The sequence below is a fragment of the Lissotriton vulgaris genome, unplaced genomic scaffold (genome assembly GCF_964263255.1).
Source record: "Lissotriton vulgaris unplaced genomic scaffold, aLisVul1.2 SCAFFOLD_2692, whole genome shotgun sequence".
NCBI classification, from domain to species: Eukaryota; Metazoa; Chordata; class Amphibia; order Caudata; family Salamandridae; genus Lissotriton; species Lissotriton vulgaris.
Window position 1 is genome coordinate 177,108 of NW_028250559.1, and position 144,179 is coordinate 321,286.

The window sequence follows — 144,179 nt, forward strand, 5'->3', positions numbered from 1 at the left end:
GAGTTCACAATATTAGACATGTCCAATGTAGTGGTAATAGGATTTAAGTTATGTGAAACCTGTGTACAGTAGCTTTGTCGAGTCATTTGGTGTATAATTTAGTATTTGTATAAAAAATGTAAGGATGTACGTTATTAAATCATGTTAATGTTTATACAATTATGACATGAACTATTAATCATGTCCAGTCAGTTGTTGTATCTTATATGTTTTTTATATTATTTGTTACAGCCCTGATGAAGTTCCACAAGTTTTGCTTTGGGAACGAAAAGAGTTGGCTGTTTTTATGAAAGAGTATGAATTTTGGAATAAAGAAAAAAATTGGGAAATTAGAACGGTCTAGATTTATCTTCTTTAGTGCACCTACCTTTGTTTACTTTGATCTTAATTGTAGGTTGATACCAACAATCTATGCTGATCCATAGTCTGCCCAGAGGAGAGTTGTTACGGCAATTAAAAATGTATTTATACTATTTAATTAACTGAGAATTAAAAAAACCTTGAAACCTCAGTTTCCCATACTTCAGTCTTGTACAGATGCAAAGTATGCATCTGCTTAAAAAGAGCAGGGCCCACTTCTTTGTAAACGTCACATGTTAGGTACCTTTATCTTCAAATGTCTCAAATGGTGGCATCTTAGCACCTTGTCTCCGGAAACAGATGCCCATTAAGTGAGATGGTTTAGCCAGCAGGGGGGCAGTGTGCATGGAGTTAAGCCCTGGGATGCAATGTCCTTAGAAACACAGTTTATGGACACATTTGCCACTCCCCTCATTCCCCCCAAAACTGACCGAACTCCCAGTGAGAGACACTTGACGCAGAAAGAGAACCATGCACCATTTTGCTGTAAGATTTATTGGTTTCTAAAATGGGCTACATTTTGCCGTTATGCGAGGGTCCCAGTCTCATCTTCTGCCATCTGGTGAAGCTGGATTACTTCTCATTGCCCCATTTGGCCATTCGGTTATTGAGTGGCTTTTTCATAAAGCGGCTCGATTTCATGTATGCATCAATCTTTTCCAAGGCCTGTTTGGAAAATAAGAAAAGTGATCTTGGTGATAAAGATAGCCTCAGGTGGAATAAAGCTTAACAAAATGAAAGTCTGCACACCTTACATACTCTTTTCCATCGACCACCACCTCTTCCTTTGTCCATTACATTACATGTATATTATATATCTTGATCCAGAAAGTGAGCTTTTTTATGATTTGGCATAATCTGTTCAGTTGTTTGAGAATTTATGGTTCAATATGTATAGATATTTTACGGCGAGGTACCTTCCTGGTACAGCGGAGTAACATGCTCAAAACCCACAATTTAATTGGCTGTTCACAACATGAGGAGAATGCTGCAACTGCCATTTTCAGACTGAGGACTGGGTCATTGTGTCCTGAAACTTAAAATAAAACATAAGGGGGCAGGTAGGGGTACCCAACTCTTTGGCCCTTCTGGGAGGGTCCCAAGAGGAAGCTTTCCAGGGGTGAAAGTAAAATAAAATTCATTCTCAACACCGCAAGAATATTACACTAGGACAGTGGGACCAGAAGTACCAAAAAAGGTTGGGTTGGTGTCCGTGGGGTCAGATGCAACCGCGATGGGCTGGCCAGCAATTAAACAATGGCCAGCTGTGCGGTGTTGGCCATAGAGTGTGGCCAGGCCTTGCACCCAACCACATGACAAGTGTGGCTGGAGACCATGTGGAGGGAATTTGTCACACCCAGCCTTGCGCCCAACCCCCACTCCTCTCAGGGCGAAAGGCCATGAGCAGCAGGGAGTTGGGATAGCTAGGTATGGCAATTACGTTTTTTTAAAGTTGAAATTCACAGAAAAAAAACCTACGGTTAAAGCAATGCTAAAAATAGACCTATAAATACCCTAATTTACATCCACAAAAAAAACTAGCAATTCCCTGGGGGGAAAAAAAGTGACTTAATATCTAGGTGAAAAAGTCAGTTCAAATACCCATTTGAACAAAAGAAAAAAAAAACACTACTGAATTTCAACGGTTGTAGTTGAAGTAAATATAAATTGTGCACTTGCCATGCACGGCTTGTGACCTTACATATTCTATCACTCAAGACATGTCCTATGATAGATCACAGATGGCATCTGAAATCAAATAATTAAGGACCATTGCATGGCAATTAGAATTCCTTTAGATAACTAGAACTAGTGAATTTCTGTATTTTAAAATAGTATTTTTCATACAAATGTGTTTGTTTGAGAAAGAGAGAGTACATAATGGCTAACTATTGTTGAACAATATTGCCATAGAGGCTTCTGGTGAAATCATGACCCTGGAGGTCGAAGGCAGAGTAGTTTCTAAATGTCACCAAAAGGCCAGGATGAAGGACATGGGACCATATTACATATGTTATCAATTGTGTATTTTTTATGTTCCTTGCATATTTTGGGGGTGGTAGAGAGTGTTCGCTGGAAAAAGCAGTTTTCCATCTAAACAAAACAAACATTTTAATTCAAATCAGTGTTCTACATGTACCGTTCATGAATACAATGGACAATGAGGAGGACCAATACATTTGCAATGTGTAGCTGCAGCCTTCACCAGGCAATTATGTATAAAGAGATTTGTAACAATTTTACTAATTTCCAGATTGCACCCAAAAAAATTCTACCTTGAACGAAAATAACACTGGCAGAGAACTTGCCACTTTATTTGCCTTTTTTGTTGCACGATTTAGATAATCTTGCTGCATAATCTGGATACCCTTGCCACATATTCTTAGTGGTCCCGATAATGGTAAAGCTCTGCACATTGGTTTGGAGGCTGTCATTGTGGTGAAGCCCCCATTTCACAAGGAACAACGAAATGTAGGTTTTTGGATCGCTGCATTTCGTACAAGAATGCTCATTGAACCGTCTTGGGTAATGGTGGCCCAAACAAAGTTCTTCTGTGACATTAGCCAACCAGAGTGTGGCAGACTTGCAAATCCACAATAGTCAAAGTTGGAAAAAGCTCGCTAGTCCAATGATGTGCCATTGTTTTTTGGGGATTTTGTGAGGAATTATGGGCTATTGCTTGGTGTGGTTATGCAACCTCACCGTGGAATACACTTATGAAACCAACTTGGATCCTATTAGGCTGGTTTGTTAAAAACCTTTGCTCAACCCTCAGTAGCTGTGGGTTTGAGAAGTCAGGCTTAAACAAAGGAACAGAGGCTAAACATTTAGAAATATCTAAACTGAAGAAAGTAAAGCAACATCAAGGAAATCAAACAACAATTTATAAAATAGATTTGTATGACTTTTTAGACATAAAAACGAACAAATTTCAGTGGAGAAACCTTGTACAACTTTAAAGAGTTGAGTTTGGCTACTCCTTCCCTCGTTGAGCGACCAAATCTAGCAGGGGGAAAGTCATGGGGGACAAGAAGGGAAGGAGTCGCAGGACAGTTATCTTGGTACCAATGCATTCACAAGTTCAGTTCCAGGTGCTATTGGTGAACCACCATAGACTTCAATGGAGTGCTCTGATGCAAGGGATACAGGATGCTTAACATGCTTTAAGATGCTAAGAATGCTGCACAGTCAACGGGGGTCTTCCTGGAGCGATTCCTTGGTGCAGGTGGGGCAACTTTGGCCACAGGGGTTAATGTCCTTCAATGTACTCTTTCGCCCAGCAAACGTCTAGTTGCCACTGGACTACTGTTCTCATGTAATAGCAAAACCAGCGGGTCCATTTGGTGAAGGCAAGTGTCCATTTTAGGAGATTGAACTGCACGGAAGTCACATTCCCAGGTCTAGCAGACTTTGATGCAAATTTTGAGCATTGGGACTTCGTCGTCCATGTTGCACATCGGTGGTCACATATTTTTATCTATTGACTGGCCAGGATGGGCTACTTCAGCTTTTGTGGCACTGGTGCCTAGAACAGGAAGTCTGGCGAACAGACTCTAGAGTTCCCCTTTTACATCCGGGACTCTGGAGTGACTTTTCCACGAGCCACGCACCACAGGCGCAGTCTTCTTTGCTAGCTAGCCCAAGAACGAGCAGGTGCAGTCCAGGGTTGTTGCAGCCTCTATAGCTAGGTCCAGGGAACAGCAAGGCAGTCCTTCCTTGGTTCCTTCTCCAGTTCAGATGAGGACTAGGTCCCCTGGATGCTAAATGCATGCCAAATGTATGCCCAGAAACTGCCCCTGGGATGTGGCTAGTCAATGATCTAGTAGGATCTTTCCCACCAGAGGACAGTTTCCTGAGAAGTGTGGCATCTGGTTATTCCAGAGGGCACTATTCTGACCACTGCCAAGATGGCAAAACCACTCTCGATGTGTGAAGCTGAGCAACCTATACAAGCGGTGCGGCTACCTGGGTGGCTACATGCCCATGGAAAAACAGTTTAGCAACTGGTCTCCCCTTTCTGTCCCCGATGCCAAGCCATCCAATTCAAAAAAAGAGCAGCCCTTGTGTGTTTTCATCATTTGCCATTCAAAGGCAGCTTTCCCTTATAAGCTCGCCTTTTTGGCCAACACCTTGTGTAGTTTAATGCCAAGGAGAGGTGACCACTCTTCCAAAGGCAGGCCTCTATTGTTCTTACTCCTGGTAGTCATTCACACCTCTTCCCAGAAGAGCAGAAGGCTAACTTGCAGCAGGTATTGTTGTGGGTCTACAGGGAAACGCAAACAGAGTAATAACTTTCTAAAAGTTACTTTTACTCACTAGTTACATTAAATTTGGCTTGGTATTTCAAGGTTTCAAATGAATGCCTGACTTTAGTAGTCCCATTCAGATGTTAGCACAGCTGAGAATTGTCAGTATGTAACCCTGTACTCTCCAATGAGGCTACTAGCTTGTCCACAGTAAAATTACAATTTGGGGTTTTTAATGTTAGAACATACAAAAACGCGTATCCTACTTTTTTCATATACAGCACCAAGTTGTAAGACTCGATAAGCGTTCTATAGAGGGGACTTACATGTATTAAGAAGGGATGTTAGGGTTTTGCCTTTTGTTTAGATGTCAAAGATGAGTTTAGCAGTTGAAGTGCTCTGCCCGTCTACAATGACATGCTGGGAGGTAAGTTTTTACGTTGTCGCATCCAGGGTGGCACAATATGTGCTGCAGCCCTGCTGTGACATTTTAACTTCCAGACCATGGGAACCCCTGGTACCATGTATGAGGGGCCTATAATTAAAATTAACTTCTGCTAATTTGATGTAGCTAATCAAAAGTACTTTTAAGGGGAAAAAGCACAGGCACCGAGGTCTGGTTAGAAGACCTCAGTGCACATAGTCAAAAAAACAATAGCATCAGTCCAAAACTTTGGGGTTGATCATGCAAAAAGAGGTATTTCTTTTAAAATCCTCGGTCTATTGCATGTGTATGTTTGAGAGTGTTTTGATTTAATATACACTGGTTGCACCTTTGTCTGGAAAAAGCAATCTTCAACATGATTTAATGAGACTAAAACATTAGGAACACCTTTTATATTTTATCAGGTGGACCTGGGTGGTATTTTACAAAACCAAAAGTGTAATACTGTGCCTGGAATGGTGAAGTACCTTGTCAGCTTAGTGAGCATAGCACTAGTAAATGCGTAAAGATTTTGCAGCAAAAATGGCTTGACACTTCTCTAGCTTGTAGTACACAACAGCCGCAATCCTATGCTTAAAAATTTGTTAAACAAATTACATTTGGGGTAGGCGATTAAGAGGTTTGGTGTTGCAGATGCATATGTGTTCCAAGTCTCACTATGGCAGAGATATTAGGTGTTCATAAATATAAAAGATCCTTTCAAGGTGAAGTATTGTTTCTGCCCAGGTAACTAAATCTGTGCTAGACTACTGCAAAAGACCATCCAGGCTCACTACAGTACTTCGCCAATTTGTTGCAAGGACTACAGAAGGATTATTTTGCTGTTCCCCAAAATTATCATGCTCCATCGCCCCTCATTTCAGAGCCATGAAACCATTATTGGTGTTAAACTACTTAATAAGTAGTAAAACAGAATGACCGGAGGCCAGATGGGCAACCAGACAGTGCAGACATGCTAACTTGGAAAGAAGCAAGTCACTTAAGAGCTCAAACCAGTAAAGTAGAGTTCCTGTACCCAAATACTCCTTCAAGAGTTACCTCAAATTGCTGCAAAAATGACTTTAGGTTGGAGAAGGAATCGAGGCATGTGGGATCCAACATCTGATTCTGATCAAGAACATCGTACATTAAGAAATCAGCTATGGTGATCTAAGGATAAAAAGATAGGGTTAAAGTAGTGCATCCCAATAAAAAGCACCACCATCAGAAGCGTTCATTAGTGGCACTGACCAGCTTTCACACACTACTTGTATAACATCTCCCAGCCCTTACAAACGCATATTTGAGTACCCATCACTCTACAGATCTCCAGTAGGTGACCAGATGACTACATTTATTTCAAATGGATCATGCAAAAACAAGAGGGAACCCAAGGTGTTAAAAGCACTCTCACCCACTGTGATTCCAGGTGCCGTGCTTCAACACATAGTCCATGTCCAGATACTTGGTGTATCTAGACAGGCTTAACCTTGGTAACCAAGGGAGCTCTTTGGTTATTGGGTCGATCCTATATTTAAATAGTCTAGGGTGCCCAAAGGGTTCATTTTATTTTCAAAGAGCACCATGATGGAGGTAAAACCAGGTGGGGATGCACAAAGGAAATTAGTATCCTGTATATCATTGGGCCAACATGTTTCAGCCATCCCACCAATGCCTCACCTGGCTAGTAGTCAGGACCTCACAAGGATCCTGTTAGTACCTGGTTAGTTTACATTCAATTGTGAAACTTCCATACTCATATGTCATACATAACACTTTGGATCTCCAGGTTTGGTTTGCATGTCTCTGTTGGAAGCAACAGATCATTAATCAAGCACAACATAATTACATATATCTTTCCATTTCTTCATACAGGTCTTCAAGTGATACCTGCGATTATTTCACATCATGCAAGATCAGTGTGTAAGCAGTACAAAGGGAAAGTCCATTAAAATTACTTAAAAAAAGTGCACATACTCTGCATGCACAAGGCTTATTTACCTTGTGCGAGTATTATCCTTGAGATTTCAAAGATATTGTATGTGCTGCACTCATTGTGTATATAAAGTGTGATTTTTGCTCATTCCCCTTACGTAGCAGTCTATTTAGAGCTCCATGAGGGTAAGGAGGCAAGAGGTACTTGTAGTCAAACTTGTTAATGCCTAGGTAAAAAGAACTTCCATAAGAGTGTTAAAATCTAGGTTCTCCAAGTTAGAGGACACATCATAGTCTCCCCTTATGCCCCACTTACATCAAAGGTCTCTTCCTAACCTTGAAACAATTTGGTACCTCATTTTCCTGCACCTTAGCATGGGATATTTTCCTGGTCTTAAATTCCCAGTGTTCCTGAGTGACATGACCAAGGTGCGTCATCACATGACTACGTGCTGCTATCTCATTGTTCGAGTGCCACAAGTGGGTATTCTGCTGCTAACTTATCTAGTTTTGTATAGAAAGAGGGAAAATAAATTACACAAATGTTCACATCATAACCAGAGTCGCCGGCCCTGCACAGGACACTCAACCGGATCTACACTGCCCGCGACAGTGTCCGATACAGTCATGTCACCGGACTCACTAGGACCAACCAGGCCATCACCCACTTTACCATTGCAAGGCAACCATGCACTACCCCAGCTCCTCCTCTGGCAACTGTAACAAAGTAACCAAGACCCAATGGACTGACGGACTCTACACCACACGGGCCGACTCTGCAAACCAACCAACCCTTAACAGGCCGTCCACAGTTTCTCCACCTGGATCACTAACTGCACAGACAGTCATCTCCATCAAGCCAGTCAGCCAGCCAGCCAGCCAAGATAATCAGATCCAAACAAGCCAGCTGGTATACATCATTACTCAGGACAATAAAGCGCAACAGGCTACAAAGAAAATAGCCCACCAGCAGAGATCCCACAGATCGAGACACCTTCAAAATAGACTTAACGCATACCACCAACACCTAAAAAACAGGAAAAGATGTGCCCTGGCAGACAGCATTGCATCAAGCACCAACCACAGCAAGAACTTCTGCAGCATCTGAGTTGCCATGCTTATCAGCTACCGAGAACACAATCTCTTTCCCAGGAACTTGGCAGCACCCTGGTGGGCAGTTTCCACAAGATGATATCAACCACCTGCAGGAACTTTGAACCCCAACCCACTGACTCTACAACCTCCTCACACCGACAGACAGCACCCACAACCACCCGCTCACCACTTGGGAGCAGCTCGCCACAACCACAATGAATTCCAGTCACTGGAGCCCACCTACCTCTGCCCCCACCACTTTAACCAGTGGAGCAAGGAAATCTGCATCAAACTCACCACCATCCTCACATTCATCACATTGGCCTCCTTCCCAAACGGATTGGAACACAGGTCAGACCCCTAAAGAAACCCTCCAGTGACCCCCACCAAACTCAAAAACTACCACCCAATCTCCATCTCCCATGCCAAAGTCCTCAAGCGGCCATCAAACGTCAACTCACTGAATACCTGGAGATATAAAACCTGCTGGACACAGTTCCGGGCCAACCATAGCACCAAGATCACCTTGATCACTGCCAACAAGGACATCAGAACCTCCCTTGACCATGCGAGGTGAGGTGGGGGTGGGAGGGAGGGAACTGCAGCTCAATGCGCTAGATGCAGCCTGGCAGTACCAAGGTGTGGATGTCTCTATGGTAGGCGGGGATTATTTGCTGGTCCTTTCATATGCGGACGATGTAGTCCTTATGTCCCGCACGGTAGATCTTTCTCACTTACATGGGTGAGCTTGATCTCCCCACCTTAAGCCTCATATTATGGTGGTGGGCCGAGAAACACCAGATCCAAACGTTATGTGGTCAATGGCCACCCTATTTCTAGGGCGGTGCTTTTTCTGTACCTAGGGATCCTCTTGGACTTAAGATTCACTTGGCAACCACTGTTGGAAGAAGAACACGGAGGTTACGAGCTGCAATTAATGGGATCGGCCTTTTGGCAAGTTGTATGGGTCAGACTAATGTAGAGGCAATGCACAGAGTTTTTAAGGCCAGGTGCCTTAAAAGGAAAGTTGCCACTGTGAAATTTGGGGCTATGTGTCTTGCTCTCAGCCTCAGGTTGCAGAACATGTTTTTCTGAGAGGTCTTCTAAAAGTACAAGCGTGCACTCCTCCTGAGAGGATTCACGAGGAAGTGGGATCTGTGTACATTACTGACTGATCGCCCTGCGCCCGCCATTGTGGTGGTCAGTTTGGCTAAAGGTGGATCGGTCTCTTAACAGGCTAATCATTCACGACCATCTGGCTTTGAACGGGATGTTCAGCATTCCGTGGCTAGCTTACATCAGGCGCACGTCTATAACATTGGGTTGTCCAAAATTCCTTACTAACCCACAAGGCATTGTGAACGAGTATATTCCAGGGCTGAATCAGGCATTCTATAATAATGCGGCTGTGGAACGGGAGGCTGCGGTGCTTAAAATATGCAGTATTTCATTATGCTTAAAACCATGCCTGGAATAGAGCCTTACTTGTCCTTGGAGAGGTCTAATTATCGAAGGCCCTTGACTTATTTTAGATGTAACGTTTCATCAGCTTTGCTACTGAAATGATCCTGGTGCAAAGTCTCAGATCTCCCACCTTGCCTTTGTGACAAGATCACTCACCCGGATTCGTCACATTGGTATGTTATGCCCTAGATTTGACTACTGCAAAAGAAACAATTGATGGATGGAATGCTGGACAATGCAAACATTTACCCCCAGTCACAAGGATCTGGTTAATTATTTTGCTCACCACACCACCCCAGTTTGGGCCCAGCCATATTCAAATCAGTCTTGACCCTGTACCTTGTGGTAACAGTCTAGCCCAAACTGCCAAGCCAGGTCCTCCCTGGACCAAAACAAGCATCCTGGGACCGGTTTCAGGGCATCACCCCGGCTAGCTTGAATCCAGTGGTGTAGTGATCACAGGACCCACGTCTGGGCATACCCTTCCCACTTAGGGTGACATATGCAAACAAAACAAATGATGGATTTGACTACCTGCATTTTAAAATATATCCACCAACTCCTTTTACCCTTGAATTTTAATCAAATTAGGCCAGCTTACCCTTTTCAGCAGATGTTAAACTCGCCTACCATCTGTTTTTATCGGACTAGTTTTTTTATCTGGGGTTACTAATGGCAGATGATCCCTGCTTTTGCCATCTTATTTATCAGATGATACTCTTTTAATCAATTTTCAATGGAATGACTTTTTATTTTTATAGATTGCCCCCGACGCCGACTGTATTTATTAGTTTTCATCTTTTATATGGTGGATTGGACAGTATGCTTTTTTATATATGTACACTTTTGTGATTTTCAAGGGAAAAAAACAAGTTCTACTACTACTACTACGCGTTAGCCACCATATCCCACCACACACTGATCAAGACACTCCACTACATCGGTATCCAAAGAGACATCCTCAAACTGATCACATCATTCCTCATAGGTCGAACCCTGAGAATACCCCTACCACTCTTCAACTTGGAACTCAAGAGCACAATCTGCGGTGACCCTCAAGGGTCATCACTCAGCCTCACCCTGTTCAACACTTAAATGATGCCCCTAGCCAACATAGTCAGAACCCATGGCCTCATCCTCTCCAACACAGGTGACACTCCGCTCATCCTCCTGCTCTCACAAGAATGACCACCACCAAGAGAACCAACTTCCACAACTGCATGACCAGTGTCGCCAACTGGTGGTTGGCGGCTGGGCCTGGGTGCCGAACGGGGGTATGCTATATGCTGCTTGCTGCCACACTGGGGACTGGGCCTCTGCAGGGCCACGACCAGGCGGTGCCGGGCAGGCCGGCGAGCGAGATTCCCGTCATGCTCACCAGGTTCAGGCATTTGTCTGGGGCCTGGGCGTAGCTCCTGCACAAGAGCGGGCGGTGGTGTCTGGGCATCGGCCCTTGTGCCTGCATTGATACGCTCTCCTCGCAAACGGGGGTGGGACCTAAGCGGAGGAGACGGCAAAGCATTATGGAACAAAATGATAGCACATGAGAACTCTTGAGGCTCAGCGATACTGGATTGAAAGAGTTAATTCCTGGCAGAACTGTAGGGCCAAGCCAAATCTGAGAAGAGTGCAGTGCAAAACAGCCTAGGTTAGCAGCGGCACCGCCCCTGCAGAGATCTATCCATACTGTAAACACTCTGCACAGTACACTGGCGGAGCTATCGGAACATTACAACTTCACAAAATGGGAAAAAACTACACCAAGCCATCAAAGCTGCCATTCGAAAACAAGCAGATCACCCGCCTCACAAAAGCAGGCCCACACTCTGACACAGACACCGGCACCAAAGAAGCTGGTGCGGGGCAGTCGGAGGACCTCCGTGCAATTCTACTCTAGGTCAGGTCTAGCCTTAGGACAATTGATACGAAACTGGATGCCCTAACCTCCAGACTAGACATGGTTAAAAAGCAAATAGACTCGCATGAAACCAGACTGGTACTACTGGAAAAAAAAAAAAATCATAATCGCACCACTGATATGCACAAGTACCAGGTAGTATCCAAAGACAATGGAAAAGATACCCAACATGATCAAAGCAAAGAACAAGGGCTTAGAGGCTCGATCTAGGCGCAACCTCCTCCAGATTACAGGAATACACGTAACAACGGCGATCCCCAAGATGGAACCCTACATGGAGACCCTATTGTGCGACCTATTCAGCACAGAACTCTCCCCCTTGTTCATTGTAGAGCCCATGCATAGCTCACCGAGTTCCCAATCACCAGTGGGTACTGCACTGAGACACAATGCACGTATACTCAACTATGGGGATCGCAACACTGTCTTGCGTCTAGCCAGAGAGCGCAGAACCATAAACCATCAAGGCAACAACATCTTGTTCTATCCCGACTCCACCCCTCTGGTACAGGCGGCCCACCAGGACTTTGTTCCTACCAAACAACCTTCAGCAGGCTGAAATCTCATACGACCTGCTCTACCAGGACAAATTGAATGTGACTTTTGATGGACAATCACTTCTTCATGGATGCAAAGTCAGCCCTTAAATATGCTAAACACATCAGCCGTCGAAAAATCCTCAGGCCTACTCAGAGCGCTGGAATAGACCCAGACAAGAGCGAGAAAGCTCATTTTTGTCTATTTGCAGTATGGAATGTCAGCACAGATATGCCCTAAGGGCCTGCACAGTCCATATAATAATGAGGACACAGATAAAAAGTTCCTATTGCCTGTGCTTAAGCTATTTTAAACATCACGCTCCGTTTTGCCTTCTGTGCAAGCAAAGCTCTGCCATCCCACTGTCCTGGCAGGGCAGTAAGCCGGCGACTTAAGCCCCAAGGGAAAACTCCCATTGTTAAGTTAGGTTTTGAGTTACTTGCTGGTTGGGTGGTCGGTTGGGTAGGTGGGACATATATCACAACTTAATTGGGGGATTGTTGTGAGGGGGTGGGGAGGGTGCGGACACATTACAGTTGGTGCGGCTTGGAGGGGGGCACACAGCCCTGGAAGAGCATTGTACAAGCAAGCACATACTCATCCTACGCATCAAAGCATTTTGACAACAAATTACCTTTAGACACTTACAAGCTACACAGGCTAAACGACAAACCGGGGCATACCCGTAACGTGCTTGAACACCAGCGGTACACATGACTTACTTTACATTCCTCACCTGGATCATCAGAGGGCTCAATGAGCAAAAAAAAACTCAACATCCACTCATCTATTCAGGCATAGGATAGATATCTGCTTCTTGTAAGTACAAGATCTCCAGAACACAGACTTCAAACCACAGAAAAGACACTGCGGGGAGGTGCACATGTCTGTTTATTCTAATCAAGCTAGAGAAGTAGCTATATTGATACGTCACGGCCTAGGCTGGACCACATCCTGCACTGCTATGGACCCAGAGGGCATATACGTCATAAGCAGCACACTAGGCACAACTAACATCCCTCCGGCGGCAATATCTGGGCCTAACATGGATTACCTATGTTTCTGCGACAGTCTGATCAAAAATTATCTTAATGGAATGAGACACCTTAATATTGGGGGGGGGGGCGGGGGTGGGGGGGGCGGGGACTTTAACTCCATCTTGAATGACACACTGAGCCGATCGGGCGCTGCAGTAGCCTGTACCTATGGGCGTGCCAGAATTTAACGTCCATACTCTGGGAACAAGGGCTAATGGGCATTTGGTGAAATTGGTACCCTGAGACAATTGAAGGCACTTGCATTTCGTCGCATTAAAATGCCTGGACTTCTGGCTGATATCCGGGAGATGTGGTGATCTAAAATTACAGATACCCGACACATGGGACTGACATTATCGGACCACGCACCTGCCCTTCTTAGATGGACAATACCTCAGACAGCCCCCAGGGAATATAGTTGCCATTTACCCCAAAACTCTTTACAGCACACTGTGTTCAGGGAGGAGATCTGTAGTGAGACACTACAATTATTCTCACTTAATGAGGGATTAGTATGGTCCTTTGGGAGGCCTTAAAGGTTGTAATCAGAGGAGCTTGCATAGCTAAACAGTCGGGGGTACTAAAATCAGACAAACCTTGGCACGGTTAGAACAAGATATGCGCTGCACAGAACTCACGTACCATTGTGATATCGAACCTGCATACTTAGCTACCCTGACTATGAGGAAGAAGCCCACAGAGAAACTTGCTTTCTAGGCAAACACGCCTGAGCTAGACATTAAAGTGAGGGGGAATTGCCCTGGCAGAACCCTGCCCTCAGTACTCAGAAACCCACATGCATCATTATACATTGTCAAGCTATTAGATGAGAATTCCAACCCAGTCAGGGGAAAACCTGCCACACGTTACCTCCTAGCAGACTTCTACACAACACTTTATACCTTCACTGGAGGCGGATCGAGCGCAGAGCTGCTTGAATACCTAGATTCAATCAAACTGGTATGGCTAGACAACGCACACAGCTCCTACCTTGATGAACCCTTTACATCCGAAGGCATAATCCAAACTATACTAAGTATGCCAGGCGACAAAGCTCCTGGACTGGACAGGCTGACCATCTCCTTTTACAAAATGTACACAGCCACACTGGAGTCCCATCTCCTTGTGGTTAATTAAGAATAGTCCCCAGACCCTTCCATGCGTGAAGCTGTGATAATATTTTTTCTAAAACCAGACAAGCCTGCTAACCTACGAGACTCATACCGCCCATAGTCCCTCAAACACAGATACTGAAATACTCGCCAAACTGCTCGTCAACAGGATTCAACCTCTCCTCCCACTCAGCACTAGACTGGATCAGTCAGGGTTAATTCCTGGCAGCTCCACAGCACATAACTTGCACACCTTCTTTGCCACACTACATCACTTAGATCCTCACCTACCGGCACTTGCTGCCTTTCTGGATGCCACAATGGCATTCGACTCACTTGAATGGACATTCTTATTCACCATCCTTTCCAGAATGGGCTTTAGTACGAAATGTGTTAAATTAATACAATTAGTTTACACTAACCCCATCTCCAGGTTGAAAGCTAATGAGCTAATCTCCGCCCGCTTTCCAGTATCCAGAGGCATCAGGCAAGGCTGTCCCCTTTTCCCTTCGCTGTGGCTATGGAGCCACTAGCAGCCAGAATGCGCCAGCACCATGTAACTAGAGGATTGGGTTTCACAGATAGAGTACTAATAGTCTCAATGTATGTGGATGACATAACACTATGTATGGAAGCCAGAGGAGAATCTAAACCCCATGCTAAGGGCGATAACACAATTTGGAGTCTTGTCAGGAGTGAACCTAAATTGGCACAAATCTGTCCTCTTTCCTTTGAGAGACGCCACTTCCATTTGAACTGGAATTCCCCCTTGAATACCATGTGTAACGCCACGGAGCCAAGGCACCAGCTGACTGGCGCAAAGAATTAGACCCTCCTTTCACTGTTGAACAGTGAACCTACTGCTGCTCTCAACTTGAGCTCCTACCTCCCTACTACAAGCTAAGCCTAAATCCACTTCAAATTTCTCCACCTCTTATACCGAGCCCCCTACAGATGCATAAAATGGGTCTGTGATCTAATCGCAAACTGCTGGAGATGCATACAACCGCAAACATTCTTGTATTTAGCATAGCATTGCCCCCCACCCCATACCCGATTTCTGGGGCAAGATCTATCATGTATTACATCAGATTACAGAGACTAGCCTGGAACGCACACTACTTGTGGCTCTATAGGGTCACGTCGAAAACACCCCTTCTGTCTCTCACCGCCTTTCTGCAGTGATGCTTCTGCTCGCTAAAGGTAGAACAGTCATACACTGGGGCACCACCACGGCCCCCTCAGACGCATGGATACACAATATCACATTGTCAAGAGCAGCTAACAAAGTTTTGGGACCTAATGCCCAGAGCATCCAGACCTAAAGATATTTGGACCCCATTCACACAATGGGCAAATGCTCCGAGCGCAGCTACACAGAACACGCCTGTTGCATCCTCAAGCTAAACAATGTCCCCATTTTAGAATCTTGAGCCTACCTAGTGAGGCCAGCAACTCTCCTCTGCCCGCCCACACAAACTGCTATCCAAATACACAACGGAGATGCCCAATCATGTCATGCTGATGTAACATAATGACAGTGTGCTAATTTGTTCAACAATGTATGGTCTTGTCATGTAATGTACAAGATTCCGCAGTCCATGCAATATGCCTTACCCCAACCCCTTTCCCAATGTTAGCAGTGGACTGTATTGGCCACAATGTGCCATGTGTTCTGATAACGTTTAAACATGCTGTGGCACAACGTGTGGCAATTAACATGTACTCTCTAATGGAAAACTTGAATAAATCTATATATTTTTTTAAAGCCCTAATTACCAGCCAGCTGACTATGGCAACGGCCTCTATGCAGGAATCACCACCCCTCTACTGAAGAGTCCACAGAAGATTCAGAACACAGCTACTAGACTCATCCTTACCCTCCCCAAACTGACCCACATCATCCCCCACCTCAGCAACTTCCACTGGCACCTCGTCCAGAAAAGCCCTCCACGACCAAGGACCAGCATACATCAACCACCGCCTGAGCTTCCACCAATCATCCAGACAACTGCACTCTGCCTCCCTCGCTCATACGCCCTGCTTCCGCTGAAACTACAGTAGAGGACAATCCTTCTCCTACCCCACCGCCAAGTCCTGGAAAAAACTCCCCCTACAAACAGTATCCTCTCTGCAGGAATTCAGAAAGGGACTAAAGACATGACTTTTTAATTGAACCCAGCAAAAACCAAGCGCATGGATACCCTCTCGGGTGATTAGCCACCAAGCTCCATAAATTCGAATAAATAGATCAATTGCAAGAGACTTTTACTGCCTATTCATTTGGTTATGGGAGGCAAGCCACCCAAATGTTTTAAATGTGCAGCATAGAGGCTTCCATGTCATAGCCTTCATAAGATTATGCCTTATATAAAGTAGTCTGGTATTAATCCTCTGGGGCTCTGACTTTCTTTTGTTGATAAAACCATTCTTGTTGAGATGGATCAAATTCTTAACAGCACTAATTCAGTAGATATAATTTGTAAATTCTTATAGTCCGAATTAAGAAGCACAGGTCAACACAAAGTCGGTTCAAATTGTTCTTTCCTGTAATTAAATAAAATGTAATACTCTTTAAATAAAATAAACAAGAAACCTGGCAATTTGCTTTAGACCCTGGCAATTCCTTTGTGGCATTTTTGAGCTCTTCACGTCATGATTGGAAATATTAAAGAGGTAGCAGACTCCCCTTTTAGCTCTGGAAACTGCACTTCACCAAAACATTGTTCTGCTAAAGCTGGGCCACATGTCTCTGCTGTTCCCTTGGATAAATAGGCATAGTGATCCAGAAAAATAAGCTAGAAAGCATCCAATTTTTTCCTCCTCTTCAAACACCGAAGTGTTTTAAGTGAGGCTAGTAAGAACCTCCTTTTCATAAAAAACTTTAGGGCTTCCTTTTTATCTACCAGAGCCCTTTTAAAAGGTTAGTCTACAGCTTTCTGTAAATTATCTTGTTTCTCTTCGAAACGCAGAAGAGGATATCATGATGCCCCGAATTATGGCCACTATTATGAAGCATTCCACTTGGATGAGCCCTTTTAACACCATGGATGATCCCATTGGGCGGGTACAGGGAATAGGCTAAGCACTCCTGTTTTTGAAAAGTAAGATGTTTGGGTAGGTGAGTGAACCGTGTACTACTTTTAAATCTCTCCTTGGAATAGAATGCAATTTTACATTGATCCGCCTTCTATTGTCCCTGTAACAACATGTCCCCTTCCAAAGGCTCTCCGCCCCCGTGCTCTGAAGGATCATTCCCACATATGCCTGGATCAGTTGTTAGGAATTTTAAACCATTTCCTTCCAGAGAGGAATAGAAAGAACTAACCCATCCCACTCTCTGTAGGTGCAGTTTTCAAAGAGTAAGTATGTCTGCTGGTTTGATGTTCAAATGTTGCACCCTTAATCCTGCATCGTTCATGAGGTTGTGAGGCAAACCGATCAACCCCTGCCCATGGTCTCCTGGACAACCCTTTAGGAAAGGCAGTACTATTTAAATACCTTTTCACCAGCAAACCACTTCTGCTCGCCAAGGAACTGGGAACACAGCTTGAGTTTATCAGGGAGTTTTGCCAAGTATGAACCCTTCAGGCTCTCCTGCATAAAAAAATAAAATAATTCAACACCACCCTGCAAGAAATACTGTAGAAAGGCATCAAACCATGTGCTCAAAAACAAACATTTCAACAGGAGGTGAAGTCAATGAAGAAGAGAATTAACACAGCCAAATCCCTCCTCAGATAGAAGTTCCACCCCACTTCACTTAACAATCCAACAAATGTTGTTATAAATTTCAAAACGATACTTACAAAGTTAGGATCATAAGCAATAGTAGCAAGTTCCCGGCGAAAGTCCCTAACTTGGTTCTCCAGAACATCCACTCGGACCTTCTCGGACTCACTTTCCCCACCTTTAAGTAAAAATAAAACAGACGGGTTTACAAATAAGTTATAATATGAATACTTCAAAGAGTCCTATACACCGAATTCTTCTATACTTCTTTCAGCAGTCCACTAACAAAATTAAAGTTAGGTGAGAATGTTTTTGACAAGTGGCACGAAAAGCACACATCTAGCTTATGGGTTGGTATGGGATCAGGAGTCTCTTTTACAAAGACTTTCTGGACCCAGTGAGCTCTATCTTGAAGATCAGTGTAGCGACCACTCACCAGCGCTGGACAGACCTCTTCGAGTACTGGGGTTTTAACAAACTGGACAGGGGACTTGTAGGCCACACTTCTGTTGGAGGGCGTCATTCGTTCTCTGCTTCATGCCCTATCTTGTGCCTCTGGCCCATTAATTCATTCATTCATCCCCTTCCCTCATAGTTTGATGCCAAAGATGGCATTTGAATCTTGAGTATGCAGGTGAAAACGCAGCCATCTCACCATCTTCCCCAAAAGCAATGCTGAATGGCTAAGATTATAACCATTCTCTCTCTCCCAAATAAAGCACAAACAAAAATAGCGTTTGCACAATGCAGGCAGGCCGTCTGTGCAAGTGCTCTACGTGCTTGTATGTTTTTTGTTTTTTAAAAATAGCTCCCGGTTCCAGACATAAGCCAACACCTGAAAGTTGTGGGTAATGGGGCAACTCCACCTTTAAAAACACGTTAAGTCCTTGCCCGAGTCCCACTTACTTCATGTTGTTGTGCAGACAGTGTTTGCGTATGGGCCAGTATCCTCCTCCCCTCTAAGTTGAGCTGCAGTTCATCTATTCATGGTGTTCATGTAGTCTGAAGAGCATCTCCACCCTTTTCCCCATCAGCCTGCAGCTCCCGCTCAACCTTTGCCCCATTACCACAGTGCTAATAAACTTACAGATGTATACGTTACAGCACAGATGGCACCCCGCAATCACCAAACCGACAGCTAAAGAGCCTGGGGTGCAGTAAACAAGCAGAGCACAGCACCAGAGAGGAATTTGGGGTCAGAGTGTGGATATCCAAGAGCTGGTGAGGTCTAACAGGCTAAACATCTAAAGGAACCTTAAATACACACAAGCTAAGGTGTGGATTTAAGGTTATGGTAAGTCCTGCTGTGGGGGGGTGTCTCAGATTGGGGGGAGGGGGCGTTGCTGTGATACACTGGACTCTCCATCACAAATGTCCTGCTCAATGCATCACATTCAGAAACCCCGTTTAGTACACTGCGATGAATAGATCTAGAGAGGCCACTAGGCAAACCAGATGTAAATTCGGTACCCCCAACCAGGGCTCTGCTACTCACACAGGTTGTGTTTGCGTCCGATGTACCGGAGGATGGCGTTGCTCTGGGTGAGTTTGGTATCCCCATCAATCAGGTACGGGAGCTGAAGACAAACGTGGGATAAAGAAACAAACGTTTAGGAGCAGATGATATTTGATTTATTATTATTAATAATTCGGTGACAGGACTGGGTGATTGGAAAGGTGGGCCAGCAATGACGCCCTTCTATAGAATAGGCCCTGAATAGTCCGTGAAGTGCCGCTTCCATGCTCATCACCGAGGCTCTGTCATGGACCTCAAGCACAACTGACCACTCGAAGCAAGAAGGGCCCAATGTGGGCTGCCTAGAATAAGAGGTGAATATGGGAAGGTACTGAGGGGCGTATTACCAACAAGTAGCGATATTTATCGCTAAATGGGCTTAGCGAGTTTTTTTGTTTTTTTTTTATCGCCAAGCATCGCCGGATATCATCGCAGAAATAACAATGCTATTAGCAACGTTCATCTCTAAAGCGATAAAATATCCGGCGATAGTGGCGAAATGCGTGAATATCGCTGAGAATACTGCGATATTCATGCATTAACGTCAATAGGGTCTTAGCCATTATATCCAATGGGAGGTGGATATTATGGCTAAGAACTGGTCTGAGCAGACATAGGCTTTTGAAGATATTTGCGCTTAGCGCGAATATTTCAATCGCTACGCCTGCGTTGATAATAGGCGATAGCGATGTTAGCAACTGCTTTCAGTCGCTAACCGGTTGGGTACGCCCACTTTGCATGTCATTAGCGATAAATATCGCTGACATGCAAAGCAGGCCCCAAACAGCTCTATCGCCTCAAAGCGGTCGCAATTATCAGTTAGTGACAGCTTGCTAATAGGGCGATATAATTATCGTCGCTTAGAGGCCGAAAACGGCCGCTAAAGCGGCGATAATCTAATATCGCCAGGCTTGGTATTATGCCCCCGAGCTCGTTAAACACAATTAACAGGAAGAACTTAAAGTCATGCATTGGGCCTCTGCCGGGATGGGGGTGCACTGGGCCTCGGCCGGGATGGGGGGTGCACTGGGCCTCGGCCGGGATGGGGGGTGCACTGGGCCTCGGCCGGGATGGGGGGTGCACTGGGCCTCGGCCGGGATGGGGGGTGCACTGGGCCTCGGCCGGGATGGGGGGTGCACTGGGCCTCGGCCGGGATGGGGGGTGCACTGGGCCTCGGCCGGGATGGGGGTGCACTGGGCCTCGGCCGGGATGGGGGGTGCACTGGGCACAAGAGAAGGAGGGCTGGGATAAGGGAAAGTATAGGAATGCAACTCGAATCTTTCGACTTGTTAGTAACCTTGAGCAAGAAAGGGCGAGAGGCAAAGCTTACACACAACCAGTGTCACATCATCATTCTTTAAACCCACATGGAGGCAGCAAGGAGTGGGTCTGAAATTACTGTCCTCGTGCTAAAGTTAGGGGTGAGGGTTGTAAGGTTCGCATCTGGAAAACGAAATGCAAAAAGTGAGACAGGCAACGGGGCCAAGAGGGTGACATCTCCTTCCCCTACAAATATGGGAGTGTATAGAGAATCCGTTTCTGTGCATTGCTGCCCGTACCTGCGTGCATAGGAAAAATAAATCACACAGGTGCATTGGCCAATTTATAGAATCAATGGGGTCTGCACGCAGAAATGGCAATGCCACGACCAGAAAACCATCCTCTAGTGGCACTTTTGAAGATCCCTACAGTATGGCTGTTCGGAACCCACTCTGGCCCATCATTTAACTACATTACTCAGTATTCACAGTACATCAGAGTCCCTAGACTAAAGAACATGTCACCTTCCCGCTCCCACCCCAGCAGACTTACTCTCCCAAACTCCTACCCCGGACCACATGGTGTGCAACACATCTTACGTTTGGGAAGTCCAGTCCTAGTGTTTCCTTCTCGTTAAGCCACGGACTTTTGTCATAATCTGGAGCTGAAAGACAAATAGCGTTTTCTATAATAATTATTGTACAATAATCCCAACCCGCCATCTCTGCCACACACTCCCAGCAGAGCCTTGCTCCAGTCCCAAATCACATTCCTGGATGCTGCAGAGCTTAGAACCGGGCTCGCGAACCAGAGGCCAGCCAAGTGAGCCAGATGTAGGGATGTATAATGGTAACCGGTGAAATGGGGCCTGCACATGTGCTGCTAGATGGACCCACCCCCCTCAATAAATTATAGGAATTCGGTGCCCCCCCCCCCATCCTGCCACTAACTTATTACTGGAAGCAGGACACTCCCGGCCTAAGCATTTTTGATGATTTGACCCGAAAACCAATACACAGAAAAATACCCAGAAACAAGCATTCAAAAAAAGTGGATATATTTTATCCAATCAATCAATGTGGAGGGACTAGGGATTTAAGGGTCTGTTTCATTCCCCAGGGAAAGTACAAGGTTTATCAAAGAGGAAACAGACACTTGTAACACTAAGCCATTGGTTAAGTAAATTTTAGAGTAACCTCAAAAACCCTATGCAATTTGGAATATAGCGGTATATATGGTTCATCCGCCCCGCATATGGATTATTGGCCGTTATCATTGGTTACTCTAAATGAGTGATTTAGCCAGCCTCAACCGGAGGCACCTCTGGCATATAGTGCAGTGTCCAGAGAAGGAAAAAGGTGGTGTGTCAAAAAAAGAAAAAAGGGAGAAAAAAGGGGGGGTTTGTTAAAATAACTGGAAAATCACCCTAATTAGTTTTATTGATTGGTGTGATTTCCAGGTTGTTAAAAAACTGGTACTACTAAGTTGATCGAGTTACTAGATCACAGTAGTTGGGAAAAACACTTATTACATAAACGTCGACATGTTTCTGCTCCGTCGGCCCATAGGGGTCTATAGAGCATTCGTCAGGACTAACAGTAAAATAGACAAACAGTGTTTGGATTACTCACACCTTTTGTGTTGCAATACGTTAATAACCTGTATATTTTGCAGGGTATTGACTCCTCTGGTTTCTAAAAAGAAATAGGGAGAGAACATCGAAAAAAGACACTCATTTACTGACAAACCTGATTTAGGCTAGTGCGATTAATAGAATAACATTATTATTCATTCAATTCTTGAAGATTCAAGACATTTCATCTCTAAAATGGGGGAGGGTAGTGTAACCGGGTTGAGCTTATCGCGCTGCAGACAGGGTAATGAAAGTACAAAGCCGGCACATTCAGCAAGGGTACGTTACTTATAGTGCGCGTTAACCTTTTATCTAGCAAGCAAAGTGGGTGAGTTGTTTTAAAGAGATGCCGCCTAAGGAGCGCGTGGATTGAACTTATCGCGCTGCCGACAAAGTTATAAGAATACATAGCGGGCACATTCGGCAAGGGTGCGTTTCACTTAGTACGCGTTAACCTATTATCTAGCAAGTCTAGCATGTGCGATGTTTTTAAAGAGATGCAGCCTAAGGGAAGCGTGGAAACGCAGGGAGCCTCTTAGGCGAGATATGCGAATTAGTTATTAAACGCAGCACGTTCTCGTACCTTGTAACAGAGAGTACTTGCTTGCGTCGGGGGGCCCTCAGGACTCAGAGCTGTATTTGAAAAATATCGGGTTAATTAGTATTCTGTGTAGTCACCTTACCGAGATTCAGTAGGCAGTGCTGCGTGGTTCCGCCATTACCCGCGTGTGCCTGCAATTGCGTCTAGTGCTGACTCTGCCCCCGGAAGCTAGTGAATCCGGCTGGGCAGACGTTTTTAAAGGGGCAGGCACTCTTGACTCACGTGTTTACTGGCGTAGTGGGCTGATGTGTTTTTTTCTGAAACAAAACTTTATTGTTTTCATCAAAGGGAAGTAAGAAGATTCGTTTTCTGAAATTGGTAATCTCTTGTATTAAAGGTGGTACGTCATTGAGAGATTTGTATCATGGAACAAGATGGTCAATCATTTAGAGAATTGATGCCAGGGTATGGAATCATTAAGGCCGTTTTCGTGGGTTCTGAGGCGTTCCACCCACCTTTGTTCTTTCTCAAATAATGTTCTTTCACATCTCTGTGATTTATCGGTTAGCATTTCAATTACTGACCATTGGATGTCATCGCAGGAATGGCCTGCTTGCACAAAGTGGGTACAAAGTTTGGTGGTGTTCTTTTTTAGTCTTATGTTACTGCGATGTTCGCCAATCCTTGTTTTTATCTTTCTACATGTCATCCCGATGTAACGTTTGCCGCAAGGGCAGGTCACAGTATAGATGACATGGGTCGAATTACAATTCGTGTGTTGACGTTGCTGCCAAACAAAGGTGTCAGATAGCTGCAATGTTTTTGTAGCAGTTGTGGTTTTGCATGCAACGCATGACCCACACGGATAGTGTCCCGTTACTGGTGCCATAGTTATATCTCTTAGAGGGATTGCTTGCAGTTTTTTACGTGCTGGTCGAGTATGTACCAAGACATCCTTGATATTTTTAGATCTCCTATTGGCGAACCTCGGTCTGGGCCAATCAAATTGTCCGGTGTGTAGGATATGCCAGTTCTTGTTTACTAGTTTCTTTACTGCGTAAGACGCCTGGCTAAATGTTGTGACACAGGTAGTTAGATCAGGTACTGTTTCTTTGTCAAATGTTTGTAGGAGGCATTCTCTTGGTTGATTTTTTGCTCTCTTTTTGCAGAGTTTGATGGTTTTCTCTGTATAATTTCTTTGTCTCAGTCTGTCACTTAATTCATTGGCTTGCAATACATAAGAGTTGTTACTGCAATTCCTCTTCAAACGCAGGAACTGGCTGTAGGGGAGGTTGTCCCTCAATGGTTTAGGGTGAAAGCTGTTGTAGGACAAAATGCTGTTCTTAGCCGTGGGTTTCCTATACGTTTTGGTATGTAACTCATTATTCCTAACAAAAATAGTTATGTCAAGGAAGTCAAGGTTGCAGCTAGTAGCTGTATGTGTGAATTTTAGCCATGGATCAAGGCTGTTGAGCCAATTCATAAAAGACTGTAGGTCCAATTTTTTGTCCCAGATCATGATGATATCATCAATGTATCTCTTCCAGTATAAAATACTGGAAGAAAAGGTGTTGTCTACATTGATTATGTTGAGTTCTTCAAAGTGACTGACATAGAGCCCTGCTACCGAGGGAGCGAAGGCGCTCCCCATGGATGTTCCATGGATTTGGAGGTACATGTCCTCTTCAAAAGCAAAGAAATTCTCCTTCAGTGCTAACTTACAACATTCTAGGATAAAATGTCTTGGTGTTTGGAATTCCCAATCTTTTGAGAATAAGACGTCTTCCAGAACTTGCAAAGTCTCGTTTTGAGGCAGATTAGTAAAGAGGGCTTCAACATCCAGGCCCACAAGGAGCATGGTTTCAGGATTGAAAGGTTTCTTATCTATTTGTACCAGGAGGTCTCGTGTGTCCTTTAAATATGCCGGTGTTTGTTGGACAAGAGGCTTTAGGAATTCATCGGCAAATCTGGAAAGTGGTTCTAATATTGAACCGATGCCCGAAACTATCGGACGACCTGGTGGTGGACTCCTGTTTTTATGGGTTTTTGGCAGAGAATAAAAGTAGGGGGTAATAGGTTCTTTTGCCATCAGGAAATCTGCTTCTTTCGGTGTAATCCAACCTTTGGTCTCAGCTTCATTAACCATAATCGAGATGGTGTTTGAGTCTTTCAGTGGGGTCCAAGTCTATCTTTTGATAAAACCTTGTATCAGATAGCAGAGCTAGGCACTGTGAGTCATATCCTTCTTTGCTTAAGATAACAGTTCCACCCCCCTTATCTGCTGGCTTGATCACTATTTTTTCATTGGTTTTTAATGGTTTTTTCCTGATGGCAAAATAACCTATTACCCCCTACTTTTATTCTCTGCCAAAAACCCATAAAAACAGGAGTCCACCACCAGGTCGTCCGATAGTTTCGGGCATCGGTTCAATATTAGAACCACTTTCCAGATTTGCCGATGAATTCCTAAAGCCTCTTGTCCAACAAACACCGGCATATTTAAAGGACACACGAGACCTCCTGGTACAAATAGATAAGAAACCTTTCAATCCTGAAACCATGCTCCTTGTGGGCCTGGATGTTGAAGCCCTCTTTACTAGTCTGCCTCAAAACGAGACTTTGCAAGTTCTGGAAGACGTCTTATTCTCAAAAGATTGGGAATTCCAAACACCAAGACATTTTATCCTAGAATGTTGTAAGTTAGCACTGAAGGAGAATTTCTTTGCTTTTGAAGAGGACATGTACCTCCAAATCCATGGAACATCCATGGGGAGCGCCTTCGCTCCCTCGGTAGCAGGGCTCTATGTCAGTCACTTTGAAGAACTCAACATAATCAATGTAGACAACACCTTTTCTTCCAGTATTTTATACTGGAAGAGATACATTGATGATATCATCATGATCTGGGACAAAAAATTGGACCTACAGTCTTTTATGAATTGGCTCAACAGCCTTGATCCATGGCTAAAATTCACACATACAGCTACTAGCTGCAACCTTGACTTCCTTGACATAACTATTTTTGTTAGGAATAATGAGTTACATACCAAAACGTATAGGAAACCCACGGCTAAGAACAGCATTTTGTCCTACAACAGCTTTCACCCTAAACCATTGAGGGACAACCTCCCCTACAGCCAGTTCCTGCGTTTGAAGAGGAATTGCAGTAACAACTCTGATTATGTATTGCAAGCCAATGAATTAAGTGACAGACTGAGACAAAGAAATTATACAGAGAAAACCATCAAACTCTGCAAAAAGAGAGCAAAAAATCAACCAAGAGAATGCCTCCTACAAACATTTGACAAAGAAACAGTACCTGATCTAACTACCTGTGTCACAACATTTAGCCAGGCGTCTTACGCAGTAAAGAAACTAGTAAACAAGAACTGGCATATCCTACACACCGGACAATTTGATTGGCCCAGACCGAGGTTCGCCAATAGGAGATCTAAAAATATCAAGGATGTCTTGGTACATACTCGACCAGCACGTAAAAAACTGCAAGCAATCCCTCTAAGAGATATAACTATGGCACCAGTAACGGGACACTATCCGTGTGGGTCATGCGTTGCATGCAAAACCACAACTGCTACAAAAACATTGCAGCTATCTGACACCTTTGTTTGGCAGCAACGTCAACACACGAATTGTAATTCGACCCATGTCATCTATACTGTGACCTGCCCTTGCGGCAAACGTTACATCGGGATGACATGTAGAAAGATAAAAACAAGGATTGGCGAACATCGCAGTAACATAAGACTAAAAAAAGAACACCACCAAACTTTGTACCCACTTTGTGCAAGCAGGCCATTCCTGCGATGACATCCAATGGTCAGTAATTGAAATGCTAACCGATAAATCACAGAGATGTGAAAGAACATTATTTGAGAAAGAACAAAGGTGGGTGGAACGCCTCAGAACCCACGAAAACGGCCTTAATGATTCCATACCCTGGCATCAATTCTCTAAATGATTGACCATCTTGTTCCATGATACAAATCTCTCAATGACGTACCACCTTTAATACAAGAGATTACCAATTTCAGAAAACGAATCTTCTTACTTCCCTTTGATGAAAACAATAAAGTTTTGTTTCAGAAAAAACACATCAGCCCACTACGCCAGTAAACACGTGAGTCAAGAGTGCCTGCCCCTTTAAAAACGTCTGCCCAGCCGGATTCACTAGCTTCCGGGGGCAGAGTCAGCACTAGACGCAATTGCAGGCACACGCGGGTAATGGCGGAACCACGCAGCACTGCCTACTGAATCTCGGTAAGGTGACTACACAGAATACTAATTAACCCGATATTTTTCAAATACAGCTCTGAGTCCTGAGGGCCCCCCGACGCAAGCAAGTACTCTCTGTTACAAGGTACGAGAACGTGCTGCGTTTAATAACTAATTCGCATATCTCGCCTAAGAGGCTCCCTGCGTTTCCACGCTTCCCTTAGGCTGCATCTCTTTAAAAACATCGCACATGCTAGACTTGCTAGATAATAGGTTAACGCGTACTAAGTGAAACGCACCCTTGCCGAATGTGCCCGCTATGTATTCTTATAACTTTGTCGGCAGCGCGATAAGTTCAATCCACGCGCTCCTTAGGCGGCATCTCTTTAAAACAACTCACCCACTTTGCTTGCTAGATAAAAGGTTAACGCGCACTATAAGTAACGTACCCTTGCTGAATGTGCCGGCTTTGTACTTTCATTACCCTGTCTGCAGCGCGATAAGCTCAACCCGGTTACACTACCCTCCCCCATTTTAGAGATGAAATGTCTTGAATCTTCAAGAATTGAATGAATAATAATGTTATTCTATTAATCGCACTAGCCTAAATCAGGTTTGTCAGTAAATGAGTGTCTTTTTTCGATGTTCTCTCCCTATTTCTTTTTAGAAACCAGAGGAGTCAATACCCTGCAAAATATACAGGTTATTAACGTATTGCAACACAAAAGGTGTGAGTAATCCAAACACTGTTTGTCTATTTTACTGTTAGTCCTGACGAATGCTCTATAGACCCCTATGGGCCGACGGAGCAGAAACATGTCGACGTTTATGTAATAAGTGTTTTTCCCAACTACTGTGATCTAGTAACTCGATCAACTTAGTAGTACCAGTTTTTTAACAACCTGGAAATCACACCAATCAATAAAACTAATTAGGGTGATTTTCCAGTTATTTTAACAAACCCCCCCTTTTTTCTCCCTTTTTTCTTTTTTTGACACACCACCTTTTTCCTTCTCTGGACACTGCACTATATGCCAGAGGTGCCTCCGGTTGAGGCTGGCTAAATCACTCATTTAGAGTAACCAATGATAACGGCCAATAACCCATATGCGGGGCGGATGAACCATATATACCGCTATATTCCAAATTGCATAGGGTTTTTGAGGTTACTCTAAAATTTACTTAACCAATGGCTTAGTGTTACAAGTGTCTGTTTCCTCTTTGATAAACCTTATATTTTATCCAACTCACAAATAAAAAAAATCTGCATAGTAATTTTACTGGGAAGGTAGGAGCTCTTCTAAATTCAGTTGAGGTCACTCATCGTCCATGCTATATTCTGTTTGATGCCCTTGCTTTGCTCCCACATTCAGAGGACACTAAAGGGCTCCAATTTCACATTGCTTCACATTTACAGAACATTTTAAAATGTTAAATTTTATATTTTGCTTCTATATTATTTACACTTTATTAAATCGGTTAATATTTAATTTTCCAAGTAGTTGCTGACTCCCTGTGGAGGCTTGTGAATCCCCAGACCACAGTTAAAGATCCACTGTTGTAGACAACAAAAAAAAGAAAGAAAAAAAAAAAACACATACTGCTAATTGAGCTTCTCAGGAAAAAAAAAAAAAGACCATCTAAAGGAACATTTTCTTGCATATTAACACTGTTCATGGTGGCTACACCAGGGGCTTGCTTCTCATGTATGCTAGCGCGATGTCAATGACGGAGGCGCAGGAAATCGGGAACAAATACAATTTCAGGCAGCACAGCACAGGAACTGAAGTCGCACAAGCGCACCTTGGCAGTCGAGCGTTACAATCTAATTAGCCTCGGCAGATTTAATCAATAATGCGAAGCAGGCGGGGCAATCTAGCGCTACGAACTAGCTATACGATTATGCAGGCTAAGGTGGAATGCAAGATAGGCGCTCAGTAGACAACGATACCAGTTGAGGAGGCTGGGAGCAGCGTGTGGAGCGGCCGCTTCTGCTGAAAGCAGGACGGTCACAGCGCAAGCACGGTGAAGCGGTGAGGTCAGTATCAGTGGGAGGGAGGGTCAGCTGGGAGGCGGGGTGGATATCAGGGGAAGGAGGCAGGACAACAAACAAAATGGCAGCAAGCAGGCAATATCGAAACACTGGGGCACAATGTAAACTAGCACGATGTCAAAGGCGGAGGCGCGGGCAATCAGGCACAAATACAAAAAACTTGACGCCCCCAGAGCAACCGTGCAGCGGGAGCACCGATTGAGCACCGAAGTTGCGCCAAAGGTAAGCCCGTCTGCGCCCGTCCGCGCCTGGACCGCGCCCAGCGCCAGGACCCCTGGCCCCCGCAGACACCAGCCCACCCGCCGGACCTACAACTCCACCGAACTCCACGCCGGCCGAATCCCGGGATGCTACCGAGCCACACCGAGACGCACCCACGGACCCTTCAGCTGCCACTCCTGCAAGTACACCTGCAACCGGACCTACACCACACCAGCACCCACCAAGCCGAACACCAGCAGCAACCACCTCAAGTGCATCCTGCTCAACACCCGCTCCGTCCACAGGCACGCCATCGAACTATGGAACCTCCTGGACACCACATCTCCAGACGTCGCCTTCCTCACGGAAACCTGGATGAACGCCTCCTCAGCACCAGACATCGCAATCCCGGATGGATACAAGATCACCCGGAGGGACCGCGCCAACCAGACAGGAGGAGCCATCATCCACAGGAACACCATCCGCATCACAACCAACACCAACGACACCCTCACAACCACCGAACACCTGCACTTCCAGATCCACACCGACCAAGACCACCATCAGAGGCACCCTCATCTACAGACCCCCGGGACCACACACACAATTCAGCGAAGACATCGCCAACTTAATCAGCCTGCACGCCCTCCCCTCCGCTGACTACATCCTCCTCGGGGACCTCAACTTCCACCTGGAGAACAACGACCGCAACACCACCACCCTGCTGGACAACCTCGGTCTCAAGCAGCTGGTGACCACCCCCCACCCACTACGCCGGACACACACTCGACGCCGTCTTCTCTTCCAGCAAGGACATAGTCTTCAGCCACGCCACCGGACTCCACTGGACGGACCACAGCTGCTTCCACTTCGGCTTCAGAAGAACCACGACCCACCACCAGCAACAGGTTGCACGAAGAAGCTGGAACAAGATCACAGCCGATCAGCTCGCCACATCCCTGAGCCAGAACCCACCCACCAGCTCAGCGAACCCCAGCCAGACCGCCAACAACCTCACGAAGTGGATCAGCAACTGCGCAGACGACCTCGCCCCACTGAGGACCCCGCCTAGCAGACCCGGCAGCAAGAGAGCACCCTGGTTCACTGACGAACTCAAAAGCTCCAAGAAGAACTGCTGAGCCCTCGAGAAAGCATGGCTCAGGGACCAGACACCAGACACCATGACCGCCCTCAAGCTCGCCACCCGAAAACAGCACCAACTGATATATGCCACCAAGAAAACTGCTTTCAGGGTACGACTGGACAACAACGCACACAACAGCAAGGAACTCTTCACCATAGTCAAAGAGCTCTCCAACCCCAGCGCCGGAAAGAACATCACCCCATCGCAAGACCTCTGCAACTCCCTCGCCTCCTACTTCCACAACAAGATCGCTGACATACACAACAGCTTCAGCACACAACCGACGCACCCCACGACCGCACAGACGCCCCCCACCACCACCATCCGCGCCTGGACCCCGATCACCACCGAAGACACCATCCGTACGATGAACTCCATCCACTCTGGATCCCCAACCGACCGCTGACCTCACCACGTCTTCAACAAAGACAACGCTGTCATCGCACCCCATCTGCGAGACCTAATCAACACCTCCTTTGACACCGCCACCTTGCCAGAGAGCTGGAAGCACGCCGAACTCAGCGCTCTACTGAAGAAACCATCAGCGGACCTCACCAAACTCAAAAACTACCGCCCCATCTCGCTCCTCCCGTTTCCGGCCAAAGTCTTCGAGAAGACAGTCAACAGCAGCTGGCCACCTTCCTAGAGGAGACGAACGGATCCCTCGACCTCTCGCAGTCTGGCTTCCGGGCCAACCACAGCACCGAGACCGCCCTCATCGCAGCCACTGACTACATCCGAGCCCTGCTCGACAACGGAGAAACAGCGGCCCTCATCCTCCTGGACCTCTCCGCGGCATTCGACACGGTCTGCCACCGCACCCTAGTGCAGCGTCTCAGCAACGTCAGAATCCAGGAGAAGGCACTAGAATGGATCATCTCCTTCCTCGCCGGAAGAACACAGAGAGTCCGCCTACCACCGTTCAGATCAGAAGCCACAGAAGTCATCTGCGGCGTTCCTCAGGGCTCCTCGCTCAGCCCCACCCTCTTCAATGTCTACAGGAGCCCCCTTGCGGCCATCGCACGCCAACACAACCTCAACATCATCTCCTACGCCGACGACACCCAGCTGATCCTCTCCCTCACCAACGACCCCGCCACCGCCAGAGCTAACCTACACGAAGGGATGAAAGACGTAGCCGAGTGGATGATGGACAGCCGCCTGAAACTGAACTCAGACAAGACGGAAGTTCTCATCCTGGGCTCCTCACCCTTCGCCTGGGACGACTCCTGGTGGCCCCCCGCCCTGGGCAGCGCACCCAAACCAACAGACCACGCACGCAACCTGGGCTTCATCTTGGACTCCTCCCTCTCCATGACCAGACAAGTCAACGCCGTCTCCTCGTCATGCTTCAACATCCTGCGCATGCTACGTAAGATCTTCCGCTGGATTCCCACCGAGACCAGGAAGACGGTCACCCAGGCCCTCCTCACCAGCCGACTGGACTACGGCAACGCCCTCTACGCCGGAACCACCGCCAAGCTCCAGAAGAGACTCCAGCGGATCCAGAACGCTTCAGCAAGACTCATCCTCGACATCCCCGAACACAGCCACATCTCTGGACACGAGACCTGCACGGGCTCCCGGTCAACAAGAGAATCACCTTCCGCCTCCTCACCCACGCACACAGAGCCCTACACAACCAAGGCCCAAGATACCTCAACAGCCGCCTCAACTTCTACACTCCCACTCGTCAGCTCCGATCGACCAGCCACGCCCTCGCCGCCGTCCCCCGCATCCGAAGAGCCACCACAAGAGGAAGGTCCTTCTCCTACCTGGCCGCCAAGACTTAGAACTCCCTCCCGACCCACCTCCGCCTGACCAAAGACCACCTCGCCTTCAGGAAGCAGCTCAAGATCTGGCTGTTCGAGCAGTAGCGGTCCCCCCTCCCTTCCCCCTCCCCCCAAGCACCTTGAGACCCTCCGGGTGAGTAGTGCGCTATATAAATGTTCTTGATTGATTATCATAAATATATTATATATAAATAGACAAAGAAAAAATGTAAAAGTACCATAGAACAACATAGGCCCATACAGGCCTAAAGGGAGAATTCACTTTAGTAATATATCCAGGTCATTATAATAGTCCACATTCCAGCCAATCAGGCTGCAGCACCCTCTAGAACAGAGGTCTTCAATCTGTGGGGCTCGACCCCCAGGGGGGTCGTGGAGTCCTGGGAAGGGGGTCGCGCATTCCTTGGGCTCACTTCCGCCTGGCCTCTTGGAAAAGTAAACCGTCCCTGGGCAGTTCATTTTGAAATTAAAATACTTCGAGCTTCATTGCAATTCAAGAAGTGTTCTCCTGTGCAGTGAAACCGGAGCTGATCAGACAGCTAGTTAAGGTTTGCCTGCTTGCCTGAAAGGACTGGAAATGTGTGCGCTACAGGTTAATTTGAAAGTGTAAAGGGCAATTTGTAGATTTAAAGAATGCTTGGTACTGACTTTCATTGATTGAATCCCTCCCTGGAAACTTAGTGACGAGCTGTGAAGTGCGTGCTTCTAATTGCAAATATATTTACGTAGTGCTTACTATCGGGAAGGAGGTGTTGAATTTCAGTAAGTAGCAAGAACAAGCATTTACAATACAATATGTCACACACTTATAAAAGTAAAAGCTATAGGTATTATAAATTATGTTTTTATTTATATTTTGGAGTAATTGTGTAAGGAAAAAGTGCCCGCAATAGCACATTATGAGCTTTTATATCATTCTGCTTAGCAGTTGGCATTTAACCTTACTCACATTTCTGTGTGATCCTGTCACAAGTCCTCAACTGCTCCAAAGTTGTAACGGTGGCAAGCAAAATATAGTATTTGTGTGTATGGAATCGCTTAGCTTGTCTTTGCTCCCATAGTGCAGTTGTTTAGACATCCCCAGGAATTCGGAATTTAGAGAGGACTGACCCTAAACATGCACACTAAGCCAGTCTGGCTCAACTGCTAACAGCCAAGTACCTCCGACAGTATGAGGCTGCAATGACCTCACAGGTGTTAGTATGGATACAGTCCATGGGAGAGACTCCTACTAACCAAGCTGATGTCCAATGGGGCCTCAGACACTTTCTCTTCTCTCTACTTCACTAAACATTCCTTTTGTCAGGGGCAGGAGTAGGTTGATCTCACAAGGTGCAGTGGCCATCTTAGAAATACTAACAGCCACTTGAGCTACTTCCAGCGAAATACCAACAGAGACTGCAATACAGGCATGTGCTATTAATGGGCAGTTCCGTTGGGCCTGTAATTATCCCATTGCTAGTTTCAGCTATGTATTTCACATTCTCATGAAAAGCCCATATCTTAAAAATGTAAGAATAAGATTTTGATGCATTGCAGTACGTGCTTGCAAGCATTGGGAAAATTAACTACCAGGATGCAATGCAGCTGCTATTGCCAAATCACTAGAGTTAATGAGTAAAGATAACAATGCATCATATGAAGCTGTTTCCGCACAGTGACTTGATGGGAACCAGCATGCACTGCTCTTTACCCGCATCGCTGCGGTGGCTTTTCCCGCTGTGTGCGGCAATTTTCGAAAAGCCGCGTTACATGCCGCTCAGCTAGTCATCCGCACACGACCACCGTGGCTGATGACGAGCTGAGCTCGTCATCCGTAGCAAAGAGGTTAACATGTGTTGCTGTAGAAGAGTGCCAAGTTTGCTTACTTAAGTACTGAGTCCAACTCATTGTCAACCAGTGGAACTTTACCTGCAGAAAACTGCCTCCTGTCCGTTGATCCTCGGGACATCCTCCAGCATCCTGAGGCAGAGCATTTCACTTTGGCCCTCTCTCGGCAACTGGCTGCAGCTCCGAAGCTGGGCTGCGTGCCACAGGCGCCGTGTTGCAACAGAAAGTGCAGAGCCTATAAGCATTTAATTAAGTGGGTGCCATGTTTAAATGAGGCACTAAGAAGGCCAGGTTGCATGATTTAAATAAATAAATGATGAGTGGGCACCGACTACATCATCAAGCGTGGTATACCTGCATATTAAATTAACCGGGCACTGTGCTACTACTACATCAAGTGCAGCACCCGCGCAGGTTACATTTATGCGCATGGCGGCCCGTACAGTTTAATATTGTTTCACCACCATAAAAATGATTTGACGTGAGAATTGGGGAAATTTATGGTTTGAGGATGAGTAGTACCAGGTTCCAGAAATTTGTTTCAGGAGGGGTCCTTATGCCTAAAATCTTTTGAAAGGGGCGTCTCAGCATCAAAAAGTTTGAAGACCTCTGCTCTAGAACCTTCTCCTCAGAAGCTCAAGCCCTCAGATTTTCGAAGCAAAAAAGTGACCAAGAGTGCATGAGGAGAAGAGAGCCTCTGAGGGGAGGAAGGTTGGGTCGCATGTGAATCTATGAAAGACCAATACTGGAGAACCACAGTTTACAGGTAAGTAACTTTTGTTCTTCTCCAGTATTAGGGTGCCTTTCATAGATTCACATGCTTGAATAAGAATAGAAAGCAGTATGTCAACACATGGCCATAAAAGGCAATAAGAACAAATGCAAGCAAAGAAATGCACATATGAACATTGCAGATATAGATCTATGAAAAAACCTTTTATGACAGGAGGCGGGAAGCAACAGAGGCTCACATTCATCTGAAGAGATTTCGTAGCTTGACCCACAGCAGGGTCTGCAGCGTCAGCTGTCTCCAAACAGTAGTGCCTCGTGAACGTGTGCCTGCTGGACCACGTTGCCGCCCTACAGATCTGATGTAGAGGTACTCCAGCAAATAGGGCGGTAGAGAATGCAACTGCCCTCGCCGAGTGTGCTCGCACCGGAGTAGAAAGGCTTGCCAGCTCGTTGATGGCAGAAGAAATCCATCGAGTAATGGATTGTTTAGTGACCGGATGTCCCTTGCGCATTCGTCCATAGGCCACAAAGGAGCTGGTCTGATTTATGAAAAGCAGCAGTGCGTTGAATATAGAATTTAAGGCAGCGCTTCAAGTCCAAAGAATGAAGAGAGCGCTCAGTGAGAGACTGAGGGTCTGTGAAAAAAGTCTTGAGAATGACAGGTTCATTAAGGTGGAAGTCTGAAGGAACCTTAGGAATAAATTTAGGATTCGTACGAAGTGTAACAGCGTCCCTTGAGAATTGAAGAAAAAGAGGCTGAATTGTGAAAGCTTGGATGTTGCTCACTCGGCTGGAGGATGTAAGTGCGAGGAGGAGGGCAACTTTCCAAGTAAGGAATTTTAATTCCACTGAATGAATGGGCTCGAAAGGAGGTCGGAGGAGCGGTGATAAGACCAGATTAAAACATCGAGCAGGTGGAGGCGGGATAAGTGGAAACATCCGTAACAGGCCCTTAAAGAACTGACAAATGATCCGAGAGGAGTTCAGTGACGTGGAACCATCATGGCAAAAGCGGGAAATCGCAGCCAGGAAGACTAAGAGTGGAATGCGAAAGTCCCGACTTTGCCAAAAGGAGGAAAAAGGGCAGGATTTGCTCAGGTGTGGAGAGCAGAGGATCGATCTTGTGGCACCAGACACAAAAACGTTTCCATTTCAGTTTATAGGTCTCAACTGTGGAAGGAGCGCGTGCATGAGCAAGCACCTCTGCACTTGGGAGCAATATTCAGATGTGCAAACTCATTGTCCTCAGGTTCCAAGCGTGAAGCTGGAGAGGTGCCGGATACGGATGGCAAATCTGGCCCTGGCTCATGGTGAGAAGATGAGGCAGGGGACGAAGAAGAATCTGATCGCACTGGGAAAACAGAAGACCCGTCAACCCGGCGACACGGCCAACAGGGCGCAATCAAGAGGATGTGACACGGCTGAAGTCTCATTTTGTGCAGTAGGCGTGGAATCAGAGGGATCGGTGGAAAAGCGTAAACTAATTTGCTCGACCAGTTGATCGAAAACGCATTCCCGCTCGATCCGCTATGGGGATGCAGACTTGTGAAGCGTAGGCATTTGCAGTTGAGTGGAGTCGCAAACAGATCCTGCTCCAGCTCGTCCCACAAGCGAAACACATACTCCAGAGTCGATCGATGGGGTTCCCACTCGTGAATGTCCGTAGCCTATCTGCTGCGAGAGTCTGCAAGGGCGTTGAAGGCACCTGGTACTTGAACTGCTGTTAGCTGGACTCTTGTTGAATCGCCCATTCCCAGATCTGTTGTGCCTGTCTGGATAGCAGAAGAGACCTCGTACCCCCTTGCTTGTTGAGGTAATGCATGCTGGTGGTGTTGTCCGTATGCTCCAGCAGTGACTTCTGTTCCACCAGCAGCCGGAAGGATTTTAGGGCGAGGAAGATAGCCAAGAGTTTCAGGCTATTTATGTGCCATGTGCATTGATCTGCCGTCCATTTGAGCTGGACTTACAACCCTTCTAGGTGTGCACCCCAACCCTCAAAGGAAGCGTCTGTCGTAAGGGTAAGCATGGGGTCTGCGTCCTGGAATGGCCGCCCGGTGGCGATGTTTGGAAGGTGAGCCCACCATTCCAATGCGCCCTGAATGTGGGGGTCAGGCAGACGGTCGTTGAACGACCCCGAGACTTGCAGTCATTGTTTGTCCAACTCCTCTTGGAGGACTCGCATGTGTAGCCTGCAATTGGGGGGGGATCAGCTGTCTGCAGGACGATGCCATGCCCAGAAAAGGTTTTAACAACCAGACAGAAGGGGACCTTCTTTAGCGTAGAAGGGCCACCATCTTGACTATGCGATCTTGTCGCTCCTGCGAAACAAACACCTTCGCCAGACGAGAGTCCATTAATGCCCCTAGAAAGATCCTTTGTTGTGCTGGACAGACATGAGATTTCTCGTGGTTGATGGAAAGGCCCAAGGCGTGAAAGACAGATAGGCAAGTCAGAGTGTGTTGTCTTGCTGCATTAAAGGTTTGAGCCTTTATCAGGCAGTCGTCTAAATAAGGGTAGAACTGTATGCCCTGTAGGCGTCGAAAAGCCACAACTGGAGCCATGATCTTAGTGAAGACTCTCGGAGCAGAACGAATGCCGAAAGATAAAACTTTGAATTGGAAGTGTTTCGATCCCACTGTGAAGCGAAGATACTTGGTTTGTCTGTGATGGATTGGCACATGAAAGTATGCATCTTGGAGGTCGATTGTGGAGAGGAACTCTCCGGGATTCAGGAACTGGAAAATTTCCAGTAAGGTCAACATCCGAAATGTTTGGGATTTGATGAACTTGTTGAGGGCTTGGCGGTCTAAGATAGGGCACCACTCCTGATTTTTTTTCCCCGATAAGGAAAAAGCGGGAATAAAAGCCCTTGCCATCTAGGAACCACTTAGACAGCCCCTTTCTTTATCATAATTGTGACATGCGCAAACAGCTCCTTCAAATGTGCTGTGGGAGGGCCAGAGGGTGGGCGGAAATTTGAGAAATTAGAGAGCGTGGCCCTTTAAAATGACATCCAAGACCCAACAATCTGAAGTTAGCTTTGACCAATTTCAGAAGTGTTGGGAGATTCGACATCCAATTTTCAGAGCAGGAAAACACTTGACCCGTATAAAGTCACTTTTTTAGAGGTAGCGCCTCCTCTGTAGGTGCTTTTCCTTCGATAAGGCCTGGAATCGGATTGCCTATTTTGAGTTTGATAGGAGTAGCGCTGCTTGTTTTCACCACAGGAGCAGTACTGGGAGGATCCACGAAAATTGTAGGAAGTACCTCTGCCACGTGCTCCATGAAAGGGCCGCTTCCGGTACTAGAGAGATCCCAGGGCACGAGCAGTGTCCGTGTCTTTCTTGATGGACTCCAAGGCGTCGTCCACATGCTTGCCGAAGAGGGACTCTCCATCAAAAGGCAAGTCGAGCACTCTTGCCTGCACCTCAGGCCGAAAAGCCGTAGCCTTAAGCCAGCCCTGCCTCCTTAAGACTGCAGCACCTGCGAGCTGTCTGAAACCCGTAGAGGAAATATCAATTGCACAGTCTATAATTTCAGAGGAGATTTTCTCTCCCTCTTGCACGATCTTTTGGGCTTAAGCCCTGGAGGAATCCGGAAGTAGGTCAACCAAAGCCGCGATCTCTGACCACATCTGACGGTCATATCGTCCGAGGATGGCCAAGGAATTTCCTAGCCTGACCATCGTGGCAGCCATAGTGGTGAATTTCTTTCCAAAGGTATCCAGGCGGCGACCCTCATGATCCGGTGGCGAAGTCAACGGAGTTGCCGGGTTACTCGACCTCTTCTGGCCGGCTTGCGTAATGACAGAGAGTCAGCCTTAGGTTGTGACACAAAGCATGCCGGTGAATCTGCAGGCGCCTTGTAATTCTTGTCAAGACACAGAAGCACGGTCGGGATGGAGTTAAGCCGTTCCATTAGTTTAAGACCCTCCTGCCAGATGAAGTCAATTATTGGGATGGTATGCACTTGCTTCAAAGGTTGATCCTTGAAGTCATACAGGAAGCAGTCTTGTTGTTAGACATCCATGGGCATATAGAAACGTTTCGCAGCTCTCACCATCAAGTTGTGGATACCCCCAATGTCCACTGGGGGAGAAGCAGGAGGAGACTAGGTCTGGGCCCGATAGTTGTCCCAATCTGTAAGGACAGCGTAGTCTTCCTGGTCCGTATCATTGCGGACGTCATCATCAGTACCAGGATCTGGAAGAACTGGTGATCTTGGCTGAGCAACAGGAGGTGGCTCTCATGCTGGAGGAGGCGGAGTAGGAGAATTCTGTGCAGAAGGTGGGAATCGACGATTATAATCGAACATGTGCTGAAGGTTCGATATCAAAGACACCGGTATTTGTGCCATAGGAACCTCGTGGTCAACATCCAGCTGGTCATCATGAACTGGGAAGAGTGAACCCCTGTCATCATTGTCCTCATCCTCTTAGTCCTGATATTTTAGATTGAGCTGCGAAGGACTTGCTGCAGGAGGAAAGGTGTCATCAACATAAGCACCATTGGAAGATTCCTCCTCTGCAGACGCAAAGAGTTGAGCAGGGGGGCCAGAATCACCTTGAAGAGGATGCAAAACCAGCAGAGCGGGACGTTTTACAATAGAAGCAGTCACCACAGTAAAGGTTGCTGCAGTCGCCAGAGAATAGTGTCCTGTCGACGAGCTCGTGTTTGAAACAGATTCGACAATGTAGAACAAGGCGTCGACGAAGAAGCCGAAGCAGTCGACGGAGCCAGGACTTTTCCCATCGATGGTGCAGCTGTCGAAGAAGTCTTCTTCGCAGTTGACGGAGCTGTCGACGAAGAGGTGGTAGTCAATGTTGTACTAGACATAGACGAGGCTACCGTCGATAGGTGGTACCGTCGACAAATAGTACCGTCGATGAAGATGGTATCGTCGACGAGCTACGCGTCGATGAAGCCTTAGTCGACTAATGCTTCTTTGGCAAGGCCGTAGACTAGACGGATTTTGCCTTTGACGAGATCTTCACAATGGAGGTTATGGGCCTAACCTCTTGGTTCGTCATCGATGCAGACTTTGTAGTCGTCGTCTTAGTCGACCCAGAGCATGTTGTCATCGTAGGCACAACGTCAACGGATCTTGTTGACGGGTGCGATGATGAGCTAGTCGAGCTGGCACTAGTTTTGGATGAAGAGGGCAAAGCTTGGGACTGAGACACCAGAGAACCAGGTCCCGTAGGCGTAGAGGCCGGCAGATCCCATGGGGAGACAGACTTGAGCGTCCACAAACTTCTTCCTTTTTAGAAAAGGAGAAGGCATCTCAGTCTCCGACCCACGCTTAAGAGAGGTCTTGGACTGGTAGGAAGACACACTCTTCACATCAGACATAGGATTGTCTGAAGTCTTCAACTTCTGTAGATACAGAAGGAGACAGGCCTCTCTATCTTTCACACGACGTGCGGTAGAAAATCTGAGGGCTTGAGCTTCCGAGGAGAGGGTGCTGAAGCCTGATTGACTGAATGTGGACTACTATAATGACATGGATATGTTACTAAAGTGAATTCTCCCTTTAGGCCTCTCTGGGCCCATGTTATTCTATGGTACTTTAAAAAAAAAATCTTAATTTCATATATATGTATATTTATGATGTTATATCTATATTTATTACTACTATTTTATATACCGTGGGACTCCCACTTCGACGACGGGGAATTATTCAAGCATTTGAATCTATGAAAGACACCCTAATACTGGAGAAAGTTTGTTCTGTATATCCCATCATGTGGATGCACTGTTTAACAGAAGTTAAAAATGATGCGGTCCCTTTAAATTCGTGCAGCATGATGGGTCGAATCCTGGGAGCAATCATTCTGTTGTAAATAAAGGGACTTCTGTAGCCAAGTGGTGTATAGGTATGTTGCAGATTTATTGATAAGATAACAGCTTCGGATAAATACTGGAAGATGTACTTTAATCCGGCAGGCGGCGATGAGGGTGTGACGCAGCAGGGGCTGCGGAAGGGAGGCTGGGCTGCTTTTGATGTGTAATGCAAGGCAGGCGGCTGGTGGCATGTGCACGCGCTTTTAATGTCAATGCGCTTGCGCATTGAGCTTGAATTCCACGGGCACTGCAAGGAATCGCATGTTGGTTAAAGTCTGTTTAAGTCCCCATAGTCTCGCAAGCTCAATGCGCATGCGTATTGACAGGCGAGACCTAAAAAAACAGCTGATACTGAGGATCAATGAATCATCCGAAACGCCACCGGTCTTGTAGTTTCAGGATACCAGGAGATTGAATAATATGAAACAAAGTGGTGCCACAAAAAGGATGACATGAGAATAAAGTTTAATAGAAAGGACAAAATAAAAAAACGTGGTTGGTAATGGCAGAGAACGTTGAATAGAACAAGCATTTGCAATGCAATAGGTCTCGCATTATGAAAGTTTGAGCTATTTGTCTTGTAAATGACAATTTTTTTATTTAGGTGTTGGCTTTGAAAATAGCTAAATTAACAATAGCTTTGTCATTTACAATGCCAATAGTCATAACTTTCGCAAATGTGACACCTATAGCACTTGTAATGCAACAGGGAAACTTTTGTAAATAACTTGTGAAGATTATGTTCAGTGTATTTTATTGTGACGAAAATCCAAGAACAAAAGTGAAATATTAACATCGTTTTTGTGACATTTGTAATAAAGCTTGAAACATTGAGAGAACATATTTGAACCAGTTGTTGAATGGTTGCACAGATTGATGCTGTGATGGCGACGAGTGATGTGGTGGGGCATGGGGATGCTGGTGTGGCCCATGGGGGATGCTGGTGTGGCGCTGAACATAAAAGCCATCTTGCTGTGCTTCCCCATTACATGGGCAGAGAGACACCTGCCAGATCTTAAGAAAAGATGCATTATGGAAAGAAATCACTGCCCATCACAGTGGTGAAGTTGATCTACAGAACCCTGTGGTTCCAATTTCCAGTGGCCTCGGCTTAGCTCTTTTGATGTTGGGGCCTGTGGAGAGTGTTTGGACAGCCATGGGGCGGAGTCGCCAAGCCTTTAAATATGCCGGAGAACACAGACCACCGCAGACCAGAATTACTGAGGCGCTGTCACTAAAGGAAACGCGCATCTAGGAATGCCACACATCGCACAAAGGGAGGAAGTTTATGGAAAGCGAGCACATTCCCTCGGTCTTTCAAACGTCAAAAAAACACAACTGATGACATTGCTGTCAACAGGCAGTAAATGTTACTTTCAAAGCCGACCCAGTCGAGCGAATTCTCTTCAAATACAGATAGTAACAGGAGAAAATGATTCCCTTTCAAGAAATAAAGAGACGAAAAAGACTAAATGAATCAAAAAGAGATTACGCTGGTATCAAGTATCTGGTGGTTTGATGCTTTCCACCAATTCGGATCAGGACAAATGCGTGCTTGCAAAAAAAAAAAAAAAAAAAAAAAAAAAAAAAAAAAGTTCAAAGGGCATCCACTCTGCCAGGTTTAGTACATAACTGTTCAGTACATGCCATATGTTAGGAATCGGATGAATAAATAAGCACAGAAGACATGCAGGATACTCAAAAGCGGCCACGAAATGAAAAGCGGCCACGAAATGCTCTCGGCATTGCGTGGGCGGTGGGTGCATTCCTATGAAGTGTGAAGCAGGGGGCGGGAGAGCGGATCCCTTTGAAGTGAAGCTCTCAGCATTGCTGTGGCGGGTCTGTTGCAATGATGCGAGGCAGGCGGCTCGGAGAGCAAATGGAAAGCGCGTGCACGGGCACATGCACTCGGCGCAATCCACCTGGTGTAGCTTTCGTGGATCCAACTCTATATGTCTCGACATCTGCAATGCGCAAGCGCATTGGCAGAGGTCGAGACCTAAAAATGCACCAGACGAACACTCTAATCGCAATATGGCGGTGCGCTGATCAGACGCACGCAGAGTGGCTCCATGCATGCCCTTGCTACAAAAAGTCTGGAGGCAGCAAAGAAGCAGCCAACAAAGGGAATCGTCATGAGGCTTCCACGAACAAGCTGCATGACTCCAACACGCCGGTAAGACTGCATGCGACGGTGTGCACGGTGAGGCTCATGAAATGTGTAAAAATGAGCAGTTTAACTGTCAAGTTGCAGCCAGGGCAACAAAATCGGCAAAAAGCAAAGTAATTACTCACAGAAAATGTGGAACTCCTCGGATGGCAGACGATCAGTCTTGCTCCTAGTAAACAACTTTCAGTACAGGAAGGGAACAAAGTAAAAAAACAGCTGGTCTTTTCCATTGCGCTCTGTGTCATTGGACACTAACTATTGAATTTCACCACACATCCAATTAAGTTGGTAACAATGAGCTGTAATCCAGTACAAAAAGGGCACTAACTCCACAGCTTAAACAACCGAACCTCTTGAAAATTCAGGTTACCACCGTTAGTAGACCAGCTTTTGCTTAAAGGGGTGCCAGATTAAAGGAGGTGGCAGTTTTCTCTGCACACAGTAATGGTGCCAATTCCCATGAACCAGTTGCTATAGACAGCAGGGCAGAAGTAACACATCCAGGAATATCATCAGTAAAAGGTCAAACAGATCTAGTTTTGTAAAGCAGGTAACATGCAAGGCAGGAAAAACCAGTACTTCAGTTCACAGGTCACAAGAAAGTCAAACAAAAGTCAAACGCTCTGGTCTGCAGGCTGTCCTGTTGACAAAGGACACTGGTGGGGCTTACCAGAGCGTAGTTCTTGTACTCCTTTTTCTTGAGAATATAGTTCAAGAGTTCCTGTGGTTAGTCAAATCCTTAGTTCCAGGGTAATCCTTCAGCAAACACGCAGGTTCTTTTAAATAGTCGCCAGTGTTGTAAATAAAAGATCTTTTGTATCCAAGTGGTATATAGGTATGTTGTAGATTTATTGATATGATAACAGCTTCAGATAAATACTGGAAGATGTAAAGTCCAGGTGATACCCCACCAGGAGCAGCCTCTCATGCTCAGCCTGCACACTCCAACTGACAGTTCCAACTTCACCAGGCACCCATGCATTCCACGACATCAATACAACATTCCAGACATCTCTAGGCACACCAACACTCATTCTGGCTGAGCAGTAAGGAAGAGATACATAGGCAAGGGGAAAGGAAAGAGTAGATCATAACACATTCAACCGGAGAAAGCCCGAGACGCAGTGGTGTTTTCACCTTCTTTCATACGGTGAGGTTTCACTAATTCAGAACAGTTAGTTTCGTTCTCTCATGTACCTAGCCTTTTTATAACGCGGCGTCTTTTACTTTACAGAATGCGAACAGATTTATAATTACTTCGGATTGAGCTGGGATACTTCACATATACAGTGAGGAGCTTTTTTATCAATCCATGGGGAGAGTGCCTATTTTTACTGCCATTGACATGATATCATTTCTGTATGCAGGACATACATTACGTTATCAGCAGTTTAAGGCATACACAGAAGTGGTCAGTTTACTTCTTTCAAACGGGTAAGAGAAACTTAGACTTCCTTTTTTATGTCACAAAGTACGCTGCTGCAGCAACATACTCAGATTCGATGATGATTTGTTTACAGCGTTACGCTTACCAGTCTGTCGGAGGGTAAGACTCCCTCTTTTTGAACATTTCCTATCTCTTTTTTACACTATCTGGAGTTTGATCTGACCCTCTTATCTTACATAGAAATCACCTTAGGGATTTCAACATAACAGTGGCGAGTTTTCCCGCTTTGCAATTTCACATTGGGGTATCAGTCTCATGTTTGAGTCTCACTGTCACTCATTGGAGCTTTATCTTGTTGCACAAATCTCTTCATTCTTTTGCACACTTTACTATTTACCTGAGGGCAAATTCTATTCTATTACAGTGTAAATAGCGTTGAGCTAGTTACATTGAAAAGGATTGTGTTGTAGGTTTCCTGTGGAGAACACTGCTACCTCGACTGGCAAATAACATTTATCCCCTGGCGAAGGGTTCAGATCTGAACCCGAAATGCATTGGGACCGTTTCTTCTTAAACTGCTGAATGTATTTACCCATTCATGTGGGGTTTGTTTTTGAACAGTTAATTATATTGTAAAGTTTAAGAATGCATTGCAATTAAGTGTACATCTTTAGAAAACATTGATTTATTTACTGCGAATGCAAAAAGATTGGGACATGATAAAAGTACATGCCTTAGAGCAAATCAGTCCTTTTGATTAATTTGGTAAGCTGATTGAGGCATTCTTGTCTGTTGCTATGCTCCACTCAGGTTGTGGTTTTTCCACAGCCCTACTTGGTTCTACACCTCTAACAAAGACAGCAGCAGCCGCCATGGCTATCGTGCCTAGTTTGAGGGCCCAAGTGGCAAGCATGGTCTACTGAGGCTCAGCCGTGGGACTGTGTCAGTTTGCGTCGAACGAGTTTCCCCATTTACTATGACCAGTGGCTTAGCAAGGTGGGTGGGAGAAATGGGTGAAGGGTCCACCTGGGCGGCATGAGTTTTCAGGGCAGTGGCTCCTGCACTCTGCCCCTGCTCTTATCTGTGGTCGTCATCGGTCACACAGGAACCACCAGCAAACCCCCCTCCCCCCCTCTGCAGCCTGCACAAGGTCTAGCTACACCACTTCAAATTTGGCCAAGTACAGCCCCTTTACCACTTGACTCAGTAGAATCTATGGTGAACGGTCAAACTCCTAGAGTGGTTGAGTAGGGAGTCACAAACTCAGCACTCAAATAGCCAACGTAATACCTATTGTCCAGCCTCACTACAGTCTCAGGAGTGTCAGCAATTCACTTCAACAGTCTGGGAATGCAACCATTCCTCCATATTTTGCACATGAATGGAACAGTCCTCCTTCACTCAGACGCACAAGATGTAAGCAACACGTGAGCTACAAACACACAGGCACACGAGCTCTGGCTTGTGGGCTAGGTCAGGCTTATAGCGAAGGAACTTACCACCACAAGTAGGCCAATAAACCACCAGTCCCGCCCCAAGTTGTGGAATATCCTACAAGAACAGGGTATTCCAAATAAAATTGTCCTTATTAATTAGAATGCAAGAGAATAATTTTGCACAAGTTCGTTGGAACCAGCAGGGCAGCGTTACTGATAAATTTCCTATTGAAAAGGGAGTACGCCAAGGATGCGTACTAGCTCCAACGCTCTTCTCGCTGTACATCAACAGGGTGATCAGGTACTTCGAACAACAACCTACAGATGCCCCAAAGTTGGCAGGAAGACTGATCCCCCCCTGTTGATGTTCGCGGACGATACCCTGCTGATATCTAAGACTCAACAGGGACTTCAGAGGGCCATTGGAGTTTTTGAATCGTTTTGTGCAGACCATGGTCTTGTTATCAATACAAGTAAAACAAAATGTATGGTCTTGCACAAACGAAGACACATCAGAGGGAAGGCTATTATGGACGGGGTCCAACTTGAACAGACCTAGGTCTTTAAGTACCTCGGTATTACCCTGTCTTATAACCTAGACTGGAAACAACACACTAACGAGCTAGCTACAAGGCATGCTCAATTGACAGGAGACATTCTAAACCTATTAGTCCGGTTTTAAAAATTTACAATGCAAAGGTTGGAGCCGCAGTTCTTTATGGGGCAGAACTTTGGGGGCCTAGTAATCTCACAAAGCTGGCGGTAGCACAAAACAAATTTCTCCGCAACATTACTGGTCTACCAATGTCAACCCCTTTGCTACCTCTAAATTATGATCTGGGATTTTACGGCTTTGAGGATATGGCCAGGTACAGATCAGTTGCCTACTGGAGGAGGTTATGGGTAACCCCAGAACTCTCAGTACGCCCAAGGCTTCCTTAAGGTTAGAACCCAGGACACAAGTCACAAAATAGCATGGATGAGAGAGGTAAAAAACTATTTATAGGGCTATGGGATTATCCCAATTGTGGGATGACCCTGCAAGTAATGTTTTCCCACCCAAAAAAAAACTTCGAGATCTGTATTGGAGCATGATCGAGACCAAGTGTTTTGGAAGTCGTATTGAACGATCTTTTACTAACGACTTCCTAGAACTCAAGCATGCACCGGCCCTAGAATCTTATTGGGATTGGATCACCATCCCTGGGGACCGGAAGAGGTACCACCAATTGAGGGTGGGGACACTACCATTAAATGCCCTAACTGAAAAATGGTACAAGAACCAAACTACAAGGTGCCCCTTTTGCTCTGATCATAAGGAAAACATTGGACATGTGTTGTTTGCTTGTCCCGAATATAGCGCTCCTGGACGATCATGGCTAAAACCGATTTGTGCCCAGTTGGGCTTAAAATCAGCAAACGAGGCTGCTAGGATCTTAAGAACCGACACCTCCCAGCCTGTTATAGCCATGTCGAAATTCCTCCACTGGATGTGGATAATTCGGGCACGTAAAATGAGCTTGGAGTAACTCTAGGGATAGCCACTATATGCTGCTATCCAAATTTGCACATTGTATTTAGTAAGTGACACACTATGTATACTGCATAAGTAACTGATATATTCGGTATTGATTAATTTTGCTCTTATAACTGTTTTGATATCTTATATTTAAAAATATGTAAATATGTAAATAGGATGATTTAGGTCGATATATTATTTTTAGATTAGATTGAAATGATTCATTGTGGATACTGTATTCTTGTGGGGTGTGGGTGTAACAACAACAATTTTTTAAATTGTAAAATGTCTTTTTATGATTGAAAAATATCGAATAAAGACTAATTTGAATTTGGGTCGGGTCTGGTCTGGACTATACGATCAATGAACATGGTATGCTGGTGCCATCACACTACATTCTAGCACATGTGGCCAGAAAGGTAGCCGATTGTCAATAAAGGTAGCACACTTCGAAACAATGCTTTAAAGAACTGGACTGACTCTTCTATGGACTCCTGCCCACAGAACCAGTAACATTTGACAAATTGTTGACCTTGGCATTTTGATGCCTGTCAATAGGTAAGGTCCAATAAAAGCAAGCAAGATTTTGGGTTGATCTACCAAGGAAGTCAAAAGGAAAAGTAAAGCTCTGGAAAGATGATGGAAGAGGGAAAGACAATAGACAACCTGTGCCTCCAGCATCAGTCCAAAGAATAAAAGGCAACCACTAGGGAAAGTACAAGAGCCGTCCGGCACTTTGAAGAAACATCCCAATAGTGCAGAATTTCTGAAACTAGGGTACTTTACCCACTAGAATTTGTGACAATAACCGGGCACTTCCTTACATAGCCATTGCCCTATGCTCCTTTATCTGCAATAAGGCATGCTAGGAACCCCTCTACAATACTCCCTTTGCCGTGACAGCTGGCCCAGCAATGATGCAACCTCATGCCCTTCAGTCTTCCAGAGGCATAATAACTGAATTCGCAACATGCTGTGGAGTATCTGCCTCTTGCCCCCTTCAATCCTCAAGATCATGATATCAAAGCGGGTAGCCATCAAAGCTAGGACCATTCTTCACTCCCGTCATCCATCAATTTTTGTACTGAAGGATCTCAAGGCAGCCTACATCTCACCACTCTTGAAAAACAAAAGTACTAGACCCCGAGGATCTGTTGACCTTTAAATACACTATCAAATGACATGCCGCTTGATATGGCAGTCATCAACTATCAAACCATTTTCAAAGAAATCAGCACCCCCCCCCCCCCTGACAATGCCAGCGACTGTGCCAAATGCCACTGGCACAGCAGCAAAAGTGAAAAATGAAATAAAATTCGAAACTCAAAGGAAAAACAGTTATAGCTATATATACAGATATGCACACATTGAGAAACGTGTTTCATTTAACAATCCATAATGAACAATTTTCCCCAAATTATACCCCAGTTAACATAACGGCCCTGGTCTCACTATTCCCGTAATTCAGAATTCTCAGGGGGTGGATGGTGAACCCACCCTCCCCAGTAAGTAATTCAGAATTGCTCACTTGCTTCATTTCGGGGCAAGTATTTATATCCCACCACTCTCCAGAAATATCAGCTGCCACTGAATGGAGATCAGCTTACCTTACAACTGCACACTCGTCTGCGATAGGCATACCGAAGCACGCTATCAAATTTGTAAAGATTACGTCATGCGGGTCACTGCACACATTTTCACGCAGCAACTACACACTTCAACAATGTATGCAGGTCCAGACTTGCAGCACCTGGTACAAGGATGGAACATCTCATCGGGGACAAATCGGTATCGGATCACTTGCAATAATGCAAATTATGCTGCACGGAGTGGGGCCAAAAACCTTTAATGGTGGTGAGGCGCAGTCTCATCCATATCTAAGGTACTCACTCAGTGGGCATGAAAACTGAACATGGTTGTGAGAGAACCCTTGGGGTGTGATAATTGCACAAACTTAGTACACATCTGGAATAAAATACTTCTAATCATAGGAAAACCCTTAAAAAACTGTTCTTATTCCTAAAAGTTTATTCTTGGACTAAATTAGGATTCGGTTCTACTCGCAGCAGTCACGTGACAAAATTGGGCACACTGCCCATGGAAAACTTGAACTTAATGTTGAAACTTCTCTTGAAGGCATGCTTCAGTTCCATCCCATTCCCCCCACACCCCCCAAAAAAAGAACACATTTAAACAAACATTTTATTAAAAAAGAGAAATCCTAGAAATACAAAATCAGAAATACAGAGCGGTTTTAGAGAAAGGCGAGAAAAGTCAAGTACAGCATTTGGAAAAAAGGTCAGGAATACAATTAAGGTCCCAGTGTAAGAATGGATGGTAAGCTCTTGGTTGTAGTTATGCAAGTATTAGCGTAGAGTTTTGATAAGGTTAGTGTCAGTTGGGGTTGGATCAGGATTTGGGCTGGATTAAGCAATTAGGTAAGGGTTTAGGGTACTGATCAATTTCAAACGGTGCTTAAAAATACATTACACAAAATAATTGCAAGAGAGGAACCAAACCTGTTCAACCACATTCCCCATTTCAATTTAATTCACAGAAAAACCTGGCCTTTATTAAAATTAAATACAATTCCGAATGGAATCTATCTAAAATGCATTGAGATAAATTTACACATGTCCACAGCAACAATGAATTGAGAAAAAACACCACTGGCACAAACGCCAAGTGGAAGGGTATTTTGCATGGGGCAAGTGAGTGAAACTTTAGTTTCTGATGCAGAGCTGTTTGGAGAGGGATAGTTTGCTCAAGTCTGGAGATCATGCTCTGCTTGCAGGGTGCCAAACTTGTGTCTTTAATAAATGACACCCCTGCTACAGGAGAGGACAAGCTGCCAATATCGCTGGTTAGTAGAACATGTAAAGACTCATGCACACCAACACCATTCAGAAAGTTGGATACAGTAACATACACGCACTCACACAGGGAACAACCCTCCCATTTATCCAGGCTGTGTGGCGCTCAAATGTGCCGCGAATGAGGTGTTCTGTGGGATTCACTGAAAGAATGGTACATCCATCCTAAACGAATGTACCCAGTCCACAGTGGCAAAGGGGGGCTGACCTTGAAAGCGAATGCAACCGATATGCCACCAAAAGGTCAATGGCGCAAAACACCTTGACATGTATAGGAACCAGGATCTGAGGTCGTGAAATGGGTGGCAGTCTCAAAAAAAACGCTGCAGTTTAAAGGTCTCAAGATTGACATTGCTCAATCGTCCCGATGATCTGATAGACAACAGCTTATCCGGAAGGAAGATTCCAATGGATTGTCGATTTCAGCCTTCTTTAGCTTCTCAATCTAAGCAGTGACCTCCCTTTGACTGGTCAATGGGTACTTCCTAATTTTGTTTCCGGGTTAGAGCACCTTCCATTATCCTAATTTGTTGGATGAATACGTTCAGTTTCTTAGCAGAACGGTTAGGACGTCGGAATTAACTCTGCATATAATCTTTAGCATCAGAGTCCACGATTCTGAACATTTGGTCCTGTTCCATTTGCAAACTACCCTTTGGTATCAGGAGAGCTACTTCTGTAAGAGGCACAAGTGTCCCCAGTAGGAGTAGTGTAGGCAGGGTGGCATCCCGTCAAAAAGTGCTGCCCTCTCTTAAAAAATACCAGAAAGGATGGTACAATCATATTCTGTTAACAGAACATTGGAAAGATTAGGTGTCCAATTGCAGATTAACATTAATATAGCATCCATAGTAGTAGAAAATACATGCACTCTCGGCATCTGATCTTTTGGTTAACTTCCACATTGTGTCCCCGAATTCAAACTGGTCTGTAAGGGAATCAGAGCATTTTCAGTCGCGGTTGCTTTTCTTTGGAATACCTTACCACTCTCTTTTCACAAAGTAAATCTGCTGAAGTTCAGAAGTTGTTAAAGCCATGGCTGCATCTTTACTCTCAGGCGTTCTATAAAGGCTGCAGTAATTGGTCTCTGGTTGCTGTTCCAAAGCACAGAGAAGCCTTTGGGTGAAAGATCTTTAAAACATCCTCAAATGCAGTTACTTACCCGTAACCTTCGTTACTCCTAGTCCTACTGTGCCTCGTCACAGATGTCACTCACATCAGCCCTCCCAGATATTTTCTAGCATTGATCCAGTTCAAGGACTGTATTCTCAGGATTCTTTAAAGGCCATTCCTGAGAGAGGGGGATCAAACTTGAAAGAAACACCAGGCTTCCAGTGGGATCCATCAGACTGTCAAATCACTGACAGTAGAGAGCAGGGCTTAGTAACATAGGATAGATTGAAGCAATCCATGCGTTACAGACTGCTGAATTCACACCCACCACGACCACTGGCTGCATTACCTGCCATGGAGGTCTGTTTTCAGGCAGGAATGATGGCCAACTCGGCTTGACCACTGCACAGTTGGGTTAGGTTAGTCTCAGGACAGAACATCAAGTGGAAGGCAAGTAAACAAGTACACCCACAGCTAAGCACAATGTTAATAACAATTCAGAGGCAAGATACTGAAGGTTGTTTAACTCAGCAAGATCCGGCCTAGAGGAACACCACAAGTACGAAATCCCAGTGTGTCAGTTCCACATTCAGGAAGATGGACACAATCTAGACCCAGTACTGACCACAGACAAAACACTGATCAGGATAAAAGAATGACCCATTGCTTTCAGTGCAATACTAGCCTCCATTTTTTTATTACCTGGTCCAGTGACATACTTCTTGTCTTCGTACTCTGTCCCGGTGTATTCAAGGAGCAACCTGAGGGAGTGCGCCAGCTGGAGAGGAGAGATCACAGCATTAGGTAGAATCAAAAGAAAGGATGAGTGTGCATGCAGGACTACAAGACTGAGTTCACAGGGAGAGCAGGTTAGCTACATGGGAAAGAGTCAACAGGGGACATGACACCAGGCCACAGAGGTGTGGGGTATCTGTGCCTTCATGGAGAACAGGTGAAGTTTGTAGGTGGCAGGTTCAGGGCGAGAAGTCTGTACCAACAGGAGCACATTCAGGGACTCTGCAGATACCTTTACAAAGCTGCAACAACCTTTGCCTTGATGCTGGCCAGGAAGGTCATCTGACATCCGTTGTCAATCAAGACCAATAAATTAATTCCATTCACGCAGCCTAAAAAGCATAATCCATCTATCAGTCACAAGCTGCTTACATAAGTGACATTGACTGCCAAGCAAGGACATTCAAGCCCAACCCCCACTCAATCCTATTGCCCTGGCTACAGTAATGGGGTTACCCAGACCCTTCACTATCCTTTCCCATGACCCTTCTGAGTGAACCAGTGCCTGATGTCAGTTTATCGCTAACAATGAGCGAGGAAGTTCCAAGCACTGAAACACCCGCTGGCTGACAATTTGTTTCCCAAGCACCCATTGCAAATCAGAAGGACTCTACCTGTTTTATTGGCGTTAAAGCAATTTGGGTGGTTTGGGGTAGGAGCTCTACAGTACTGGCTACCTTGAAGTGGGAGGAAAAGTAGGCAGTGGGTGATATTCCATTGTCTCAAACGACTCTGGTACTTTGATTCCATGAACGTCACAATCCCTCAGGTGTCTAGTGGGTACCTGAGGAACCAGGAGGATTCGAACAGGGTCAAGTCTGATCACTGTCCTACATACTAGCATCAAGCGATATTTTACTTTGAAGTCACATACCTCAGTGCGCTGGAAGACATAGGGCCAGATGTGCCAAGAACGTCACAAAATACAGGCAATTTGCAACCAGCATTATTGCTTCCAGTGTGGTAATTTGTGAACTGGCCTTTATACTAATAGGTCAGCTTGAAAATTACTGGTTCCTAGTGGGTTGCAATTATACTTACTTCTTTAATATTAATGAGGTAGATGGTAAATTGTGACCAACTACGAATTGCAGCCATTAAAGCGATGGTAGCTGGCGGTGGTCAGCAGACCACAATGTCTGGAATTGCTTTAAATAAACCATTTTTTTAAATGCAACACATTTTTCTTTAAGAAAAACGGGATGAGTTTAGAACAAAAAAGAAAAGTATGTTTATTTAAGAAAATGAGGTCCCTGAGACTACTGCCTACTCTTAAAAATGTTATCAACATTCACACAGGGGGAGGGAGTCCTTGTGGGACCCATTCGAGATTTTCGAATGGCTTACCCACTCCTTTAAGGTGGTGGTAAAAGATTCATGCTTTCTAACCAGAATTCTGTCACAAAACATTACTACATACCTATCCGATTCGGTATTTGGAAGGGACGCTTTAAACACGCCCCTTCCAAATACTGAATGGGTATTGGATCATAATAGGTTCGCGGTTTGTATCTAAGAAAATGCATTTTCCAAATCCGGCCATTTGCAAATGCAAACATGCTTAGACACTTGACTCTGGTTTCCGCCCTGTAAGGGCTCAGGTTTGTTTAGCAGTAGTTTACTTTAACTGGCGTCTCTTTGGCGGAATACTAATAACTTCCCATTCCTTATAAGGAACCCTCACTGAACGAACCGTTACTTTCCGTGTATGGGATAACAGTTTGTCATACATGGACCCAAACTAGTAACTCATGCAGAGTCACTTGAGCGTTGGAGTAAACTACCACTGGTGAGACAAATGCCCCGATGAAGTCTTGGGTCACCGGCAGCGATGCAAGGGACACTACTGGAAACGACGGTACCAAACAAGGACAGACCAGTACTCTGCAGGAGCGAGGACCTGGAAAGGGCCAGATGGTCTTGGGTTATTAAATTGGCCAAAATCGGGTTCCATCTAACTGTATGAATATTCTGACATTCTAGTTTAATAGCTGAACCGGGCAACAAAATGCAGACTCCTGGGGGTGCTAACATGGATGGTATAATAATAATGGAGTGGATTCCATAGAATATAGCATCTCTTTTGGGGAATTGGTTCATACAGAATATTTAAGAATAAAGTTATTTTCCTCCTGCTTCTTTACATATAGTTTTGGGCAGAACAACCACAAGGGCCAGGACTTCTGTAGATAGGAAAAGATCGAAGGACAACTGTTCTCTCTTCAGGAGTTTCCAAGGCAGTCTACAACTCTATGGATCATTCTGGCAAAGAAATATGGTCTATAACTTCCTGTCCCCTGGATTGGCATTTTCATTCTTAAAAATACAACTAATCCCAGTACTGGCTCATAAACTACAGTTTGTCATACTGCTCAAAATGAACTCCACTCCTTCAGCTGTGCAATAGAATTATGTCCCTGCAACGTATTTAGGCTGCAATGAGATCCGTCAGGCCAAGAAGTGGGACTCTGGAGCAACAAGGTACCTGTTGCTAGGTATTGCCTGTTCCAAGACCCTCAAACCATCTGCTACTGTGGGCTCCCTGCGGTGAAGGAACAATACAGCAACAGTTTCACAATGCACCTTTGAGAATCCTGGGATTAACCCGGAAGTACCAGTAGCCAAAAAGGACACTCAAAGAATGCGGGATCTGGCATAGGGAGCACCTCTGCTTTCCAAAAATCTCTCCAAGTCCAAGGGCTGTGCGTCACATCTGTTAAAAATGTTGAGTGTTTTGCAAATGTTTGGCAGGCTCCACTGGTGCAGAGTTCATAGTGTTCTACTCATGTCAGTTTTGCATGAATGTTACGCCCGTCCAAAGCTTTTGGAGGGAAAAAAAAGTTAGCTTTTAATTAGTCACGAGAACTAGATTGAGAAAAAGTATGCCTATTTGGGCAAAAGCTTTTCTAGTAGCATAAGGCATAGGCTGCATTTTACAACTTTTTTTTACAAATCTATGGAGTAAAAACATTTTAAACATCTAATGCAAAAATATTAAATACTAATTCTGCCTACCCCAAGTTATGCCCTTGAGTATACGCCCATTTTTAATTGGCCTATTTGAAATATATACAGACGGAAGATTTTACAAAATATTTGTTGCCTAAGCTCTGTTACCCCAGTACAATTTCTGAGGCTAGAGCTTGGACTCCCATCACCTATGTTCAAGCACTGGTTAACGTGATTTGTCGGGGATACAAGGTCCTAAACTCCTATGCTGCTAGGTCTTTCCCAGAGCGAAGCCTTTTTTTGGCCATTTGGTGTAGTTTGCTCTTAGGCCCCATAACATTATGTCCACATAAAGTGTCAGCGCCAAATTTGCATAGTTCCCCCCCCCCCCCCCTCCCACCCCCCAATATCCCGAGGATTGTAAAAAGGTACCCGGGTTTGTGAATTCCCATGAAGGGGACATAGAAATTGTCAAAAATACAGCTAAACTTTAAGTTTTTGGGAAAACAGTGCTGCAGACGAGAACGTCTGTTTTATTTCCCATGTAAACAAAATCAAAGGGTGTGGTGCTAAAATCACCAGCTTTCAGATCAGGCACACTTCTGAGAAAACATACATTTTCTATACAGTTTTGGCATTTTACTAGGACTTAGCCTTTTTTTGCTCTCAACCACCTATTTAGTGATAGAAATGGGTATGAAAACAATAATGGATCCCAGAAAGCTAAACCGTTCCGAAAAGTAGACAAAATTCTGAATTCAGCAAGGTGTCATTTGTTTAGCTCCTTCAAGGTTTTCCTATAAAAAAAAAAAAGTAAGGTGAAATAAAAAAAAATATTGAAAGTGAATTTAAAAAAAAAAAAAAAAAGTAATTTGTGCTACGTTTTTTACTTGTAACCTCTCACTATGGCAGATATTTTAGAACATATACTGTTACATCCACTAGACCCTTCTGGTTGCGGGGCTATATAGGTTCACCAAGAACCAGAAGTACCCAGCACCAATAACAGAGCTGCACCCTTGCAATGGTTTTTTATTGTGTACCGAGCATACAGCAATTCATTTGGTAAAATATAAAGAGTGAAAATTAGGTATCAAGGAAACCTATGTATTTCCGAAATGGGAACAAGCTATGGAGTTTAGAAGTAGTGGTTATTTACACATCTCTGAATTTGTGGGTATCCATGCTAGCATGTGAATTAAAAGGGCATTTTTCAAAATTACTTTAAAAAAAAAGTATTTTATACACAGTGTTACATCTGGAAGGCACAAATGCAGAGAAAGACAATTGATAACATTTGTTCGACTATTCTGCGTTTCCCCAAGTCTCAAGATAAAAAAAAAATTGACCAGACTTGTGTGGGTAGTCCTAGTGCCAGCAAAAGGAAACTGCCCAAAATGCATCACTAACAGCACATTTTCCCACTGAAAACCAACCCTTTTATTATCACTGTGCTAGCTGTGATTTTTGGGCCCTAGCTCAGCCAACATCTAGGGAAACCTAGCAAACCTGCACATTTTTTTAAAAACTAGACACTCAGGGGAATCCAGGATGGGGTGATTTGCACGACTCACCAGGTTCTGTTACCCAGAATCACTTGCAAACCTCAAAATGTGCCCCCCCCCCCAAAAAAAAAAACATTATCCTCACATTTCCTTGAGGCAAAGTTCTGGAATCTGTGAGGAGCCACAAACTTCCTTTCACTCAACATTCCCAAGTCACCCAATAAAAACATTACCTCACTTGTGTGTGTTGCCTAGTGACTGCAACCGGAACAGACTCAAAAAGTATTGTGGAGACATACAAATTATGATCACAAAACAACCTGGTTTTGAAAGTGGGCGACCTGCATTTTTCGTCCCAGGCTCAGCAGCCATCTAGGAGAATCTACCAAATGCAGACATTGCTAAAAACTAGACACCTGGGGGAGTCCAGGGAGGTGAGGCTTGCATGGATGCCACAATGTTTTCTTACCCAGAATCTCCTACAAACCTCAATTTTAGCTTTAAAAAATAATTAAAATGTACTGCACATTTCTGTGTGGGATCGCGCTGGCACAAATTTCCTACCAGTCAGAGTCAAATGATGCCTCACTTGAGTGGGTGGGCCAAGTGCCTGTAACAGGGAGGGGCCAAAACGTGGGGATATTACAGCGGGTTGATAAGGGCAAATATTTTTTTTTTTATACGTTTAAGCGGACTCTGCTTTGGGCACCCTCACATGTAAGGTTTTTTCTCTTTTACCAAGAGAAACACTGGGTGGTAAGAAAGTTGTGCCGGCGTGGTGGTCCTAGGCAGAAATGTGACAAAATGGGATTTTTATTTTGCTAACTGAGGTTTGCAAGAGATTCTCGGTAAAAAAAACATTGAGGGATCCATGCAAGCCACACCTCTACGGACTCTCCCAGGTGAATAGTTTTCAGAAATGTCTGGGTTTCCCTAAATGGTCACAGAGCCCGGTACCCCAGGTGTCCCCCTTGCAAAACAAGGTAGTTTTGGGATGGATAACGGATGCCTCCACAATACATCCGGGGCCCTTCCCTGTTGTGGGAACTTGGCCCACCCACCCAGGTGAGGTAGCATATTAATGAGAAGAACTGCGGTAACACCGAGTGGAAGTAAATGTGTGCCGCCTCTGTGATCTCACAACTTTCCCACACAGAAATGTGAAGAAAATGTCACTTTGTGTTAGCTAAATTGGAGGTTTACAGGGGGATTCTGTGAGAAACAGCGGGAGGATCAATGCGAGCCACACCGTCAGCCAAGCAAGAGTCCACGCACACATCAATCATGCACACCAGACAAAATAAAAATGTCCCCCATGGGCATGGTGTTTCTGCCCTCCAGGGGAGGCAGATCGGAGCTGTTGCCCATATCTGCTCCCCGGGGCGGGGGAGAAAGACCGTGCCCATGAGGGGGGGGGGCGCATTGGCATGCTCATTCTGGGCAGGCCCCACCCTTACACTTCAACAAAATAATCCCTGGTGCCTAGTGGGCTTTCTCCCCCCTCTGGGGGGTGGTGGTGAGGGGTAGATCGGGGCTTTTGCCTCTCCTGCCCACTAGGGGAGGCAGAAATATGTTGGTCCCCTTGTGTGGAGAGGGTGCATCGTCTTGCCCATTGTGGGCAGCCCACAAACATCTTTTATAAAACAAAATAAAAACCCTGGTGTCTAGTAGGCTTTCTGGGCCCCTGGAGGCGTAGATCCGGGGTAATACCACCCATCTGTCCCACAGGAAGGGATGCAGAGGGACTGTCCCTTTTGTGTTTGGAGGGGTGGGGCATTGGAATGCCCATTTTGGGCAGCTCCCTTCCCTACACATTTAAAATAAACCCTGGTGCCTAGTGGGCTTTTGATCTCCCAGGGGTAGCAGATCAAGGGCTATTGTCCCCATTGGGGGCGGGGAAGAGGGGGGGTGAGCAAAGGCCCTTGCCCAAGGGGCCGCTGCCTTCTCCCCGATGTCTAGGGGTGGAGCCTGGCTTGGAGATCGCCCTCCTGCGGCGATGCCTATGCAGAAATCCACTATGGAAGGGTACCATTGGAGAGGGGGGGGGGGGGGAAGAATTCCCCCCTTTCCAGCGATAGGTCTCCCCTGTGTTTCGGTGCCCGGGGCACTGAAATAGCCCAGTGAGCACCAAAGCCGTTAAAGTGAAATTAGCTGATCGGCTCATTGCACTTCCAATGTAATGACGTCAGCATACCATGTGCAGATCTACATTACAATGATTTAAAAAAAAATCCCTTTAGCGGCTGGGGAAGCACTTCCCCAGCTCCCAAGTCAGAAAAATTTGTAAGTAAATGCCTCTGCTGCACACAGCAGAGGAATTTCCAGGTCTTGTGCAGAGGATGGAACTGTTCAATCCTCAGCACACATTCACGGTGGTGGACGATGGAACCAGTCTGTCCTCCGCACCGCACCAGTGAATGCACCAGCGTAATCGCTATGCAAGGACTTTATAATGGTTCCCTCTGTGAAAGTATGTCAGTCTGTGCTTTCTGGGCAATGCACTCTAAATACACATACAATTAATTGTATTTCTGTAAATATATTCTCATTGCTTTGACTCCAGTGATAGGATAAAGACACAGGAAAGAAACATCTAGAACAAAGTAGGTGCTCCAAAGAACAATGCAGTGTAATTGAAATAGTGACTAACGTGAATATCGGTGTACTTTGGGACATAAAACCAGAAAAATTAAACTGTTGACTGCTTGCTAAAATCATACAATTCAAACAAAACATTGTTATTGCAAGTTCATTTTGCTAATTCTACGTTGAATGGCAGTCAACAGGACAAGTTGTCGACCCTCTACACCAATTTCATGGGTGTATTCACCAGGACTAAAATGTAGCAACCCTGCCACAAACATCCATAAAGTATGCAGAAAGACTCAACCTTAACGCATCACCTGAATCCTGATGAGACCCATCGTATGGGGCTAAAACAGCCATAGGGAGACTTCATAACCCTGGAATGCTTCCAAATATCAGAACACCTGTTCGCAGGGATATCGTTTTCACAAAGGTCGAGATGCCTTCAACAAGATCACCGCTAACGAGGACCAACTGCTGCAGCTTCAGTGGTATCCAATCTGCTAACGGCGGTCTTATACAGTTAATCGACATTAAGATTCAGGCGATTCATTAGTTTGACTTTGACAGGGAGAAGGAGCAGCGATTGCCCTGAATCAATTATTCGTAAACTTGGGCAATTAGGAACTCAAAGCCAGTTCCATTTGTTACAGCTACAGTTTTAAGGGTCTCACGATCGCGATATTTAAATCCAATAATTATTAATTTACGATTTCCAAACGGAAGAACAAGATAGGGTTACTGGGTGTCTCATAACCCCCAAAAATGGACATGAGAAACTGGTAGCCAGAAGGAGTGTAACCCTGAAAGCACCGATGTGAGGAAGTAACTCCTTCGATTTTTTTGTATCTTGTGCAAGAATATGGAGACACGCTTCAGTAACATGGGAGGTGGGGGAAGGGAACCAAGTCTTATTTGTTAATGTGTTGTGAAAATTACGAATAAAAATAGGTTAAAAGAAATATTTAAGATTACCACACTCCATGAATTGATTGAATAATTAGGAATCCTCCAAATGAAAAAGCCTGATTTCGGGTGTTTAATTAGTTTAAGATTTTAAAAGAGGTTTTAATTTTCATGCAAGTGTGTATTTCTTTGTATTGCATATGGATTTTCATAATATGGTTTTGATTGACTTTATATTAAGTAATGTGTTTAATGTTGATCTCGATGGAGGTCTATATACATTTTTGGGCAACATTTGAGTTCCCAACATAGTGCTTTACATGATTTTTGTGTTGGTACTGGGAAGAGATCTAGACAACTGCGGGGTCCACCCAAAGGGAAACTAGTATTTACATGGCTTATGACTGGTCCGCATAACCAGGCCATGAAGTAACTATTGGAGGCAACATATGTGTAGTTGTGAGGTGCATCCCTTTTTTACTGGCACCACAACAGTTTACTAAACTCCCTGATAAAATAAACATAGGACTATCATGAATGGACCCATGAGTACCCCCCCACGGCCCATGAAAGCGAGGTGTGTAAGGCTCCAAGAAAAGAAATGGGGCAGAAGCAGGAAGCTAGTCTTCTCCCATAAAAGAGTAGGGGGACATACTCCAGGAATGAGGTAAACACGATTGAAAGACAGACTGCTTCATTCAGCCCCGAATCTCACAGCGAGCCATTAAATGTACTGTTGAGACCTCTACCTGCAAGGAATTACCAAAGATGACAGACTTTTTGCCACACAATCATGGTCGGCGAGAGCACAAATCTCACAAGTCTATGTGGATTGACTGTCTATAAAGACTGAAGTACTCTACTCCTTAGTCGCTAATGGCCCTGCCCCCTTTTCATGGATGCCCAAAGCACATGGCTTGCCCACATTGTGACTCTTCCCAGTGGTGTTTACAAGTGATGAACTGATAATGTGCAATTGCCACAATTACACATCTACCAAGAAGACGACGAGTGGCACCGGTGTACATTTTTACCTTCCAAAATGGTTCTTCACCCAGTACACTAACCTACAATGATGAACCCTTCATTCAGCACATGACAAACATTACTATTGAGACGGCAAATCATAGCCGCCTCGTTAACCAAGTACCTTGGTGCACTATGAGGACAATTGTGCTCAATGCTCTGCCTGGTTCATGTACAGCAGACCTGCTGTTCGGATTCATGTGTGAAGGGTACTCCGTGTCCTGTAGCCTATTTTTTAAAGTAACTATACTGCAACAAGCATGAGAATTATCATACTCCACCTGACAATTTTCTTAAAACAAAAAAATCTTTGTTAAAAATAAATACCACTAGAATATATATTAATTGCACTGTATCTCTGTGCTACTTGTGACTGGCCTATCTTCCATACTTTTAATACTGTGATTCTGGGTGAGTGTAGGCAATACCTATTACAAGAACTGCCAAAATGTCTCAGCATAAGTGGTTGCAGATTACAGGCCTGACATGGGGGTCCAGAATGCTGAATGCAGACTTCAAGCATAACTACTACAAAATAATGATTTATGGTGTGGAGGCATGCTATTGTTCTGCACTCTAGGTGGAAGAAAACAGATTTTGCAGATTGCTCCGTGCTGGGCCACCTTCTACCTTCTATATGTCATGAGGAGCTAGATCTTCCGTATGTTGAAAACTTTGTAAAATGTGGCATTTCTCTGAATATCTGTCTGACTCAGTCCTGAAGAAACATTAAATCAATCCATAATTAAAAGCCTTTCTTGCAAATATGGCTTAAAATACCATGGCTCGCCTATCCACAGCAATGCTTTAATAAGATGGGGTGGACGCTGCTTTTTAATACAATCAGATGTTAGTACAAATGACAAAAACATGGTCAAGCAATTGTTATCGAAAAGGTGTTTCTGCATAAAGGCAAAATGCAGGGAACACAAGACTAGTGTTCGGTCTTACATCCCCCTTCAAATCCTTTTAGGGTTGGAACCTTCGCTCCTGCCCGTATCAGGGTGATGGTAAAGATCTCTCCTGTTCCATTTAAGAGCAGGCATTGTTCATCAGTTGCTCACTTCTCACTAGCTCTACAGGGCAAATATCTTGGCACCTGTAATTGCCCATGTGATAATGGGTCAGCACAGAATCTTTTGCACTTGATCTTTTTTGCAAATGTTATAATTTACTAAATAATTTAGTACCAGTTATAGAAAAAGCTTCCATTTGCACAAAATAAAGTTCAGCTCTACTTTCTGCAAATACTAAACAAGGAGAATGTTTGTTTTACAGTCGGATGCTTCCTCAAAGTGGTTCTACACAGCCATAAATCTATGATTTTCTAAAACAATATTTTGCACTTTATCGCTCGTTTTGAACATTATAGACTGCAAATTGTAATTTCGAATTTTATGGCACGTATTTTGATATGATCTCTGCAATTTTATTTAGGTCTTGGACAGTGGATGAGGTTGAACTGCCTAAAGCTGAACGGGGGTAAAACGGAGGAACTCCTGCTGGGTTCTGACACATCCGTTTGGTCGCATAGTTTGTGGCCAACCAGCCTGGGTGATTTCCTGGTCCCAGTCAAGAAGGTGAAGAATCTGGGCATCATATTTGATGATAACCTGACCTTTCAACATCAGATTAATATGGTCGCATCTACGGTGTTCCAGACTTTAAACACAATTAGGAAAGTTCTTGTCTTTCATTCCAAAGGCAGTAAAAACACTTGTGAAAGTTCTAGCCCGGGACAGACTTTATTATGGTAATGCCCTTTATATGGACTTACAACAGCATATGCTCAAACTACAATGTGTGCAGACCGCAGCTGCTAAATTGCTGCTGCTAAATTGCTGCTGGACATTCTGAAATTCCAGGCAATTTCCCAGGGATTAAGAAAGCTACACTGGCTTCCAGAAAAAAAAAAAAGAAGAATAGACTTCAAATCCTTATGTTCAACTTTCAAGGCATTGCACAGGAATGGTCCACAGTACCTGAAACACCACCTTACCTGGTACGCTCCAGCTGGAAATTTAAGATCAGCGCAGAGAAAACTCCTCCAAACCCCCAGATTGAATAAGGCACGTTGGGGAGGTAGAAGCTTTGTTATGGGGACAGTGAAATTGTGAACTCAGTCCCGACCGATAAAGAACAGCCCAACATTGCTTTCATTCAGAAAAGCACTCAAAACCTGGCCGTACACTAAATACATTTCTCCATCTTTGTTTTTTCTGCCAATCTACCACGCAACGCCTAAACACCTTAGGCCAACAGTGCGCTATATACATTTTCCAGTTCCCTTCCAACAGGGAGGATCTTGATGCCATCCTGCCACTTCCAGAACATTAAACATTTAGATTATAATAAGACCTGTATGTTTACTGGAGAGGTGTACCCATTGTACTCACTAAATCAGCCAAGAAAGGATGTTGGCCACACCAGGGGCCGAGGGTAGGATTACCACACAGTGGAAGTGCACGCAGGCACTGAAAAGACTACATGTTTCTGGGACAGGATGATGCATAATATGGAATGGAGTTATTACGCAACACGAAATACGGTGAGATGGAAGCTTTTAGCTGTCAAGGTATTTTCACCGTAACTATCAAAATAGGACTAGCTTGGTTGTGTTCAAAGGGAGACTCAGTACGTATGATGGCAAACCATTTGGTTTGGTTGTTAAGCCCTCACCCACCGACCTAGTCGGTGGCATGCTTCATCATCGGGCCCACCACAGTGACACCGAATGCGTCCCGGGTGTGCTTCGACTCCAGACTACTGAGGAGCTGGTATATACCATCTCCTCAGTAGTCTGGAGTCGAAGCACACCCGGGACGCATTCGGTGTCACTGTGGTGGGCCCGATGATGAAGCATGCCACCGACTAGGTCGGTGGGTGAGGGCTTAACAACCAAACCAAATGGTTTGCCATCATACGTACTGAGTCTCCCTTTGAACACAACCAAGCTAGTCCTATTTTGATAGTTACATATTAACTTGGGGATCCGGACTGGCTTATCTAGTCCTCTCTCCGTTTTGATTTGCTGAAGGTATTTTCACCCCCACAGTGCAGAGCCTTGTTTTTGTTGCTTGGGGTACTTTGCACTTAGGCCTTTATAACTTGTTTTTCAACAAAGGGTATCCAGGCCAGATTTGCATCCTTTTCCCCCCCCCCCACATCTTGATTCTAAAGATACACAGGAATTGGGATTCCCCATGATTAGACTAAACAAAATCAAACTTTTTCTTCTCTTTTTTTTAAATGGTAAAAAAATACACAAAAAAGGGAGGTTACGTAACAAAGTTTATGTTTTTCTCTCCTAAGATCAGCTTCAACAAATGCTTTCCAGTGCTAAGATTACCTTCTTCCCAGCTTTGAAGAACAAAAAGTTAAAAAGAAAATTAACCAGAGTTTTTTTTCCATTTTTTTGTGTTTGTTCAATTTTACTTTTCTGTGGAATCAACCACTAACTCGCAGTTTGTGGTGGAAACATGTAAAGAGCATGGTGTGAACCTCAAAAGTTATACATTTTCGAAAACCTGCACACAAAAAATCAGAAGTCACCAATGTGTGGTTTGTGAAAATCACCCGTTATTTTCATGAAGAAACTAATCATGGTGATCAAAAATAAAAATAGAATGGGCGGACAGCATTTTCATCTGTAATTTTATTTTGCCCAAAAGCCTATTTACAAAAATAAATACACTCATTCATCAGATCCTTTTGGTCCAAAAGGTGTGTAATGTTTGTTAGTTGTCAACAAACATGCGATACCCAGAGCTAACAACTGAGCTGCGGCTTATAATGATTTTCATTGTGTGTAGGCTATTCTTCAATTCATATGGTAAAAAGTAAAGGATGAAAAAATGCTATAAAGAAAAGCTATACACTTCAACTGTGTCAGAGGTCCACGGGTCACCTCCCGCATTCAAAATGTCAAGAAGAAGAAACATCTAAATATCAGTACTACAAGAAACCCACTTTAATAGCTGAAGAACATGAATAACTAGGTAAAATATAAAGGGACACTGGTACTCCGCGTCCTGTTCATCCTGTAGGGGAGTTCTCCTACAGATATTTCAAAAAATGTTATTTAAACTTGGCAGGATATTTAGAGACCCCATCAGTAGATCCATTAGGATACTAAGTTCGCTTTACAGTTTATCAATGGTTTTACTTTACGCATATGCAACCAACATAAACACAGCCAACTTTATTCAAATTAATATTCAGTGTCCTGGCCCCTTATCTAGTCCATGACATTTTGTGGATGGACCATTTTAGCTGTAGTCCAGAAATGGAACTTAACAGTTCCAGGGCTTCACTAACAACCTCCCTTGGCCATTCCTCAACTGCAATACTTGAAGGCATGGAGAAAAGGAACTAATTTGAGGCCTGGCAGACACAAACTTAGCACAAGGGAATTTTCCTTTTATTCTTACTGTACGAACACACACAATCATGGAAAGATTCCACAGGGCAGAATTCCTCAACTTCACGGTTTAACCATGCACCACTATAACTAGAATGGAAGTTCCATTCAGGGTCCATACCAGCAGTAGAGCAGGCTGCCATGGACCCGGGTGCTCCAAGGACTGCTGTCAGAATAGTAAAATACATAATTTTCACAGATCAATGGGCCGCTTAGGGTTATGCCTCAGATGCAACTGCACTAGTTATAGCTACACCACTGGTCCATACCAATTTCGAAATGGAGAATTCCAACTGCGGCACTCTTAAAAAGGTACGAGCGGGCAGACCTTAAACATGCCAAGACAGATTTCCTAACTCAACACTATAAAGGTGGTCTAAGCAGGCACAAAAGGTCGCAGCGTGGAAAATGTAGGTATAACTCATAAAACATTGCTCGTACCATGACCAAATTGGAAAAAATGAAATGCAAGAGTTGGAATTATAATAGGCAAGAATAATCTAAAAAAACAATGCAACCCATTCGGATGGGTTTTTGATTTTCCACAAAGTAGTTCCTGGGGTCAATAGTTATGCATCGAAAGGGAGATGCGTTTGGTGAACAGTTGACACTGGCCTTTAAATGTTATGCTGGAAAAAAAGGTTTCCCACCGAAGAGCAAAAAAGTGTCTGGGGCTACCAAATTGAAAGAAATTAATAGTTACGAAGGAACAAATATGAAATATAAAAAAATCGTTATCACGCTCATCTTCATTAGAAGAACTGCAACTTTGCAAAACATGGACCATACAGACCACAATGCACTCTGAGGGCTACTGAGGTGCGTTTCACTTGAAAGCTATTGGCAAGTGCCAGTCACATTTTGAGTGCTGCCAAATGGAGGCCTTTTTTTTTTTAATAAAGACTTGTTTGCCTAAGGACCCTTCATATTAGAATTATTCAACATCCTCAAACTGAATAATTCCAGATCCGGTGGGCGTGGCTACGCTGAGCAGTGAGGTGGCAGCACACTAAAGCGGCTGGGCAGGCCGAGCCCAAGAATCTGGTAAAATCCGTCCATTAGACAAGAATCCATGGTCTTCATCCAGCGCCATGATCAGCAAATAAAATTGGGCAAGCTCTGCTGAAAAAAGAAGGCGCAGCGCGGATCGGGAGAGGACCCCTAACTGGCAAACAGACCGCGCTCCTGTGCGGCCTAGTCAGGAGGTTGCAAATCTGAAGCTGGGGGTTGGAGTTGGTGCCCACCCGGCACGGGAGGCGCGGACAGCCGGGAGAATCCCTCTGACAGCTGGCACATAGCAGCAATCACAAGGTAAGTCAGCGCATTTTATGCAGACACGCTACTGTTATACAACCTGTGCAGCTAATACAGGCGGAATGCTGATTCTCGGGCAGCCCGTCACACCGCGCAGAATTCACGCCAGTACGCAGGCCGCCTCAGACGATAGCCGCAAGCCTGTAAATGTAAAGGGAGCACACATATGCTGGAGCTTGAGGCTGGAGGACGCAGGGTCAAGGAAAACTGCAGTGGGCAGCACAAAGGCCTAATGCCGCGAGTATGAGCGGGTCGCAGGAGTCGAGGGCCCGAGGGTGATGGATCCGCCATTTTGTTAGCGACAACGGTGCATAAGTCTGAGATTAGCAGAGTTGAGCGTGGGGCCAAGGCCTGGTGAAGGATAGTGCAGAACGAATTGTGGCAAGCCATATAGCCCGCCAATGACACGGAGTGTAGCTGTGACAGTTTAAATACGGAACGGTCGTAGGCCGGGGAGGTGGATGAGACCGGGCAAATAACAGCAGGTAGCGGCTGGTTGGGCGAGGCCCTTGAGCCCTCCAGGACCACACCGGGCACAATCGGTAAAGGAGAGTGGACACAGTCTGGGGACATAGGTCTGCGTGGAAGATTGTGGTGTAGATAGGCCGCAACTGGTTAAGGACATAAACGCCATACATTTCAGGGCACCATTGGCAAGACTGCTCTGCCGAGCAGACTGAGACACCACCCACACATAGCACTGATAACTACAGTAAGAATGGGGAAACAAAATAAATGGCAGCCCCGGCTTAACTTTGATTAAAAAATAAGCAAATCGGAGGGAGATACTGTCACACAACATCATGCAGAGGACGCAACCACAAGCCAAATACCAAATGAGGACATTCGCACGATGTTCAAAGAGCCCAAAACCAGTCTACAGGGGAGAGACTCAAAAATGGACACACTAGTTGAGGGCATGGACAGAACAGTTCAAAAACAAGAGGGACACCTGGATACGAGAGTATCGGAGACTGAGGACAATCAGACTGAAATGAGCACTAAAATGCTGAAAATGGATGAAGTATTAAACGTCATAAAACAGAAGAACGAGGATTTAGAAGCCAGATTGCCAAGGAACATCATAAGAATTACAGGAATCCCAGAATCAACAGACATTCAAAATATGGAGAAATATATAGAAAATATGATGAGCTATTTGGGCCCGACCTGTCCAAAATGTTCCTAATTGGTCGAGCACATCGCACACTAGGCCCTAGGCCACCACCAGGGGGCGATGGCACAACCAATATTGGCGCAGGTGTTAAACTATAAGAGATCATGAAACGATCTTAAGGCTGGCCAGGGAGAAAAGTTCCCTCAACTATCAAGGAAACCAGATTTCAATGTATCCAGATTTCATGTTGCAAGTGCAAGCTGCTCGAAGGAAATTCTTACCGGTCAAAAAAATACTGCAACAACCTGGAACCAAATATGCACTAATTTAGCCTGCTAAGCTCCAAATCCAAGGACATGGTCGACCCACTTTCTTCACAGCAGCACAAGTGGCATTGAATTATGCGAAACAAAGGATCAAAAACAACAGAAGATAAGAGAAGTCCAGGCAGAGACCAATTTGAGTGATACTGACTGAACCAAGAGAGAACTGGCGTGCCGGTCCTGCATATAAGTGCCCCGTTCAGTTGCCCCAATCAGTATCGCTTTACACAAAGCAGTTCAGAGATCTTGCAAAAGACGCTGCATCAGACTCTTGACAGGTTGGGTGGTAGCCTTTCAGTTAAACGGAGGTACAGAGAGACATTTAGAACTATGAGTCATGGTCGCACGTTGAGGGCTCGGCCACCCTGCTGAACATGCAGGGGTGTTGGCCGGCAGCCCACGTACCCTCATGGGATGAATCTCGTGTATTTTGAAATCCAGGGAATTTGGTTTGAGTTAATGGGGAATTTGGAGGGAAGTACACAACCTGATTGGGGGGGGGGGGGGGGGAGGGGGGGGGGGGTGGAGTGGAATTGCTTTGTTATGAAGAACCACCAGAACCTGTACAAATAGGTAGTTATTGGGAGAAGAGGTCACACACTTCAGTCCATATACATACACGAGAAGTGGGAGATTGTAGGTTGTCCGGACGTGCTATTACACAACAGATAAACTACTCCGTAACAAAGATATGGCCAATCACTTTGTATACCCAACATATGTTATATATCAATGCCATGAATACACCGACATGCCTTACTTGGAACGTAAGGGGGCTCAATGATCTAAGGAAGACTAGATTGATTCACTCATCTCACCAGACACACGGTAGACATATGCCTACTGCAAGAAACACATTAAACAAACGAGTCAGCTGGAATGCTTAAAAATAACAGAAGGGGGTTGATCTTGGATGCTGATATTCAAACTATTCCCGAGGGGTAGCGGTACTAATAAGGAAAGGCCTCCAGTGGAAGACACACCACACAATAAGAGACAGAGACCGGAAGGTACATCCTGATACAGGGAGAGCTATACAACAGTCCATTGGTAATAGTAAATACATATGGCCCAAACTCAGACAGTTCCACTTTTTTTCCCAACAGATATGGCGCGAGCTACAGGCGATGGGGAATGCGGCAATTTTATGGGGTGGCAATTTTATGGGGCTGGTATTTTAAAGTGGTCATTTCAACAGTGGCAGACAGAGAGGGTGCACCCCGGGAACATCACCCAAAAGCAGCAGCGGTGTTGAAAGAGGCTACCAGACTCCTGGAGAGCATTACACCCCAATGTCAGGGAACGCACTTGTGTAACATCATAGGAACGCGTGGTCGAGACTAGATTACTGGCTTACATCTAAAGATTTGCATGCCTGGGAAGCAGAAACAACTCACCATCCACGTACATTCTCAGATCATGAACCCGTGCAACTAAAGCTACACATACCTAAACCATACAGCCAACTGTTTAGCTGTAGATTTCCATCAAGTGCTCTACTAGAGCAGGTGTTCCGGAAGCTTTACCAACTAAGATAGACTATTTCACATTAAATAAAGGCACAGTGGATTCAAAGGGAACACTCTGGGAAGCATTTATGGTGGTAACAAGAGTGGAATGCATAGTACTGAAGACAAGAGTGCTCATAGACATGCGTAATACCATCAACAGATTGGAGCGACAAATAGAGATCTAGAACAACAACATATCAACCCCTCCCCTAAAATGATAGCACATATCAGAACCAAACTGACAGACTTTCAAGATGAAGCAGAGAGGGAAACAAAATATATGCACAGGCACGTAAATACGGGGAGGGTGAGCGGCCAGGGAAAACACTAGCAGGTCTGCTCCAAGCACCAAGAGTTTCCACATACATAAACGAACTTCGTAATGAAAGGGGTACACCGGCTCGAACGCCTTTCGATATACTATGCAGGATGACACAATTTTACCAAAAATTAAACACATCACAAACGGATCAGCCGCAGTCTGACATAATTGAATACCTAGACACAGTAGGGTTAGCGTGGTTCAATAGATGGCACCATGAATACATAGAGCACCATTTACTGCGGAAGACATTAGGCAAGTTATAAACAGCATGCCAGCATTCTACAAAGAATATACAGACATACTAGCGCCTAGATTACTGCAGGTATACCTGGAAGCACAGGAAACAGATTTTTTGCTCCAGACACTGCGCAAGGCTACCATAATAACTACTTAAACCAGATAAAGACCAGACATAACCGGAATCGTACCGACAGTTGTCCTTAATAAATTTAGGTGCTAAGATGTATGCTAAAGTATTAACAAACAGGCTACAACCGATGCTCCTTCCAACCAAGAACCAGTGCCACTCACTTGTGTGACAACATTCAATGGGCTATCAAACTATATGAAAAAAACCATAAACAAACATTGGAGTATCATAAAGTCAGCAAAAAAAGACTGGGAAAAACCTATGTTTTCTTTCAAAAAAGGCCGAAGCTTAAGAGATGCCCTGGTTCACACCCGCCCGAAACATAAGACTGACCCTCAGACACCCTCAGTCACAACAGCATGGGGTCTTCCTCCCATCATAGGACATTATCCATGCTCAGACTGTAGTATATGCCATCTTACAGAAGCTTCAAAATCACTGTCTTTGGAACCAGGAAAAATCTGGACACAAGTTGCTCATACGAATTGCAACTCAAACAATGTGATATACCTGATAACATGTCCCTGTTCCCTACGTTACATCGGCATGACAACAAGAAAAGTGAAACAGCGCATTGGTGAGCACCGGAGTAATATCCGATGCAAAAAATTAACAACCAAACTGAGCCGACATTTTTTTGAACATAACCATACCCCGATTGATATGAAATGGACAATAATTGAAAAAATTACTGGTACCACAAACATCCCTACCAGACTCTTTGAGAAAGAACAGCGGTGGGTGTACCGTTTAGGTACCAACATCATTGGGCTCAATGATGATATCCCATGGAACACTGTACTTAACTGAAACCCTTTGACTCTAATGTTTGCCAAAGTCACCAATCATGTACGTCCGATCAGTAGCGCACTATTTACAAATAAACATCAATGTTGTAAAATACCAAGAATCTAATTCCCAGACTTCGATAATATTCACAGTCATGCAGTAAACATTGCGCTTATTTTACTCTGCGCTCTTATAAAACATGCAGATACAAGTAGATCTCATTAAAATACACAAGCCAATACAAATTGTGTGATACTGGCGCAACAGTAACACTGCTGTTATTCATATCCCCAAAACTAATGATCGGCCAATATAGCCTCTAGCCTCGATGTAAAAAATACTATGCAATGTTTTGCATGGCAACAAGCACAACCAAGGCTTGCCGCTGTATACATCTCTTATTTTTTATTTTGTTGTCTTCTCTTTAAAGACCGAAGACCGAAGCCCGAAGTCAAGGATTGGCCCGCTAATGCAAGCCTCTCTTTGGAAACATAACACGATGTTTCCATAGAAACGAGTGCAACCAAGCCTCGTTTTCACCGAACCGCGCCCACGGGAAAGAACACCCTGGCCTCGATCGGGAATAGCCACGCCCACCCGGAAGAGCGCCAACAGCGTTACACAGCCCTTTAAAACAAATCCACCGGCCCCGCTCTCCATCGTCGGGGTCCGGTAGAGGTAGTACGAGGTGTACAAGCGGGCTGCGAGTGCTGAGGGCGTGAGTAATGCTGCATTGACGATCGGACCAACTCCATACTATCAAGCTAAGTCAATCGCGATTCCGTATGTTCCTAGCCTATGTTTTCTTATCTTTAGGATGTGCCAGGGACACTCCAACCCCCCTCCTGAGACCCATGGTGCAGATAGCGCCAATCTTTAAAGTGAGACTTGTTTTTATTTCATACTTGCGTGTGTGGGTCACTGACTCTTTGTCTATTGATCCTTTGAAACACTTATACCATGTGATTTTAACCCCCTGAAGCCACTCACGGCTTATTTTAAATCACTATTTTCACTACACTTCCCAGAACTAGTTGTATCATCCCTAGAGGGTTTGTGGATGGTGCTTAACTCTAGTAGTTATTCTGGGAACACGTTTGCTGCCACTTATTTGGAACACCATGAACCGAAAAGTACTTTGGCATAGCCCTACAAATAATTGTTCGTTTGTCTTATATGTCTGTTCGTACTTTTTTGTTCCACAGGTGCCGAAACACTCCAAAATTAGGAGTGATTTTTGGAATGAGCATTTGCTCTTCCTATTTTTATGCACTTTAAACACCTTTTTATTATTTTTTCACTTTCACGTCCCCAGGTCAGGGTGGACGATTAGAGAGTCCATACCGCCGGGGTTTATCATTGTCCTGACGAATGCCTAGGTAAAATAAAACCAACACTAAGGCTGAAACATGTTGACATACTAATGATATATTAATTCTGAATTAAACCAATCATTACCTTTGGCTTTACAATTCAGACACATAGAACTCTTGTATTCGTGTCCTAGGGATCATTAATAAACTTTTTCTAGATACCCTTTAGACACTTTTAAGTTTAAGTTTGATTTATCCTCACAACACACCCTTTACACAATACCAGCTCCGCAGTCTTCTGGCGTCGCAGCACACCGAAGAGGCATTAGGTCTCTTCGGTGGGGCCCGATGATGAAGCATGACACTGACTAGGTCGGTGTGTGAGGGCTTTCCTTCAAACCCAAATAGGGTGTGAATATCTTGAACCTGTTGGCTCCATCCAAGTGGCTTATAAGAGACATTAACCTCTCTTCTTTTGTTTATTGATATATTACTGGGGATCAAGAGAGTGTTCCTGTACTTCCCTATCTCTCCCATTGTTTTTCGGTACAACCGATGCTCCCCATGATCGCACTTCCAAACCTATCAGGCTTTATACCAGGTCGTTTGAAGGCGCAAAACCTCAGAATAATATTTGGTTTGCTACATTATTTGGCTCCACAGGTTCAAGCAGTGGCGGCACTGTTGATGCCACTAAGGCATTTGATTCTTTGGAGTGGAAGTTTCTCTTCATGTTATTAACCCGCATAGGGCCAAGTCCAAATTTTATTAAACAAATTCAATTACTCTACACAACACAGACGGTGAGTCAGGGTGAATGGTCAAATTTCAGATCCGATCACAACAAGAGGGACACGACAAGGCTGCCCTTTATCGCCTCTTCTTTTTGCGATAGCCACCAAACCACTGGCAGCCAGGCTCCGCCAACATCATACACAGCACAGTATAGGGTTTACATCTAGGGGTCTACTTATATCAATGTACGCACACTATATGACCATTTATTTAATAAATCCTAAAGATAATTTTGCTACAGTGATGAGCGAATTGATTCGCTGTGGCGGGCTTACTGGAATTCAGATAAATTGGGCTAAGTCAACGATGCTACCACTCACCGATACCACCACTCAATTGGACTCCAAATTCTCAATACAATGGGCCACAGGTACGATCATTTATTTGGGCATATGAATAAGTAGGAATATGCAGGAACTGTGGTTGGCTAACTATGGAGGAATAATAGACTGGCTCGACAGCAAAATACAGAAAGGGAAACAACTGCCACTATCCCGGATAGGACGCATAGCAATAACAAAAATGGAAATACTCCCTAAACTACTATATTTAGTCATAAACATTCCAATGCCCTTAAATGTACATTTTTTTCAAGAGACTCCGTACTACTAAACTGGAATTAAAATGGGCCGGTAAACAACCTTGGGTCTCCTGGTAATTATAAACTCTACCATTTGCACAAGGGAGTTTAGTTATGTGCGTATTGCGCACAGCCACAGTTTCTGCATTACTGGCAACACCCCACACCATATCAACCTCTGTGACAATAGAAATTGATAGGGTGCCACCCCCTCCCATTGAACACGGCTATCAGCAGTACAAGAAACCTAACCTAGAAAATGAAACGGTTGAAACACTGCGATGGGCCTGGCAGGAGCTCGCAAAGCGGGCACGCCAAAAAGTTTTATTTGCGCCATCTATGCCAATCGGCGATAATACACTTATAGCACCACTACTAGACAACGCTGCCAAGAGGCGAGCGTCATCTCACGAGCTAGTGACAGGGAGCGATTTGTTTCCAGGTGGCACGTTTCCAGCATGTGCAAATCGGCAACACCTACAACATCAGATATGCTGTTATACTACCAGATTAGAGGGCCATGCAGAGCTAGATATTGAAGAATTTCCCCTAATACCCCCTACATTACCAGTCCTGGAAAATATTTTATCCACATCTCCCTGCAAACTGATAACGTGCCTCTACAGCATCACCCAGAGGGAATCCCAGATTACCATAGCTCAATCTAAAACTGACTGGGAGTCGGACACCAATATCATTATTATAGACAAACAATGGACGTTCTGTTGTGCCCAGCTTCAACACCTCTCACCCAATTATCGGCTGAGGCGGATTCACTCCAATTATCTGCACAGATTGTACCGCACACCAGCATGGGATTACATCCAGACACACGCTGCTGGAGGGGTGGATCCCAAAGAGCCACATTCACCTAGCTGGTAATGCAGACAGATAGCACAGTTCGGCTAAAAGTGTTTAGTTGCATTGGCCAAATGACTAACAATCATCTGATCCACACATCGCTGATAGCAGTATTGGGATACGTGCTAGAGGTCCCGAAGGGTCAGAAAATTCACGGCAATCCTGCTCCTCTTAGCAAAGATTTTGTGAATTTCACAGAAGTGTTACCCATATACCAATGCAGGACTGGGTAGGTAAGGTGCAATAAAGAAACAATGTCCTGAGAGGTAAAGATCTATAGACAGTTAAAGCATGCATGCACATAGCATTACTAGTAAAGAAAGGAGAAAATGTGTTGGTATGCCAAAAGATAGGTAATCATCTTTATATGTTACATTAATTTCATGGTCAGTTTTATACAGTTAAGAAACAGCACTGCAAAAATTCAATTTGTGACAACCATATAAAACTTGATGCAAAAAAAGTGTACAAAGTGCAGGTGGCGACGCAAGTGAAGGTGAACAGCGTGGACAGTGCACTGTGAATAAAGTGCAGATAATTTACAGTGAGTGGCTCGGAAGTAGATGTGACAACATGATATCACAATGGTACAAGTTCTTTCAATTAAATGTAGAGCCACAATTGAGGAGTGCGCATGTTATTCAGACTGTTAGGTCGACAGCGTTTCGATCCTTGTAATTTCGGATAGTCATCAGGACTGGGTTGTCTGACTTGGGGCGTGTTGTAGTCTGGTCCAGATAGCAAGAATCAGCTATCTAGTAGTTAATCCTCAGAGGGAAAGAGCAGCAGTCTGTGGTAACTTGTGCTGACCGAATCATAGTTGGTAGGAGGATTGCAGGTGTGCACTTGTTAGATCAGTGCTTTGATCGGCTGTCTGTATCAAGCCGTGTGGAAGCACAAACACTTGTTAGATCAGTGCTTTGATCGGCTGACTGTATCGAGCCGCGTTGAAGCACGAACGCCGAGTGAATCGGCGTTTGCGGCGGCTTCACTGGATGCTAGCGTCTCCAAGCAAAAAGGCAGGTGGCAATACATTGGAAGAAGCAGACCCCTCCAACTATAGCAGAATGGGTGGGTTCAGCCACATACTGCAAAGATAAAAGTCAAAATTATTGGGAGCTAATGCCAAGTAGATCTAGGCCAAAAGACATATGGGGTCCCTGTGTGACTTGGTTGGGAACAGGTGGGGCAAATGTTCGTACTGATTAAGGCATGAACAGAAGCTAAAACTACGAGAAGATGGATGTGCATTCGGGTACGAGTCGGCCACACTGGACGGGTACGACACCGTTCACCAGGACGTAAAGCACAGTACTCTGGACATTGTAACTGTTGAGTAGGTAATGCAATGGACCCATTAAAAGTGCAGTGAAGAAATATACAAGTGAATGTTAGGATGATACAAAAAGGTGACGGTGGTTTCTTTGCTTTAAAGTAAACTTGTTCTATATGTTATTATAGGTATAGACATGTAGATTATAAACATGCGAGATCTTTAATTGATCTTAACACTGGTGTACCAACTACTTATTAAGATCTGTGAATGTGTTAAAAAGAAATGCAAAAAAAAAATTTAAAAATAAATGAATAATGCCAGATCTGCTTACGGGTTTAAGGTGCTTAAAGTGGATTCCAAATGGCAAGACTTAAAATGCTGCATGTGGCATGCTTAGCTTTCATACTGCAACTGTTGATGGAAAAAAATGAAATAAGAAGCTCCATACAGTTTTAGAATCCAGCTTGTTCACATATACTACCGTTATGTAGTGACATTTTCTGCCTTTCAAACTATGGTCAAGAATAGCTAAAATATGAGAAATGGGCCACTGTTTTGCTATTAATAGCAGAAATATTGCCAGAAAACCTACATTATGGCGAAGATGTGGCCCTGTTCTAGGGAATGTCAGAACACCACTGGAACGTCGACATTGTGTCAAGGGAAAGCAACGGTTGTCTGAAGGACGGAGAGAATGTTACCATTAATCTACACGGTTTCTCATTAGAAGGGCCACCATAACACCAGAGATAGCCAGAATATCACCAAAGGTATTCACATGCTGTCAAGAGTGGGCCACTTCGATTCCAGACATCACCAAACATGCTAACATTCTGTCAAGGAGGCGCAACTTTGCCAGGGAAAACCACAATTGTGTAACGCATGACCACATGTTGTGAAGTATAGGAAACTAATGTGCCAGGGATAGTAAACATGGACTACCACGGTCACAGAAGTAGCTGGAATGTTAGGAAAAAGTGTAGATTTTGTGAAGAATAGCACCTATAATACCAGGGACAGACAAATCATTGCTACAAATGCCCAGGTTATGCAAAGTTGACCTACTACTAAAGCAAGAGTGTCTACAAAATGCCTACATTAAGCAATGTTTGGCAATAAATATGCTGTTAGCCAGAACATCACGAAAACTGTCCAAAAGAGTTTGAGGGTGGGCCACAGCAGTACTAGATATAATCAGAAAGTTGCCAAAGATTCCTACTTTGTGTCAACACTGAGCCAGGGGTAGCAATAATGTCGGGCAAGGTATGGCCAGGATGGCACCTTACTAATCCAGAGATAGTCAGAACACCTCCAAAATGACCTCCTGTGCATCAGATAACAGTCACCATTATGAAGGGCATAGCCAGAATTATGTTAATAGCCACAATGGGTTAAGGAGGGGGAGAGGAGCACCAACCTACCACGGGTAAACAATGCAACATACTGTCAATTCTAAATATTTCAATAACGCCCACAATAGGTTAAGGCGGTGGACTGTTACATCAGGGACAGTCAAAACGTTGTCAGGAGAGGCCACAACACTTAAAGGCCCATTATGTAGGAAGAATATCGTTAAAAAATCCCAGCATATTTTTATAATGTGGCAATTGTGCCAGGGACACGCAGGTCTCTGCAAAGAACGCCCATCAGTCTATGACAGCACATTATCATTCTAGAATAGCCGGACCACCACAAACAGTTCCAGCACGTGTCAGTGTAAGGGATTGCCAGGGTGCTGCAACAGATTCCCACAGTATGTCAAGGACAGGCTACTTTTGCGGCAGGGATAGTAAAAAATGCACACAATCCCAAGTGGGCTACTTCTGAACGCGAAGTAATCAGTATGTTGCCAAAACGCCTAAAGTCTGCAACGAGTAGGCCACCAGAGATAGGTAAAACATTGCAAAAATGTAGAACGCCATCAAGCTGCCCATAATAGGTCAAGGATGAGTATGTATAATGCTAGGTATAGCTATATCTTTAAAAATGCCCTAATAGGTCAAGGGCGAGCCACTACTCTGCAGGGACATTCGTTATTTCACAGAGGTCTAGTTTTTGTCAAGGCTTCTTTACTGTTATGGCATAAATAACCATAATGATGACATAAATCGCCATTTTATGTTAGCGACAAGCCACCATTACTTCAGGCTGAAGTATGAAGATCACTAAAAACGCTCACATCAAGTGAGCAAGGGTAACTATTATAACTGGACCTTTCATAACGTGGTCATACGTTCACCGCATTTAAAAGAAAGGCAACTATATGCCAGAAACAGCCAGAATGTTGCCAAAAACACCCACACTATGCCTAGGATAAAAGTCAAGATTTCCAGGAATAGTAGGAATGTTCTCAAATACAGTAACCTAATTATGGACCACCACTGTTTCTCTTCCGGTATAGCCAGATGGCCACCAAAAAGTCCACACAATATGTAATGGATGAGCAGCATGATTCCACCATATCCAAATCACAACAAGACTTCTAGAAGAGCTCACACACCACCTAACCTATCCAGCTGCCCGTGCGTTGAACTTTCAGGGGCACACAACATTAGGATGCTATTGCAGCATCTTGGATAAGTAGATCATGATTGTGGTATTTCTCTGCCAGCAACAGAGATGGTGGAGGAAGTCATTAATCTACATGAAGTTTTAGGTCTGGCTTGACAGAGTTTAAAAATATTTCTAGAGCGCGCGTACACCGAGCGGTTTCATGGCGCTATGTAGTGCTACCACCTAAGGAACGAAAAAGACTGGGGGCCAAGAGACTATTTAAGAGGGAAAGGCCTGGGTAAAAAGAGAAGTTTTAAGGTCTTTACGAAAAAGGGGGTACTGGGGGCAAGATCTCAGGTGGAGTGGGAGGGAATTCCAAAAGGCAGGAGCCAAGGTAGAAAATTCGGATCCTCCCCATTTTTTCCGTTTAAAAACGAGGAACAATGAGGAGTTGATGAGTGGCAGATCGCAGTTCTCTAGACGCGGTGTAGTCGTGGATTGCAGAGCCAATAAATGCAGGAGCAGAACCAGACCGGGCATTGAAAATAATGCAACCCAGCTTGAATAGGGCGCGTTGTTGGACGGGGAGCCAATGTAGTGATTTAAGAAGGGGCGTGACATGATGTGATTTGGGTAAGTTGAATACCAGGCGAGCCGCCTGGTTCTGGACCAGCTGGAGACGCCTCATGAGGTACGCCGGCATGCCATGATAGGCGGCATTGCCGTAGTCCAAGCGGGACGTCACCATCGCCAGAAGAATGAGTTTGAGGGCAGGAGGGGAGAAAAACCGGGAAACTTTGCGAATTGTCCGAAGAGAGAGGAAGGCTGAAGAGACGACCGCACTGACTTGAGAATGAAGGGACAGTTGTTCATTGAGTTTGAAGCCAAGGGTCTTAACAGAGGAAACGGGAGTGGGCGGGGAACCTAAAGAAAGGGGCCAAAAAAGAAGACCAGGGACTGGAGCAACTACCCGTCAACACCAATTCCGTTTTATTGGGATTGAGTTTCAGGTGGTTGTGGTTCATCCAGTCCTAAATGAAGGTCATTACAGACTGAAAATTGGATATTGACGCAGAGGAAGAGGATAAAGAAAAGATAAGCTGGAGGTCATCTGCATAGTTGTAGAAGGAGACCTCCAGCTGTTGTAAAGCAAAGATATGGGGCAATCTAAAGATTAAATAGCAGTGGAGACGGAGAGGAACCTTGGGGGACCCCGCACTGCACAGGGCGAAAGTCAGCTGAATAATCACCCAAGCGAACTGCTTGAGTGCGGCCACTCAGGAAGGAGGATAGCCAGAGCAGGGCCGACCCCCCCCCCCCCAGATTCCCGCCGCCTCGACACGTGAGTGTAAGATGGCATGGTCTACCGTGTCGAACGCGGCGGAGAGATCGAGGAGGACCAAGGCCTGAGGCTGACTAGTATCCATCCCCTCCCGGAGGTTATCCAGGACAGATATTTCCACTGACTCTGGAGTGTGCGGGGCAGAAACCTGCCTGCCTGGGGGCCAAGACACTGTTCCTTTCCACAAAGGAGCTCAGAGTTCTAACATGGCGTTCCAGTACCTTGGTCAGGAACAGCAGGAGTGAAATCGGGCGGTAGTTAGTTGAAACAGAAGGGTCCGCCCCAGGTTTTTTTAAGATAGGTACAATCACCGCTGACTTAAGTGAAGGAGTGACGATACCCTGGGAAAGTGAACTGTTGAGGAGTGAGAGGGGGGGTGAGGGACAGAAAGAATACATCTGTTTTAAAATATAAGTAGGACAAGGATCCAATGGGGAACCAGACTTGACCAGAGGGAGAAGGGAAAGGAAAGAGTCATCCGTGAGAAGGGGAATAGAGTCCAGACGTGCTGCGACTGGGGGACAGCGAGGATTAGTGAAGGAGGGGGATGGGAGAGGAATCTTGGCTCTAATCGTGCTAATTTTGTCAAAGAAAAAAAAAAAGAGTTGAGAGAATCGCAAATGAATTGTGAGGGAGAGGGTTTGAGTGGGGCCATGTCAGAGTAGGCTAAGTCTTGAACAATGGAAACAATTTCTCTGGGCCTGTTCTCGGCGAACTGGATTTTAGATGGGAAATAGGCCTTCTTGGTTTCCAGGATGGATTTCTTGTAAAGGGCCAGAAGGGTGATATAATGAGTTCTTGAAATGGAACCCTAGTCCCGCCGCCAGAGGCGCTCTGCTTGACGAAGATTGAGTTTTAGGATCTTCAATTCGTCGGTAAACCAGCGGTTGGCATCTTTGGAGCGCTTCGATGTAATGCGTTTTAAAGGGGCGACTGAGTCACAGCCAGCCCGTAACCAGCCATTGATGGATTCCACTTGTCCAAGGGATGACAGCCCTGAGAGATCAGGGCTGGAAGCTGAAAGTGTGGCAGCCAGGGCAGCTACATCTACGCGGTTCCATGATCGTGCCCAGATGTTCTTGGCGGGAGGGAGCTTAGGGGTTGAGAGGAGGGATAAGGAGAAGGAAATAAGAAAGTGATCGGACCAGGTGCAGGGAGAGATAGATAGTGAAGTGACCGGGCAGTCTCGGTACCAAATTTGATCGAGGATGTGGCCCAAACTGTGAGTGGGGGCGTGAACAGCAGAGGTGAAGTTGAGAGAGCGGAGGGTTTCTGAAAACTCCTTGGAAGCTGTACACTCAGCAGGATCGGAGGGCCAGAAATTGAAGTCCCAAGAACGACAACAGACGAGTGGTTGACTGCCAAAGTGGCCACCAGAGCTTGAAAACTAGGAAGAAATAATAACGGGGAGGACGGGGGTCGATAAATGAGGACACACGTAAGAGGGGGAGTAAGGGAAGTGAGCGGGCCACTAAGCAATCTGATGAACCCAGAGGGGAAAACGCAAGAGGTTGGAAGATGATGTCTTTACGGGCAATCATAGCAACTCCTCCACCTGGCTTGCCGGAAGAGCGATCAGCTCGAAGGGCGTAGTAAGATGAGGGGAGTGTTGCCAGTAGGGAGGGAAGGGAGCGGTCAGAGAACCAAGTCTCAGTGAGGAATAATAGGTCGGGTTGATGCAGATCCAGCAGCGTAAAGAGTTCGTGTTGATGCTTGACTGCCGATCTGGTATTAAGATACATTGCGGAAACAGCCGTGAGGGAAGAACCACTGGGTGTCAGAGTAAACAGGCGTCCGGTCGAGGGCGATGGCGAAGAGCGGATAAGGGAGAGGGTATGAGGTGTAGAGGCCCAACCTGGTGATTCGGGCTGATACAGCATCCTCTAGTGGCCACTGGCCTTGAAGATCGGTCAGCTGAGCAGATAAATATTCGGTGAGGGGGGCAGAGTGACCAGCCCCTAGCCTCGGTCGGCCGCGGACGGGCGCAGACGGGCTTTCCTTAGGCGCGCCTTCGGCGCACAAATGTCGCGCCCGCTGCGGACGTCCGCTGCGCTTCCGGGGGAGGCACATGATGTATAGGAGAATGGACAGATGGGCGGTGGGCGTGGCCTCCAAAGGGGGCGTGGCCTGCAGGCTGAGCGAGGCGCTGGAGAAGCATCCCACGCCAGGTAAGAGACAGCGATAAATCCGCTTTTCAGCAGCGTGCTGAAGTGAAGGGGCAAGTAAGCATTAAAATACAATGAATAAAGAAACACACAGTTTTAAAATAAGCAGCCTCCCGGCTTTTCTGCAGTGTAACTGCTATCTGACTACACCAGGATTTATATACAGTTCTTTGCTTCCACACAAAACATCCATGCCCATGCTATTTAGATGTGGTACTTAACATTACCATACAACATTCCTTAAAGCCAGGCCTTTTGTCATTGCCAGTGTTTGTGAGTAACTTTTAATCAGTTTCAGCTACAAGCAGTTTTTTGTTCTAATCTGGAAATTATGCGGCAGAGATTATATGGCAAATGCAGCAAATCTATTTTTGGGAGTTTTATATAGCGCAAACTCGACCCGAAAGTATCAGTGCACTTTACATGAGCACCAATTGTACTACAGATGGACACATTAATTTTTTGCGTTCGGCACGGGGAGATCAAGTGATTTGCCCAGAATCACAGATGTGAAGTTTCCCTGCCGAGACTCAAAACGGTTCCCCAGCTTCGAGGTCGAATGCTCTAGCCATTAGGCCACATCCTCTCCCAAAAATTATAATTATGTTTAAAAGTCATACCCGCAAAATCACATAATTCCAGTCACCCGGACTCAAGCAAGGGAACAGATTCGGTCAACTGTTCGCAAACTGCTGCCAACACTGAATTTCCAGAGAATTGCATTCCAACACTGGTTTGAACTGGCAGAGGTTGCACTTTCAGTCATTATTTCCAATTAGAGAAGGGCACTTAGACAGCTTTTTGTTGATGTAATAGAAACCACTACGATTGTTCTCTAACCAGTGCTTTAAATGAGCCGGTACTCATCGGTACTGAGTACCGACACTCCTCTACTGCCCTCGAGAGTACTGGTACTCACGAAAAAGGTAGGCTCACTGGCTGTGCTGGGGAGCAGGAGTGGGATGTACCTCTGGCAGCCAAGGCGCCGCTTCCGTCTCGCTGATCTGAGCCCCAGCTGAGCTGTTCAGCAGGGCTTCCTTTGAAAATTGTCCGGGTGCTCGCCATCACGCTGTGATGTGTTTGACGGAGCAGGGTCGGTTCAGGCGAGCAGAGAGGAGAGAGAGGGTGGACAGCGAAAGAGCGCGAAGCAGGTAAAGAATCCGATGTGTAAATGAAAACGAAAGATGTGGAAGAAACAGAGAAGGGCTCCTGGCGTGCGTAAAACAGGCCGGGAGGGGTGGCAGTGAAAGACAGAAAGAAGCAGCTGGGAAGGACGCAAGGGTGATGTCATCTACAGAGACTACCGAGAGTTACAGAGTGAACTTGAGAAAGAGGATTGAAGAGAGCATATTTGGGTGTGAGATAGAGAGAGGGGCATGCGAGCGAGAGGTGTGAAGGGGAGGGTGAAAGGGATAGATTGATGGAAGAGACAAGACATATCTTCTGGGGAGGGTCATGATGAGTTGCTTCGTTTGCTTGGTGTCATAGGAGCTCTTTGGTGTGGTGTGGTAGTATTTTCAGTTTTTTACTCGCGTGCTCAAAAATATAAAGTATTGTGCCAAACAGCAATTAACAGTATGACATTAAGGTGCAACTATTGCAAAAAAAAAAACAAAGACATGTTAACATATTAGCTCATTCATATTTTGTAATGTGTTATCCTGCTTTGTTTATATAAAGACACTTCTCTTGTGTTTTGTTGTGTGCTGCAAGTAATATAGCAGTTAAGTTTCATCACGTCTTGCCCTTAGCCCCGCCCCTTCATTACACCTCTACCTCATTTTAATGAGTACCTGCACTTATTTTTTTTCCATTTAAATCACCGTCTCTAACAGATCGTAGTCAGTCAATTATTGTAACAGAAAGAGGCAAAATCTGTTATCTGTTCATGCTCCCGCAAACTGCATTGTTATTGCGAGTGAATGACGGGCTGTAAATCAGTAGCACATGACCCAACACACTGCCAAGAGCAGAGTATCGCGAGGCACGCCCTTAGGACCCGGCACCCCCGGGCCCCGCCCAGCAGTCGTGGTGGTTGGACGGCCGGGCAGCCAATCGGCAGGCGGCCGCCCCTAATACATCCGGGTCAGAAGGGCAATGACGCACGTCCTGAGTGGCGGGGGCGGAGACCTTTGGCCTATTTAGGGTCAACTCCCTGTGACCGGGGTCTCTGTTCCCCCCCACCCTTCCAGGACTGCATAGTGCCCAGTCGTTGGCGCCACCGCGAACAGGAGCAGCCATCTTTAAGTAACTCCCACCCACCGTCCCTTTAGACTAGCGATTGGGGGGGTGGGGGGGGGGGGGGGGGGGGAGCGTTGTTGCGGAAATATGACCTGCGATCAATAGACAGTGGTTGATGGGAGGCCGCTTGACGGACTCCATAGGCCAGCTCTGAGGGGGGATATGGTGAGCTCTCCACTGGGAGGAAGTCACCACCGGCTGGGGAGGCTCGGGTGACAGAATTCGTGCCTCCCGGGCGTACCAAGGCAGCCGGGTGGTAGGGGGGGTGAGCCCTGGTAATGCCGGACAAGGACCAGGGGTACAGGCCCACCACTCTAAGGGGCAGGTGCACGGCAGCTGGCATAGGATACCCAGTGCGAGATGCGAGCCAGATGGGGCTCCTCCCATAGGGCTGGAAATGTGATAAGGACATTAAATGTCAGAATAACGAAATGTGATTACGATTACCAATTATGCATGTTTTTATGCTTGTCATGTTTATCCAAAGTTAAGATTAAACATGGCCTGCAGCAGTTTCACTTGAGCAACACGCAGCCGGACATTTTTTAGCTGACGGATTGTGCCACCGGTTTAGAAGCATGCCATGGGGGCTTTTTCACAGACTGCTTATGCTGCAAGTAAAGGAGTATGGTTGTTCCACAACTCACAAATACTGGGGTGGGCTTGTTCTTGACACAGATTATGCCCAGATGGGGTCCCTGGTTCGCTGTGCCACTGGATTGAAGCTGGCCTGGCTGATGAGGGGCTGATACCCCTAAAACTGGCCCATGATGCTAGTTTCTGGTCCTGGAGAAATAGGGTCGAGACTGATTTGCTTATGGCTGGGTCTAAACTAGGGAGGCATGGTGAGCAACAGAACGATGGATTTAAAACAAATCTCCTGACTGGGGGTGAGTGAGTGACAAGTTCCAGCACTCTGTCCATCATCTTGTGTTTGCTGGGTTCGTTTTTGCCATGCAATAGGACTGCCTTGGTGTAAGGTAAATATCTCATGACAGGTAGCTGAGCGTGGTCTACGTAAAATGTACTTCAGGAACCCATCATGTTACTATCACAAACAGTAGTACAGCGGAAGTGCAAACCTTAAATGTGAATACGATATCTGCACTGCAACCCATGGCTCTTATATGACTGATGCACAGTATGTTATGTTAAAATATTTATATTGCGCAACGTTCACCTGATCGGTTTCTTGGCGCTTCTGGGATTGAGCTCTATGTGACTGGGGGCTTAGGTGGAGAAGGCTTGCTGGAATAGCCATGTTTTAAGCAGCTTCCTAAAGTGAAAATGCGAGTTGGTGGATCGAATTGAAAGAGGGAGGGAATTCCAAGTTTGGGGGGAGAGCGTGGAGAACCGGATGCCGCCATATTTTAGGCGCTTATATCTGGGGACGGTCAATAAATGTTGACCAGAGGAGTGGAGGGTACGGGACAGAGTGTATTTCTTGATCCCATTGGAGATTAACCTGGGGCCTGTATCTGAAAGGGCTTTATGCGTAATGCAACTGAGCTTGAAGATACTGCGTTGTTCCACAGGAATCCAGTGTAGTTGTTTGAGCAATGGTTTTATATGCTGGCGAGCCGGGCGTTGAAAGATCAGTCTGGCCGCCTGGTTCTGTATTAATTGCAGACGGTGCATCTGGTAAGCAGGAATGCCTGCATAAATTGTTTTGGCATAATCTAGCCGCGAGATGATAAGCGCAAGAACGACCAGAGTTAGAGCTTCTGTTGATAAAAAATCTTTATTTTTTTTATTTTCCGTAACATGAGGAAGCAGGCTGACACCACAGAGCTGATCTGAGGTTTCATCGATAGATCACTGCTGATCTGGACTCCCAAGCTTTTTGCCGAAGAGACTGGGGTAGGCGGAGAGCCCAGGGCTGGAGGCCAAAAGAACCGCTCTTATATTATTAATATTCAGGACCTGCACTAGTGAGTACTGCTCTTATATGATTAGTGTACAGCACTAGTGAACAGGGCTCTTATTGGATTATTGCCAGCACTTGTTACCATGCTTTTATGAATATTGTACAGGACCAGGGTTGGATTGGGATTCAAATTCGTCCCGGGCATGAAAAAAAAGTGGCCCATATTTGCATATTGCCTTTCCTCAAAACACTGCTTCGGCGAAATGTTATCTAAAAAATGGAGGTTTGGGGGGGGGGGGGGAATTCAAAATAATGCACAGATTAATTTATACTGGTGACTGAAAACAAGTGAGGCCACTTCTGCTCGGGCCCCCTGCCCCGCTTGGTATGCATACATTAATGGGCCGGTCGCCAATGGCATCACACTATAAAGCGATTGGACCGTTCCCACAGCACGGGATGCATGTGGGCCTGTCCATGCCTGAAGCAGGCTGGGCTCCGCCTTTTCACCTTTGACTTCAGGTGGTACTGTTTTAGTGTTTCTTTTCTGTACCCGGATTATTGTTGCACACTGATGGGCAAGAGAAAGTTGTAGAAGTCTCTTCCATTTCAACCCTTCTCGTCAAATCCACTTCAATCAACTTGATGCTACAGAGTTATATCCACTGAAATAGAATTAGAAGAGTTGAGAATGTTCCCTCGGCTGTGGCCATATATCTGATGGCAATGCTGTCCCTTTATAACTAATTCGATGCATGGCTCCTCAACTGTCTCTACCAACACCAACAGAGGTAAAGTTCCAGCAGTTAATCCATTCCCCCTGGCAGACGGTCCTCAGCCAACTGCGACTGAAACTTCTTAGACTAATGGCTCAGAATAAATCTATGGCGGTTGCTACTCAAACTAGTTTCCCCTCTGCACTTTTATGTTATGACACAGCCATCTCCGTCTATGAAGAATTCGGAAGTAGTGCTGGTGTCCAAGCCCATGTGCCAGAGTCATTGGAGTGTAAAATATACCCTATGGAGATACTTAAGCTGGATCGGTCTGAGCCGCGTAGCTATTGCAGCCATTCAAGGCGCTTCCAGTGCCTCCGCCCAATCTTCGTCCAGTGCAGCCCCAAGGGGCGTGAAACGTGTCAAGGTGCTTGTGTAAGTGTTTGACAGATCTGTGCAACTTTGTGATGATCCAGGTCACCCATAAGAAGTGATCCTCTAATGGGTTAAATTCAGGGAGGTTAGTCAGGGCATTAATGTAGGGGGTCGGTGCATGGCGGAGCTGAAGGTACCTATGAAACTGGCTACGGTGGAACGGATATTTAATTTGTAGAGTCTGGAATGACTATTCTGTGCATAACATTCCCATTGTAGAAATCCCGATAAGGTCCCACTTACTGAGACTATCCAGTGCCGCTACCTGCGAGAGTAGAGGACCCTCTTCATAGAGGCATCTATTCCATCAACTTGCCCCACAAAACCATCTGCTAGAGGGAGAAACGCCATAGACTAAAACCATACTCTTCACCAGGAGAGAATATCTCTCCTGCCACCATACAGATAAGAAATAAAAGGGGGACCCTACCCCCATTGCCTACTTTTCAGACGCATAAGCGCGTCACCCTGGACTGCATACCACCAGTCGTTAATGATCAAAAGCTGGGGTGCACAATAATATCAATTAAATATCCGCCACAACAATTCCCTCACAGTACGTAGACTGGAAACATTTACTCAGAGCAATACAAGGGGTTCATCCCGCCCCTCCAAAGAAAAGCAGTACGGATGGAATTAAATTTACAGACCCCATATAGTGGGACATCAAATAGAATGTTCTGTAATGGATACACTATTTTAAAATGGCCGACCGACTTGTCTTGAACAAAGGCAAGACAGGCCAAATCCGGCTACATGAGCACTGCTCTTACATGATTAATACCAGCAGTAGTGTGCATGGCTAATCAGGGCTGGCGCTAGGCACGGGCAGCATGGGCAGCTGCCCAGGGCCTCGCACTCAGCCCACCAGCATGGGGCCACGCACTGGTTATGTGTCCTGTCGGTTCCCTGGCGATCCTTTTCAAAGAAAGGTGTCACCTTTCTTTGAAATGGAGGGGCCCCCCCTCCTCGGGCCTCTCCCGGATGGTATCTGGATACATAAGGGAGGGAGACACTCCCTTCAATTGAAAGAAGACCCATGCACAGACACTGTGGGAGGCCCATTGTCCATCATTTTGGCGCCCCCATAGTTTTAACTTTTAGCCCACAAGCAATTCTCACACCTACCGAACTGAAGGTAGGAGAAATGCTTGTGGGCTCAAAGTTAAAACTGTGGGGGGCGACAAAATGCTGGACAATAGGCCTCCCAGTGTGTCTGTGAATGGTCTCCTTGCAAGGGGCCACTTATCTACATTAGAGGGGCCTCGCACATTCCCTTTTAGCCCAGGGCCTCGCAAATCCTAGAACCGGCCCTGTGGCTAATGTATGATCAATGCACAGTACCAGCACTAGTGGTTAATGCACAGCCCCTGCGAGCACTATTCTTATACGATTAATGCACAGCACCAATCAGCACGGCTCTTTTATGATTCGTGAACACCAACACTTTATTTTTCGGCGCAAACAAAGCTGAGATTCTGCGTTTACAGCGAGTTCAGAACTCGGCAGCCTGAGCTCTTGTCGGACTGCCTCGTAGCTGTTCTGCTAGAGCCACTGCCAGAGCCTTACACTGGCTACCTATGCAAGCTAGAATCCAGTTTAAGGCACTCTGTTTAGCATTTAAAATCTTGAATGGCACTAGCCCTGATCTGCTCCGCCCACTGTTAACTTCGTACACTCCTCAGCATAACTTGCGCTCCTTGGGTCAACATCTGGTAAATATACCCAAGTTCAGACTCTGCCGTGTTGGAGGACGCTCCTTTCGACTGTTGGCGGCCAAACTGTGGCACTCCTTGCCTGTATCTATTCGTAGCATTGATGAGCTTCTCCCTTTTCGGAAAGCCATTAAGACCTATCTTTTCCCTCTGACTTAGGTTATTTTCTCTCTCAGTTTCCTTTTCCGGTACAATGATACGGTTAGCGCCGGGACGCCCCTTAGCTGGGGCAGCTGCGCGCTCAAACAAAACATTAACATAACATAACATAACAAGCATGGCTCGCTTATGAATAACCGCTAGTACCAGCGCTATTGAGCATGGCTCGCATATGATTAATGCCAGCACCAGTTAGGATGGTGCTTATATGAATAATGCACAGCACGGCACGGCACTGGTTAGCATGGCCCTTATATGATCAATGCCAGCAGTAGTGATTAATGCACAGCCCCAGCAGTAACAAGCACGGTTCCGATTTGATTAATGCACAGCACCAACACTAGTGAGCATGGCTCATGATTAATACAAGTACTAGTGAGCACCGCTCTCATATGATGAATGCACAGCATCAGCACTGGTAAGCATGGGCCTTACATGATTAGTGCACAGCACTAGTGAGCATGGCTGTTCTATAATTAATGCACTGTACCAAACGAGTTAGCATGGCCCTTATATGAGCCGTGCGCTGAAACAGTACTATTTAGCATGGCTCTCATATACATGATGAATACTAGTGCGATTCGGTTGACCTGGCATTTTTGTACTGGGACAACACCTTAAAAGCAGACTGTCATTACTGACAGTGCCAGCCCTTCTCTGCAAGGCTGGCCTAAGATTGATCATACCGAGTTGGCAACGGTCTATCAGTCCGTGAATGTGTAATGGGACTGTTATAGCTCCTCTCTTCTAGACTAGTATGCTTTACTCAGGTAGTAGCAGTACTTGTCTGAAAGAAGGGCTAGGTAATGATTACATAATGGCATCTGCCTCCCATGAACATCACTTGGAATGATTAACATATACATTCCAAACCTTTAAATACTACAGGTCACAATGCCAAGTATTGAAGGCAAACTTTTTTTATTTTAAACCAAAGCATACATTTGCGAAGTGTCTAGTTCATCCATGAAATATAAGGAATGCAACAACTGAGCCCACTCCTCGAGTCCTCCAAAACTCCTCTGCTGGTCCTCAGACACCCCAGCTGATCGCAGGGCCAACAACAGAGACTTCATCCTGCCTTATAAACACTTAGTCGTCCTTCAGAGACCGTCAGCCAGGTTCAGCTGCCCTTGAGAAGCCCTCAATAATTCATGAGCCTCGCCTTCCTTGCTGCTACCCTTCAACCCCTTAATACAGGTCATTTAATGACTGTAAGAGAAGCATAGCCATGTCAAACACCCTCACCCTGCTCTCTTCCACCCTAGGTGGCAGAAACGTAGTCCACAGTGGACCCTACGAATCTGTTGAACTTCAGGCGGTGCCAGAGACGTCAAATGTTCAGGTGCGCCACAAAGGTCCTCAGCCATCCCTCAAAGACAAGCAACCGGCAATAAGGCGACCCCAGAGCCCTTTCATCAACGCTAAAACCCCTTCAGATGGCTAATACTCTACTGCAGGCCTGAGACAGCTCTCACAGACCGGCACTCACAGACCGGCTCTCACAGACCCTCAAACTCCCGTCAGGCTCTCTCGGGTGGCCCTCACAGACATTCAGTTGGCCCAAGCTTCCACGGGTCCTCCCTTATCCTCAGCAAGCTCTTACAGAGCCCTTTGTGACCCACACCTAGCCCTGTACGCGCTCAATATGCCCTCAGACACTCCACTGGTCCGGCCCACAGACACGGAGTCCTCGGAGTAGGTTAACCCTTTACCCCCTTCCGCTTGTTTCACGTGCCCATACAGTTCTCCCCAGGCACCTTCATACTTCCCCAATATTCGATCACCAACCCTATAGACCAACAGATGCACATTGCCAACACTCAGGACCCTTCAAACCTCCCATACTGGCTCAGGGAATACTGCAGCATTTTAATCTTCTGTTCGAATATCATTTTTCTATTTTTAAGTATATTTACATAATGTTCATACACATTTAGGTTTTGTATTTATTGGCCTGATTTTTGCATAGCTCATTCTTTTTTAATATAGAATCGAATTATAAAAGTAATTACCTGAGCAGGCTCGGAACGTAAAAGATCTTTGCCTGACAAAACCCTACAGTCCACTCTTCACCCCGCGCCACCACAACTCTTCCGCCGCGCGGACAGCTCTAACTCCATACGCCACACCAGGCGCGCAACACCCATTGGACTCACCGGGCTTCAGTAGCCCCCCCTCGTCGTGGTGTGTGGCAGCCCGGGATGAAACAGATCCCGGGCACACACACACACACAGCCGCACCCGAACGTTTCACAGGTCTTTAAAATACCATTTGAATGGTAATTAGGCCTTGCAGTTGTTTCACCCCTTCTAAGAGCCCCTGCAGCTCCACTCTGCCTACTGATTAAAAGTTCAGCCCCCCCCCCGAAATTTTTTCTTAGGCCCCCCGAAACTCGGCTCTAGTTGCGCCTCACCAGCACTCCGTTGACCCCACACGCTCTTACCAACTCACCACAGCCATTCACCGCCTAAATACCACCTACATCGCACACTTCTACAAACTCCGACACGCCCTCCTCTGCTCACCCCTCGGATGTCCCAGTAGCCTAGAGTCATCATGGTTGTCGCGCTGCTCAGGTGGCCTTTTGAAGTTTGAAAGCTGTGCGCGAGAGCGCGTCGGCTACTTGGCGTGTGGAAAGGAAGGACTTGAATGCGGAAGCTGAGGTTCAGACTTTATATCTTTCAGCTGTCAGCCGCGGTGTGCGTGAGAGAGAGAGGCGCCTGGACTCAGGTGGAGGGCCTGAGGGCTGGGGAGGGGCTGGCTGCAGGTAGGGCGGGATCTGGGGGTGGGGGGAGTGCAAGTGAAGCGGAATGGCCTCAAGAAGAGATTATATGGAACACGGAGGAGCCGTGCATGGGGGCAGAGAGAGGGTCTCGCCCTGCATGCCTGCGGCTGTCTGCTAGTCACATGCCATGAGGGTAATTGTCGCCTAGTTCTGAGTTTCGCTTGACAAGCTAAGCAGGCTGGGTCTGCTGGGGTTTTGCAATGACGCGGGTTACAGCTTGCTCAGCACTTGGCGGTAGCGACAGCCAGGACTGCCCGACAATACACCCTGCTGACATGGGCCGTGCGCCTAGAGGGGCTGGGGAGGACACAGCATTTATAGCATGCATACTGTTTAAGAGGGGCGGGAGGGGAGAAACAATTTTTTACTTTGTCTCTTTTTTGGAAAGTGATTCAACACAAACAGAGCGCAGGCCCTTATGCCTGCCCTGGAGAACGCAATGTACGTCTCCGACCGCGCTGGGCTGCCCTCCCCTGAATAGGTGGTCCCACAGTACACTTAAGGCGAAGAGAAATGTAACGAATCTTTACCTCTCAAAAATGCTATCATTGTGTGTCCTTTATTGGGACACAAGAAACGTCTCGAAGTTTAACTTGATTGAATCAAATGGCGATTTATTAAAGTTTGTTTTTTTCAGCGTTCCCCACCTGTTCACAAATCTAAATAAAGTCCGTCCTATTTCTTTTCAACCAATACACTGCAAATGAGGCAGAGCAGTAAGTTGTAGGCATGAAATATTGTCAATCGAAGAAGTGCTTTACCTAGAAGCACATAGAAAACACTGGGCGCAAATCAATTGTAAATGCAAACTGCAGATACAAATCCATTACACCCTCATATTTATGTGTTTCACACAATGCATTGTAAACACTGCAAAATGAAGTATTTACCAACTAAGTGCACAGCAAAAATATCAACTGGGGAAAAGTATCCCACTCTTTGTAGTGTTGGTAAAACATGAAGACTAAAAACATTTTCAAAATTCACAATTTTGAAAATTTTTATTGTGTAACTTTATATATTCAGCATTTCTGCCGCACATTTCCAGCACCAGTTTGCCTTTAGCCCCTCCATAGTCTAGATGTCCTTTGTGGTTCTGGGATTGCCATCAATCACAGACATACATTTGACAGAACTGGAGTATCAACCGGTAAACCCCTAAACTAGAGTTTTAGAAATTCTCCTAATCTGTGCAATTACTGGGGAAGACTGTCAGTTTGCATTAAAGATTTCGTGATAGAGTTCATTGGGAGAACATAATATATAGTCAATGAGTTGCAGACCAGGACCAGAAGACCTAGGCATAAATATTGGCTTTACCATTTGACCAAATGGAGTCATTCTGTCAATTGTCATTGTGTCAATTTGTGCCTGTGCCTCCTCTCCCTTATCTTCCAAAAATATCGAAGTGCTGAGAAATAATTTAGTCTGCAGTGTGAGTCAAATAATAAAATATCCAGATTATTTACCACTCGTCCTAATACTTACCTACTCAGATGAGTCATGACCCAGAGACCGATGACCCTTTCATACTGATTGGGAAGAAAGCTTTTCTCTTTTCCATCTCGTGGATGTGGCCCTTCTTACCTTGCTATAACTATTGCTCCTCTCCATTCATTCATAGGACCCTCCTTACCCAAAGAATGTACTTGCCAGATACCAAGAATCAATCGTACCAGGTCCGACATCATAACATAGTGCAAGCGAAAGGTGTCCACCCAAGATGCCCCCCACAAAGGAGGGAGAGCGTGAATGTGTACTGGGACGAGGAAAGCTAAGACTTTGCAATATGGAAAACTACTGCAGGATTACATTTTGCCTGATATCTGATGCACTTTGACTTAATGTGAAATGGGCCCCTGCCTATCAGGTTCTCAGTGCCTGTGTTCTTTCTCAAAACTGTACCTTTGTTTCCACAATTGGCACACCTCTGGTCCACATACATGTCTCTTGTAAAAGGTACCACTCAGTGGAGGCTACCACCAACAAAGGGTGGTGGGGTAGGTGGGGGAGTGTGGCTGTCAGCTCTCAATGGGAAGGATCACATGGGGGAGCACCCACGGGGGACGTATTAGTAATACAAAAATTAACTTACCTAAAGCAGCTTCTCACGTCGCTCTTGCTGTCCTCTTCCCGGTCCCAGAAGCCCTTGGGACAGACTCCCAACCAATACCTGTGCTTCAGAGCAGCGCGGGGATTGGCCTGAGCAGGCAGGAAAGATGTTCCGCTCAGGCCAAGGAGTCTGTGGCGCTTCTACAGCCCAGCTGCTGAATGCAGCTGGGCTGGAGAAACCTAAGTCCGCATGTATGTTTTGGTAGGCCTGAGACGGCCAGTCAAACAGATATGCGCCCCTAGGGAGTGCACAAGCACTCCTCCGTCTCCAATGCCCCTCCGCACCCTGCACAAACTGGCTCAGAACCAGCAAGCAAAAAATAAAACGATGCTAGAACACCATTTTATTTGTCATTTTCTGGCTCTGTGCCAGGCATTGGGGTGACCCTCCTCCGCCATTTCTGAGAAGCCGCCCCTGGTACCACTGGTACCAAGGGCCTTGTGGCCAGGGAGGATCTCTAATGGTTGCAGCATGAATTGTGCTATCCTCAGAGACTCCTCACCTAACTCATATACATTGCCATTGCCGACTGTGTGTTTTGGTGTAGAAATAAATTTAAAAGTTGACATGGCACACACCCCTGTGTGCCATGCCCACCACCACTGTCTGTGGAATAGGTAAGATACCCTTCTAGCAGACCTCACAGCACTAAATTAGGATGCACTGTACCACAGGTGAGGACATAGCTGCGTGAGCAATATGCCCCTACAGTGTCTAAGTCCATTCTTAGACATCATGAGTGCAGTAAAGCCATATTTAGTTCATGAGTTGGGAGTTTGTCATCACGAACTCCACAGCTTCATGATGACTTTACTGAATGCTAAGAAGTTTGGTATCAGACTTCTCAGAACAATAATCCCACACTGATGCTAGTGTTGGATTTATTGTAAAATGCATGCAGTAGGCATCTTAGAGATGCTGTATCAGACTTCTCAAAACAATAATCCCACACTGATGCTAGTGTTGGATTTATTGTAAAATGCATGCAGTAGGCATCTTAGAGATGCCCCCTTAAAAACAACCAACTCTCTAGTGTGTATCTGACTGGTCTGCGCCAACCTGCCATACACACACGTACTTCTGACCTCCTGAGGGGGGAGCCCTTGTGCTCTCCTAGGCCAGGAACAAAGCCTGCTTGGGGTGGAGGTGCTCCTCATCTACCCCCAAGCTGGAACAGCAATATTTGCAGCGAACCTCAAATGCTTCCTGCCCTTTGATATGCTAGCCCGGGCTTCTCCAGCTGTTGTAGATGCCCGCCGCCCCAGACCAAGCCCCAATTTTTGCGGCAAGGTCGGTGGGAAAATTAGTAGTCAGGAGAGGTCTGTCCCCTCTTAGCCAGGGCCACCCCTAGGGTGTCCAGAGCTGAAGTGACCCCCTCCTTAGAAAATTCTCCATGTTGGATTGAAGGATTTTAGTCAGTCACGTTATGGGATGCCCCCTCCCCACATGACGGGGACATACAAAGGGTTTAGTCAGCCTAACAGGTAAGTAGCCCATTGGCTACTACCTGCCAGTACCTGTAACACCCCAAAATTCAGTAGCTAGGGGCACCCTGACACCTAATTCCTGAGACTTGTGAAGAAGAAGGAAGAAGACGATGCTGTGCAGCAAAGCCGGACGACAACGACTGACATATTTACCCCCACACCTACCGGCCTGTCTCCAGCTTAAAGAGCCTGCAAAGAAGATGACCCTTGTCCTTTGGCCAGCGGCTTCCAGAAACCCAACAAAGACCAAATCTCCCAAGGACAGCGGCCCTGTCCAGAAGAAACCAATTACAAGAACTCCGTATTCCGCTGGATCCACGTCTCCCTCCCACTCTGCACCTGATACACATGGCCCGAGTCTGAGTGGCTCACCTGTTCAGTGAAGTCTCCCCAGCAATCCTGACCTCGACTCCATCGGTGGCTGACCTCTCCTGGACTCCATGAAGATACCTGCAGCCTCATCACAAAGGGTCCCCCTGACAGTGACCGGCTCCGGTAAAGAAAATCTGACACCAAAAGGCACCCCTGCGTCCAAACCCTTCCCAACTTCAAGGAGCCCTGCCAACAGTGCCCAGGCCTTCTCCAATACCTCAATTTACCTTTCCAGCAGGGAGTCACCTTCGTCCATGTTCCATTACCACGCTGCCAATATGCCCAGCACTGCAGGAGCGAAGAATATCCCAATCCTCTACCCTCACCACAGTCACACTGCACCAAACATATATATCAGGGTGACAGGTAACCCCAGCGCCAGCAGAAACTGGGGGAAAAACAGGGAAAGAACAGAAAAATGTTGTCAGGCAAGACCTCCGTCTTCTTCTTGTCTACCACCCACACAAAGTGGTAGACAAGAAGCCACACCACAGTGGAGTGGTGTGGCTCACTGGGTAGAGGTGGCAGACCCGTAAGCAGAGAACGGCCCGGGACCAGGATTCAATTCCAGACGTGGCAGGGTCGTGGACCAGGGTCAAAACGGACTCGATAATTCTCGCCTCGGTGCCTACTCTAACCAGGGAACACACTCGGCAACTCTGGGCATTAAGCTTGCCTCATCTCTACAACGGCCCCCCACAGACGCCGGGGATGCCTGGTTTCACCTTGGAGACACCCAGAAAGGGACCATCTCACAGGGAAAACCAGGACGGGTTCCCCAGCGGTCTTCAGCGCCAGGATACTCCATGGAGTCACAGTGCGCTTTGCAAGTACACCCACATTCACATTTACAAAGTCAGGAGAACACAACTGTGGTGATGTCTTCTTTAAGATAGAATTCACTGATATAGAGGGTGACATCACGTGGAGATTCTAAAGGAGAGCAGTTGTAGCTGAAGGTTGCTGTTAAGCTGTATCTTGTATTGCTGAATAAACAAGCTCTACTATCAATAATTTAAGTGTGATTACTACACTTTTCATGGCGACGAGGATAACTAACCTGCGCAGGGGGCGGTGTGTGTAGTGACCTTGGATTAAAATTGTTAGATGTACAAAGGATATAAAGATCAGGGAAAGACTTTTATCTATGGATCCATCTCTTGATGAATCTGTACAGATCGCTAGAAGTATGGAGAATACAGCTGTCCCGTTGAAAGAAATTGATGTGGGGAGAGCAAACATTAAATCATCAGAGAAAGATGTAGTTGCAATTGATGTGCCAGAAGTCAAAGTGAAAAAGGAGATCAAAGTGTCTGATGGAGGGGTAAATAAGCAAACTGAGAAAAGGACAATTATTTGTTACAGGTGTGGTGGACCTGGACATATTGCCACAAGTCCCACTTGTGGAGCAAGAAGTGCAATGTGTAGAATTTGTGGGAGGAAGTGTCATTTGGCCAAAATGTGCAGGACAAAAATGAGACCTGTACAACAATCTAATGTAAAAGTAGTTGAGAACCTTGGTGAAGTTCAGGAGGATGTTATTGTAGCTATTGATGAGTGTGACATCTTCAATGAAACTAGTAGTGAACCTGTGATTGAATGTCAGAATCCTGAATATAACAAAGATATAGTGGTAAAGAAAGAAAGTACAGATACACTTGAGAAACCTCACTGTATTATTATCATAGGAAAATTTGCAGTTAAAGTTTTAGTTGACTCTGGTAGCTTGTTTACCATAATAGCTAAGGCTGTTTTTGAAGAACAATTGAGTGGGTGAATAAGTGATTTACTACAATCTGACATAAAAGCAGTTGGGTATGGTGGAAAGAGAATTAACATCATAGTTATGATGTGAAGTGATATTGTTTTTAAAGGGAATGCTGTACATGGAAGGGTGTATATATCTGAAGATGGTTCCAATCTATTGGGATGGCGCCATCAAAAGGATCTAAACATTGTTCTTAATCCCAACAGTCAAGAACCAGTCATGGTTGTAGAAAGAGTGAATGAGATTGATACTGATTGGGGCGAGAGGCTCATGTCTGCATTTCCTAATGTGTTTACAGACAAGTTAGGTTTGTTGAAGGGTTTCACACATGGCATTATTTTGAAGAAAAATGCGGTGCCAGTTGTGCATAAAGTAAGACCTATTCCCTTGCTTATGAGGGAACCTCTTCAACAAGAACTTAATAAACTACTGGAGTGTAAGATCATTGAGCCAATTGAGGCCTCAGAATGGCTCGCCCCCATTGTGGTCGCCCCCAAGGAGGGCAATAAGATTTGTTTGTGCATTGATCTAAGAGATCTAAATACAAAAATCTGGGTGGACCGGCAACCTCTTCCCAACATTGGAGAAATGTTGAGTGCAATGAGTCGTGGGAAAGTTTTTTCTGTATTGGATATGTCTGCTGCTTACCACCAAATAAACTTACATCTTGAGTCAAGAGCTCTAACATCTTTTGTTACATCATTGGGAGCTTTTAGGTATTGTCGTATGCCCTTTGGATTAGCTTCTGCCTCAGGGGTTTTTAGGTCTCGCCTATCCCATTCCGCAAGGAATGGATAGTCGAGAATTATAGGAGGCAAAAAAGTTCTCAAACCATTGGGCGGACTTCCAACAGTTCACGTGAACACAAGCACGCGCATTTCCCCACATCAACGCCATCAGCCTCCCTCCCACAGGCATCCCCAGCGTGCGCAGTGCGCGCTGGCCTCAATTCTCCTCCCCCTAATTGCTTTCACTTTCACAGTCACTTCAAAGGGATCCTTTCCCGGATGCTTTTTTTTTCTTTTTCAACTTCAGCGCCGAAGTCTTGGTTCCAACATATATTGGTGATTGCTGGCTTCTGTTCGCCCCAACATTGTTCTTAATCCCAACAGTCAAGAACCAGTCATGGTTGTAGAAAGAGTGAATGAGATTGATACTGATTGGGACGAGAGGCTCATGTCTGCATTTCCTAATGTGTTTACAGACAAGTTAGGTTTGTTGAAGGGTTTCACACATGGCATTATTTTGAAGAAAAATGCGGTGCCAGTTGTGCATAAAGTAAGACCTATTCCCTTGCTTATGAGGGAACCTCTTCAACAAGAACTTAATAAACTACTGGAGTGTAAGATCATTGAGCCAATTGAGGCCTCAGAATGGCTCGCCCCCATTGTGGTCGCCCCCAAGGAGGGCAATAAGATTTGTTTGTGCATTGATCTAAGAGATCTAAATACAAAAATCTGGGTGGACCGGCAACCTCTTCCCAACATTGGAGAAATGTTGAGTGCAATGAGTCGTGGGAAAGTTTTTTCTGTATTGGATATGTCTGCTGCTTACCACCAAATAAACTTACATCTTGAGTCAAGAGCTCTAACATCTTTTGTTACATCATTGGGAGCTTTTAGGTATTGTCGTATGCCCTTTGGATTAGCTTCTGCCTCAGGGGTTTTTAGGTCTTGCCTATCCCATTCCGCAAGGAATGGATAGTCGAGAATTATAGGAGGCAAAAAAGTTCTCAAACCATTGGGCGGACTTCCAACAGTTCACGTGAACACAAGCACGCGCATTTCCCCACATCAACGCCATCAGCCTCCCTCCCATAGGCATCCCCAGCGTGCGCAGTGCGCGCTGGCCTCAATTCTCCTCCCCCTAATTGCTTTCACTTTCACAGTCACTTCAAAGGGATCCTTTCCCGGATGCTTTTTTTTTCTTTTTCAACTTCAGCGCCGAAGTCTTGGTTCCAACATATATTGGTGATTGCTGGCTTCTGTTCGCCCCAAAACCGGACTTGTTTTACAAATATCACTACTCACTAGACGCTTTGCAGCACTAACAAACGTACCATCATGATAGTCAATAATATTTATTCTTCCTAACTCAGAAGGGCACAATGCTCATGTTCCACTCCAGAGTAAACACGGATTAGTGCTGCACGGATGTTAACCAATTTAGCTTTCCTAGGATTCAAACCGGCGACAAGGGTTGCTCACACATCTCTGCAGAAGGCACATTGACACTTTAAGCCATCTAAGCGGGCCTAACACTTTGACTTGCGGATTATAAGTAAATCTCCAAATCCGCATTAACAAACTGAGTTTGTGACAAGCAGACTCGGCCCCAGTCTCCGAGGAAGGCGCTTAACCCTTAGCATCCTTGTCAGGTTTCAATCCTGTGACTGCAAATTACACACCCACACACAGATACATCACTGCAACACTTGTATTAACCCGCAGAGCTACTAAAGCCCATTACCTGACACATATCTCTGCAGAAGACACAGTAACCCGCTGATACGTTTTACCACAGCTCGGATATCTCTGTTGCACAAACTCACAACTCAGTTTTGAAGGATTCTTTCACGTGACTAGCAGCCTACACACATACCTCTGCAGCAGGCATTTTAACCCACTGAGCTAGTTTACTCCTAGCAGAATAACATCAGGGAACGTGTCATTGGTGATGGCAACAGGTTCTTTGCCTTCGCAGATTTTTTCTTTCCTCCTTCGGGAAGAGCCCTTTCACTGCCCGTTCTCCTTGACAGCCCTTCCCCCACCTGAAGGTGTGCTGGGTGTGGACCCTGCCGTGCAAGAGAGCCTCTATTGTCATACTCTTGGCTGGGAAAGAGGTGTGAAGGGGAGCTTCCCTCAGCGCTGCATTACAAAGACATTGACCTCCCTGGCTCCGTCAGGCCTCTTTCAACCCACGCCCCCAGCAGTGTTTGCATATCTGAAACCTTCCAGAGCAGTCTGAATACTCAAGCTGTCTGCCTTTCATTCCTGTCTTTTGACACAAGAAGTGAGGATACTTATTTTGTATCTTTCTTTTAGTGCACATGCATTCTTTGAGCCTCGGAGGCTTCCTCTCATTAGCCCCTTTCTTCTTGCATTCTCCGTCCTAAAAGTCCAGTGTGCTCAGTACGTTTGTACGAGGAGGTGGCTCTCAGTCGTAGATGTAAAGTTTACACTTAGGAAGGCATATGTTCATAAAATATTCTGTATCCAGGAGTAAACTCAGGGCGTACACACAACAATTCCTCTTAGAAGCACATCTGCTGAAGCTGTTGAAACCATTGTTAATAATGCTTTAATTTATGAAATATCACCCGCTGCGGGCCCCACAAAGGCTTTTATAAATACATATACGTGATTTTTACGATTGGATACATGTTTATTTTCCCTGGGTATCCAGTCATTTTTAAGTACATCTCACGGTGAGTGCATGAAAGGAGCATGTATATGAAAGCAGCTTGTAGATTAAATTAGTGTTTGCTCCAGGACTGTGAATCGGACAAAGAAAATTGTTCGCTATTATGAAGTGCTTGTGTATGATCAGTGACCACTAAACAAGTGCTCTCATGAAACAATTGTGAGCCTGAACGAAGTGTACATAAACGACATTTGTGCGAGAAAACAGTGGGCGTATAAAATAAAGTGTGCTTATAGCAGCGCACAGCCATGAAAGAAACCAGTGTGTGCATCAGCGAACATGTGCATAAAAGGCAGTATGCGCATGAATCCAATGCATACATTAAATTATTTTTTTAAATGTTGTAAAATTTGGCACAGATGTTCCTGAAGTCATTCTTTGTCATTTAGAAGACATTGTCTTGTGGGGACCTGGTTTCAGGTCCCCACAGTGCAATCAAGTCCCCACAGTGTGAGTGTGTTATCACACTCAAGTCCCCACAAGGATAGTAACACAAACCCACACACACTCTCTCTCTCACACACACACTCTCTCTCACACACACACACACTCTCTCTCACACACACACACATTCTCTCTCACACACACACACACATTCTCTCTCACACACACACTCTCTCTCACACACACACTCTCTCTCTCTCACACACACACACTCGCTCTCTCTCACACACACACTCTCATAGACACACTCTCTCTCTCACACACACTCTCTCTCTCACACACACACTCCCTCTCACACACACTCTCTCTCTCTTACACACACTCTCGCACACACACACACTCTCTCGCTCACGCACACACTCTCTCACACACACTCCCTCTCTCTCACACACACACACCCCCTCTCACACACACACACTCTCTCTCACACACACACTCTCTCTCTCTCACACACACTCTCTCTCTCTCTCATACACACACACTCTCTCTCTCTCACACACACACAACTCTCTCTCTCTCTCTTACACACACACACACTCTCTCTCTCACACACACACTCTCTCTCACACACACACACTACAACTCCAGCCTCCAACTCCATCCTCCAATGCCACCCTCCAACTCCACCCTCCAAATCAAAATCCTACATCCAAATCCAAATCCACCATCCAACTACACCCTCCAAATCCACCCTCCACCATCCAACTACACCCTCCAAATCCACCCTCCAACTCCACCCTCCAACTCCAAACCATTGTTGTTTGTAATATCAATACACTAGCAGCCTGCCCCGACTTTGTCCGGGAGCAATTAGGCTTCAGGGCACCCGCCCGCCCCGACGTTGTCCGTGGGTCCACCGGAGCCTTCCTCCATATATTGCAGTATTATACCTCTATGTTTACTTTGTACGCTTTTGTAACCTGCACACGTAACTTTTTCCTCCTGTAAAACACCGTTTGGCTCACTTTTTTAATGCTCCGTTTGCTTCCTCTTGCTACCTGCACACGTCACTTTTTTCTCCTACACCTCTATGTTTACTTTCTACGCTTTTGTAACCTGCACACGTAACTTTTTCCTCCTGTAATGCACCGTTTGGCTCACTTTTGTAATGCTCCGTTTGCTTCCTCTTGCTCACGATGTACGCTTTTGTAACCTGCACATGTAACTTTTTCCTCCTGTAATGCACCGTTTGGCTCACTTTTGTAATGCTCCGTTTGCTTCCTCTTGCTCACGATTTTCATTTTTGCTTCATTTTTCCGCCGCTCACTGCTCCTAAATAAATAAATAAATAACCTACCTCATCCGCCGTTCACCGCTCCTCCCCGCCTGTCCGCCGTTCCTCCCCGCCTGTCCGCCGCTCCTCACTGCCTGTCTGCCGCTCCTCACCGCCTGTCCGCCGCTCCTCACCGCTCCTCCCCGCGCCATGTCCGCCGGTCCTCCTCGCGCTCCTGGACGCCGCTCCTCCCCGCGCTCCTCACGTCAGGCACGCACGTCGCTGCCGGCGCTTCTTCCAAGGGACTACTTTTTTTCGGTAAATTTTTTAAATACCATATTTATTACGTTTATATAGCCTATGTCCATCTGCACACCCTGACGATTACAACAATGTATCGGGTGTGTGGATTGGCGCTGTGGTTCCTGAGTTTACCCGCCTCAAAGGTTCAAAGTTCTTCCTTTATAATAGTAGTATAGATGTAAGTAACATAAATACAACCCATATTGCATTACAAATGCTATAGTTATAACTATTAGCGTTGTAAATGACTAAGCAATTAATTTCACAATTTTTCACAACAAAACATTAAAATAAAATTGTTCATTTACAATAGCATTAGTTTAAACTTTCCGAATGAGAAACATATTGCATTGCGTTTTAACTCCCTGTTAACTTCTGCTGATCTGATGCTCACTTTCACCACACACCTCCTCTCTAACTCCCTATTCTATTCTCTTCACCTGTGCTGATCTGCTGCACTATTCCACCCCACCTCCTTCTTTAACTCCCAGCTCTTTTGCTGTGCTGATCTGTTCCTCTCTTCCAACAAACTCCTTCTCTAACTCCCTGTTCTCTTCTCCTGTGCTGATCTGCTGATCTCTTCAACACGCATTCTTTATTTATTTTATCAACTTATATGGCGCAACAGCTACCCAAAACATGCCGCAGCCGATGATATTAGAAAGGTCCGATGACTCAGAAATGATCTAATCCATTGCTGTGCGTTTCCACCTATTCCATTTTTTTCCAGTAGAGCGAGTAGCCTTTTATGCGACACAGTGTCAAAGGCTGCGCTTAAATCAAGTAAAATAAGCGCAACCGTTTGACCATCATCGAGGAGTTTCCTAATGATTTCAGAAACACCCAATAGGGCAGTTTCTGTAGAGAAACCCGCTCGGAAACTTGACTGGGTGAGGTGAAGAAGGGCATTTTCCTCTGAAAAAAGAGTCAGGGCTGAATGCACATGTCTTTCCAAGCATTTGGAAAAAGCAGGAAGAAGTGAGATTGGCCTATAATTGGCCAATTTATCTGGATCGGCTGTAGGTTTTTTCAGCAGTGGTGTCACTATAGCATGTTTCCATATATTTGGCACTGTGGAAAGCTCTAAAGATGAATTTAGGGTGTCTGCAATGATTTTGAGGGCGGGCGTGTCAAGTAATTTTATTATATTGATTGAAATGGGATCCTGTGGAGAACCAGATTTTATCGTCTTCATAATTGAAATGAGAGCATCAGTTGTAATAGGGGGCCATTTATGAAGGGTCTGATTTATGGACGGAGTGTACTCCCACTCTTCCTTAGAGGCGGTTGTCGAAGTGTTTTTATCTATTTCGACAATCAGATTGTCAATTTTATCAGAGAAAAATTGAGCTAAGTCCTGGCATTGCTTCATGTTTAAGGGTCGCGTAGGAGCAGTAGTTTGAGCCCCCGCGAGGTCTTTAACTGTATTAAACAGCGTTTTTGATTTATTCGCAGCTCCCATAATAGTCGTGGCTACATATGTAGCGCAAGCTTTTTTACATGCAGTATGGTAGAGATTTCTAGCTGTGTGATACCTGTTTTTTTTATCAGGATCGAAATCTCTGCGCCAGCCTCTCTTAAGTGCCTTGCATTTAGTTTTTTCTTCCTTAAGAGAGTCATTAAACCAGGGGGCCGGGGGACGATGTAGGTTACCCTTGGTCTTAGTGGGGGTTAAACAGGCATCTGCCGCATTGGTAAGCCATTGTTGGGTGGCCATGGCAATGCTTTCCATATTGTGGTTTTTATTTGGGGGATGTGAGTTAAGGTTCGCATTAAGTTTGGAGATATCTAGGGCTTTCCAGTTTTTCCTCAGAGAAGGCAATGACATGTTTTGGTGTGTTGAGGTACTGGGTATAGTGAGATTGACTTTAACTAGAAAATGGTCTGACCAGCATACAGGGATATTTTCCATCCAGGTAAGTGAGGGAAGGTTTGATAATATCGGGTCAAGTAGGTGTCCTGCCCTGTGGGTAGGCCCTGAGTTAATAAGATGAATATTTGTGGCTAAAAGATCATTCAGCAAATTCATGCATGTTGTGTTCGATTTATCTTCTAAATGAAGATTCAAATCTCCGATGATAGAGAAGTTTTTGGACGTTAATATAAAAGGGGTAATATGATTGGCTAGTTCCGTAGACCATTTTGTGCAATTTCCGGGAGGCCGGTACATAAGAATACCGGACAGCGTGAAATTTGGATTAAGACATAATTTAAAAGATGCATCCTCACAGTCAGGTATAACTACCGGTTCAAATGTGCATGTAAATTGTTTATTATAAACAATCGCGATTCCACCCCCGGTTTTAAGGGTTCTGTCCAATCTGGCGATCGCATAGTTGGGAGGAAGGGCCATTGCTATATCGGGCCCTGAACCTTCATGTAGCCAGGTCCCAGTGAGAAACAGGGCGCTAGGTTTGTCGTCCATTAGCAGGTCGAAAATCTCTACCTTATGCATAGGTAGAGAGCGACAGTTTAAACTGTAGAACAGATGGTTTACGTTAGTAGGGTGTAATGGCTTTACCTGCTGACTACGTCTAGTTCTACGAGGGGGGTAGGGCTGAAAGGATGTAATTGTGTAGCTACAATACGGGCAGGAAGCAGTACCCAGACAAGGAATTCCGAGCAAAGTACAGTTGCCATGTTGGATGGGGCGCAAAGATTTTAATAGGTCAGATGACATTACCTTTGAGAGCCTGGGTAGAGGAGTATAATCACTAGCCCCGTGTCCCATACTGGCACGGACGGGCACAGACGGGCTCGTCTTTGGCGTGTCTTCGGCGCGTATTCGGCGCGGTTGCTGCGCGTCCTCGCTGCGCGTGTTAGGCATCCTCAGTGTTTTATAGGGGCCGCGCTATCAGTCAGCACAGCCTCCCACCGCTACAACCAATCACTGCCTGGCAATGTGAAGAGCCCGGAAGTAAGCCTGCACCCTCCACAACAAACAAGCCTAGCGCTTGCGGTGGACCGGGGTGACAGGGGCGGCACGAACCGCCACTAGAGGGTTCAACACAGCTAGCGTGGATTTAAAAATTCAACAATGAGTTAAAATCAAGGTACATGAAATCACACTTGAAATGTAAAATAAACGCGCTTCGTGCAAATTAGCAAATCAATTTACGCAGAGCGCAATCAGCTTCCTTCTTTAACTCCCTGTTCACTTATAATATGCTGATCTGCTGCTCTCTTCCACATACATCCTTCCGTAACAGCACACACACATATATACAACCACGCACACACACACACATACAACACACATACACACACAACCACACACATCTATCACCCTCACTCTATCTATCACCCTCACTCTATTTATCTATCTATCGCCCTCACTCTATCTATCTATCTATCACCCTCACTCTATCTATCGCCCTCACTCTATCTATCGCCCTAGCTCTATCTATCGCCCTCACTCTATCTATCGCCCTCACTCTATCTATCTATCGCCCTCACTCTATATATCTATCGCCCTCACTCTATCTATCTATCGCTCTCACTCTATTGCCCTCACTCTATCTATCTTTTCCCCTCCCTCTAGCTATCTATCGCCCTCCCTCTAGCTATCTATCGCCCTCCCTCTTGCTATTTATGGCCCTCACTCTATCTATCGCACAACAACAGCATCACTCAGGGGCACCACAGCATCACTCAGGGGCATCACAACATCAATCTGTGCAACCATTCAACAACTGGTTCAAATATGTTCTCTCAATGTTTCAAGCTTTATTACAAATGTCTCAAAAAGATGTTAATATTTCCCTTCAGTTCTTGGATTTTCGTCACAATAAAATACACTGAACATAATCTTCCCACAAGTTATTTACAAAAATGTAAGCTATTGCCATTATAAATGACAATAACTTTTATTTAAGTATTAATTATTTTGAAAAATTAAAAGCCATTGTTATTTGTAATATCAATACATCTAAGCCACGTAAATACAGCACATTGCATTACAAATGCTACAGGTGTCACATTTGCGAAAGTTAAAACTATTGGCATTGTAAATGACAAAGCTATTAATTTCGCTATTTTCAAAACCAACACATAAATACAAAATGTGTCATTTACAATACCAAGCTTTCATAATGCGAGACCTATTGCATTGCAAATGCTTGTTCAAAGGGTTATGCACAACATTTTTAAAGCGATGGAGAAAGTATTGTGTTTTCAAGACGACATTCTTGTTGTGGGTGAGTCCTTTGAAAAACATGATGAACTTCTTAATGAAGTGTTGAGGAGGGTTGCCGTGTATGGCATGACCATTAAAAAAGAAAAGTGTCAACTAAGGAAAGAACAAGTGAATTATTTGGGACACAAGATTTCTGGCAGTGGAATTAAACCTAAGAATAGTATTGTGAAAGCTATTGTTGAGGCTCAGAGACCTGTTGACAAGGACTTATTAAGGTAATTTTTAGGCTTGGCTGAATATTGCTCCAAGTTTGTGTCTATTTTTTCTGATTTGGTTGAACCAATGAGGGCATTTTTAAAGAAAGGAGATGAGTTTGAGTGGAGTGGGGCCTGTGAATTGGCCTTTAATAAAATCAAGGATTCCTTGGTTCGTGCACCTGCCTTAAGTCATTTTGATGTTAATAGGAAGACTATCTTGACGACGGATGCCAGCAATGTGGGTTTAGGTGCTATATTGACTCAATCTGTGGATGGTGATGAAAGGATAATAGGGTATGCTTCACGTCGTCTGCAAGGGGCTGAAAGATCTTATTCAGCTATAGAAAAGGAGGCACTGGCTTGTTGTTGGGGCATGCACCACTTTAAATTTTATCTCCGGAGTTTGCCATTTATGTTTAAAACAGACCACAAACCACTTTTGCATATCTTCAAAGGTGGTAAGGGATTGGAGGGTAGTATAACTCCTCGGATCTCGAGATGGCTCTTGTCTGTCATGGATATGAATTTCACGAGTGACTTTGTTAGAGGGAAGAAAAATGTTGTGGCAGACTGTCTCGCATGCCAATTGATGAAGAAGAGAAGATTTCCTTTCTTGATGAAGTGGATATAACATCTAGTTCTAATGGAAGAGAAATGTGTTTGAGTTGTGAAGATTGGAATGAGGCTTTGGATGGAGATGAGATGTATAAGAGTTTGAGGCCTGCCAATATTAATGTTTGGAGAGATATTTCGGTTTTGAGTGAGGAACTGAAACAGAATATTAAAGTAAAGGATCAGTTGAGTATTCATTCAGGGAAAGTGTTGAGGTGCAATAGAATAGTTCCACCTAAGATGTTGAGGCCAAGGCTGATTAAAATTGTACACGAGGGACACCTGGGGAGAAGCATGAGCAAGAGAAGGTTGAGACAAAGTTTTTGGTGGCCTGAAATGGACAAACAGGTGGAGGAAGTCATTAAGGATTGCTATGCTTGTAGAAATAGTGACAAGTGTAAGGTAGTGCGTGAACCGCCATTGGGTTGTGTGGAAGTTCCTGATCGTCCATGGGAAAAACTAGCATTGAATTTCTTGGGTCTAGTGGAAAGGCATGGTGTCAGAAATAGATATTTAATGGTTCTTGTGGACTATCATAGTAAGTGGTTTACCATTAATCCTGTTGAAAACATCACATCAGTGAAGGTGATTGAATTCCTTAAGGAAGTTTTTTTAGAAGAAGGAATTCCCCGAACGTTAGTCACTGATAATGGGGTGCAATTGGTATCTAGTGTAACGAAGAGTTTTCTGGAGGATTTTGGAATTGAACATATTAAAGTGGCGTTATTCAGACCACAAGCCAATGGTCTAGTTGAAAGGGTTAATAGAATAATCATGGACAATATTCAATTGTCTTTAGCAAATGGACTAGTTTGGAGAGAGAAATTGAACAAGATGATGTGGGCACATAGAGTGACTTCCCATTCCGTCACTGGAGTATCTCCTTTCATTGTCTTGAAGGGGAGGGAACCTGCTACTAAGGAATCCCCTAATTGGTTGAGAAAGAAAGAACAAGTTTGGGTGGATTGTGAGGGTATGGCGGAACGTATCAGAGATTCTCATGAGCGTAACAAGGAAAGTTATGATAAAAGGAAAGGTGTGAGAGTTGTGGGAGTAGAAAGTGGTGATTGGGTTGTTGTGAGAAAAGCTGGGTTTGTCAGAAAAGGTGAAAGTAAATATGCTCAGCTTCAGAGAGTGATTAAAGTTATGGGATCTGTTGTGAAGTTGGACAATGGGAAAAGCTGGGTTTGTCAGAAAAGGTGAAAGTAAATATGCTCAGCTTCAGAGAGTGATTAAAGTTATGGGATCTGTTGTGAAGTTGGACAATGGGAACATTTGGAGTTTAGGTAGCTTATCTAAGATCAATCCTCATTTTTCTGAGTAGTTTTATTGATCATTGAAATGTTCATGTTTTTCCTTTTGGTGTAATTTTAGTATATGTCAGTATATTTTTATATGTCTAAAGTTATATTATTTGTTATATACTTACTATAGAATTGTATTATTTGTTATTATCATTTGCATTTTGTTATGAGGGAGAGATGTGTGGTGATGTCTTCTTTAAGGTAGAATTCACTGATGTAGAGGGTGACATCACATGGAGATTCTAAAGGAGAGCCGCTGTATCTTGTATTGCTGAATAAACATGCTCTACTATCAACAATTTAAGTGTGATTACTACAACAAATTACCCTTATAGGTGAGAAAGAAAAGGAGAATTAATCACGTAAAAAGAATGAGAAATCGAATTCCAACAAACACATATAATCAGGTGCACATAGAACATATATGGCTACTCTTACCCCTTTTAGGCAGGTAGAGTCATCTTAGAGCAGGAGGAGTACAACATTGCCTGTCTCCAATAGGAGAAGAGGGATCCTTTCTAGCGAAAGAGCGTAAGTCCAATAATAAATCGACAAAAATAACACCTTCTTAACACGAGAGGGGGAAACGGGGGTTGGGGGGGAGAAACACACAGTGAATAAAAAATAAAAAAAACGTGAGGAAACGGAGAGCATAAAAAATGCCTGTCTTGAAGCTACTCCGTGAATTCACCCGAAATTCCCATAACGAGGTGGATAGGATCCAAAAATACAGAAAGTCCTGATTGGGAAGACAGGAACGCAGCCGCGTTACTCCCCTCATTCCCTTCTTCACATTCCTGGTCCCACAGAAAACGGCAATGAGTCTGAGACGGTAAATAAATCAAAAGGCCAAGTAATCCCAACGGGGGTATGACCAAACACACCCTAAATCTCGGAGACCACAAAATAGTCCGCAAGTCCAAGATCCAGCAGCAAGGCATAGATGGAGACAGGAACTGATGAAAGCAGGAATCCCAGAGGCAAGGAGCTGGAGTCGAAACCAAGCACTGGTATCCTGGAGGCAGGGACTTAAATACATGTCGCAAGTAAGCAATCCTGTTCCCACATGTGCACCTAATTATCTATGCAGCTGAGGGAGAGAAAAACAGAAGGGTGGGGGGAAATGGCACCCGACCCTACAAAGCTCTAAATCTCAACAGTCCAGACTCCTGGTATGAGCCTGCAACCTCTTGGTGCGACAGAGATCCCCATTCACTTGCATTGGGCGCCTGAAGCTGATTTGCACCCTGTCGACCCTGTGCGCTGGTGGTGTATGCTTGATGCTACCTTGTGCCCCCTCTTGCTTACTTACCTGCAACCAGCTTTCGTCATTGCCCTTCAGCAGACGAAACTGCAATAATCTCTTCCACGGCTTGGGCATTTCCATCTTGCAAATGTTTTAAAACTATCAGCACAGGTGTCCACATACTCCAGTTGGCACGGAAATTCCATAAATAACATTCATTACTTCCGCCACACAGCCATGGCTATCGTCTGGAACGCACAAAGGACAAAATACATTTCTTTGTAGCCTACATTTTGGAAAGCAAATTAAACCTAAAAAGACTCTTGAGGCCTTCTCTGCAGAACAGTAAAAAGTGCTCTAGGAAAATCAAATACACTGGTGATTATCGTTGTCACTATAAAGCTTCATTATTAATGCTCTGTAAATGTTTTGCTTGCATTTTTCTTTACATTATGTACATTATTTTCAAACAGAGAAAAAGAAAATATGTCTCTTTTAAACCTATGGCTGTCATTATTTTCTTTGGCTGTTATTTCTGCATTAATCAAGTGCATTTGTGGCCTAACAATAAAAGTACTGGAACTACTAATTTCTTTCCAGCACACATTTGCACAGTTTTCATCACCCCGTTTTTAGTTTGACGCTGTTCATTTTCACACAACTTCGTTAATAATCCACACCATTAGAAGTTTGATCCAGCAGGTTTTATTTTCACAGAACTCTGCTCCATCGATCCCCCTTTTGATGATAACTTAAGCCATCATTAAAAAAAAAATCTGATTGTCATCACGTTATACTTTTTAGAAAGCAGTAGTTTTCTTCTGTTTCAACCTAACCCCATCTATGGCTTTTACTATTTCACAGTAATTACCTCTTCTGTCCTCCAACTCTATTTCTTCTCGCTTTCTCTTTCTTGCTATCCCTTTAGTCTCTAGTGTTTGTTTCTTGCATTTACAACACAAATATTAATACCAGTCTTAATATCCCTGTAGCAACAGCAATCATTGGCATTAGTATTTTACCTAGCAAGCTATTACCAAAAGCAGAAAACCAGTTACCCGCTGTAGAGAAACCCTTACCAAGTTGTTCCAAAGCACCGTCAACCTTCAGTTCAGACAAATCTTCCTGTAAATATGTAATATTAGTAATAAAGCCCTCTAGATTCTTACTTTTGTCAGGAATATATGTGCAACACTGTTGAATTTTCAACATACTACAGACTCCGCCCTCTTTTGCCAATAATACATCAAGAGCAAGTCGATTTTGTAAAACCATAGATCTAATAGCCACCATTTAAGTATCAATCATTAAGAACCTACCAGGAGCGTCTGTTGATAAACGATCAAGCACTCTGGGAAATGTTCTAATTTTATGTGAATTCAAGATTACTCCAACTGAAGGTAAGAATGCTCCAAACATATCACCCACTATTACCGCAGCACTAATTCCCCTTTCATTTGGAGTTAGTCCACTTTTTTCTTCATTGATTCCATGACTTTTATATATGTGAAACACATTCGGAAAGACAATCCCCATATAACAACACCCATACCAACATGTGGCCAACCTATAATAGGCATTCTTACCACACACATAATATATACACCAGAGAAAACAGGATCTGTACCACCTTTTATTCCCTAACCGCCTGTAATCCAGAAAGTATGGTCACATTCACTAGAAACAATGAAATAATTATTGTAGTCATCTTTCTTCCTAAGTAAGCAAAGCTTTCCTCTATGATGCCAATCCAGAGTCATTGCAGCATATGTCTCACCCTTTTAGTAATTACTTTCTCTAAAAGCCCAAGGAGGTATATGGGTCTTTTGCTCAGCAGCCTTTTTCTAAAAATGTTGTCTGCTATCTTCCACTAAATTTATGAATTCTTTCTCCTCCTGACGCAACCTACAGGTTAAATTATCATTATGTGCATACACAGTATCTATCAGTTTAGTGGTATGGAAAATTCTCCAAAATATTCAGCATTTCTCACACTACTCACCATATTCATATTCTTTCTAATAAGTACTTCAGAAAAGACTAAATCATAATTTGACTAGAAGTACTGCAAACAACCCTTTTCATAGAATCGACTTGTTAGTACACTACACGATACTCCATAAATTAAAGGTAGGTGATGATAGGTCACCCCCTCAGACACAGACAATGGTAATTGCATGCACACATAACGATCTCTTGCATCTATAGTATCCACGTACTCATACAATATGTTGACATTCAACGAAAATTCATTAATAGAATTATCTGTGTAAATTATCACTGTTTAATCTCTTAATGTAGTCTGTGGATCTTCTTTAAGGTCATCCACATCTATTTTCTCACTCACCAAATCATTAGTAATATTATTCTTAGTAAGATACATAAAATAAGGCACAACAACAATTAATGTTAACTAGACAAACATCATTAGTAAGACACTTATAAAGCAAGCATTAATACATCTAGGTTAAAAACTTTGATTTTGCTATCCAGTCTCTTAAAATGTTGCCTTTGCCATTTTCTATAAAAATCAAAAACTAAACTAAAATTAAAACAACAAAAAATAGGAAAAATAGTGTGTAGTATGTTCAAGCACTTCTTAAGCCTTCTTGCTTCTCCCCTCTTTTTTTAAAATATATTTTTGTATAACTTCACAGCCATTAAATGAATTTCAGCTTAATCTTCTGTACTCTTCAGAGTGATTTTACAATCTCCTGCACCCCAATTTTTTGACACAGTTGCTTCAGGGTGGCTCATAACAGTTCTTGTGACTTGATTCTGCAACAGTCTTTTCCTTACAATGATCTGTTGGCTCAGCTGCTTCAGCCACCACGTATGTCCATTCTGGTGCTGTGTACTTCTTGATCAGAAGTCTTGCTCTTTTTGTTCTCTGAACTGCATCTTCTTCTGAGTCACTTTGTTCTCTTTGGCTCGACACTTCTAAAATTGTATTTGGAACCTTTTCATTCAGAGTGTATTTCAGTCTTTTCACTCCTTTTGGCCATATGGAATGGAATGGAAAGGCTCTTATATAGCGCATGGCTACCCGGTGGCATCCCAGCGCCGCCATATGTCTCCTTTACTTGCTTTTTTAACTTGCAGAGAGTCGCCAGATTCTAGACTCAATTCAGAACTTCTTTTGTTTGCTTCTTTTCTTGTTTGCACTTGCTCTTGAATCAAACTCTCTTCTGCATCGACATTGACAACAGTCTCACAAAACTCACTAGCTGGTGCCCACATTATTCAACTCTTTTCAGACTCTCTTTGATTTTCAATCTGATCTTGATTTCTTTGATCATTTTAATTTCTTTCTGTTTTTTCAAGTGGACTTGGGACTCTTCTTGTGTGGCTTGCATGAATCCAATTTGGTAAGCCACCACACTTCACTGCTGTTATTGACACCAGTATTATTTGATATGGCCCATGCCAACGTGGTTCCAAACACGATTTCCTCACGTGTTTCTTCACTAAGACCCACCCTCCAGGACTCAGATCATGCACCTGTTCTTTTAAAATTCAATTTCGATTTTCAAAGCTACACAGCTATGCTTTGTTGTGGTTACAACTTCTCCAACCTGATGAAACACAGAAAGCAGTACATCAGCCAATCCTTTGCAATAATCGAGCACCAGATCATCAGTTATATTCATCAGTTGATTTGCTGGAACTATTGTCTGTCTTATTACTCTGCCCATAATTACTTCATGGGGCTATATTCCAGTCTTTTTTATCAGGAATACTTCTCAGACTCATCAAAACTAAGGGTAAAGCATATGGCCATTTCAGTGCTGTGGATGCACACACTTTTGAAAGTCTTGACTTAGTTGTACCATTGATTTGCTCGGCCATGCCTGAGGCTTCAGGTCGATCGGCACAATGTAATTTTTGCTTAATTTGCAATGCTGCACAAATCATCCAGATTATTTCATTATTGAAGTGTGTACCTCTATCATTTTCTCAAGAGACTGGAAACCCAAATGGCCACTGTACAGACTGCATATGAAGCACATAAGATAACTTTATCATCTCTCAAACAAGATCCGTCCACAAACATTAAACAATCTGATTCAGGCAATGGTGTGTCTTTTATATCAGGCCTTGGTTTTGTACACAATTCAGGCACATCCAAGCAATCATGATCAGCTTCATCCACCACTTCCTCACGACTTGGACTTGGTGACAAAGTAGCTGGATTCAAATGTGTGCATCTCGTCACACTCAGATTCTCCGCTCCCAGAATCACTCTCTCATATCTTGTCAATCGACTACTAGTAAGATGCTGTGTTCGAGTTCATGATTATGAACAACAGGGGCAACCCTAGGACCTGAACCAGGGGCTAAATAATGCTGGAATCCAAACAGTGGTTCGAGTATAACATTGAGAGATGAAAGAAAATTTGAAACATACAGAAAAAGTAAAATACTAGAACTTTGGAAGAGAGAAAAGAAACAAAAGAAAGAAAAAAGTAGCAAGGTGTTAACCAACTGGTATAGCACCCAAAACCCATGCACAGATAATTACTTTGGATTTATACAGTTTATTAATAGAAAGATCAAACACAAAGTAATAACGGCACTCACAAGGTTACACAAAGGGGTCGATTCCGATCCGGAATAAAATTCCACTGTACGATTTGTATTCGTAGCCGAATCCGTACGAATGGAAAACTTCCGTCCAACCTGCGTAGTACGATCCGCATTCCGTGAATCCGTCCGAATTGTCGCGATCCGTACGTATTGCAAGGCTGAAACCGTGAACCGTACGACTCGTTCACACGCCGTACGACCCGACGAGTACGATCCGGACCCGGGAATCAGGACGCGATTCGTACGGTCCACGTCAGGTAAGGGCGATTCATACTGAAAAGCGCACAATCACATACACCCCGTACGATGCCTACCCCCATGATCGCAGGGGTATGGTGCGTACCCCTGCGATCATGGGGAGTATGTGCCATACCCCGGGATCGCAGGATGTACGCACCGTACACCCAGCGAACATGGGGTACGGTGCGTACACCATGAGAGCGCGGAGTACGGTGCGTACCCCCATGATCACAGGGGTACTCGCCGTACCCCTGCGATCATGGGGGATATGCGCCGTACCCAGGGGGGGCCTTTCCATACCTGTTTCAGGGCGAACTCAGCTTTTACGGCAGTTTCCAGCTCCCGTAGAAAAAGGGTCAAACGGAGCGTACCCAACATGGATCATACTTGCCGGGTCGTAAAAAGCAGCCGCGAACCTTACAAACGTCGCGCTCAGCGGGTTCCGAGGGCGATTCGTACGGAAATTCTATTTGTACGGTCCCTGGTACGATTCGTACGGATAGCTGCATTGGGTGTGGATCGTACTACGTCGTTCGTACGGGGACGGTTACGGGGTACGATTCGTATGGAAAAAAACGCTCCTTATGACGATTCGGAGCGCTTTTTCCAGGATCGGAATCGGGCCCAAAGTGTTACAAATATAAACAATGACATGTGTAAACAAGCACAACGTTGCTGAGGGAAATTACAAAAACATGGTTCAAAATAAAACAGAGACACCCAACAAAAAATGTATCCTCTTCATTCAGAGCCACATATTATCATCGATGGCATTTCGACCCGTGGTTAATTAAAGGGTCATCATCAGGACAAAACATCGAATAGACGAGTGTCCACAGGTATTCATTAACAATCTGTAAGGGAATATATACATATGTACAGGGTTTCGAAGAATAATGGTAATCCTAAAATAAAGGAGTCATACATGTTGTGCAATGTGGCGAACTCGGGCAACATCTTTCTTCGACATTGTATAGTATGTATTCAAAGATGAGCCGTTATATAGGTATCATGTGTATATGTAACGGCTCATCTTTGAATACATACTATATGATTTGTGGGACACTATTCATTTAAAATCTTTGCAGTATAAAATTGCAAAGACTACATGGGTACAGTTTTGGATGAATTAGGGCACTATGCCTAATATAGCTATAACACTGTTCACAATCATTTGGGCAGCTATGCAAAAAAACACGATGTTGAAGAAAGATGTTGCCCGAGTTCGCCACATTGCACAACATGTATTATTTTCATGTAAAAGTGTATATATGAACTCTGTGTTCATAGTACATTTGTTTTTAGTCTCCAAGTAGACTTAAAACTGTATATAGAATACCCTTTGTAGTCTTTAATTAAAATTGTACATATATATGTAAATATGCAGACAAAAGGATTTAAGATATTATTAGGACACTATGTCGAAGGAATATGTTATCCGAGTTTGCACAATATGTATATATATGAATTTTCTGTGTATATATGAAACTCATGTACATAATATACTTTTCTAAACTGGTTATAAAATGTACATAGAGATGTAAATATGCTGAGAAAATGATCATGATTGAGATACCACTTGTATATATACATCATTACAAGATGGCCGCCAAGTTAAGATCTGGACACTAGTTATCTAACTTTTAGTCCTTTCTTAGTGTCGTATACCTATGTATTGACTTCCTGTTCCAATATGCAATTGTGTGATCAAGACAGCTCTTGCTGTCGAAACGCGTTACTTTGCTGAAATAAACTGCGGTTAACTCATCCCTAGTGCGAGCTGTTCTGTGAAGAAAATAGTTGTGGAGAATATATATATATATAAATATATATATATATATATTTATTTCCACACCAGATGTCCTGCCGCAGAGGGAGCACTGCCTAGTTGGTGCCCAAGTCGAGACCAGGAACAGACTAATTTGCATACAGCCAGGTTCTGAAACTGGGATGGTGCAGTGAGCTAAAAAACGGTGTTGGATCTAGCCCTGATCTCTTGACTGGGTGAGAGTATTCTGTTTAATTCAGAGACTCTGTCCCTCACCACCCCTTGTTGTAAATATTTTTGTCCACCCTAAGCGTGGAAGGGTATACTCAGATGTGAGTCCCTTGCTCATTGCACCATCAGGATTCAAGCAAGCCGGGCCGAAGAGGCTGAAATGCCAGAAACCGGTCCCCGGTAGCTTGTTTCCTTCCCAGTGTAAGAATTGGCTTTTGTAGTTTGGTTTGCCCTGTTCCCATCATGCACTGGGACAGGAACAGACTAATTTGCATACAGCCAGGTTCTGAAACTGGGATGGTGCAGTGAGCTAAAAAACGGTGTTGGATCTAGCCCTGATCTCTTGACTGGGTGAGAGTATTCTGTTTAATTCAGAGACTCTGTCCCTCACCACCCCTTGTTGTAAATATTTTTGTCCACCCTAAGCGTGGAAGGGTATACTCAGATGTGAGTCCCTTGCTCATTGCACCATCAGGATTCAAGCAAGCCGGGCCGAAGAGGCTGAAATGCCAGAAACCGGTCCCCGGTAGCTTGTTTCCTTCCCAGTGTAAGAATTGGCTTTTGTAGTTTGGTTTGCCCTGTTCCCATCATGCACTGGGACAGGAACAGACTAATTTGCATACAGCCAGGTTCTGAAACTGGGATGGTGCAGTGAGCTAAAAAACGGTGTTGGATCTAGCCCTGATCTCTTGACTGGGTGAGAGTATTCTGTTTAATTCAGAGACTCTGTCCCTCACCACCCCTTGTTGTAAATATTTTTGTCCACCCTAAGCGTGGAAGGGTATACTCAGATGTGAGTCCCTTGCTCATTGCACCATCAGGATTCAAGCAAGCCGGGCCGAAGAGGCTGAAATGCCAGAAACCGGTCCCCGGTAGCTTGTTTCCTTCCCAGTGTAAGAATTGGCTTTTGTAGTTTGGTTTGCCCTGTTCCCATCATGCACTGGGACAGGAACAGACTAATTTGCATACAGCCAGGTTCTGAAACTGGGATGGTGCAGTGAGCTAAAAAACGGTGTTGGATCTAGCCCTGATCTCTTGACTGGGTGAGAGTATTCTGTTTAATTCAGAGACTCTGTCCCTCACCACCCCTTTTTGTAAATATTTTTGTTCACCCTAAGCGTGGAAGGGTATACTCAGATGTGAGTCCCTTGCTCATTGCACCATCAGGATTCAAGCAAGCCGGGCCGAAGAGGCTGAAATGCCAGAAACCGGTCCCCGGTAGCTTGTTTCCTTCCCAGTGTAAGAATTGGCTTTTGTAGTTTGGTTTGCCTTGTTCCCATCATGCACTGGGACAGGAACAGACTAATTTGCATACAGCCAGGTTCTGAAACTGGGATGGTGCAGTGAGCTAAAAAACGGTGTTGGATCTAGCCCTGATCTCTTGACTGGGTGAGAGTATTCTGTTTAATTCAGAGACTCTGTCCCTCACCACCCCTTGTTGTAAATATTTTTGTCCACCCTAAGCGTGGAAGGGTATACTCAGATGTGAGTCCCTTGCTCATTGCACCATCAGGATTCAAGCAAGCCGGGCCGAAGAGGCTGAAATGCCAGAAACCGGTCCCCGGTAGCTTGTTTCCTTCCCAGTGTAAGAATTGGCTTTTGTAGTTTGGTTTGCCCTGTTCCCATCATGCACTGGGACAGGAACAGACTAATTTGCATACAGCCAGGTTCTGAAACTGGGATGGTGCAGTGAGCTAAAAAACGGTGTTGGATCTAGCCCTGATCTCTTGACTGGGTGAGAGTATTCTGTTTAATTCAGAGACTCTGTCCCTCACCACCCCTTGTTGTAAATATTTTTGTCCACCCTAAGCGTGGAAGGGTATACTCAGATGTGAGTCCCTTGCTCATTGCACCATCAGGATTCAAGCAAGCCGGGCCGAAGAGGCTGAAATGCCAGAAACCGGTCCCCGGTAGCTTGTTTCCTTCCCAGTGTAAGAATTGGCTTTTGTAGTTTGGTTTGCCCTGTTCCCATCATGCACTGGGACAGGAACAGACTAATTTGCATACAGCCAGGTTCTGAAACTGGGATGGTGCAGTGAGCTAAAAAACGGTGTTGGATCTAGCCCTGATCTCTTGACTGGGTGAGAGTATTCTGTTTAATTCAGAGACTCTGTCCCTCACCACCCCTTGTTGTAAATATTTTTGTCCACCCTAAGCGTGGAAGGGTATACTCAGATGTGAGTCCCTTGCTCATTGCACCATCAGGATTCAAGCAAGCCGGGCCGAAGAGGCTGAAATGCCAGAAACCGGTCCCCGGTAGCTTGTTTCCTTCCCAGTGTAAGAATTGGCTTTTGTAGTTTGGTTTGCCCTGTTCCCATCATGCACTGGGACAGGAACAGACTAATTTGCATACAGCCAGGTTCTGAAACTGGGATGGTGCAGTGAGCTAAAAAACGGTGTTGGATCTAGCCCTGATCTCTTGACTGGGTGAGAGTATTCTGTTTAATTCAGAGACTCTGTCCCTCACCACCCCTTGTTGTAAATATTTTTGTCCACCCTAAGCGTGGAAGGGTATACTCAGATGTGAGTCCCTTGCTCATTGCACCATCAGGATTCAAGCAAGCCGGGCCGAAGAGGCTGAAATGCCAGAAACCGGTCCCCGGTAGCTTGTTTCCTTCCCAGTGTAAGAATTGGCTTTTGTAGTTTGGTTTGCCCTGTTCCCATCATGCACTGGGACAGGAACAGACTAATTTGCATACAGCCAGGTTCTGAAACTGGGATGGTGCAGTGAGCTAAAAAACGGTGTTGGATCTAGCCCTGATCTCTTGACTGGGTGAGAGTATTCTGTTTAATTCAGAGACTCTGTCCCTCACCACCCCTTGTTGTAAATACAAGTCGAGACCAGGACAGTGTCTCGTGTTCAATTCCACACAAAAAAGAAATCGTGGCACTCCTCTTGGTATTTCAATAAAGATTTATTACAGACTGTCACCTACTGTCACCTTCGCGTTTCGAACCGTAGCTCCTGATCATGGTAATGTCGTACAGTTGTCCCTCTTTAGTTTCTCACTTTATATTGATACACCATTAGGTTGTTTTGGTGCATTCTGGGCCATGTAGTATTTGTATGTCGAGCCACTGCACTCACTTTCACGGCCCTTCTACTATCTCACCAGTATAGTCAATTCACTGAGCAAGCCCGCCTGGGCTATTTCGCAGGCACTGCGACATCGGGACTACCACCTGAAAGCACAAGCAAGAAAGGGTTTCACCCCAGACTAGTTAGATTATCACAGCCATCTGAACTGGTATTTTATCTGATAACTGTAATTTTCGATTATTGCATGCGATATGAAGTTGGGTGTATTTCACGTATTTTTTACCATCGAATATGCGCCTCTAAAACTGCCGTACTGGGCAGGACCAACAACGAGAGATATGTGTAAATGGGGCAATTTTGCAGCCATACTAATATCAATCTTCTATGTGTCATGAATCTGCGCTTATTTTACAGACAGAGCACTATTGAGCAATCGCCACTGGAAGTGATATTTTGGCCATTAATTACAGCGTACCCATTTCGCCATGCGTGGGATTGCAATCCCTAAATGAATGTTGAACGGGTAATGGATATAACTGTTTAAATAGGCGGAGTGGGACAGTGGACAGTACATTTATCAACATTGTACATCTGTGCCTCTTCATAACAGTCATGGTGGTTGTTTAGGTGCTGGAATTATTTTGAATATTTCGGTAACAATGCATGTTTTTTACTGTTCTAAGATGGTGGCCAATTTCACTGAGTATTGTGTGCCCTTTCTCGATGTTGATTACCTGTATTGAAACTTTATTTAAACACTGTGCACAATGAGTACACTTACGTGATCAAGGCTTGCCAAAGCCAAAACATGTTGTTGTAGTAGGTGTAATAAACACCCTTGGATTTGGTTCAGAGCGGGATGTCGTGTTTTCTGAGAGCACGGTGATTGGAATTATTTGTTTGGATATATATATATATATATATATATATATATATATATATATATATATATATATATATACGACCAAGGTTCCCCCTTATGAGAAGAACGACACAGGCTGCCTTTGGATGCTTCAATTCGATTTATTTAGGGCACAGGATCGGCAGCTCCCCACCGACGCGTTTCGCCACTAAGGCTTGGTCACGGTTAGCGTGTACAACTCCATAGTGCTATTTACAAGGTGAAAAATCATGTGCATAGAGGTAGGACTACAGTACATCTATCCAACCAGTTTGGTCGCCATCTTTGACTGGTGTAATGTTACCACAGCAATTGTCCAATTGTTATATGATATATTCTTACACACAACGAGGCAAAATAATGTGCATATGGCGATCAACATTACAAAAACAATAATTGATGAAATGTACTTCCAAGGATTATCGCCGATTAGCGCAATGTTCATTTGGGTGCCGTTTTTAAGGCAACCACTTCACAAAGGTTGTAAAACCATAGATGCCTCCATTTAACGAAATAAATCTTGCCCCAGTGGGCTAATCCAATGTTCCATGATAGTACTGTAGTTGTGTGGGTGATGCCCCAGTGGGCTAAACAATTGTAACAATTCTACATTGGCTTTGAGATTCTTGCTTGTAGTCCCATTCCCCTGAATAAAAGAAAATAAGTGATTTAAAACCTTTGTATCAGAAATATTAACAAAATTAAAATCAACGCAAAGAAATGTCAGGACATATGTTCAATGATTTAGAGGTGGACTGCAAGTTCCTCACTGCTGTTCATCCCAACAGGATGTAATGTCTCGAAATCAATAATATATTTTGATTCCAAGATTCTTAATTGTTGCAGCCTGTCACCACCTCTTACGTTTTCCTTAACTGCATCAAGTACTGTGTATTTCAACAAGTTATCATTTCGGTTGTGATGTGTGTTGAAATGGCGGGCAACAGGGTACTGTTCATTCATGTTCCTTATGGCTCGCTTATGTTCTAATATCCTAATCTTGGCCTTGTGTTTCGTACTACCAATGTAGAATTTTCCACAAGGACAGATTAGGCAATACACACAGTATTCAGTGTTGCAGTCAAAAGGACCCTTGATGTTAAAGACTCTGGTACTGTTGGGCACTGTGACTTTGTTACAATTATTGCTACCTTTGCAGGCTTTACATTTCATACAGCATTCAAAGCCAACAGGATTTTTATTGTGTACTGTTTTCTTGTGTGTGACCATATTTTTGCTTAACTCATCTTTTAAGGACTTTCCTTTTCTATAAGTAATCTGTGGATGTTCTTTCACATAGTTACTTAGAAATTTGTCTGATGTTAAGATTGGCTAGTTTTTTGACAGTATTTTTCTTACCTTATAGGCTTGCCCTGAATATGTCGTAATGAACCTGACTTGGTCCTCATCCTCAGTTAAAGATCTTTGTTTAGGAACCAACAAATCTGTTCTGGCTACACCGTCTACCCTCGTCACTGCCTGGCGGATAGTTTTTTCTGAGTAGCCTCTTTCTTTGAAACGGTCAATCATGACTCTTTTCTCTGTCTCAAAGTCACTGTTGTTGCTGTTGTTTCTTTTGGCCCTAAGTAACTCCCCATAGGGGATACTCTGGATAAGAGTATATGGATGTGCACTAGAGGCAAACAATAGGCTATTTCCTGCTGTTTCTTTCCTGTGAAGACTGGTGACAAGCTTGTTGTTTCTGACTTCAACCTGTGTATCCAGGAAGATGACTTTCTCTTTGCTGATCTGTGATGTCAGTTTAATATTTACATCGTTGTTATTCAGATTGGCGATATATTCTTTCGCACTTGTTTCATCTCCTTTCCAAATGCAAAAAATGTCATCTATGAAACGGGTCCATAGTATCACCCTTTCACCATGGTCACTATGGCTGCTGGACACTTGCTCCTCCCACCAGCCCATGAATAAATTCGCGTAGCTGGGGGCAAAGCAAGTGCCCATCGCCGTCCCCTGTCTCTGCCTGTACAACTGGTCATCAAAGTAGAAAAAGTTGTTTGTTAAGCAGTAGAGTGTCATTTCAGCCAACATCTCTGTATGTACAGCATTGTTAATTGACCTCGCTCTTAGGATAAGGGAGTCTAGTGCCTTAAAAATGACGACTCTATTGTAATCCGTCAATCGGATAAGGGAGGAAATGTGGTGGTATGGGGGAAGTCGGAATACCTATCAGAGGGGCAGAAACAACTAAATGATATACAATGTTATTGTAAAGCGAATGTAAATGAACTGAATAATTCATATGAAATGTTCAATGATATGTTGACAATATGGCATGATGAAGGTACATTGGAAAAGGGGGAGTTCCTCAGTTTGAAATGCAAGCACCCTAAAACACCGGTTCTTTACCTCCTACCAAAGTTACATAAAGACCCACTAGTACCACCAGGCAGACCAATAGTGTCCTCTATAGGTTCACAATTGGAAGTAACATCCAGATATATAGATCATTATCTGAGACCCTTTGTTATGTCCCTGCCAGCCTACCTCAGGGACACCATGCACTTTTTAAATCTAATTCATGATTTGTCCTGGGAGCCAGACTATCTGTTAATCACAATGGATGTGACAAGCTTGTATACCTCTATCAAGCATGAGACAGGCATTCAAGCAATTAGGCATTTCCTAAGAGCGAGGTCAATTAACAATGCTGCACATACAGAGATGTTGGCTGAAATGACACTCTACTGCTTAACAAACAACTTTTTCTACTTTGATGACCAGTTGTACAGGCAGAGACAGGGGACGGCGATGGGCACTTGCTTTGCCCCCAGCTACGCGAATTTATTCATGGGCTGGTGGGAGGAGCAAGTGTCCAGCAGCCATAGTGACCATGGTGAAAGGGTGATACTATGGACCCGTTTCATAGATGACATTTTTTGCATTTGGAAAGGAGATGAAACAAGTGCGAAAGAATATATCGCCAATCTGAATAACAACGATGTAAATATTAAACTGACATCACAGATCAGCAAAGAGAAAGTCATCTTCCTGGATACACAGGTTGAAGTCAGAAACAACAAGCTTGTCACCAGTCTTCACAGGAAAGAAACAGCAGGAAATAGCCTATTGTTTGCCTCTAGTGCACATCCATATACTCTTATCCAGAGTATCCCCTATGGGGAGTTACTTAGGGCCAAAAGAAACAACAGCAACAACAGTGACTTTGAGACAGAGAAAAGAGTCATGATTGACCGTTTCAAAGAAAGAGGCTACTCAGAAAAAACTATCCGCCAGGCAGTGACGAGGGTAGACGGTGTAGCCAGAACAGATTTGTTGGTTCCTAAACAAAGATCTTTAACTGAGGATGAGGACCAAGTCAGGTTCATTACGACATATTCAGGGCAAGCCTATAAGGTAAGAAAAATACTGTCAAAAAACTGGCCAATCTTAACATCAGACAAATTTCTAAGTAACTATGTGAAAGAACATCCACAGATTACTTATAGAAAAGGAAAGTCCTTAAAAGATGAGTTAAGCAAAAATATGGTCACACACAAGAAAACAGTACACAATAAAAATCCTGTTGGCTTTGAATGCTGTATGAAATGTAAAGCCTGCAAAGGTAGCAATAATTGTAACAAAGTCACAGTGCCCAACAGTACCAGAGTCTTTAACATCAAGGGTCCTTTTGACTGCAACACTGAATACTGTGTGTATTGCCTAATCTGTCCTTGTGGAAAATTCTACATTGGTAGTACGAAACACAAGGCCAAGATTAGGATATTAGAACATAAGCGAGCCATAAGGAACATGAATGAACAGTACCCTGTTGCCCGCCATTTCAACACACATCACAACCGAAATGATAACTTGTTGAAATACACAGTACTTGATGCAGTTAAGGAAAACGTAAGAGGTGGTGACAGGCTGCAACAATTAAGAATCTTGGAATCAAAATATATTATTGATTTCGAGACATTACATCCTGTTGGGATGAACAGCAGTGAGGAACTTGCAGTCCACCTCTAAATCATTGAACATATGTCCTGACATTTCTTTGCGTTGATTTTAATTTTGTTAATATTTCTGATACAAAGGTTTTAAATCACTTATTTTCTTTTATTCAGGGGAATGGGACTACAAGCAAGAATCTCAAAGCCAATGTAGAATTGTTACAATTGTTTAGCCCACTGGGGCATCACCCACACAACTACAGTACTATCATGGAACATTGGATTAGCCCACTGGGGCAAGATTTATTTCGTTAAATGGAGGCATCTATGGTTTTACAACCTTTGTGAAGTGGTTGCCTTAAAAACGGCACCCAAATGAACATTGCGCTAATCGGCGATAATCCTTGGAAGTACATTTCATCAATTATTGTTTTTGTAATGTTGATCGCCATATGCACATTATTTTGCCTCGTTGTGTGTAAGAATATATCATATAACAATTGGACAATTGCTGTGGTAACATTACACCAGTCAAAGATGGCGACCAAACTGGTTGGATAGATGTACTGTAGTCCTACCTCTATGCACATGATTTTTCACCTTGTAAATAGCACTATGGAGTTGTACACGCTAACCGTGACCAAGCCTTAGTGGCGAAACGCGTCGGTGGGGAGCTGCCGATCCTGTGCCCTAAATAAATCGAATTGAAGCATCCAAAGGCAGCCTGTGTCGTTCTTCTCATAAGGGGGAACCTTGGTCGTGTACAATAGGGTGTCCGGCACCCACACAGGCTCGCCGTAAGCAGAGACGAGGAATAGCCGGGAGCGGTGTTGGAATATATATATATATATATATATATATATATATATATATATATATATATATATATATATATATATATATATATATATATATATATATATATATATATATATATATATATATGTATATATATATATATATATATGTATATATATATATATATCGAACACACCGTCACCTTCCTCGCGCTCTGGACCAACTCCAGCCAGGAAAAAAGCCAACGGACACAGACCATTTGTAGTGCTCCAATTTTAATTAAGGTGCAGAAAAAGCCTCATGACGTTTCGGCTCGCAAGAGCCTTGTTTACATGACAATGTTCATTTGCATGAAACACCTATTTATAATGCCAGTGATTGGATAAAGGTCGTCACATGGGAGGGCAGTGTGTCATAATAAACATAGAAGAGATACTTATCAGTCTCCCAACATATGAATAATCGGAAAACAAATTTAAACAATTTTAAGAAAATCATGGTAAAATACCAGAACTGAAAATAAACATAGATTATTTTCTCATTTAGATACAAACAAAAGTAATCATCAAATAAATGCATGAAATTCATTGTCTGTTTTCAGTAATTCATTTCGGACTGAAGAAATCAAATAATGGTAAAATACCCATTTGTATATACAGTACAGTATTGATTACACATTCTAGTACGATAAAGTGCAAATGCATAATGGTCTTATATGTGCAAAATTCGCAATAATGCAATTTCCAATGTGCAAAAAATAGCAAGTGTGCAAAAATCTGCAATGTGCAAAATGCTGCTTGAAAGTGCAAAAAAATATCCGTAATCATATGACAGGTTATCTATCCAAATTCAAGGTCCTATCATGGAGTACTGTATCTCTTTTGTTAGACTTATATATCTTCCCAACTTCAAATATAGTTCAAGTATATACAAGAATATTAAAATCAACAGTCCCAAACATGTTTTTGATGAGAAAAAATGACTTTTGTTTAACCTTAGGTTATTTCTGATACTATTTTATCTCTATTATATGTTACTATGTTCTAATAATAAACACCGTGAATAAAGTGCATTAAAGGGATGAGCAAGAATGACTACCAGGGACCAAGGACCCAATTAGTCTACCATACTCAGCCATACCCATCTAAGTGAAATATATATATATATATATATATATATATATATATATATATATATATATATATATATATATATATATATATATATATATATATATATATATATATATATATATATATATATATATACCCGTACAGATTTTTAATGAATACCTGTGGGCGCTCGTGTATTTGATGTTTTGTCCTGATGATGACCCTTTAATTAACCACAGGTCGAAACCCCGTCAACGCTAATATGTGGCTCTAAATGAAGAGGATGCATTTTGTTGTTGTGTGTCTCTGTTTTATTTTGAACCATGTATTTGTAGTTTCCCTCAGCCACGTTGTGTTTGTCTACACGTCATTGTTTATATTTGTAACACTTTGTCTAACCTTGTGAGCGCCGTTATTACTTTGTGTAGGATCTTTCTAATAATAAACTTTACAAATCCAAAGTAAATATCTGTGCATAGCTTTCTACTTTTTTTATTTTTTCCTTCTTTTTTCTTTTTTCTTTTCCAAAGTTATAGTATTTTGTTTTTTTTTGTATGTTTCAAATTTTCTTTCATCCCTCAATGTTGTACTTGAACCACTGTTTGGATTCCAGTGTTCAAGTTTGTGTCAACAAAATATTAACAGAATGTGGCGCATACACTCTCAACGAATGTCCCATTAAAAGTGACCCACTTTGTTCCAAACTCACACATGTAGCAGCAACTGCTTTCAAACATCCTGGTAACGCTGCAGCCATTGAATCTAGAGTTGCAGAAAAATATGCTAGTGGATGACGTTCTGTTCCATGCAATTGAGTTAGAACTGAAAGTGCACAACCATCTCTTTCACAACAGAACAAAAAAAATCCTTGCTGTAATCTGGCCTTCCTAATGCAGGCGCTCGATAAAGGCTGTTTTGCAACTCCACAAATGCCCTCATGCTTCTTCATCCAGTTCAATTGGATCAGTCACATCTTTATGTGTCAATGTTTGTAATGGCTTGACTGTCAGTGAAAAGCCACTGACCATTGTCTGCAGTATCTAAACATACCCAAGAACGTTCACACTTCTTTCTGCATTCTGGGTGGATTGATTTGCAAGATCACAGTTATCCAATCTTGTGATACTTTCCTGACTCCTTTCTCAATTCTGTGGCCCAAATAAAGAAATTATTTTTGACAGAATTGCAACTTCGCTGGTGACATTATGCCCACCTACTGCCAAATGGTTCAGTAAAGCAATAGTATCTGTCACACATGCTTCTCTAGTCCTTGATGCAACCAGCAAATCATCTATGTATTGCACCAAAACTGAGTCTTGTGGCTTTACCAGTGACTCTAAGCACTTCTTCAAAATCTTATTGAAGATTGAGGGACTCTCTGTGTACCCCTGAGGAACTCTGCACCATGCCAAAAAGCAGTCTCTGAACCGGAATACAAACAAATATTGACTATCTGGATGCAAGGGTATCGGGAAAAATGCTTGGCACAAATCAATCATGGTAAACCACTCTGCATCACAAAGAATTTGGTTAAGAATCACTGCATGGTTTGACAATATCGTACAACAGGGTATCACTATCTTATTAATCTTCCTTAATTCTTGAACTATCCTATACTTACCATTCGGCTTATTAATCCCCATAATAGGTGAATTACAAGGACTCTCTAGTATCTCTCTCAAAATGCCTTGTTCAATAATTAGTTATATTACAGATGTTACTCCTGCAATGGTCTTAGGACTCATTTTAAATTGGGGTGTTTTTGGAAATTCTGCACCTTGTTTGAATGAAATCTGAATAGGATCAACTCCTTTCATTAGTCTAATGTCTTTCCCTGAAAAATCCCACACATCAGTCAACACTGTGTCTCTCAATTCAACAGGCAGATCCTTCTATGTAAATAAAGGATACAGATCATTCACTTCTGACCCTTGCCTCGCATCATAATTTTGAATACTACATCCTCGTCCTGCATATGAAATGCTATTCCATCTGGTGTACAATAGATAGTGCAATTCATCTTGCAAAGCAAGTCTCTACCTAGCAGGTTAACCTGACTTGTATTACGCACCACAAAACGATGCACGTCCTGAAAATCTCCAATGTGCACCTTCATTGGTTTTGTCACTGGAGTTCTGATCACTTGATTTGAAACACCTATGACTTGATAGTACCTCCCGAAAGGGCTAGGTTAGGAATTTCCACAGTTCTCACAGGGGAACGGGTAGCACTAGTGTCCACAAGGAATGTAATCACATTACCTTTGACTTCTCCATCCACAAAAGAACCACACTGATCAACTTCTAGAGATGCCCAAGCAAGCACTCCCCCCCCACCCCCAGGCACCGTCATTGAGATGTATCTGAATAACTCTCCTGGCACTACAAACTGTATTGTGAAGCCATATGCACATTTTAACCATTATTAGCTGATTCACCCATATGGAAACCCACATTTCCACTGTATCTTTGTACTTGAGCATTCACCATTTCATAAGGCATCAGGGCTTGTGGTATTTGAACCTGGGTAACCACTTGATGTGGTTGATTCCTGTTCATTTCAACTTGCATCTGCTGATTAAAATCCTGATTCATTTAATTATTCCCTGAAAATCCTTACACTCATGTTTCCAATGTCCCAACTTGCAGCACGCAAAACACAGACATTTCTTTTCCATCTCTTCTTTATTACCTCTACCCCGACCTCTTCCTTGAGTAGAAACACCACCATTCACAATGACTCCTCCCATGGTTGAAATTTGACCATTCAGAACATTCTGATTCTGAACCGTTCCATGAAAACCTGTTGGAGAAAAGTCCACAAAATTATCACCTTTCTGTGCTGCTTTAATCTGAGGCCACGCCATGAAACCGCTAGGTAAACGTGCGCTATACAAATATCTTTAAATTCAAATTCACATTAAATTCTTCTTCAATTTCTTATGTCTCGATTCAATATCATCACTACAATATTTTGCATACTGCAATATTTCATAGACAGTTTTTTTCTGTCAGCAAATCAAATGCTGCTGAATCATATTACTAATCTCCGGTTTCAATCCAAACACTTATATACAAAATGTCCCATATCTTTATCAGTAATGTTCTCAAAACCACTATACTGTTTAAATACCTGTAGACGTCTCTTATAATAAACATGCACTGTTTCTTTTGTTTCCTGAGTCGTTCTATCTAATTTTAACCAATCTCTTTCTTTTGGTGAAATCTTTCCCTTCAAATAGGTAATGACCTGATTATATTTCTTCATCACTTCATCTGATGGTGCTCCAGTCTTTACATCTCTGGGATATTCTTCTTTTGGCCAATCTACCGCAATTTTACACTCTACCCACAAATCAGCTGGATACACAAAATCTAACAAATCATCTAAATCTTTCCTCAAAACCTTTGAAACCTTCACAAATCTCTCTACTTGTTTGGACCACTCAACTGGTTTTTCTCTCAATCTTGGAAACTCATTTGTAAAAGATAGTATATCCTGCCTTTACAAAGAAATATGAACATATCCATCTCCTGGTACCTCTCTCATCGGATATATAATTTCAGTTGTTGTTGTCTCTGTCCCTGTTTCTCTCACTGGGCACATAGGTGAAGCTACTTGACTTGCAACCATTCTTTCTTTTTTGCCTATCTACCTTTTCCAACATTCAAATTCACCCCGTTGTCACAATGTATTAATCAACTCTTTGATTTGCAACGTTTTTGTGAAGCATTTAAGCTCTCCAAATCCTTGTCACTAAAATCAAATCTACGTGTTTTCTGCAAAGCCTTTGACTTTTCTATGTCAACAACATAGGTCTGTGCAACTTCAGAAACTCTCTCATGTAGATTTTTCGTTTTCATTGTAATGTTTTTACACAAAAACAATAACTGTTCTACCTGATATTTAATCAATCTTTCAGGAATAATCGTACCTACAATCATTTCTTCCAAATCAGCTTTTAATCTACTCACATCCATACTCGTTCCCACTTTATTAGACACCATCCCTCTAATTCGTTCATCCAACTCTTCAGGAGAGGGCCCTATTGAACCTCCTAATGTTGGTGTCATTCCTCTCTCTTTCTACACTAGTCTCCTTGGTTCTATTTGTACATTACACTTTGGGATTTCTACTGTCCTTTCTGAAATATCAATTAATGATCCTATTTCACTTACTCCAGCACCACCACTATTCCCATTGTTATTAACAGGTACTGTCAATGCAGGCATTTGTGAAATATTGGAACTATAGGACCAATAGTCACAGGAACTGAAAAAGCCTCTGCATTTAAATTCAATTGAGGAATTTTCTTTGCTAAAACATCTTTCACCTGACTCACTATATTTGTATTTTTCATCTGAGAAAGCTGAGGAACTTCCACTTGAATCAACGAAGCACTTGGTATAATTCTTTCTTATTCTTCCTGATATGGTGGAGGTCTATTTAGCAATAATTCATCCAACAACTCATCATCTATCTCATATGGATCAGGATCTCTTTCCACAACATTTTTCTTTTTCTCTTTACACTTTTCTTCTTCTTGATTCTCTACTATAACAACTGGATATAATTCTTCACCTACCGCTATCACATCTCTACTCCACTTCTTCATTTGGGCATCCCATTTTGCCTCCGAGGATCTACTCAGTGTTTCGGTATTAATTCTCAGACCTGTCTATCTCTTTTGTATGCCTCGTGTTCCCATTCCTCAAGCACTTCATACTGCATAGGTCTAGGATATGGTCTCAGCTCATTCATTTGATGTCTCAGGTTTTCTAAAATCCTCACATTAAAAGTACCATTCTCTGGAAACGCCATATTCCCATCTCCTTCTGTATATTTCACATAATTTCCAGCCATGTACATCTGTGATATCCTCATTCTAAGGACATAAAAGAAGCACGCGTACCCGCAGGTGGACCAGTAATTCCCTCTCTAATTGATAGAGGCTCATCCGTTCTAAGTAAAGCCTCTAACAATTTAACTAACTTCATTTTGTTTCGTTTGCTACGCTAAAAACCGTGCAAAACAAAGAAAAACTCATCCTTATTTCCACAAACGCTATTGGTTCATGCTGACCAGTACCAGTGTGACTCACACCAACCAACCAATGACAGCACAGCACCCTTTCGTGGCGATTCACAGTAGATAACCAATCTCAGCGCGGCTTTCTGTGAAATCAGTATAACTCCTGTGACTGACCCTCCCTCTACAAAAAAATAAAAAGCAGTAAATTAAACAATCTTATTATGGACTAACAAACTTAGAACATATAAACAAACCTGCTTGTCTGCTCCACTAAGAGAAAAATACATTCAATCACACAGAATATCGACCAGCGTTATTCTACCCTCCAACTAGTGGAAATTCTTGGGACTTCTTCAGCTGTGCTTTCTAAAAGTACCCAAATAAATCTTCACTATACTATCTTCAAAGTTCCCTGTACAATGTTGATAATATGGCTATTACTCAATACTTACATCAACAGCATACAACGCAATACCACTTAGTGTATGCCACATTAAGACCTGCCCCTTAGGCTAATATCATCCTGGGATCTTAGGCCACTTTGGACCCATCTCTCTTAAGGTCAATGACGGACCACAACATATAACAGAATACAAAATATTAATAACCAAAATGATTAATTCTGTCCTAATCAATTGCCAATTTAATCAAAATAACCATCAAGTCTGCTACCAAATCCTGATGCAGCGGAAGCGGGCTTTACCATCTGGACCCAATTTTAACACCTTGCAGTCCACTACACGCTGCGTGAGTTTAAAAAAAGTTACCAATTATCATTTTAATCATATGGTCCTCACTCTCCGATGTACCTTTGTTTGTTGTTAGAGATTGGGAAAATTTATGACAGAATCCTAGCTAAGGAGGACTAAAATAAAGAAAGGATCATTCAATATAAACAAATAACATTAAAAATGAGACTCAGATTACTTATCAATATGCTTTTATCTAAAGTAATGTGAATGCTCATCAAGTACAATACAGCTTGATTCATAGATCACCACACAAGAGAACAATACAGTAATTCATAATAGCACCTCAAGACAATGTCGTAAGAGAGTGAATAGGCGAAGAGACAAAAGAGTAAAGAACATTTGAAAATCAGATTAATGCAAATTCAGAATATCATATGAACCTATAGCACAGACTGCTACTAGTCTGGAAAGCTACTCCTGCAGGAAGAGTATGCTGGGGTACCCTCAAGAAGGTATGAGGAGCAACGTTTAGAGTCAGGATCTGCAGAACAACAGCCAGCCAAAATAGGTAAGGAAACAGCAACACAGCTCTCTCCTCTCGCAAAGTCAGAAATCTTTCTCCCAAGCCTGCCTAACTATACATTTTAAAACTAGTAATTATACCCTAATTCACTAAAAACCAGACCCCTCATGTATCAAAACCTAAAAAACCCTTGAATCTCATTGGACTCCGCCAGGGTTTGTCTAGTCACTCCACTTTCAGTGTGCCTATCTTTTCAACAGTTCCTTTGTCTTTTGAGAGCTTTTGTCATTGTCCTTCAGCAGAGGAATCTCCGATAATCTCTTCCGTGGCTTGCACAATTGCATCTTGCAAATCTTTCAAAACTATCAGCACTGTGTCCATATACTCCAGTTGGCACAGCAATGACATTAATAACACTCATTATTTCCTCCACACAGCCTTGGCTATTGCACGAAGGACAAAATACATTTCTTTGCAGCCTAAATTTTGGAAAGCAAATTAAACCTAAAAAGACTCTTGAGGCCTTCTGTGCAGAACAGTAAAATGTGCTCTAGGAAAAACAAATACACAGGTGATTTTCGTTGTCTCTACAAAGCTTCATTATTAATGCTCCAATAATGCTTTGCTTGCATTTTTCTTTACTTTTTGTACATTATTTTCAAAAAGTTAGTGAAAAGGAAAATATGCCTCTTTTAAACTTATGGCTATCATTTTCTTTGGCTGTTATTTCTGCATTAATCATGTCAAGAAAAGTACTGGAAATACTAATTCCTTTCCAGCACACATTTGCGCAGTTTTCATCTCCCCTTTTTTAGGTCTCGGCTCAACGCGCAGAAGCGCGTCTCGCCGAGATCTTTTGTAAGCGAGTGTGCTTCCCAGGAGACAGTTCCGGCCGCGCGCATCCTTGGAGCCGATTTGAAACGTGAACGCGCGCTGTGGCCAGGCGCTGTCTCCTGGGAAGCTCAAGCACCACACACGCATGCGCATACACACACACAAGCGCCCATGCACGCACGCACATACATACATACAGAGACACCCCCCTGACACATACACACACGCGCGCGCACACACACACACACACACACACATGTGCACCGAAGCCCCCCTCCCTCCCCCGCCTTCACCGTCGCACACATACATACACACACACACAAGCATACACGCGCACACACACACACGTGCACCAAGCCCCCCCAGCCTTTTGTAACTTACCTGGCCAATGTCGGGGACTCTTCTCTCAGCACGCGGCGCCCAACCTCCTGCTAGCGCGGCCCCGGGGCTCCACACCGCTCACAGGAGCCCCGGGCCGCGAGACGCATTGACTCCGCCTGCCTCCTCTTCCGGTCTGGACGTGGCCCCGCCCCCGTCACAGGCGACCGTGCCTGACTTCCGGGGCAGCCGGAATACGACGATTTCATTGAAGCGCAAGCCTCTCCAATTTGGAATTGTACCTGCATTGCGCACAATATTTCCGGGTGATTATTTATTTCTTGGTGAAACATTCACTTCGTGAACGTTTTACAATTGAGTCTAACAGTGATTGCTTCGCTTCTAGGGAAGGTCCTTAAGGTCACAGTGCTCACTTTCAGAAAGTTTGTTTGCTTCTGAGTCAGAGACCTCTAAGTGCTGTCCTCTCAAATGGTCCAGTAACACGCTTGTGGCTTATATGGTAAGGCCGAAGGGCTCTTGCATTATTCGCAAACCCAAGAAACGCATTCTGCATCATAAGGAAATAAATGTTAACGTGTTGATTGTTCTCTGTACAAGTCAAAATGAATAGGACTTCGGCGTCACTTTTGCTGAACTTGGTTCATACGACGTGGGCAGGGAACTCTGCTGCAATTGTCCTTTGTTCAGAGAACACCATTTCAATTGTGTTTCAAACATGAACATATGTTTTTAGGTAGTGATCTGAGGATAGTTAGGAATGTATTGAGTACCCGCGCTTCTTAAACCTGAATTATAGTCGACACAATTTCACGTGCAGTCCTGTTTGTTTTGGTCTTTAGGGCTTCATTATAAGTTCCTGATTACTGCCCCACTTGTTATACTGCCCCTTAGAGAGATAGATGTATGTAAGTTTAGCATCATTGGTTAATGAAGGTGTGAATCTTCAATTCCTAACTTTTGATCCCTACATCAGTGGCTTTTGTTACCTTTATTAATTCCATCTTAAAACGGTTTGCAAAAACAGTACATGGGCACTAGGCTCACAGATGGAGTAAACAAGGGCTAAAATATGCATTTTAGTTACAGTATTTTACTATGTCAAATGTATTGAATTAAGCCAATGCTGGTAGCTCAGAGGTCTCTTGCATCCACTGCAGAGGTCAACTTTGGCCTCTATAGTCACAGGTCCACTCAGCCTTTCATCCTTTTGAGGTTAATAAAAAGAGTTGGATGAATTGGACAGTAATAAACATTAGTTATCTGACAATATCATGAAGAGACTCCTCAGAATGAAAGGTTCTCTGCAAGCAGCCTGGGTTGTTTGTGCATGTTTTCTTCATTCTCATCATATGTTGCAGTAGCGCTAAGGTGAAATCAGTCAGATGTATGAGGTTCTTGGGGCGCCACTGAATCTACCTTTTCTCTGTTGCCTGGTAAGGTTCAGAAGTGTCATGTGTCTGGTTATACCGCATCCCCTCCAGCCTTTTAACTGTAATTCATTCACTGGTAGGAGATGTTACTAAATCTGAAACAGCCTGCCGACTTTTCAGGAGCAAATCAGTCGTGCCCCTGAACAATCCTCAGCCCTAGAGGTCTTTTACAAGTGTGGCTGCCACGGGAAAAACAATGGTTTACTTCTGTAAGCCTACCACTGGTAATGTTGACATGTCCTAGATATTGTTTTGTCTGAACATCTTTCACAGATGATCCTGGTGACTGCAGTGCTGGAAAATTGCACAATATTTTAGCCAGCAAAATTGTTGTATTCTGGGGCTTGAAGGTTTAATTTCCCCCCATTATACCTTTGTGTTCTCAAGTCTGTGCATCAGAAGTTCGATTTTCACATCACTCTGGCGGCACCACCACATCACTCGGGGACACCACCACATCACTCGGGGACACCACCACATCACTCGGGGACACCACCACTTCACTCGGGGACATCACCACTTCATTCGGGGACACCACCACACCACTCTGGGTCACCACCACATCACTCAGGGGCACCACTCGTCACTTGGGGACACCACCACATCACTCGGGGGCAGCACTCGGGGACACCACCACATCACTTGGGACACCACACACACACATACATACATACATACATACATACATACATACACACACACTCCTCCCTCCCCCCTGCCCCACTTACCGCATCAGCCGCCACTCCTGACTTCTGCTGCCACCGCTACTCTCGCAGTAGACGGAAGTCCCAGGAAGTCCCGCCCCACGACAGCCGTGAGCATGCACATCCCGTAACCGGAAGTTCGGGAGCAATGTAAATGACAATGCCATTGATTATTTAAAAAAAAAAACGAAATGTCATGAGCAATGCCAATAGCTCTACCTTTAATGATGCCGAGACCATTGCATTGTAAATGCTTGTTAGTTTTATGCTGTTAATTTTCACACAACTTTGTTAATAATCCACACAATGAGAAGTTCGATCCAAGCAGGTTTTTTTTTGCAAAACCCTGTTCCATCAATCGCACTCCTATCAAATGAAATTGACAGCTTGTGTTTCGGTGAGAAACACACCAGTTCTTTGAGATACATTCCTACTTTAAGCCCTGAAGCATTTCCTGGGTTGTTAAATACAATAATGTAAACAGTCTACTTAGTAAACGGGACAGAGGTGTCGCTGAAAGCCTGTGTTTTCGGTGGCAGGCACGTCACTTTCTCAAAGTACAAACTGTTGCATTTAAATCTGTGACGTTCTGGCATTACCACAGTGTTCAGGTATAAGCGTATCTCTTAAGTTTGCTGGTGAAGTAATAACCTCATGGCCTCACAACAATGTGTAGCACAACCACAGTGTTATTTTACAGGGGGCAAGTAAGCATCTTTTTAAGTGGCGGACGTGGAAAAGAAATTTTGAAAATGATCTGTTGGCCACTTATGACAGGAAATTTCATCCAAAAAGGAAGAAAGAGGTTTTATTGAGCTACTTCGGGGAGGCTGCTCAAGAGATCTCCGATAACCTGCTGGAGGTGGTGCGCTCAGTTTGCTGAACAGCCAAAAGTCATTGTAGAAAGATTTATTTTTTTCACGGAAGCAAGGCAGTGAAGAAACTATTGACACATTCTTTGCAAATCCTATAAGTTTTGGCGGCATCCTCTGAGCTTGGTAAGAGCATGGATACCTATCTTCGTGATCAATTAGAAAGGCTCTTGTGTACGTGCAATCCTTTGTCTGAGTTAGTTGGGGTTGCTAGAGGAGTTGAAAGGTTTTTGATATCTTCAAAATCTTGTCCTGTTCAGGCAAAAAAGAGGAAGTGAATGTAGGAGCTGAACGTCTGGATGTAAAGACAGATAAATAAGGGGAGTTTGACAATAGGGGTATGTCCAAAACAAACTATAGTTATCGTTCTGGGTCGCCAACATATTTTGGGAATGCACTTCACAAAGGTTTGTAGATCAAGAGGGTGGTAATAAGAAAAAAATCTGAATGTATCTCAAATACAAATTAATGAAAAATGAAGTAGATGTCAGGACAGATTCAAGGATTTCATTTTCACAATTACCTCTGATGGGTAGGGTGAAGGGACCATTTTGTATCAGAGGTTGGGACAACAAAGCTACCAGTAATGGTGGACTCAGGCTCGCCCATTAGTATTTTTGATCAATCTACCTTCAGGAAAGATTGATATGATGTACAATTGAATAAGCGTGAAATTTCACATAAGGCATTTGGTGGGTTTGACATACATTCTTATGTTGGGTTGGTTTAAGACTGCAGTATCATTTTTGGGAGGGAAGATGATCACAAAGGTGTATGTGGCTATGGATGGAAAGATGAGCTTGGTTGGATGGACCAAGCCAGACTGGAGATCATGCTTAGGCCTGGGTCTGCGGTTCCGTACAGCTGGATCCGGATTGGGTGGAGGAGTATGCAAAACAAGCTGAACGGATGTTGGTAAACTTTCATTAATGAAAGTTGACACTGTGGATGTGCAAGATATAAATGTGTTGCTTCATGAGTACAACTCTGTGTTTAGGGATGAAATTGGGTGTGTGAAAGATTTTTCGCATGACATTTAGTTAAGAGAAAAAGCGGTTCCGATTGTTCATAAGGTAATAAATGTATCTCTGAGTGTGTGTGAGGATTTTTTTTATCAAATCTTTTTATTAAATAACACAAAAACAAAATTAACCAAAAGTACAAACAATAAAATCACTGGGTTGCGTCCAAGCTTACAATAAATGATTTCACATCCTCCTGATTACAGAATACAGCACAAAAAAGAAAAAACTCTACGGGTTCAGGGATCTTCCAACACAACCTGATCATCCGATGTGACGGGGGAGCACAAATATCACCTCTATACACATTCCAGGCCCCCCAGATTTTCCCCCATTTCTTGGGTCTTCCCCTGGCCACATACACAGCTCGCTTTCTAAAAATGTACCAATCCAGATCTTTCATCCATTTCCCGATATGAGGCAGCTGATTCGCCCCCCATAATTGAGCGATATTACACTTGGCAATAGCACAAGCCAGCGTGACCCACACCTTTCCGTGAGACGTAAGATCAGTTGGTTCCCAAACATTCAAGAGACAACGGCGTGCCTCCAACTCAAGGCTCACTACCCACGAAAGAGCTAAAATATAAACTAGAAACACTACTACAGGAGAGATTAAATAAACAATGGCAGGCCAGTAAACTTTCCCACTTTGAATATGGTGAATCAGCAGGGAAGCTGCTAGCCTGGAAAATAAAAGCGCACCAGGCCAGGAATCCTATAAAAGAAGTGAGAGTAGCTGGAGAACTGGATAGAAGGAAGACTGATCTCGAAATTAGCGAAGCCTTCAGTCCTTTCTTTCACAATATTTACACAGATGAGATAAATGTTAATATTGAGGGAAGGAATGAATGGCTGGAAAAGATGAACCTTCCTAGGTTAAACAAGTACCAGAGTGAAAATCTGGATAAAGAGATAACTGAAGGGGAAGTCGAAAGTGTCCTTAAACAATTAAAATTGGGGAAAGCTGCAGGACCGGATGGGATTCCGGCTGAACTATACAGAGTGCTTACTTCTACACTTACCCCGGTTCTAACGAAGCTATTTAATAACATACTAATAAGAGGGGAGGCACTGCCCAGTTCCTGGGGAGAAGCAAACATCGCCTTAATCTTAAAAGCAGGTAAGGACCCAGCAGATTTCAGCTCTTATCGTCCAATCTCGCTTCTCAACAACGACTATAAGATCTTTTCGTCAATTCTGGCTGCTCGTTTGGGAAGCGAGATCAGAACAATCATTCATCAAGATCAAAAGGGATTTATAAGAGGCCGACAACTAGCCGACTTAACATACGATCTAGTCGGAGCTATAGATATTGCCTCAACCTTTGCTCTACCTCTCGCAATCATGACTCTTGATGCAACAAAAGCATTTGATAGGGTAAACTGGTCCTACCTAAATGCTGCCATGGAAAAGTTTAAATTAGGCACTAAATTTTGCAGAGCGGTAGGCTTATTATATAAAAACCTGAGGGCAAGCCTGTTAATTAATGGCGCACGCACAAATCCCTTCGTAATCAATAGAGGGACAAGGCAGGGGTGTCCTCTTTCCCCCCTACTATTTAATATTTATCTGGAACCATTTGCTCACACTATAAGAGAGGATATCAATATTCCGCCTTTTTCTTTCTCTGGATGGGAGAAGAAAGTCGGGCTGTATGCCGATGACATTCTTTTTTACACAACAGATCCGACACAGGCATTTCCTATGGTCATCAAAAGCGCAGAGGAATTTGGGAAACACTCAGGTTATGAAATTAACGCTGGGAAGACAGAGATAATGGCCTGGAATTAAAAATCTTCAGCTTCCTGTAAAAACCTCAATGCATTACCTGGGGATAAAAATTACAAAAGACCCAAACCTTCTGGCCCAGACTAACCTAGACCGTATCTCTCGTGAATCCAAATCATTGATGAAATCATGGTCTTTTCTCCCTCTCACCATCTACGGGAGAACCAGCCTAGTAAAAATGTCCATTCTCCCCAAATATACATTCATCTTCAACACCATTCCATTAATATTCGATACCAAACAACTTCTTAAATGTCAACAAAACATCAACTCATTCGTTTGGTGCTATAAGTCAACCAGGCTGGCGTGGAAGAAGTTAAGAAGGAGAAGGGAGAAAGGAGGGCTCGCCTTGCCAGACCTGGAATATTATGCTGCGGCCTTCCACCTGACCCACTCCAGGATGTTACTAAAGACCCCACTAGACAACTCGAACGGACATATGTTCAAAGCAATGCTACTGGGCTCTGACCTTCCACTGGACGGATTCCTATTCAAGTTTGGGCATCAGAGATTCTTCAAAAAAGTCAGGCTAAAGTCACTACATTGTCCCATAAAAGAATGGTCTCAAATCAAATCCAAGTTTGGGATTGCATACTTTTCTAACTACGCACCGATCTGGGACTTCCCAGGGCTCTCACCGCATTACACTCAGACGGTTAAAATAGTCCTACAGGAAGCAGGAATAATACGATGGGGAGAGCTAGTGGTAGAAGGCTCCTTCATGGAATGGGAAATATTCTCAGATAAGGTAACCTCACCCCTATCCTGGTTTGTTTATAGACAACTATCCAACTGGTCGCGCTCTCAAACTAAGAAAAAGATCAAATTTGGAGGATTTAGCTCCCTAGAAAAGAATCTATTTTAGAAACCCTACAGAGACAAGGAGGTTGCCTCTCACTATTGAAACATCATGGAAGAAAGGGAGGGCGAGTTTAATCTTCCGATAAAATTATGGGGAGGAGAGGGAGAACCCCAGGCAGAAGAGAAATGGATAGAATCCTTTACCCTTCTCTATAAGATCATAAAACCCGCTTGGTTAAGGCGCAACCAACTATTTACATTACATCGGGCGTATTATTCCCCTAAAAAACTTTTGAAGTTCCAACCAGGAAAGTGTTGTAGTAAATGCCTTTTCCAGCAGCCTCAGACCTGCATATGTTCTGGGAATTCAATCAACAAAGGGAGAGAAAGGGTTCAAGGGCACTCTTAGTCCCCAGTCAATAGGTAAATAAACAACAGAAGAGTGTCCGTCAGTGTGGCGTTAAAGGAGTGAATATAGCACGTAAAAAATGGGGCCAGATGTCAGTGGTCAAAGGACTAGACCAACTTTCAAGAAAAAATACTTGGTTTCTTCAGGAAACCCTCACTCACCCTAGTGGTGACATGCTTCATCATCGGGTCCACTAGGGAGATCGAGTACCTCCCCAGTGTACTGCGACGCCAGGAGACTGCGGAGCAGGATTTGTGAGAGTGAAGAGTGAAAAAAGTTAAGTGTGATTAAAAATGTCTGAGGTTGTCCCAAAGAATCATTTATTAGCTGGTCAACCCGACATGTTAAAATTAAATTGACTATGTGCAGGGAAACTAACCAAAAGAAATACTGGTGTCTCCCTGTTAGGGGAAGGTCAACATGTTTCTGCCCTTTAAGTGTGTGAATTTACAGGGCTTTCATCAGGACCAGTATGCGAGTGTTGCCTCAACAGGTATGGGCGCGCTAAGGCCCACCCTGCCAAAGGCTGTGAAAGTTAAAAATAGCACTATGTGTAAAAATGGTGCGTTAAAAATACAAACCAAAAGGCTAGGGGATTTACCTCTGTTGCGAGGAGCCTAGAAGTCTGTAAACGAATGATAGACAGACAGACAAAAAACACACAAAACATATAAACAAAAGAATCAATCACTATTGATCATGTTTTATGGCCATTAAACTAATATTGTGGCGTGATACGTGCTGACAAACCTATCAATGGCCGTGGCCGAGATGGATGACAATGCAGAATAGTAGTTGTGCCCAAAAACCAGGGTGATGGGCCTCAACTAGAGCCAAATAAGTGTAATCTGGCACAGGACGTTGCACAATTGGTGAGGCAATGTAAATGGAGGCTTGCAGTGCTAAGTCCATCCGTGTGGGAAGCCAAGTGGCTGCCCATAATTATAACACTACCTGTAGTATGGCGGCGGAGAAATAATCCCCGAGGTGTAGCGCAAAACACAGAGCTACGTTGTGAATACTCGTAGCCCTGCTGGCCGTGGATTTGAGTACTGATTAAGCACGCAAAGTATTGAAACATAAAAGTGAAACAATCCTCACTTGTACACAAAGTGAACCACGCCCCATAGATTCAGGGGGGGGTGGGAGCGACAATGGCACACCCTATTAAGGTAAGGGAAAAACAAACACAAAGCGGAGAGTTTAAGAGATCTGGCAGGATCTAACACACAAAAACTTAGCTTAAGAAGATGTCCAAGGAGTTGATCTTACGCCCGCAACGCTCAGCACCCACTCGGCACCTAGCTGTCCCCCGCTGGATCTCGTGGATCCTGAGCGAGGGGCAAGCCCGGCGCTAAGTGGTGGAGGCGTAGGGCGTCCGCCAATGGGAGACGCTGAATTGACAACGAGGCTTGGGAAGCAAGCTCAGCAATCCCGCGAGCGGTAGGCTCGAGGCGGTGAAATGGGAACGAGGCTTGGAGTGCAAGTTCCATGCGCATGAGCGCGCAAGGCTCGAGGCGGGGTTTTGTAATGTATATTGAAAGCGAGGCTTGGCAAGCAAGCCTCGGAGACTGGAGTGAAGAGAAGGGCTTCTAAAACGGGAGTCCGTTTTAGAGTTTGCAAGACAGATCTTTAAGGCAATCAATACCCATGAATGGTAAACAGTTTCAACACGTTAGAGAATACCTGTCTTGCTTGGGTTGCTATGTTAGTAATACACCAGGAGTATTTTAGATACAGAAATTAACAATCTCTATATTAATGGAGATGTGGTATATTATTTTCACATAGTTAGAGCTGCAGAATAGGTGCTCTCAGGTGTGGTATATTGTTTTCACATAGTTAGAGCTGCCGAATAGGTGCTCACAGGTAGGTGCTCTCAGGTACTTCTGATCATAAACACCTAATTTTGATACATTGTTACTGTTTAAGAACACTGTCCCAGGGTATTTGATCATTTAGTCCCAGGATGTGTGTATTGAGTCTATAGACCCAGCGCTGCTCTTTTTCAAACAGGATGTTCTCTCTGTTCCTGGGATTATTGACCTGTTCGATCACAGTCCAGGTCATGTCATTAGGGGTATGATGTGCCTGCAGAAAATGTTCGCTGAGTTTAGTGGTTACTTTTTTACAGCGAACATTGCTGCGATGTTCACCAATGCGTGTCTTGACTTTCCGGGTTGTCATGCCCACATATCTCTTGGCACACGGGCAGGTGATCAGATATATTACATTGGTAGAGTTACAGTTAGTATGAGATTTTTGGATCCATACTTTGCCCGGTTCCAGATTTAGCTGTTTGGTGTGGGTGGTCAAATGACAGACACTGCAGTCAGTACATGGGAAATGCCCAGTAATGGGGGGTAGGTGCCACGGTTCAGTGACAGATCTGGTAAGTGGTGACGGGCATGATAAAGGTCTTGTATGAACCAGGGCATCCTTCAGACTCCTGCCCTTTTTAAAGGAAAAAAGCGGTTTTTCCCAATCGCCCATGCTACTGGTGATGATTCTCCAGTTCTTATTTATAGATTTTTTGACATTGTCTGAGAGCGTACTATAAGTAGTCACACATGTTAGTGGTACATCAGTGTCTGATTTCACATTTTCTTCGAGGAGGGCATCTCGAGGTTGATTCCGGG

At 44.3% G+C, this 144,179-nt stretch overlaps 1 protein-coding gene across 1 annotated transcript; it reads right to left on the reverse strand.

The window, feature by feature from the left end:
- Positions 1-836: 836 nt before the first annotated feature.
- Positions 837-91,739, reverse strand: LOC147663243 (glutathione S-transferase Mu 2-like). Its single transcript, XM_086950599.1, has 8 exons — positions 91,562-91,739; positions 51,841-51,916; positions 21,237-21,301; positions 19,357-19,438; positions 17,939-18,039; positions 17,631-17,726; positions 6,091-6,201; positions 837-1,026 (listed from the first exon to the last, which is right to left on the reverse strand). Exons 1-8 carry the CDS (start codon positions 91,592-91,594, stop codon positions 934-936), a joined length of 657 nt encoding a protein of 218 aa, XP_086806725.1. The 5' UTR covers positions 91,595-91,739; the 3' UTR covers positions 837-933.
- Between the last annotated feature and the right edge of the window lie 52,440 nt (positions 91,740-144,179).

Bases quoted from the DNA above. Each gene is read 5' to 3' on its own strand.
- LOC147663243 (XM_086950599.1), bottom strand. From the start codon at position 91,594: ATGATGACTCTAGGCTACTGGGACATCCGAGGG. The intron at 51,917-91,561 runs GTGAGCAGAGGA...TCTCCTCTCCAG, and splicing joins GCTACTGGGACATCCGAGGG to CTGGCGCACTCCCTCAGGTT. The intron at 19,439-21,236 runs GTAAGATGTGTT...GTTTGTCTTCAG, and splicing joins TAGGACTGGACTTCCCAAAC to CTCCCGTACCTGATTGATGG.